The 126,944-nt window shown below is 47.9% G+C and overlaps 5 protein-coding genes and 1 non-coding gene across 9 annotated transcripts; 3 read left to right on the top strand and 3 right to left on the bottom strand.

Annotated features, from left to right (window-relative positions):
- Positions 1 to 25,397: 25,397 nt before the first annotated feature.
- On the top strand, positions 25,398 to 32,421 carry Trim28 (tripartite motif containing 28). Its single transcript, XM_045133413.1, has 17 exons — positions 25,398 to 25,743; positions 26,079 to 26,191; positions 26,399 to 26,531; positions 28,016 to 28,151; positions 28,236 to 28,352; positions 29,478 to 29,592; positions 29,722 to 29,868; positions 29,954 to 30,068; positions 30,304 to 30,410; positions 30,499 to 30,535; positions 30,622 to 30,667; positions 30,745 to 31,003; positions 31,090 to 31,409; positions 31,498 to 31,621; positions 31,706 to 31,792; positions 31,867 to 32,004; positions 32,094 to 32,421. Exons 1-17 carry the CDS (start codon positions 25,398 to 25,400, stop codon positions 32,265 to 32,267), a joined length of 2,514 nt encoding a protein of 837 aa, XP_044989348.1. The 3' UTR covers positions 32,268 to 32,421.
- A 590-nt stretch (positions 32,422 to 33,011) lies between these two features.
- On the bottom strand, positions 33,012 to 36,203 carry Chmp2a (charged multivesicular body protein 2A). Of its 3 annotated transcripts, none has more exons than XM_045133430.1 (6): positions 36,045 to 36,203; positions 35,279 to 35,492; positions 33,661 to 33,840; positions 33,454 to 33,584; positions 33,309 to 33,370; positions 33,012 to 33,217 (listed from the first exon to the last, which is right to left on the bottom strand). In XM_045133430.1, exons 2-6 carry the CDS (start codon positions 35,444 to 35,446, stop codon positions 33,090 to 33,092), a joined length of 669 nt encoding a protein of 222 aa, XP_044989365.1. In that variant the 5' UTR covers positions 35,447 to 35,492; positions 36,045 to 36,203; the 3' UTR covers positions 33,012 to 33,089. The 3 variants fall into 3 exon arrangements, with proteins under 3 accessions (XP_044989365.1, XP_044989366.1, XP_044989367.1); XM_045133431.1 differs by lacking the exon at positions 36,045 to 36,203 and adding an exon at positions 35,828 to 35,984; XM_045133432.1 differs by lacking the exon at positions 36,045 to 36,203 and adding an exon at positions 35,766 to 35,894.
- A 467-nt stretch (positions 36,204 to 36,670) lies between these two features.
- Ube2m (ubiquitin conjugating enzyme E2 M) lies at positions 36,671 to 39,465 on the bottom strand. The gene is made up of 6 exons (XM_004672888.3): positions 39,308 to 39,465; positions 38,126 to 38,220; positions 37,990 to 38,028; positions 37,790 to 37,893; positions 37,273 to 37,336; positions 36,671 to 37,185 (listed from the first exon to the last, which is right to left on the bottom strand). The coding sequence occupies exons 1-6, from the start codon at positions 39,414 to 39,416 to the stop codon at positions 37,045 to 37,047; spliced, it is 552 nt and encodes a 183-aa protein (XP_004672945.1). The 5' UTR covers positions 39,417 to 39,465; the 3' UTR covers positions 36,671 to 37,044.
- Positions 39,466 to 45,676: 6,211 nt separating this feature from the next.
- Mzf1 (myeloid zinc finger 1) lies at positions 45,677 to 70,823 on the bottom strand. 2 transcript variants are annotated; one of them, XM_045133414.1, is made up of 6 exons: positions 70,604 to 70,823; positions 68,819 to 69,250; positions 68,271 to 68,454; positions 67,563 to 67,633; positions 67,321 to 67,441; positions 45,677 to 48,786 (listed from the first exon to the last, which is right to left on the bottom strand). In XM_045133414.1, the coding sequence occupies exons 2-6, from the start codon at positions 69,212 to 69,214 to the stop codon at positions 47,360 to 47,362; spliced, it is 2,199 nt and encodes a 732-aa protein (XP_044989349.1). In that variant the 5' UTR covers positions 69,215 to 69,250; positions 70,604 to 70,823; the 3' UTR covers positions 45,677 to 47,359. The 2 variants fall into 2 exon arrangements, with proteins under 2 accessions (XP_044989349.1, XP_044989350.1); XM_045133415.1 differs by lacking the exon at positions 70,604 to 70,823 and adding an exon at positions 70,383 to 70,429.
- On the top strand, positions 53,933 to 54,036 carry LOC123454909. The gene has a single exon (XR_006633560.1). It is a non-coding gene; the product is annotated as a U6 spliceosomal RNA (small nuclear RNA).
- An 8,888-nt stretch (positions 70,824 to 79,711) lies between the features above and the next one.
- On the top strand, positions 79,712 to 84,210 carry LOC123454750 (centrosomal protein CCDC61-like). Its single transcript, XM_045133988.1, has 4 exons — positions 79,712 to 79,743; positions 80,073 to 80,271; positions 80,362 to 80,437; positions 82,762 to 84,210. The coding sequence occupies exons 2-4, from the start codon at positions 80,118 to 80,120 to the stop codon at positions 82,838 to 82,840; spliced, it is 309 nt and encodes a 102-aa protein (XP_044989923.1). The 5' UTR covers positions 79,712 to 79,743; positions 80,073 to 80,117; the 3' UTR covers positions 82,841 to 84,210.
- Positions 84,211 to 126,944: the final 42,734 nt, after the last annotated feature.

Raw genomic sequence — 126,944 nt, 5'->3', positions numbered from 1 at the left:
ATCTGGCTAACATGGGTCCTGGGGAATGGAGCCTCGAACTGGGTCCTTAGGCTTCACAGGCAAGTGCTTAACCACTAAGCCATCTCTCCAGCCTCCGGCTCTTACATTCTTTCTGCCACCTCTTCTGCAATAGACCCTGAGCCTTGGAAGGTGTGATAGAGACATTGCAGTGCTGAGCACTCTGGTCACCTCTTTCTAGCACCTTGATGCCTTCTGAGTCATCCCAATGTCACTGCCATCTGAAAAGAGAAGGTTCTCTACCAAAAGTGAGAACAGCATTAATATATGGGTATGAACATTAAGAGAAGTGCTTACTGGGCAGTTTGATGAGCATAGTATATACATTTAGCCAGACAGCAGCAGATGTTACACCCCAAGGGCTCATGACTACCCTGTTTTAAGTTTTCAGGATCAGGGATGTATTGCCTCCCATGGAGTGGGCCTTCAGTCCAATTAGAGGACAGTTGGTTTCCACCATGACAAATGTGCCACTATTGCACCCATTGACTCATTTGGCCTGGCTGGCCAAACATAAAGCTTGCAGTGTCCACTGTTGAGTATCTTCACTGGTGATTTCTCTTTTTTTTTTTTTGGTTTTTCGAGGTAAGGTCTTACTCTAGCCCAGGCTGACTTGGAATTCACTATGGAGTCTCAGGGTGGCCTGGAACTCACAGCAATCCTCCTACCTCTGCCTCCCTAGTGCTGGGATTAAAGACTTGTGCCACCACGCCCTGCTGGTGATTTCTCTTTCTCCCATTGAACTGCATGCAGAATGGCTTCTTTCAGCCTTCTGTCAGCTGGTCTACATGGAGGAGGTTATCAACTCTGTTTCAGCAGGATTTCTCAGTGACCTTGCAGCCTAAGTATGTGGAATCTTCAGCAATAGGGTTTTACCATTGATTACTGGTGGGAAACCAAGGGCCTCGGTAATGGCCTGTAATGTTTTGGAGGCATCAGGGACCTCCCTAGTCTACAACTCACTGGAAAGTATCCAGATGGGCATTCATTTTTATTTATTTTTATTTTTTTTTTAAAAATATTTTTATTTATTTATTTATTTGAGAGTGACAGGCACAGAGAGAAAGACAGAGGGAGAGAGAGAGAATGGGCGCACCAGGGCTTCCAGCCTCTGCAAACGAACTCCAGACGCGTGCACCCCCTTGTGCATCTGGCTAACATGGGACCTGGGGAACCGAGCCTCGAACCGGGGTCCTTAGACTTCACAGGCAAGCGCTTAACCGCTAAGCCATCTCTCCAGCCCGGGCATTCATTTTTTTTTTAAATTAATTTATTTATTTGAGAATGACAGACACAGAGAGAAAGACAGATCGAGGGAGAGAGAGAGAATGGGCGCGCCAGGGCTTCCAGCCTCTGCAAACGAACTCCAGACACGTACGCCCCCTTGTGCATCTGGCTAACGTGGGACCTGGTGAACCGAGCCTCGAACCGGGGTCCTTAGGCTTCACAGGCAAGCGCTTAACCGCAACGCCATCTCTCCAGCCTCCAGGCATTCATTTTTATTGGCAAAAGATCCTGGTGTAAATTGGGTGTGGTGGCACATGCCTTTAATCTCAGCACTCAAGAGGCAGAGGTAGGAGGACCGCCATGAGTTCAAGGTCATCCTGAGACTACAGAGCAAATTCCAGCTAGAGTGAGACCCTACCTCAAAAAACAAAAAAAACAAAACAACCAAATATCCTTTTGTAGCTTGATGTGGTGGTACATGCCCTTAATCCCAGCACTTGGGAGGCAGAAGTAAGAGAATCACCCTGTTCTTGAAGCCACCCTGAGACCACATAGTGACCTGCAGGTCAGTCTGGACTAGAGACTCTATCTCAAAAAAAAAAAAAAAAAAAAAGGCGTGGTGGTGCACTCCTTTAATCCCAGCACTGGGGAGGCAGCAGTAGAATTGCTGTGAGTTCAAGACCACCCTGAGACTACATAGTTAATTCCAGGTCAGCCTGAGCCAGAGTGAGACCCTACCTCGAAAAAAGAAAAAAAAAAAAAAAAAAAGGAAGGCAAACATAGGAGCATCACTGTGAGTTCAAGGCCCACCTGAGGCTGCATAGTGAATTCTAGGTCAGCTTGGGCTGCAACAGGACCCTACCTTGAACTAAAAAAGAAAGGAAAAAACAAAAGATTATTTGGGTAGTTTCAAGGTAAACTACATGCCTTTAAAGGCAGAGATGTTTGGGGAGCATTCCACAAGAGGAAACCATGTGCCAGGTGAGGGGCGGGAATCTGAGAAGAGCCCTGGACATCAGCCAGCAGCAAAACAGCGATCTCGGGCATACAGCTGCTGGAACTGGATTCTGCCCACAACATGAAAAAACTGGATGACCGAATCTCCCAGAGTGTATCTGGCCCATACCTTGAATTCTGACTTGTGAGCAGGGAGGAAGGTAAATTGAAAGTGATATTACTTTAAGCCCCTGCATCTACCGTCCTCTGTTACAGTAAAGATGGAAAACAAATGCAACTGGGGACAGGAGATGGGGAGCAGGTGGTAGAGTCTTTGTCATGTGTGAGGCCCTAGGCTAGAACCCCAGCACTGCCTAAATGAGATGTGGCGGAGGTAAGAGGATCGCCATGAGTTCAAGGCAAGCCTGAGACTACATAGTGAATTCCAGGTCAGCCTGAGCTAGAGTGAGACCTACCTTGCAAAAAGTGTTGGAGCCAGGCATGGTTGCACACACCTTTCGTGGCTGGCCATGGTGGCCTTTAATCTCAGCCCTTGGGAGGCAGAGTTAGGAGGATCACCTTGTTTTCAAGGCCAGCCTGGGACTATAGAGTGAGATTCAAGTCAGTCTGAGCTAGAGTGATACCTACTAGAAAAAACTAAACTTAAAAAAAAAGCGGGGGAGCTAGAGAGATGGCTTAGCGGTTAAAGCGTTTGCCTGCAATGCCAAAGGATCCTGGTTCGACTCTCCAGGACCCACATAAACCAACTGCACAAGGGGGCGCATGTGTCTGGAGTTTGCAGTGGCTGGAGGCCCTGGTGTGCCCATTCTCTCTCTCTCTCATTATTTATTTATAAGTAAATAAATAAAATTCTATTTAAAAAAAAAAGAAAGAGAGAATGAGAGAACTGGTCGTGGTGGTACACGCCTTTAATCCCAGCACTTGGGAAGCTGAGGCAGGAAGATCACTGTGAGTTCAAAGCCACCTATTACATAGTGAGTTCCAGGTCAGCCCGGGCTAGAGTGAGAGTGAGACCCTACCTTGAAAAACAAAAACAAAACAGAAAAAGGTATGGTCAGAAGTTCAAGGTCACCCTCAGCTACTTAGCAAGTTGTAGGTAAACCTGGACTATGTGAGGGGGCATCAGGTTGCATTGCTAGGTAGTTTCGCGTGCTGTGCCACACACAAAAGTAAAAGGCCTTAAATCTGCCCTTACAATCTCTAGTTTACTAGAGATCAAAGAAGGATTTCTCCTCACCTTTTTTTTTTTTTTAAGAGACAGAGACAAAGAGGGAGAGAAGAGACATGGCAGGGCCTCCAGCCCCTAGAAACAAATTCCAGGTGCATGTGTCACCTTGTGCATCTGACTTACGTGGGTCCTGGGGAATCAAACCTGGGTCCTTAAACTTTGCTGACAGGTGCCTTAGCTGATAAGCCATCTCTCCAGCCCTTTTATTTATTTATTTGTTCTTCAGGTAGGGCCTTCCTCTAGCCCAGGCTGACCTGGAATTCACTATGTAATCACAGGCTGGCCTTGAACTCACAGCAATCCTCCTACCTCTGCCTCCTGAGTGGTGGGATTAAAGGCATGCACCACCACACCCTTGCTAAACCTGTTTTTGTTTATTTGAGGGAGAGTCTTGCTCTAGCTCAGTCTGACTAGGAATTCACTATGTAGTCTCAGGGTAGCCTTGAACTCATAGCTATACTCCTACCTCTGCCTCCCAAATGCTGGGATTATAAAATTTGCGCCGGCCTGGAGGGATGGTTTAGTGGTTAAGGTGTTTGCCTGCCAAGCCAAAGGACCCAGATTCGACTCCCAAGGGCCCAGGATAGCCAGATGCACAAGGGGGCGCATGCATCTGGAGTTCATTTGCAATGGCTGAAGGCCCCGGCACACCCATTCTTTCTCTCTTTCTCTGTTAAATAAGTAAATACTAAAGGCGTGTGCCACCACGCCCAGCTAAACCCTGTTTTTCTATAAACAACTTTAGCCCTCTTTGAGAGGGAGTTCTCCTCTCCCAGAATTTAAATGTGATCCTGCATTGTGGTTGGTTAAACTCAGCCCCCAAAACTTGGCTTCATGTCTGGCCTCTTCTTGAGCCAGCTAGCCCAGACCAATCAGCTCTCACTCCGGCTCACCAGAGCCTGAAAGTAGGGCCTGCCACAATCAGGCTACATGTAGTTGCTTACCTGTGGGCAGGTCTCTTCTGAACTTTCAGGTCCTGGTAAACCTCCTATATTCCCACATGGGTCTCTACCCTTCCTGCCCTCCACGTGGCAGGAGCTCTGTGTACTTCCTCCCCTTTCCTTCTCTTAATCTAATAAAGTCTCTCTAACCCTTACCTATGGTCAATGGATTTTCAGTCTTTACATTTGTAAGACAAAAATCCAACAATAAAAAAATTAAAAAAAATCCAGGGCACCCTAAATTTATTGGTGTATTGACAAGGAACCCCAAAATTCCCATTTCACATGACACCCTGTCTCAAAAGAAAAATAATCATGTCTGGGTGTAGTGGTTCACAACTGTAGTCTTGGCACTTTGAAGGCTGAGGGCAGAGGAATCAAGAGCTCAAGGGCAGCCTGGATTACATAGTGAGTTTCAGGGTAGTTTGCACTGCATTAAGTCCCTATCTCAAGGGGGGGAAAAGTCAAAGGAAACACAAAACCAAATCAAATTTTAAAAGGCCACATCAAAAATAAAATAGAAGTCGGGCGTGGTGGCACACACCTTTAATCCTAGCACTCGGGAGGCAGAAGTAGGAGGATCACCATGAGTTCAAGGCCACCCTGAGACTACATAGTGAATTCCAGGTCAGCCTGAGCTAGAGTGAGACCCTACCTTGAAAAACCAAAGGAAGAAAGAAAGAAAGAGAGAGAGGGAGGGAGTGAGGGGAGGGAGGGAGGGAGGGAGGGAAGGAAGGAAGGAAGGAAGGAAGGAAGGAAGGAAGGAAGGAAGGAAGGAAGGAAGGGAGGAAAAAAGGACAAATGGAAGCTGGGCATGGTGGCACACACATTTAATCCCAGCACTTGGGAGGCCAAGGTAGGAGGATCTGAGAGTTCAAGGCCACCTTGAGACCACAGAGTGCATTCCATCCAAGTCAGCCTGGGCAAGACCCTACCTCAAAAAAAAAGCAAAAACAACAACAAAAAGACTGGTGAGACCGAGGGGCCACTGTCGAGGCAAATAGCAATAAGGAGTAGAGAGGAGCCTCAGCTTACATCCTGGGTGCACCTTGGGCAAGTTTACAGAGATGGCAGAAGCAATGGGTGGGTCTTGCCAAGGGTACCTTCAGGATTTCCTTGTCCTAAAAGCATGCGGAACTTAAGGGCCAACCAAGGGGAGCGAGGACAGGAATGTGTGCTTTAGAGAAAAGGTTTACCAAGCTTTCATATGTAAAAGAGCACCTAGCCTTGGTGCAGAGGGTCATCTGGATGACCTGGGGCGGGGAATTCTCCACCCACTATAAAAGACCTCCACCCACACCCCCTTCTCAGTCCCTAGAGCTGCGTGTTCATCCCACTACACCGTCATTCCTAGTAGATTTTGCCCCTCAGTATAACCACCCAGCAATTTTAGGGTGTGTTCCTCCTCGGACCTCTCCTGTGTGTTCTTCAGACCATAAGTTCCTAACCCTTACTCCTTAAAAAAAAAAAAAAAAGTGGAGCATAGTAGGCCACGCCTTTTGTCTCAGCACTCAGGAGGCAGAGGTAGGAATACTGAGTTCCGGGCCACCCAGAGACTACATAGTGAATCCCAGGTCATCCTGGGCTAGAGTGAAACCCTACGTTGAAAAACAAAAACCAAAAAAAAGGTGGGAAGATCATTGTGAGTTGGAAGCCAACCTGGGAATACAAAGTGAATTTCCAAGTGTGCCTACCCCCCCCCACAAAAAATGTATTTGTAAACGAAGAGAAAACTGAATGGTACACCAGAGCCTCTTGCTATTATTACAAGTCAACCCAAGCTACATGTGTGCATCTACCTTTACATGGGCATGGGGAATTGAACTCAGGCCAGCAGGCTTTGCAAGCAAGCACCGTTAACCACCGAGCCACATCCCCAGTCCTCCCCAACCCTTTTTTTTTTTTTTTTCGAGATAGGGTCTCTCTCTAGCCCAGGCTATCCTGGAATTCACTCTGTAGTCTCAGGCTGACTTTGAAAGGCATGCACCACCGTGGTCCTTTTCTTTTGAGACTGGGTCTCATGTAGTCCAAGTTGGCCTCAAACTCACTATTTAGCTAAAAATTACTTTAATCTTAATTCCTGATCTTCCTGCCTATGCCACACAGATGAATACTGGGATTATAGGCATGCGCCACCACACCTGGCTTCAGATATGATTTAAAAATATATATATATATATATTTAGAAATGGGAGTGGTGGCGCATGCCTTTAATCCCAACACTCGGGAAGCAGAGGTAGGAGGATTGCCATGAGTTCGAGGCCACCCTGAAACTACATAGCAAATTGAAGGTCAGCCTGAGCTAGAGTGAGACACTACCTCGGAAAAAAAAAAAAAATTAGGGTGGAGAGATGGTTTAGCTGTTAAGGCTCTTGCCTGCGAAGCCTAAGGACCCTGATTCCTTTCCCAGTCCTCATGTAAGCAGATGCACAAGGCGGCGCATGTGTCTGGAGTACGTTTGGAGTGACTAGAGGCCATAGCATACCCATTTTCTCTATCTACTTCTCTCTCAAATAAATATTTTTGGGGCTGGAGGGATGGCTTAGTGGTTAAGGCGTTTGCCTGCAAAGCCAAAGGACCCAGGTTCGATTCCCCGGGACCCATGTTAGCCAGATGCACATGCGTCTGGAGTTCATTTGCAGTAGTTGGATTCTCTCTCTCTTCCTCCCTCTTCCTTTCTGTCAAATAAATTAAAATATATATATATTTTTTAAAAAGAATATTTTTTTTTAAAAGAAGCCAGGTGTGGTGGCACATGCCTTTAATCCCAGCCCTTGGGAAGCAGAGGCAGGAGGAACGCTGTGAGTTCAAGGCCAGCCTGAGATGACATAGTGCCACATCAGCCTGGGCTAGAGTGAGACTCGACCTCAAAAAACAAAAACAAAACAAAACAAAAAAAGAATTAGATGTTTTTTTCAGCCAGACGTACATGTGTGCATGGGCGTGTCTCTTGCTGCTGCAACAGAATGCCTGTCCAGCTTTATGTGGGTGACGGGGGAATTGAACCCTAGCGGGCAGGCTTTGTAAGTAAGTGCCTTTAACCACTGGGACATCTCCCCACAACCCCAGATGTGAATTTCTCCTTTCGGTTTTTCGAGGTAGGATCTCGCTCTAGCCCAGGCTGACCTGGAATTAACTATGCAGTCTCAGGCTGGCCTGGAACTTGGAACTCACAGTGATCCTCCTACCTCAGCCTCCCAAAATATGGGATTAATGGCGTGCACCACCACACCTGCAGGTGTGAATTTTGAATGGTCATTTTGTTCAGTGTTTCTCTTCAGGAGCATCTGGTCTGAGAAACTCCTCCCTGCCAAGATGGGCCAGTGACTGGAGAGAAGCCACTAACTCGGCTTTCCTGGCAGTCTTCCCACTGAGGCCCAGCTGCATCCGTTAAATAGGGGTGGGGGTTACTCAACCAGACCTGCCACACCTTGACTTCATCGCCCCCCTCTGGGTAAGGGCTGCTCCTTTGTGTGGAAAGCATTCATTAACTGTTCTCTTTTAACCCAGGAAGAGCCTTTTACAAATAAGAATGGGTTTAGTCATCTTTTACAAGTTAGGCCTGATAGCACAGACCTGGAATCTTGACCCTGGGGAGCCATTGACAGAAGCATCACTTGAGTTCCAGGGCGCCGCTGTGAGACTCTAATTCAAAACGGAAGGGGAGCCAAGTATGGTGGCGAACGCCTTTACACCCAGCACTCGGGAGGCAGAGGTAGGAGGATTGCTGTGAGCTCGAAACCACCCTGAGGCTACATAGTGAATTCCAGGTCAGTTTGGGCAAGAATGAAACCCCACTGAGAAAAACAAAAACCGAAAACAAACAAACAAAAAAAAAAAAAAAGAAGAAGAAGAAGAAGAAGAAGAAGAAAAAGAGAGAGAGAGAGAGAACCTGGTGGTGGGCTGGGAAGATGGCTCAGCAGTTAAAGGTGCTTGCCTGCTGGCCCAAGGTTCAATTCCCAAGCCATCCCTGTAAGTGAGACAAAAAAGTGGTGCAAGCTGGTGCTGAGAAGAAGTGACAGGAGTGCTCAACCCTGAAATATCTCTATCACACCTTCCAAGGCTCAGGGTCTATTACAGAAGAAGTAGCAGAAAGAATGTAAGAATCAAAGGAAGGGCAGGACTACTTACAATGTGCTCCCTCCAGACACAAAATGGCCTGGATATCCATGACCTCACAGTGCCTGACACTTCCCACACAAGACCATCATAATAGGAGGAAAAGATCATGACATCAAAATAAAAGAGACTCAAGCCGGGCGTGGTGGCGCACGCCTGTAATCCCAGCACTTGGGAGGCAGAGGTAGGAGGATCACTGAGTTCGAGGCCACTTTGAGAATGTAGAGTTTATTCCAGGTCAGCCTGAGCTAGAGTGAGACCCTACCTTGAAAAACCAAAATAAATAAATAAATAAATAAATGAGACTCAAACTTTTTTTTTCAAGGTAGGGTCTCACTGTAACCCAGGCTGATCTGGCATTCACTATGTAGTCTCAGGGTGGCCCCCAATTTACAGTGATTCTCCTACCTCTGCCTCCCAAGTGCTGGGATTAAAGGGGTGCACCACCACAGCCGGCCTTCTTTTTCTTTGTTTGTTCATTTTTATTTATTTGAGAGTGACAGAGAGATGGGGGAGAGGGAAAGAGGCAGATAGAGAGAGAGAAAGAATGGGCATGCCAGGGCCTCCAGAAACATGGGCTCCCTTGTGCATCTTGCTAACGTGGGTCCTGGGGAATTGAGCCTCGAACCAACCTGGGTCCTTATGCTTCACAGGCAAGTGCTTAGCTGCTAAGCCATCACTCCAGCCCTTCTTTCTTTCTTTCTTTTTAATTTTATTTATTTATTTGACAGAGAATGGGTGTCAGGGCCTCTAACCACTACAAACGAACTCCAGATGCATGTGCTACTTTGTGCATCTGTCTTTACTTGTGTACTGGGGAACCAAACCTGGCTGCTTTGGCTTTCCTGGCAAGTGCCTTAAGGGCTAAACCATCTCTCTGCCCCCACCCCATTGTTGCACTTTTAAATTTTTATTTATTTTTATTTTTTAAGGTAGGCTTTCACTCTAGCCCAGGCTGACCTGGAATTCGCTATGTAGTTTTAGGGCCGGTCTCAAATTCACAGGAATCCTCCTACCTCTGCCTCCCAAATTGTGGGATTAAAGAAAGGCATGTATCACCAAACCTGGATGTTTTCCCCCCTTTTCAGGGCAGGATCTCAGTTTAGTTCAAGCTGACTTGGAATTCACTCTGTAGTCAGCAGGCTGGCCTCATACTCAGAGAATCCTCCTATGTGGGAGATCTCCTGTGCTAGGACTAAGGGCATACAGCAACACTACTGGCTTTGTTGTTTTTTGAGGTAGAGTCTTGCTCTAGCTGAGGCTGACCTGGAATTCACTATGTAGTCTTAGGTGGCCTCAAACTCACAGCAATCCTCCTACCTCTGCCTCCCTAGTGCTGGGATTAAAGGCATGCACCACCACGCCTGGATCCTGGTTTATTTAAAAAATAATTACTGTGCTGGAGAGACGCCTTAGTCATAAAGACACTTGCCTGTAAAGCCGAGGGGCCCAGGTTTGATTCCCCAGGACCCATGTAAGCCAGATGCACAAGGTGGTACATACATCTGTAGTTTGTTTGCAGTGGCTACAGGCCCTGTCATGCCTATTCTCTTTATATATCTGCCTCTCTCTCTCAAATAAATAAAAAAAATTTTTTTTTTCAAGGCAGGGTCTCATTCTAGCTCAGGCTGACTTGGAATTCACTACGTAGTCTCAGGGTGGCCTTCAACTCACAGCCATCCTCCTACCTCTGCCTTCCAAATGCTGGGATTAAAAGGCATGTGCCAACACGTCCGGATAGTCAAAACTATTTTAAAAAATTATGGGGGGCCAGAGAGATGGCTTAGCAGTTAAGGCGCATGCCTGCAATGCCTAAGGGCCCAGGTTTCATTCTCCAGGTCCCATATAAGCCAGATGAACATGGTGGAACATGTACCTGGAGTTTGTTTGCAGTGGGTAGAGGCCCTGGCACACCCATTCTCTTTCTCTCTCTGTCTCTAATAAATAAAAATAAATCTTAGGGGCTGGAGAGATGGCTTAGCGGTTAAGCGCTTGCCTGTGAAGCCTAAGGACCCCGGTTCGAGGCTCAGTTCCCCAGGTCCCACGTTAGCCAGATGCACAAGGGGGCGCACGTGTCTGGAGTTCGTTTGCGGAGGCTGGAAGCCCTGGCGCGCCCATTCTCTCTCTCTCCCTCTATCTGTCTTTCTCTCTATGTCTGTCGCTCTCAAATAAATAAATAAATAATGAACAACAACAACAAAAAAATTTTTTTTTAAAATAAATAAATCTTAGCTGGGCATAGTGGCGTACACCTTTAATCTCAGCAATGGGGTGGCAGAGGTCAGCCTGGGCTAGAGTGAGACCCTACCTAGAAAAACCAAAAAAAATAAATAAAATAAAATAAATAAATAAATCTAAAAAAAAAAAACACGTGGAGCTGGGCATGTGGTGGCATATGCCTGTAATCCCAGCACTCAGTAGGCAGAGTTAGGAGGATCATCGTGTGTTTGAGGACAGCCTGAGACTACATAGTGAATTCCAGGTCAGCCTGGGCTAGAGTGAGACCCTATCTCAAAAAACCAAAAAAAAAAAAAAGTGGTAAAAAAATTAATGGGGGGCTGGAGTGATGGCTTAGTGGTTAAGGCACTTGCCTGCAAAGCCAAAGGACACAGGTTTGATTCCCCGGTACGTACGTAAAGCGAAATGCACATGGTAGTGCATGCATCTGGAGTGCGTTTGCAGTGGCTAGAGGGCCTGGTGTGCCCATTCTGTCTGTATCTCCTCTATCTCTCTCTACATGCAAATAAATAAATAAATAAAAATATAAAAATGTTTGGACTAGAGAGATGGCTTAGCAGTTAAGCGCTTGCCTGTGAAGCTTAAGGACCCTGGCTCAAGGCTCAATTCCCCAGGACCCACATAAGCCACATGCCCAAGGGGGCGCATGTGTCTGGAATTTGTTTGCAGTGGCTGGAGGCCCTGGTGTGCCCGTTCTCCTCTCTCTCTCTCTGCCTTTTTCTCTCTCTGTCTGTTGCTCTCAAATAAATAAATATAAATAAAACAAAAACATTTTAAAAAACATTTAAAATTTTTTATGGGCTGGAGAGATGCCTTAGCAGTTGGGGGGCTTGCCTGTGAAGCCTAAGGACCCAGGTTCCATTCCCGAGTACTCACGTAAGCCAGATGTACAAGATGGTGTACACATCTGGAGTTTCTTTACAGTGGTTGGTGGCCCACATATACCCATCCTATCTGCCTCTTTCTCTCTGTCTGTGTCCAATAAACAAATAAATAAAATATTTAAAAAATGAGTTAGAGGCTGGAGTGATGGCTCATTGGTTAAGATACTTGCCTACAAAGCCTAACAACTTGGGGCTGGAGAGGTGGCTTAGTGGTTAAGGCACTTGCCTATGAAGCCTAAGGACCCAGGTTCAATTCTCCAGGTCCCACATAAGCCAGATGCACAAGGTGTGCCCATTCTCTCCCTCTCTCGGTCTCTAATAAATGAATAAAAAATAATAATAAATTTAAAAAAAAAAACACAACAACCTGAGTTCAATTCCCCATTACCCATGTAAAGCCATATGCACAATGGAACATGCATCTGGAGTTTGTTTGCAGCTGCTGGAGGCCCTAGTACACGTATTTTCTGTTTCCTCTCTATGCTCTGCAAAAAAACCCCTCCAGATCCATGTGCCACCTCTCTTCTTGATCTCTTTCTGCTTGAAAATAAATAAATAAAAATATTTCAAGGGGCTGGAGAGATTACACTTGCCTGAGAAGCCTAAGGACCCAGGTTCAGTTCTCCAGAACCCATGTAAGCCAGATGCACATGGTGGTACATGCACCTGAAGTTCATTTGCAATGGCTAGAGTTCCTGGTGAAGACCCATTCTCTCTCTCTTTTTTTGTTCTCTCTCATAAATAAATAGAAATAAAATATTTTAAAAAGACAAAACTACAATCGGGCATGGTGGTGCATGCCTTTAATCCCAGCACTTGGGAGGCAGAGGTAGGAGGATCGCCATGAGTTCACTACCCTGAGACTACATAGTGAGTTCAAGTTCAGCCTGGGCTAGAGTGAGACCCTACCTTGAAAAACCAAAAAGAAAAAAAAAGAAAAGAAATGAAAAAGCTACAACAAAACAAACAACAACAAAAAAACTTACCAAACCAAGGTTTTGAGGCCTTGTCTTTGCAAGGCTAAAGAGAAAACAAACAAACAAAAAAGAACAGCTGGGAGTGGTGACCCATGCCTTTGATCCCAGCACTCAGGGGGCCGAGGTAGGAGAATTGCTGGGAGTTTGAGGCCACCCTGAAACTATGTAGCGAATTTCCGGACAGCCTGGGCTAGCATGAGACCCTATCTCAAAAAGAAAAAAAAAAAAAGAAAAGAAAGGAAGGAAGGAGTCGGGTGTTGTAGTGCATGCCTTTAATCCCAGCATGCATTTATTATTATTATTATTTTGATTTTGATTTTTCGAGGTGGAGCTTCACTCTAGTCCAGGCTGACCTGAAATTCACTGTGTAATCATCGTGAGTTTGGGGCCACCCTGAAATTACACAGTGAATTCCAGGTCAGCCTGAGCTAGAGTGAGACCCTACCATGAAAAACCAAAATAAATAAATTTTATATAAATATATATATATATGAAAGAAAGAACCTAGGTTTTGCTCTGGTCAGGTCTCTAGTAGCCATGTAAAGTTAGATGTACAGAAGTGAAACGTGCAGGCTGGGAAAATGGGTTAGTGGTTAAGGCATTTGCCTGTGAAGTGTAAGGACCCTAGTTCAATCCTCCAGGACCCAAATACGCCAGATGCACAAGGGGGCGTATGCCTCTGGAGTTCCTTTGTAGTGGTTGGCATGCCCATTCTCTCTGTCTCTTCCTCTCTCAAAAAAATAAATAAAGCATTTTTTAAAAACTTTAAAAATAGTGACACATGCATCTGGAGTGTGTTTACACTTACAGGAGGCCCTGCTGTGATCATTCTTTTCCTCCCCCTCTTTCTTTTTCTCTCCTTGCAAATTAATAAATAAAATAATAAAAAAAAGAAAGGGCTGGAGAGATGTCATAGTGGTTAAGGGGTTTGCCAGCAAAGTCAAAGGACCCAGGTTTGATTTTCCCAGTACCTACATATGCCAGATGCATCAAGCGGCACATATGAAATTACAAGTGTATACCATGGTCCCAGCACCCTAAGTGGTTTTGTAAAAACTATTTTATTATATGGGAGAGAGAGAGAAGAGGGCAGACAAGGAGAGAGTATGGCCACACCAGGGCCTCCTGCCACTACGAATGAACTCCAGACACATGTGCCATTGTGCATCTGGCTTTACATGGGCACTGGGGAATGAAACCCAGGCCATCAGGCTTTGCAAGCAAGTGCCTTTAACCACTGGGATAGCTATCCAGCCCTTAAGTGATTTTTCATTTTATTTTATTTTATTTATTTTATTTTATTTTATTTTATTTTATTTTATTTGCAAATTCATATTGATGACATGATAGTCACTACCACACTCCAGTTTAGGGTGAGCATTGCCTCCCACTTTGAAATTCCCTTTTGTAGTGGTGTCCATTTTTTTGTTTGTTTGTTGGTTGGTTGGTTGGTTTTGTGTTTTGAGGAACAGTCTCGCTCTGGCTCAGGCTGGCCTGGAATTCACTATGTATTCTCAGGGTGGCCTTGAACTCACAGCGTCCTCCTGACTGCTGGGATTAAAGGCGTGCACCACCATGCTCGGAGTCATGTCCATTTCTGCCCCATTCACGTCCCCAAGGTCCACTTTCGGCTATGAACATTCATATCCCCCTGTGTAAGGACCAATGGAGGACAATGGCCCTGGCTTCTTCAGGAATCACCTGACAGAAAACACTGGAAACACAAACAAACAAACAAACAAAAACGGCAACATGGTGACACATGCCTAGAATCCCAGCATTTGGGAAGTAGAGGCAGGAGGATCAGGAGGTAAAATTATCCTGAGTTAGTTCTTAGTTCTTGGCCAGCTTAGGATACATCAGACCTTGTCTCAAAAAACAATAGCCAGGTGATGGGATACCTTCCAGTGAGTTGTTGGCCCTGATGCCTCCCAAAACATTACAGGTCATTGCCAAGGTTCTTGTTTTCCCACCAGGAATAGCTGATAAGATCCTATTGCTGAAGACTCCACATGCTTGGGCTGCAAGGTCATTGAGAAATGTTGCTGGAGCTGAGCTGAAAACCTCCTCCCTGTAGACCGGCTGAAAAAAAGCTGTAGAAAAACTATGCTGCTGGGCTGGAGTTATGGTTTAATGGTTAAGGTGCTTGCCTGGGAAGCCTAAGGACCCAGGTTTGATTCCCCAGTACCTACATAAGCCATATGCATAAGGTGGCACATGTGTCTGGAGTTCATTTGCAGTGGCCAGAGGCCCTTGTGTGCCCAGTCTCCCTCTTTTTCTTTTTCTTTCTTTCTTCTTATTTTTTAAAATTTCTTTCTTTTATTTTTTTCAATTTTAATTTTATGTTTTTTTCTTTTCACAATTTTTATTAACATTTTCTTTTTTTTTAAATTGTTTATTTATTTATTTGAGAGCAACAGACAGAGAGAAAGAGGCAAACAGACAGAGAGAGAGAATGGGCGCGCCAGGGCCTCCAGCCTCTGCAAACGAACTCCAGACGCGTGTGCCCCCTTGTGCATCTGGCCGACGTGGGACCTGGGGAACCGAGCCTCGAACCGGGGTCCTTAGGCTTCACAGGCAAGCGCTTAACCGCTAAGCCATCTCTCCAGCCCAACATTTTCCATGATTATAAAAAATATCCCATGGTAATACCCTCCCTCCCCTGCCTTTCTTATTTTTTATTTTTATTTTTTAGCTCTAGCCCAGGCTGGACTGGAATTCACTATGTGGTCTCAGGGTCTCAAGCTTGCTGCAGTCCTCCGACCCCTGCTTCCTGAGTGCCGGGAGTAAATGTGACGCCACAACGCACGCACAGCTTCGCTTTGCCTTAAAAAAAAAAAAGCCCGGCGGTGGTGCACGCTTTTAATCCCAGCACTCAAGAAGCAGAGGTAGCGGTTCGCCATGAGGTCGAGGCCACCCTGAGACTACATAGTGAATTCCAGGTCATCCTGGACCAGAGTGAGACCCTCCCTTGAAAAAAAAAAGTGCTGCATGCATCTTGATGGGAGAGAGGGGAGAGAGAGAGAAGTCATCAACGGAGATAAACAATAGCGGACACTGCAGGCCTTGATTGGCCAGTCAGGCCAAATGAGCCAACAGGTATAATTGTGGCATGACTCTTATGGGGAACACCAATGCTCTGTAATTGGACTGGAGGCCTACTTCAAGGGAGGGAATACATGCCTGGTACTGAAAACCTTGACAGGGGAGGTCATGAGCCCTAAGGGTGTAACACCTGCTGGTGTCTGGCTAAATGCATATATTATTCTCATCAAACTGCCTGGTAAGCACTTCTTTTAATGTTCAGACCCATATATTAATATTAATATTAACCTTTTGGTTAGAGAAGCTTCTCTTTTCAGATGGTAGTGACCTCTGGGATGACTCAAAAGGCACCACAGTGCTGAAAAGAAGTGACAGGAATGCTCAGCACTGAAACAACTCTATCACATCTTCCAAGGCTCAGGGTCCATTGCGGAAGAGGTGGTGGAAAGAATGTAAGAGTCAAAGGAAGGGTAGGACTGCTTACGCTGCAATCTTCCAAACACAAAATGGCCTGGATATCCATGACCTTGCAGTGCCTAACACTGCCTACACAAAACCTCAAGATAAGAGGAAAAGATGCTGACATCAAAATAAAAGAGAGACTAGGGCTAGAGAGATGGCTCAGTGGTTAAGGCGTTTGCCTGCAAAGGCTAAGGACCCTCTGTCTCCGGAGTGCTGGGATTAAAGGTGTGTACCACCACACCCGGCATTTATATTTTATATTTTATTTTATTTTATTTTATTTTTTTAATTTTATTTTATTATATTTTATTTTATTTTATTTTATTTTATTTTATTTTATTTTATTTTATTTTATTTTATTTTATTTTATTTTATTTTATTTTATTTTATTTTATTTTATTTTATTTTATTTTATTTTATTTTATTTTATTTTATTTTATTTTATTTTATTTTATTTTATTTTATTTTATTTTATTTTATTTTATTTTATTTTATTTTATTTTATTTTATTTTATTTTATTTTATTTTATTTTATTTTATTTTATTTTATTTTATTTTATTTTATTTTATTTTATTTTATTTTATTTTATTTTATTTTATTTTATTTTATTTTATTTTATTTTATTTTATTTTATTTTATTTTATTTTATTTTATTTTATTTTATTTTATTTTATTTTATTTTATTTTATTTTATTTTATTTTATTTTATTTTATTTTATTTTATTTTATTTTATTTTATTTTATTTTATTTTATTTTATTTTATTTTATTTTATTTTATTTTATTTTATTTTATTTTATTTTATTTTATTTTATTTTATTTTATTTTATTTTAGAGACAGCAAGAGAGAGAGATAGAGAGAAAATTGGCATGCCAGGGCCACTGAAATCGAATGCCAGACGCTTGTGCCACCTAGTGGGCACGTACAACCTTGTGCTTACTTTACCTTTATACATCCGGCTTACTCGGGATCTGGAGAGTTGAATGGGGTCCTTAGTCTTCACAGGCAAGTGCCTTAACAACTAAGCCATCTCTCCAGCCCATCCATCTGTCTCTTTCTCTCTTTCTCCTTCTCAAATAAATAAATAAATAAATAATTCAGGGCTGGAGAGATGGCTTAGTAATTAAGGAACTTACTTGTTGATTTCAAGCCTCACAAGCCCAGGTTCAAATCCCTAGTACCTACATAAAGCAAGATGCACAAAGTGGCACATGCATCTGGAGTTTCTTTACCCAGGCAAGAGGCACACTCATCCTCATCTCTCTTTGCAAGTTAAAAAAAATAAATAAATAAGACTTAGCCAGGCATGGTGGTACATACACGTCTTTAATCCCAGCACTCTGGATGCGGAGGTAGGAAGATTATTGTGAATTTGAGGCCATCCTGATACTACATAGGGAATACCAGGTCAGCCTGGGCTAGAGTGAAACCTTACCTCAAAAGACAAAAACAACAATAACAAAAAAAGACTTGCTAGATTGGGCTTTGTTGGCTGGGAACCCTCACTGGAAGTGTTGGCTGAAATCTGTTGCATTTACTGTGTACTCTTTGTGGGCCTTGAAAGCCTGAGTGAGGTTTTACTCTACTCTCAGGAGTTCCCAGATAGCCACATTGACACCACACCCCCATAGGAAGCTCCTAGGGAAAACAGCAGCAGATAATCCTGGTCTGCTCAGGGATTTCCTTATGGATTTGGAAACGATATTTTTCCCATTTTTTTCCTTTTTTTTTTCGAGGTAGGGTTTCACTCTAGTCCAGGCTGACCTGGAATTCACTCTGTAGTCTCAGGGTGGCCTAGAACTCCTGGTGATCTTCCTACCTCTGCCTCCCGATTGCTGTGATTAAAGGCGTGCGCCACCACACCTGGCATTTTTCACATATTAGCATCTAATTATTAGTGAGCATTTGGTAAGCAAGAAATGGGGCCATGTGTTCTTGAAATACTGCTCCCTAGGGGAAGGCAAGATTGATGCCAAGTTCTCAGAGTGATGGTTTTTAACAGAAGGGTATTTTTTTTCTGTTTATTCTTTTTTTTTTTAAAAAATACTGGCTGGGGGAGAGGGAATTAACATGGGATTTTTTTTATAATCATGGAAAATGCTAATAAAATTAAAAATAAAAATAAACCTCCATTAAAAAAAATACTGGCTGGACAGATGGTTTAGCTTCACTTGCCTGTGAAGCCTAAGGACCTCAGTTCGAGGCTTATTTCCCCAGGACCCACGTTAAACAGATGCACAAGGGGGCACATGCATCTGGAGTTGGTTTGCAGAGGCTGGAGGCCCTGGCACGCTTATTCTCTCTCTTGCTCTCTCTGCCTTTCTGTCTCTGTCTGTTGCTCTCAAATAAATAAATAAAAATAGCCAAAAAAAAAAAAAAAAAGAGAGAAATACTCAGCTGGGCGTGGTGGTGCACGCCTTTAATCCCAGCACTTCAGAGAAGCAGAGGTAGGAGGATCGCCATGAGTTTGAGGCCACCCTGAGAATACAGAGTGAATTTCCAGGTCAACTTGGACTAGAGTGAAACCCTACCTTGAAAAGCCACAGAAATAAATACTTCATTTGGAGCTGGGGTGGTGGCACATGCCTTTAATCCCAGCATTTGGAAGGTAGAGGTAGGAGAATCACCATGAGTTTAAGGCCACTTTAAGACTACATAGTGAATTCCAGGCCAGCCTGGACTAGAGTCAGACCCTACCTCTACAAAACAACAACGAAAAGAAACTTTGGGCTGGAGAGATGGCTTAGCAGTTAAGCACTTGTCTGTGAAGCCTAAGGACTGCGGTTTGAGGTTTCATTCCCCAGGACCCACGTTAGCCAGATGCACAAGGGGGGCCGCATGCATCTGGAGTTCGTTTGCAGTGGCTAGAGGCCCTGGTGCGCCCATTCTCTCCCTCCTTCTCTCTCTCTCTGTCATTCCCAAATAAATAAATAAAAATAAAAATAATAAAAAAAGAAACTTTATTTGGCTAGAGAGATGGTTCAGTGGTTAAGGTGCTTGCCTGCAAAGCCTAACAACCTGGGTTAAATTCCCCAGTACTCATGTAAAGCCAGATACACAAAGTGGCACAAACATCTGGTGTTTGTTTGCAGAGTCTAGAGCCCTTGGTATTCATTTCTATTTTCTCTTTCTCTCTCTGCTTTAAAATGAATAAATAATTGTTTTAAATTTTTTCTTTCTTTTTTTCTCAATTTTTATTAACATTTTCCATGATTATAAAATATCCCATGGTAATACCCTCTCTTCCCCCCCACACTTTCCCCTTTGAAATTCCATTCTCCATCATATCCCCTCCCCATCTCACTCAGTATCTCTTTATTTTGATGTCATGATCTTTTCCTCCTCTTATGATGGTCTTGGGTAGGTAGTGTCAGGCACGGTGAGGTCATGGATATGCAGGCCATTTTGTGTCTGGAGGAGCATGTTGTAAGGAGTCCTACCCTTCCTTTGGCTCTTATATTCTTTCCACCACCTCTTCTGCATTAGACCCTGAGCCTTGGAAGTTGTGATCAAGATGTTAGTCAGTACTCCAGTCACTTCTTTCCAGCACTATGACACCTTCTGAGTCGTCCCAAGGTCACTGCCATCTCAAAAGAGAAGATTCTCTACCCAAAGCTAGAGTAGTGTTAATACAAGGGTATAAATATTAAGAGAAGTGCTTCCTGGGCAGTTTGATAAGCATAGTGTATACACTTATCCAGACACCAGCAGATGTTACACCCCAGCACTCATCAGTAACCCTGTTTTAAGTTTTCAGTATCAGGGATGTATTCCCTCTCTCCCCCCCCACCATGGAGCAGGCCTCCAGTCCAATTGGAGGTCAGTTGGTTTCCCCCATGACAGACATGCCACTATTGGACCCATTGGCTCATTTGGCCTGGCTGGCCAATTTTTTTTTTTTTTTCTGAGGTAAAATCTCAGTCTAGCCCAGGCTGACCTGGAATTCACTGTGGAGTCTCAGGGTGGCCTCAAACTCATGGTGATCCTCCTACCTCTGCCTCCCGAGTGCTGGGATTAAAGGCGTGAGCCACCATGCCCAGCTCTGGCTGGCCAATTATAAGGCTTGCACTGTCCACTGTTGAGTATCTTCACTGGTGGTATCTCTTTCTCCCACTGAACTGCATGCAGCGTGGCTTTTTCCAGCTTTCTGTCAACTGGTCTACATGGAGGAGGTTATCAGCTCAGTTCCAGCAGGATTTTTCAGTGGCCTTGCAGCCCAAGTATGTGGAGTCTTCAGCAATAGGGTCTTACCATCAATTCATGATGGGAAACCAAGGGCCTTGGCAATGGCCTATAATGTTTTGGAGGCATCAGGGACCTCCCTGGCCAACAACTCACTGGAGGTATCCCATCCCTGGCATTGAAAATTTTCTAACAATGTTCTATGGCTCCTGAGTGTTCCATTGTCTGAAACTGGAGGATTCCATATGATTTATTTGCATCCTCTTAGATTTTGATTAGCCCTCCCTCCACCTTTCCTTTACTCAATCTCTTCCCCTGACCTCACTTTGGGCCTTTTCACCCCCGTTAATCTATTCTTCTACTTACATATATACAATACATCCTATTAAGTACTCCCTCCCTTCCTTTCTCTTCCCTTTATATCTCTTTTCTAGTTTATTGGCCTTTGCTACTGAGTTTTCTTGCTACTCACACAGAAGTCCAGTCATCTGTAGCTAGGATCCACATATGACAGAGAACATGCGACTCTTGGCTTTCTGGGCCTGGGTTACCTCACTTTGTATAATCCTTTCCGGATCCATCCATTCTCCTGCAAATTTTATAACTTCATTTTTAATTACTGCTGAATTACTCCATTGTATAAATGTGCCATAGCTTCATTATCCACTTATCAGTTGAGGGACAACTAGGCTTGTTCCATTTCCCAGCTATTGTGAATTGAGCGGCCATAAACATGGTTGAGCAAGTATCTCTAATAATGAGATGAGTCCTTAGGATATATGCCTAGGAGTGCTATAGCTGGGTCATACGGTAGATCTATTTTTAGCTGTCTTAGGAACCTCCACACTGATTTCCACAATGGCTGAACCAGATTGCATTCCCACCAATAGTGTAGAAGGGTTCCTCTTTTTCCACATCCTCGCCAGCATTTATTGTCCTTTGTTTTCAAGATGGAAGCCAATCTGACAGGAGTGAGATTGAATCTCAATGTAGTTTTAATCTGCATTTCCCTGATGAGTAGGGATGTGGGACATTTTTTAGATGCTTATTTATGTTGATTTTTATTTTATTTTATTTTTTGGCTTTTCAAGGTAGGGTTTCACTCCACCTCTGGCTGACCTAGAAATAACTCTGTATTCTCAGGGTAGCCTTGAACTCGCAGCGATCCTCCTACCTCTGCCTTCTGAGTGCTGGGATTAAAGGCGTGTGCCACCACGCCTGGTTTATGTACTGATTTTTTAAGTTCATGTGTATTCTTTTTCTTTTTTGGTTTTTCAAGGTAGGGTCTCGCTCTAGCCCAGGTTGACCTGGAATTCACTATGTAGTAATGTAGTCTCAGGGTGTCCTTGAACTCATGGCCATCCTCCTACTTCTGTCTCCTGAGTGCTGGGATCAAAGGCATGCACCACCATTGCTGGCTTGATATGTGTTTTCTGTTTTTTTTATAAAAGGAAGTCTGTTGGGCCTGCCTCAAAAAAATACCTTATTTATTATTTATTTGCAAGCAGATAGGTAGATAGACAGACAGATAGAGAATATGGGCTCACAAGGGCCTGTACTGCAAATGAACTCCAGATGCAAGTTCCACTTTGTGCCTCTTGCTTTATGTGTATACTGGGAAATCAAACCTGAATAGTTAGGCTTTGCAGGAAAGCCATCTCTCCAGCCTGGTTTATTCTTTTGTGTGTGTGTGTGTGTGTGTGTTGCTAGGAATCACACTCTGGAACTCTCTTTCTTTCTCCCCCCCCCCCCCCCAGACAGAACCTAGCACAGGATGACCAGGAATTTACTATGTAGTCTCAGGGTGGCCTGGAATTTAGAGAATGGGCCCACTAGGACCTTCAACCACTGCAAAGGAACTCCAGATGCATGTGTCACCTTGTGTATCTGGATACCTGGGTCCTGGGGAATTGAACCTGGGTTCTTTGGCTTTGTAGGCAAGTTCCTTAACCACTAAGCCATTTTTTCAGCCTACTCAGAGAGACACAGAAGACATACAGACAGAATTGTGCAACAGGACCTGTAGCCACTGCAAATAAACTCCAGAAGCATGCACCACTTTGTGCATCTGGCTTTACATGGGTATGGGGAATTGAACCAGGGTCATGAGGCTTTGCAAGCAAGCACCTTTAACCAGTGAGCCATCTTCCCAGACTGAATTTTTTTTTTTTTTTCGAGGTAGGGTTTCACTCTGACCCAGGATGACCTGGGAATTCACTAAGTAGTCTCAGGTTGGCCTTGAACTCACGAAGATTCTCCTACCTCTGCCTCCCATGTGCTGGAATTAAAGAAATGCTCCACCACGCCCAGCAATTTATTTTATTTGTTTTTCGTTTTTTTTTTTTCTTTTTTTTTTTTCTGAGGTAGGGCTTCACTCTAGCTAAAGCTGACCTGGGATTCACTATGTAGTCTCAGGGTAGCCTTGAATTCACAGTAATCCTCCTACTTCTGCTTCCCAAGTGCTGGGATTAAAGTCCTGCGCCACCGTGATTGACCTCGTGTATTTTGTGTGTATGTATGATCCACTGAGATGGGAATCTCTTTGTTAAATTATGTTTGCTTGCATGAGCATGGGGATTATTTGGTGGACTATGGACAATTCACCGGTGGCTACAGCACTAAGAGCCATGAGTCCTAACCACTTCCATGATGGTATGTTGGTGGGCTCATGCTTGTTCAGGAAACAACAGCTGTTGTGAGTTCTCCAGTGTAATGGCCATGCCTTGTCCAGAAGACAGCCTGAGAATGAGTGTTCCAGGTCCTCCAGCCACTGCAGACGAACTCCAGATGCAAGTGCCACCATGTGCATCTGGCTTACTTGATTGAGTACTGGGGAATCTAACCAGGCTCCTTAGGTTTCACAGGCAAGTGCCCTAAGGGCGATTCTCCTACCTATGCTTCCGGAAGAGTGCTGGAATTAAAAGCGTGAGCCACCACGCCCCGGGTTTTTCTTTTGTTTGTTTGTGGAGATAAACTCTCTAGCACTGGTTTTTAACCTGAACTCTGTAGTCCTTGGACGGCCTGGAACGCACAGGAATCCTCCTACCCCTGCCTCCAGAGTGCTGGAATTAAAGGCGTACACCATCACACCCAGGCTCTTGCACTTGTTTCTGCTTGAACTGTTTTGTTGTCTTTGAGGTAGGGTTTCAGTCTAGTCCAGATTTACCTGGAACTCACTCCGTAATCCCTGGCTGGCCTCAAACTCAGAGACCCTACCTCTGCCTCCCAAGTGCTGGAATTAAAGGCGTGCGCTACCACGCTGGGCTCACCCCGTTTTTATGTAGTGCTGGGAATCAAACTCAGGGCTTCATGCATGCTAGGTAGGCACTCTACCCACTGAGCCACGTTACGTCCCCAACCCCTTATCCTACTTACTTGACCTTGAGTCCCTGGCACCTATCCTCCAGGAGTCTAGGTAGGTTTAGTTCACATGCTGGTTTGGACGACCAGTACAGGGAGTAGCAATGCAAAGTAAGTGCTCAGCAAACATTTCTCCAGGACACTTCCACCTCCCCAGGGCACTGCCAGGCACTAAATTCCATCCGGATTAGGAGTTAGGAAGTTAAGGGGTCCAGGCCAGAAACTGGTGTGGGCGTGGCCCACGGAGGAGTGGGCTCGGAGCCACTGGGGAAGGAACAAAGGCTGGGGCGGGGACAAAGCCCGGGGCCCCCAGCCCAGTAGGGAACAAAGGCCACACCCGGAGCGGTGGTGGGACACGCCTCGCCTCGCCACTGCCACATGTGGGAACCGGGACCCGCGCGAGGAGGCCTTCCCCGCGGCCTCTCCGCCTCCTGGCCGGTCCGCCGCTTTGCCCGGGCGAGCACCGGCGGGTGGGGGTGCCCCACGCCCGCCTCCCTCTGTGCAGGCACCGGGTGCGCAGATCGCGAGCTCCGTGGGCATTGCAGTAGTGCTGAGGCCCACCCGCGGGGCGCGCCGCCTCGGAGTGCCGCCGCACTGGGGGTCCTCTCCTCATCTAGGGAGACCAGATTCCTCTTCGCCCAGACCGTTTCCCAGTGAGACAGGGCCAGTCTTCTCTCCTCCCACCCTGCTCAGACTGGATTCACCTCCCCGACCTAGCTTCGCTTCCCACTGGTGGATTCAACCCGACCCCCCCCCCCCTCGTGCAAACGCATCAACATTTGGACAGCAGATGGCTAAAGTGTGGGAGTTGGTTTTCTGGGGGGGGGGGCTGGGCACGATTTTAACAGAATGGCTGCTTGCGACCTAACGTCTGCTTTGAGGCTGACTCCTGTTCCTCAAGTTTGAACAAAGTTTAAAAAAAAAAAAAGTGCCTCCGCGCTCAAACACGAACTTCCTCCCGGCAGGAGACCCCTCGCTCGGCCCCTCCACCTGGGCTGAGTCCGGCCTGCGCTGGCCCCGCCCCTCCCCGCTGGCCCCGCCCCCCGGAGCCCCGGCGACGCCGCGTCTGGCCGGCGGGGGGCGGGGCTGCGCCTCCCGGCCGCGCGCGCGCGCTCACCGCCGGGGGCCTGCCTCGGCGCTCGGCGTGCCGGGCCTCTCCTCCGCCCCGTGCCCCGCTGGGCGAAGTCTGCACGGGCGGCGGGCTTCCGAGGCCCTCCTCGGTGCCAGCCGAGCTTAGCTGGGCGCGGGTGGGGGTGGCGGGCGCCGGCGCGTGCGTGCTCGCCGCCTCACCGCCCCGTCCGCGGCCGCCGGCCTGGGCTCCGCCCCTCCGTGCGGCCGTGCTCAGCGCGCGTGCGCGGCGGCGGCAGGCGCCAGTTATTTCTGTCCCGCCCCCAGGCCGGGGCTCTTTCTGCAAGCGGGCGCGCGGTGGAGCGGTGGTTAGCAAATCTTGTGCTTGTCGCCTAGCGCTCGCGGAGGAGGAGGAGGAGGAGGAGGAGGAGGGAGAGAGGAGGCGCGGGCGGCGCCCTCCGGAGGCCGGCGAGACTGCAGCTGGCCTTATCTCGCCAGCGCCCGGGGTGCGGCGGGCGGTGGTCCAGGAGACGCGTGGCGGCGGCGGCAGCATCGGCGGCGGCCCAGCCGTTGGCGGCGAGCGCATCTGCGCCTGCGCACGCGGGCTCGGCGCCCCCTCCTCCCTCCCTCCCTCCCCCACCGTGGGCGCCCCCTCCTCCCCCTCGCGGCGGCGGCGGCGGCGGCGTGTGAATGGCGGCCTCGGCGGCGGCGGCGGCGGCGGCCTCGGCCTCGGCGGCCTCTGGCAGCCCGGGCTCCGGCGAAGGCTCGGCGGGCGGCGAGAAGCGCGCCAGCGCCTCGGCCACGGCGGCCTCGGCCACGGCGACCTCGGCGTCGGCCTCGTCGCCCGCGGGGGGCGGCGGCGAGGCGCTCGAGCTGCTGGAGCACTGCGGCGTGTGTCGCGAGCGCCTGCGGCCCGAGCGGGAGCCGCGCCTGCTGCCCTGCCTGCACTCGGCCTGTAGTGCGTGCCTGGGGCCCGCCGCTCCGGCCGCGTCCAACAGCTCGGGGGATGGCGGCGGCCCGGCGGGCGACGGCGCTGGTGAGTCCGGGTGGCCGCGCGCCCCTCCCCCTCCCGCCCTTCTCCCCCTCCCTCCCGGCCCCGGCGCGCCCGAGCCTCGGGACTGCGCCTGTGCGAGAGTATGGGGGGTGGGCGGCGGGGCCCCTGCCGGGGGTCCGGCCCTGCGGTGGTGGACGGCGAGCGGCTTTCTGCTTCTCCCAGCCCCCCGCCTCATGCGTTGCTGACAGTCGCCTGCACCGGTCACAGCAATGGGGTTGTCTTGACTTTGGTTGGAGGAAATGATGGTCTTGGGCTGGGAGACTGGAGAGAAGTCGTTGGGTGGGAGCCCACTGGCCTCATGCATCCTTGTCTCGCAGTGGTGGACTGTCCCGTGTGCAAGCAGCAGTGTTTCTCCAAAGACATCGTGGAGAATTACTTCATGCGAGATTGTGGCAACAAGGCCTCCTCCGATTCCCAGGATGCTAATCAGGTGTGTCTTGCTCAGGATCCGGTCGTGGTGCTGCTGCTGGTGGGGGGTCATCTGCCTTAGGAGTCTGGCACTGGTTTCAGGTGTTAGTTTCAACAGCCCCGGGAGGGCTGCCTAGATCTGAGGTTAGTCGTAGGTTGTATTTCCTGGGAGCTAAATGGAGGTGAATTAGGTATCCTGCCTCTTCTCACCCTGCATCTTCTTGAATAGTGCTGCACTAGCTGTGAGGATAACGCTCCAGCCACCAGCTACTGTGTGGAGTGCTCCGAGCCTCTGTGTGAGACATGCGTGGAGGCCCACCAGCGGGTGAAATATACCAAGGACCACACTGTGCGCTCTACCGGTATGTGAAAGTGAAGGCTGTTGGAGCTGCCCTCTTGTGTGTTCCCTTAAGTGGTTGCAATACAAATTTGCATTTGGTGGATGGAGTTCTGCGGTTTTCCAGGGACCTGAAGGGCCTGAGAGCAGAGTGGGCTCTGGTGTGCTGTCTTATGGGTCTCGGGGTGTGATGCTTGGAAAGGCCGTGGGCAGGTGATGGTTGCTGTAGTTTGAAAGGATGTTGCTGCAGAGGGGATACAGAAAAAAGGCTCACCTTGGGAGAGAACAGTTCAGCAAGTTAGATTAGCATTTCCTAGAACCTGGGAACATTGAAAATTCTGGATCAGGTCTCCAGTGGTACTTCCTTTGCTTTAGGATAGCCCACACTTGCTTAGCAATGGGGAGGAAAAAGACTGACTTGCCATCACTCTTTTCTGAGATAAGGGTCTTGCTATAGCCTAAGCTGACCTGGAATTCACTGTGTAGTTTCAGGGTGGCCTTGAATTCATGGTGATCTTCCTACCTCTGCCTAGGTGCTGGGATTAAAGGCGTGCGCCACCACGCTTGGCTTCTTTCTTTTTAATGGTGAAACAAGGTTCAGACTGGCAACGTGCTCTTGATCCTCCTTCCACATTTCTGCACGTGTGACATCATGCCTGGCCTCATTTCTTGGAAGACATGGTCTCACTATATGAGGTTTCAGCTCTCTGTTGCCTCTACTTCCTCAGTGGTGGGATTATAGGCATAAACTGTTATGTCTGGCTTCATTTTTTTTCTCTTCAACGCAGGATTTCACCATATAGCAAAAGCTGGCCTTGAACTCCATAGGCACATCAGGCTGACTTTGAACATAGACCCTCCTTTCTCAGCCCCTTGAGTGTAATTAGCTTTATTTATAATGGCGAGAATGGCTTTGGGGGGCACCTTTGTATTGGATGTCTTGTTGCACATACTCCGACCCCCAGAACCTTGTCTGTTGGGAAGTAGTTTGTAGCCAGGCAGAATTCTTACAGGAACAGTAAAGAAGGGTCCCCCCCCCCCCCTCTAGCTCAAGTTGACCTGGAATTCACTCTAGTCTCAGGGTGGCCTTGAACTCTTGGAGATCCTCCTACCTCTGCCTTTCCAAGTGCTGGGATTAGAGTATGCGTCCACGCCCAGCCCTCAAGTAAGGGATTCTTACCTGATACAGGCAGGGTCTCACAGGGCCAAGCTGACCTGGAGCTCCCTCTAGCCTCATACCATCAAACTCACTGTGATCCTCCTCCCTCGGCATCCACCACGCCCACCACACCCTGTAGACTGTCTTTATTCTTTACAGTATTCCTTATTGTAAACCTACCTGAAGTTTTTTTTTTCCCTTAAGGAGGTTCTGGGAGGTGTCATAGACAATGGTTCTCTAGGTTTTCCTAACACGGGCTAAAATTGGAAAAACAGGAGATGGGGTCTTCACTGCTTGAAGTGGAGATGGAAAAAGATGTGTGACATAGATGCATGGTTCCAATTCCTCAGGGCCAGCCAAGACTCGAGATGGTGAGCGCACTGTCTACTGCAATGTGCACAAGCATGAACCCCTTGTGCTGTTCTGTGAGAGCTGTGATACCCTCACCTGCCGGGACTGCCAGCTCAACGCCCACAAGGACCACCAGTGAGTCCTGATGCCCAGTGGGAAGGTGATGTCACCAATTTCTGGGCTTAGCATGCAGACAAACCCACTTCTGTCTGCTCTCAGGTATCAGTTCCTGGAGGATGCTGTGAGGAACCAACGCAAGCTGCTGGCCTCACTGGTGAAACGCCTTGGGGACAAACATGCCACTCTGCAGAAGAATACCAAGGAGGTTCGCAGCTCGTAAGTTTGGGTACCAGGGTTGTGGGGGGGGTGGTGGTCCCAGGACAAGAGTTCTTGGCCTTTATTTCTTGTGGTAGAGGTCTCACTGTAGTTCAGGCTGACCTGAAACTCAAGAGTTTCAGAGTGATTCTACCTGTCTCCCAAGTGCTGGGATTAAAAGGCATGCACTGTTTCCAGCTGGCCTGGTTTTAAAACACACACACACACACACACACACACACACACACACACACTTTTGGTTTTTCGAGGTTGGGTCTCATTCACTATGTAGTCACAGGGTGGTCTTGAACTCATGGCGATCCTCCTACCTCTGCCTCCTGAGTGCTGGGATTAAAGGCATGCGCCATCGCACCCTGCTTGTGGGTTTTGTTTTTTTTTGTTTTTTTTTGAGGTAGGGTCTTGCTTTAGCTCAGGCTGACATGGAATTCACTATGGAGTCTCAGGGTGACCTCATACTGACAGCAATCCTACCTCTGCCTCCCAAGTGCTGGGATTAAAGGCTTGTGCCACCATGCCAGGCCCTCTTAGTCTCTTTTTTAATTTTTATTTTACTTGAGTGTGTGAGAGAAAAAGAGGCAAGACAGAGAATGGATGCACCAGGCCCTCTAGCCACTATAGCCGAACTCCAGATGCATATGCCACCTTGTGCATCTGGGTTATGTGGGTATTGGGGATCAAACCCAGGTGGTTAAGCTTTGCACGCAAGTGTTGTAACTGCTGAGCCATCTCTCCAGCCCAGGCTTGACCAAGAGAGTTCCTTTTGGGCTGGAGGGATGGCTTAGCAGTTAAAGAGCTTGCCTGCAAAGCTAAAGGACCCAGGTTTAATTCCTCAGGACCCAGATAAGCCAGATGCACAAGGTGGCACATGTGTCTGGGGTTTGTTTTCATGTCCAGTTGTGTTTGAATTTATTGGTTAAACAGAGAGGGAGAATATATGAATGAATGAATTGGGTGTGCCAGGGCTTCCAGCCTTTGCACATAAACTCCAGACACAGGCACCACTCTGTATCTGGCTTTACATGGATACTGTGGGATTGAAATCCAGTCGTTAGGCTTTGCAGGCAGGTGCCTTAACCACTGAATCATCTCTCCAGCCCTGGCTTGACTTTTGACTTTGTTCTCTAGAATCCGCCAGGTGTCTGATGTACAGAAGCGTGTTCAGGTGGATGTCAAGATGGCCATTCTGCAGATCATGAAGGAGCTGAATAAGCGGGGCCGTGTGCTGGTCAACGATGCCCAGGTAGGCCTCATTGCAGTTGGGAAGCTGCTTAGTTCCCTCTGCTGGCCACTGACAATTGTCCAGGGTGGAGAGGTATCCCAGTACTTCGAGCCTGTCTTATTCTTTGACTGTGTTCCCCTTGACCTGTAGAAAGTGACTGAGGGGCAGCAGGAGCGCCTGGAGCGGCAGCACTGGACCATGACCAAGATCCAGAAGCACCAGGAACACATCCTGCGCTTTGCCTCTTGGGCTCTAGAGAGTGACAACAACACAGCCCTTCTGCTCTCTAAGAAGCTGGTGAGTGCTGCTGGGCTTTAGGCAATGGTGGCCTGAGGCCTTTTCATTGCTACTTGTGTGCATGCTCACCTTTCTGTCCTACCAGATCTATTTCCAGCTGCATCGGGCCCTTAAAATGATTGTGGATCCTGTAGAGCCACATGGTGAGATGAAGTTTCAGTGGGACCTCAATGCCTGGACCAAGAGTGCGGAGGCCTTTGGTAGGTCTCAGTCTTTGGCTTTTTTTTTTCCCCAAGGTAGGGTCTCACTCTAGCTCAGGCTGACCTGGAATTCACTATGGAGTCTCAGGGTGGCCTTGAACTCATGACAATCTTCCTACCTCTGCCTCCCGAGTCCTAGGATTAAAGGTGTACGCCACCACGCCTGGCTTGGCTTTTGATCTACCTTGTTACCACTATGGGTTTCTGCACCTACTTAGACTATATTTTTCCTCAGGCAAGATTGTGGCTGAGCGTCCTGGCACTAACTCCACGGGCCCTACGCCCATGGCTCCTCCAAGAGCTCCTGGGCCCCTGAGCAAGCAAGGCTCTGGCAGTAGCCAGGTGAGTAGAGTGAGACAAAAGGAGGGACAGGCAGGGCACTGGTCTCTTGGCACCAGCCCCACTGATTTACTTGTCCCCTGTCTACTAGCCCATGGACGTACAGGAAGGCTATGGCTTTGGGTCAGGTAAGTGGTTCTGCCTAGGGGTTGGAAGGGTCCTGTAGTGAGCTCTTTCTCATCTACCCCAACCTGCTACCCTGTTTTCTGAGCAGATGATCCCTATTCAAGTGCAGAGCCCCACGTGTCAGGCATGAAGCGGTGAGTTGTGGCAGTCCCCTGTGGTGGCAGGTGGGTGAGGGGTACGACGGAGGTGCTCACACAAGGTGTAACTTCAGGTCCCGCTCAAGTGAGGGAGAGGTGAGTGGCCTCATGCGCAAGGTGCCACGGGTGAGCCTCGAGCGCCTGGACCTGGACCTCACAGCGGATAGCCAGCCGCCAGTCTTCAAGGTCTTCCCAGGCAGCACCACTGAGGACTATAACCTCATTGTTATTGAGCGTGGTGCTGGTGCTGCTGCTGCAGCTGCTGGTCAGGCTGGGACTGTGCCCCCAGGAGCCCCTGGTGCTCCACCCCTGCCTGGCATGGCCATTGTCAAGGTGAGCTTGTCATAAGGGACCACAATTGGAGGAGGCTAATGTACCTCATCCAGGTTTGCACTTTCATACTTGTGTTTGGCTTGCAGGAGGAAGAGACAGAGGCTGCCATTGGAGCCCCCCCTGCTGCCACTGAAGGTCCTGAGACCAAGCCTGTGTTGATGACTCTGACTGAAGGCCCTGGTGCTGAGGGCCCCCGCCTGGCCTCCCCTAGTGGAAGCACCACCTCAAGCCTGGAGGTGGTGGCTCCCGAGGTTACCTCTGCCCCAGTGGGTGGTCCAGGCACTCTGGATGACAGTGCCACCATCTGCCGTGTCTGCCAGAAGCCAGGTGACCTGGTCATGTGCAACCAGTGCGAGTTTTGCTTCCACCTGGACTGCCACTTGCCTGCCCTGCAGGATGTGCCAGGGTATGTGTGAGGCTGGGTAGGGTCCAGGCAAAGTGTAGAGGGCTGGCTGGCTTCTCAAATCCCTCAACTCACTCTTCATTCACCCTAGGGAGGAGTGGAGCTGCTCACTTTGCCACGTGCTTCCTGACTTGAAGGAAGAGGATGGCAGCCTTAGCCTGGATGGTGCAGACAGCACCGGTGTGGTGGCCAAGCTCTCACCAGTCAATCAGCGGGTGAGGACCGTGCAGCAGTGGGTGGCCTCCCGTCTGTCTGCAGCTCTCCTACATGCGTAAGCTCTGCCATGTTTTATTGTCTAGAAATGTGAGCGTGTCCTGCTGGCACTGTTCTGCCATGAACCCTGCCGTCCCTTACATCAGCTGGCCACAGACTCTACCTTCTCCATGGTGAGTCCTGCAACTGAGGGGGGAGGTGGGTGAGGGGATGCTACTGGTCTCACTTTTATGTTTTCTGCTTGCAGGAGCAGCCAGGTGGTACCCTGGACCTGACCCTGATACGTGCCCGCCTCCAGGAGAAGCTGTCACCCCCTTATAGCTCCCCTCAGGAGTTTGCCCAGGATGTGGGCCGTATGTTCAAGCAGTTCAACAAACTGACTGAGGTGAGCCAGTGGGAAAGAAGGAAAGGGGAGAAGAGAGGGAAACCAGGTCCGACCCATTTACCCACTGTACTCACTCTTGCTTGGTCCAGGACAAGGCGGATGTGCAGTCCATCATCGGCCTGCAGCGCTTCTTCGAAACACGCATGAATGATGCCTTTGGTGACACCAAGTTCTCTGCTGTGCTGGTGGAGCCGCCTCCGTTGAGCCTGCCTAGTGCTGGCTTAAGTTCTCAGGAGCTGTCTGGTCCTGGTGATGGTCCCTGAAGTTGGGGCCTCTGGCTAGCCCAGCCAAGCTCTGATCTTTCCCCATCTCCTCTTTCCTTTGGTGGCCTGACTTCTGCTCCCTGGTGGCACCATCCCTCAGTCCCTCACAAAATGGTTTTTACTTCTGTGGATTTAATAAAAACTTCACCAGTCATTTTAGGCCTCAGATACTTGGGGGCTGTGGTCCCGGGGCTTGTATCTCTGCTTGCATCTACTCTGATTAAACACTTAGAGCCTATAGGGTCCTTTCCCTTCGTCCATTTGAACCTGTCTGGGCGCCAAAGGGCATCTGTTAATCCTCCTCTGGGTTTGGGAAGAGGTCATGCTGGGATCATTTGCAGTGGATTCTTGGGGGAAACTGGTTATGGGATGAGGCCTGAGTTTTGTAGCAGGCAGATACTTCCTGGCCCTGGCTCTTGTAGTTAGTAATCAGATGTGTGTGTGGGGGGGCTGTCTGTATGTGCTAAGACTCCCAGTTTGCTGTCCCTTGAGTTCTGGTGCCAGTTTGTTATCCCAGAGGGATTCCCAAATGGGGTTGGCTGTTACCCCGTAACTCATTTGTTTGGGACTGTCCTTAAATTTGTATTAAGCCACCACTAGGTCAAATTTTGGGTGTGACCGATGTTGGTCTGAACTACCAGGATGTTCCCAACCTGTTTGGGGAGCCTGCCAGTTTTGGTAGGTGGAGCAGAACCCTGAATATTCTTTGTTCCTCATAAGGGTAGTCACACAAGCTTCTGGAAATTGGGGTCTAAATTTCTTTATTACAGGGGGAACAGGAGAAAGATCCTTGTCATCCACTGCTGCTGGGCAGGGGAGCAGTCAGTCCCTTCGCAGGTTCTTGAGTCTTTCCTCCAAGTCTGCATCAGCGTCAGCCAGTGCAGAAGCTGTGGCCTCTGCTTTTTTCCCACCAGCAGCCACACTGAGTGAGCCTCCAGTGGAAGGAAGGTCTATAGAGAGGGAGGAAGGAAAGTTAGGGGGAAGGGCCAGGGCCTGTGGCTGACCTAGAGGGTAAAACGAAGGTGAAATTGGAACACTCACTTGATAGCTCATCTGTTAGGCTCAGTCCCAGCTCATCCAGGACTTGGGATACAACAGCATCACTAGAGAAGAGGAGGAAGTCAAGTGAGGGCTTTGCATGGGGGAGGGACAGAATCATCCCCACCTTGCCTGCTTTGCCCCACACCTCTCTTCTTCATCTTCCTCGTCACCCATGGCATCATCAATGGCATCATTCATCATCTCTTCCTTCATGTCCATAATCTCTGCCTGCCGTTCAAACTCCATCATGATCTTCTGGATCTGGGGCAGTTTCAACTGGAAGTAGGAGAAGAATGAGTTTGCTTCTAGAGGGTCAGTGGGGATGGTAAAATGGGGATTGGGAGAGTCACACCTGTCTGTTCATGGTGCCCATGGCCTTGGTGACACCCTTCATAGCTTGTGCCATCGAGTTGTTGGATTTCAGAGTCTGTATCTTGAGGGACACAGCCTGAATGTTGGCCCGCATCAACACAAACTTGCGTACATAGCGTCGGGTGCGTACCAGATCTTTCGCCATAATGCGGACAGCGTCCTGTAGAATGAATCAGTACAAACGATATATTAGGCTTTATTTCCGGCAGGGTTCTCAAAACCATCAATCACTGGTCTCCACAACCTCTAGTAATTTTTGTTGTCAAGGTAGGGTCTCACTTTAGCCTAGGATGATCTGGAACGAACTCTACTTTCAGGTGGCCTCAAACTCAGATCCTCCTACTTCTTTCCCAGGGCTGGAGTTAAAGATACAAGCCACCACCATGCTTAGTTTGTAATCCCAGGGTAAACTTAACTTTTGGGGGTGGGTGTGGTGGCACACAGCTTTAACCCCAGCTCTTGGGAGGCAGAGAGGTACGGTTCCTGTGTTTGAGGCCAGTCTGGGCTAGAGACCGTATTAAAAAACAAACAAACAAAAAACCAACAAAGGGACCGTGGAGATCTGTGCTGCAAAACACTGTCTTCAGCCCCTCCCCACCTTCCTGACGAATAAAACTGATCCGGGCTTAAAAGATGGCTTAGTGGTTAAGGTGTTCGCCTGCGAAGCCTAAGAGCTCATGTTCCAATCTCTAGGTCCCATGTAGCCAGACACAGTGGCACGAGCACAGTGCTGTACAGGGAACAAGGTGCGCGTGGCTGGAGTTTCTTTGCAGCAGCTGTAGGCCCTAGTGGGCCCATTCCCTCTCAAAATACTAGAAATTCTGTATCTGATGTATGTATGGCACAACCAGGTTCTCTTGCTGTAAATGAATGCTCATCTGCTTTTATATAGGTGAACACCCAGGCTAGCAGGCTTTGCAAGCAAGCGCCTTTACTGAGCCATCTCCCCAGACCTCCCAGGCCTTTTAAGAGGTTCACGTCAACGGGAAGGCGCAGGCTTACATCTTATTTCCTTACATGTCTGTAATCATTCTAAGGACTTAACACCTTTTCTCAGTTTCAATTCTCAGACTAGACATCTGTGTTCACTAGTGATGTAGTTGAGTGAGAGCCTTGCCTAGCATGCATAGGGCCCTGAGTGTTGATAGCCAGCACAAATAAAAACCTATCCAAGGCCCAGCTCTTACCCTGTGTTTTAGGAAATGCTACCTCTGCCTAACTTCGTGCCAAGCACTCACTCCCTGGCAACCTTCTCAACGTTCTTCCTACTGGTTCTGCCCATCTTCCTCTCATTGGCCTTTCTGCTAATACTGACTAACCCTAATTAACCCTTCATCTTGGCTCAGTGTTGCCCCTAATTCTGAACGGTCTGGCCCATGTCCTCTCGGTTCATTTGTTGCTCCCACTTGGCTACAAGGAACACTTGCAGTTCTGCCTGATGCACTCCCTGGCTAGATCACCTCTGGGCTCACTCAAGGCTTAGCTGTGACAGCACATTTTTGAAGGGACCCTTCTCACACGACCCTCAAAGAGTCTGCACTGTGGTTTCCTGTTAGCAACTACAGCAGCTGAGATAGCCTCTGACCACCTGTACTTACCATTTGGCCTTGCTTGGCCATCTTTTTGATGTCTGCAATGATTTTCTTCTCCTGGGTCTCCAGCTTCTGTCGCTCCCGGTCCAGCTCCCTCATGGCTCGGTTTAGGGCCCGCTGGTTCTGTCGCAGGAGCTCCTCTGGTGTCTTCCGGCGTCCAAACAAGAGGTCCATGATGGTAGGAGTTCCCTGGCAGGCGTGGGACAGATGGCAAGCCTAGCTGTCGGGTGGAGGACCATGACAGTAAGCAGCAGCACGGTTATGTAGGGAGACAGGAGATTAAGAATGAGAAGCCAAAAGGGTTTGGCCAGGGGCACAGGACGGCTCCTCGGATAATACGCGAAGACAGCCATAACTGAAAGCCATCCGCTTTCTATCACCTTGTCCCCGCTAAAGACCCAGACGTGTGGGTGTGGCTCCTGAGGAGTCTAGACTCAGAGTGAGTGCGCACACGGCTGCTTGGGATTGCGAGCAGCGCGGGCTGGGCACTCACTCACGGGATCCTGACGGTGGCAGGAGAGGCGGGCTCCAAGTTTTGGAACGGGGGCCACGGACCTGAGCGCTGAGGGGCAGGGGCTCTGCACCGAGGATGCAGCGTGGAGGGCGGGCGGGCCGGGGCACCGGGCAGCTGCGCACCGAGGGCAGGCCCCCCTGGGGACCTCGAGGACCAGCTCGGCGCCGGGGGCAGGGCGCGGCATCCGACTCCCCAGCAAGAGAAACCCCCGCAAGTCGCCTCCCAACCCGGACCTACGGCCCAGCAGGGGCCACTCACCGGGACTGACACGCGGGCCTGCTTCCGCTTCCGGGTCACGCCCCCTCTTTCGGATACCTGGCGCTGGCCCACCAACGAAGGCCCCTCCGCTCGGTAGCCTCCTTAGCCGCCGCTGTTTCCGGACCAAGCGACCCGACGTCACACGCCCCACCCACATCCGGAATGCCGGGAAGTAGCCAGGCGCACGCGCAGCCAGCACACGAGCGCATGCGCAGAGAGCCCGCATCGCTGCGACTGCTGAATCCCGCCCAACCGAGTTAGCTTGGCTGGGGTCGTGGCTCCAGCCTATCCGCTCTGGAGGTCCTACGTCCTGTTCGTCGTTAGGGCACATTCCATCCACGGAATCTTGATTTCTGACTAGGTCCATGGGCAGTGCCAGTCACGAGCCAAATTCACAGGACCATATATAGCATAAAGGGGCAAGCAGGCAGATGCTGCCTACTTTTCCCAAAGCTCATCGTATCCTGCCATTTTTCTGCATCCCAGCGCGCATCATCCCACTCAACCCAAGCCCGCCCGCGGGCTGTAGCTGCGACCATCCATCCAATGCTACGGTGACGATCAGAGTGCCCCAGGTGGATTTTTTCCTGCCCCTCCCACCCCACAGAAGGAAGAGGCAGAGGCCATGCAGTAACATTCCCCTTTAATAGCCTGGTGGGACCTCCGGTGGTGGAGGGGTGGGTTGCTCGGGCCCAGCTACCCAGACCCATTGCCCACCCACAACCCATAGCCAAGAGTGGGAGGCTGGATAGCACCCAGCGGGGTGGGAGCTAGACAAGCCAATTCATTTCCCATCGCTGAGCTGGTCGGGGGAGAGGCAGCACCGACCATAATCACGTGGTGGTTAAAAAAAAATAACTAGGGACAGGTGGCAAGGAGGAGAGGCAAGGCCAAGGCAGGGGCCAAGGCAACCCCCTCATACCTCACCTGTGGCCCCCAATAAATATTTGCAGGGGATGCCTGGGTTGTTGACCCTGGCAGGGGTGGGTAAGCGTCAACCCTATTTCAGGCAGCGCTCGAAGTAGGTGGACCCGATGTAACCACCTCGCATGGAGCGCTGCACATTCTGCTCAAACAGCCGCCGGTTGTTCTGCAGGACCTCCGCGGCCTCCTTGTTCAGTGGGTCCTCGGGGTTGGGCTCCTATGGCCAGTACAAGTGGAAGTCAACGGGCCAGAGAGGCAGATGGCTAATCCCCCTCCCCAGCCCCAAATGTCCACTCTTACTCACCAAGAAGAGATACTGCAAGCCATAAATTATGGAGTTTATCGTAAGGACTGGCTTCCAGTCCTCTCTGTGGGCAGACAGTATCAGGGTCATCAGGGGTTGGTGAATGGGAGGCTGCCACAGGCTCTGCTGGTACTGAACAAGTCAGGCCCAGAGCATGGAAGAATAAGGATGTGCCCGAGCAGAGGGAGGATATGGAACAGGGCAGGCCATGCAGAAAGCCAAGGTAGGGTTACCAGAAAGACCACTAGGAAACGAGGGAGATAGAGAAACACAGATCCCAAAAGGGGGAGGGAGGAGCTGGGCATGGTGGTGCACACCTTTAATCCCAGCACTTGTGAGCTCGAGGCCACCCTGAGATTACATAGTGAACTCCAGGTTAGCTTCTGCTAAAGACCCTACCTCGCAACCTCACCCCCCCGCCCCCCATAAAAAGGTGGGTTGGAATGGAGGGAAGAGGGACGGAAATCCAGGAAGCTACCAGGCCTGGAAGGCAGGACGAGGAGGACAATGCCCTCACCTGAGGATGTTGAGGCAGACGTTGCCCTCGAGGTCAATGTTGGGATGATAAACCATTGTCTCACACTTCACCTTGGGGGGGTCATGTGGGTAACCCTGGCCCACCTGGCTCCAGAAAAAGAAAAAGTAGATGGCTAAGTGCCTGGCTGGGCCTCAGCTGTTGCTTAGTCCACAGAGTCACCTCTGCCCACTGGGACTTACCTTAAAACTGAACACAAACTTCCCACTCTTATAGAAGCCCTAGGAGAGGAAGGGGGGAAAGGTATTAGTTTTTCTCCTCTCAAGGAGGGCCTGCCCCCAGGTCTGCTCCTGGGAAGCTCGCCATGTGTGCCCTTACCTCATCAGGACAGATAACCAGTTTGAAGTTGAGGAGGTCGTCCGGGTCTGAGAAGCTGATGTCACAGGTCTTGGGCAGGTTCAGTTCGTTTATGTCTGGGTTGGGCAGCAGAGAAAAGAGGGAGGACGGAAGAAGGGAGGGAGAGACAGCACAAGTGAAAGAAAGGAGGGAGGTGTCAGCAGAGCCCCCACAGCCTCCTCTTGGACTAGGACTCTGTTGTGAGTGGGATGTGCTCCACACTTCTATTCCTTGCCCCCACCACCAGTCTCCAAGATCCAGGAGGATTCTTTGGGTCCATAACAATAAAACACTACAAACATGAGTCCTCAATTGTAACGTGGGTATCCCAACCCTCCTGGGCAAGGGTGAGCCATAATTCTCTTAAAGCCCCGTAAGTTCCCCTGACCCAGCTTCCAAGAGCCCCCACTCCTATAGCCCTGGCTTCCAATAGCCTCGGAGAACCCCCAAACTTCAGGTTTCCCAGCCATTACTACTCTACAGTGTTTCCTTGTCTACCCCAACTCGAACCCCATAAACCCTAAAAATCAACCACCCAGCTTCCACGGTCCCTCTTCTTTGGTGTTTTCTCCAAACCCTAGTTCCCATGTAACCCCCCCCCGCCCCACTCTTAAAAGTCCTCAACCGCCCCTTTTAGCCCTCTTAACTCCGGAGATACCCAGCATGACGGCCTAAATTGTCCCTCACTCCTATTTCCCCACCATCCTTCCCTCCTCCACCTGACACCCCCAAATCCAAAACAGCTTCCTGAGCCCCAGACCCGAGCCATGAGCACAATACATTAAATTGTCTCCCACTTATCCCTAATCTTGCCCCCCCCCACTCTTTTTCCCTTAGCCCAACACCCTAAAGCAAAGTTCCCATCTGAGCTCCCCCGCCAAACTCACCCCTCCCCCCGCTTAACAGATTCTCGGTCTCTAATATTAGACGTCAGACCTCAGTATCTCAACGCCCCATACCGGGCTCCCCCATCTCCGACCCTCCCCCGTGACCGCATCACTCCTCTTTCCTCGGGCCCTGACTTCCGACACCCCCATATTACCGGCGACCCCATCCTCACTCGCGGAGGCTGCATTTTCCCCACTCCCGACTTCCACATTTACCCCACCCCAGCCCCTGACCTCGAGCGCCCGGCCCCATCCCCACCTCCCCGAGCCCCCTTACCCTTCTGGATCCGTAGCTGCGCCGCCGACGCCTTCTTGCTGCTGCCCTTGGTGCCGCCGGCCGACTCCTCCTCCTTCTTCTGTTGCTTTAGCGAGAACAGCTTGATCATCCTGCCGCCGCCGCCGCCGCTGCCGCCGCCGCGGGGCCCGGGACCCCGGCCACCCGGTCCCCCGCCGCCTCCTGCTGCGCCGCTTCCGCTCCTCGGACCCGCGGCCGAGGCCTCCTCCCTCTGCTGCCGGTGCCGCCGCCGCTCGCCCGGCCTGCCGCGCTGCTCCGCGCCCACCGCGCGGCCCGCCTCGGCTCCCGTAGTCCGGCTCGGGCCTGGCCCGGCGCCTCGGGTCCGCTCGGGCGGACTCGGCTGCTCTCGCCCCGCCCCCGGCGCCCGCCCCCGCCTCCCGGCTTCGGCTCTGGGAGTCTGAGGCCCCGCGGCGTCCGCCCGGCCGCCTGGGCGCGCCGCCGGCGCTACCGCCGAGTCGTTCCCTCCGGAAGGAGGCTGTTCTGGGTGGAAGGAGAGGGCAGCAGCCGCGGGGGCGGCGGCGGCGGCGGCGGCAGTGCACGGGACGAAGCTCGGCCTCTGCGGCGAGCCCCGGCGGCTTCGGCGCGGTGGTCGGCAACGGCCTCGAGCGCCGCGCCGCTTCGGATATTTCCGCCGCCGGCCCACTTCGGCTCCTGCCCCCCGGTCGCGTTGTGCGCCTGCGCAACCCTGACCCCCCCCTTCCCCGTTTCTTTCTTTTCTCTCTCTCTCTCTTTTTTTTTTTTATTATTTATTTTTTTTAATTTTGCTCCGCGAAGGAGTTTGGGGTTCGGTCTTCTTCGGCTCGACTCGGGTACTTCCGCTTGTGGAGGTGACTATTCGGTGTTCCCGGGACGCTCACCCGGCGGAGCGCAGAGCCTGGGCTCGCAGCCATTTTTGTGCGGAGGCAGATACCAGGACGCTGTGCTCCCGGTGGTTCTGTCCGGTGTGCTCGTTGCCGAGCCCAGGGATGGGCTAGACTAGGTCATGGCCTCCCCGAGGTCTCCAAGGCAGAGCCCGGGCGATGCAAGGAGCGATCGTCTAAAGGGTGCGGGAGCAAGTACCCTCGGTATCCCTTCCCTTCGCAAAGCCACATTTGGATAAGATGCGAACGGGCTTAAAACCTGTCTTGTCCTTGGGGGGCGAGTGCGCCTGGATCGCTCGAGAGCAGACATTCAGGGCCAGCCTGTGCAGCACGGGGAGAACCTGTTCCTTAGACCATGCAAGTGTGTTGTGCCAGGGAGTGGTAAAGCACCGAGGAGCGTTTGACGGTCCAAACTGGATGGGGGATAGGGTTCAGAGCAGTCGCCAAGAGACTAGCTAAAATTGCCGTGCAGACCTCGACGGACCTGGGTAGCCGGTTCCTGTCTTGGAGGGCGGGAGGAAATGGCTCACGTCGTTAGCTACTTCCGACTATCACCTAGGAAACTGACAAGCCCGCGCTGGGGGTGTGCGGGCCTTCATGCTGCTCCCCCTGCGCTGCCCAGCCAGTCACTGTGAAAAATGTGGCCCAAGTGGTTCTGGAGCAGGTGGTAGGGGAGGGATTGGACATTGCACCTGCCACCTAGCCCGGCCCGCAGGCCTAAATTTTGGAGCGTGGCCTTGGTGTATCCTCACTCAGTGCGCCTGGCCCTCTGAGCCCATTGGTGTCCTAGCTGTCCAGCTAGCATCCTATTTATTTAGTAGCCCAGTCTGACCTTGAACTTGCTATTTAGTTGAGGATCTTGAATTTATGAATCCCACCACTTGGAAGGTAGGGGCAGGAGGATCGCTGCGTGTCAGAGGCCAGCCTGAGACTACATAGTGAATTCCAGGTCAGCCTGGGTTAGAGCAAGACCCTGCCTAAAAACAAACAAACAAAAAACGGTAGCAGCATGCAACCCCCCCCCCCCATGCTGGTTTTATGTGGTTCTGGGAATCAAACTCAGAACTTTATTCATGCTAGGCTAGGATTCTACTTACTGAACTGTATCCCCAGCCCTCCAGCATCCCTTCTTGCCTTTATCCTTGAAAGCTGAGAGAGGACTGGATCAAGGATGAGCACTCAGCTGCGGTTTGGTGCCAACATTGCTTCCACCATCTATCTGTCCCATCCTTTTCAGGCCACTATGGCCAGGCCGGGATATACAGGACGGTCTCCCATCCTCATTGTGCTCAGCAACCTGAGCCCTTAGGCTTTGCAGGCAAGCACCTTAACCTCTAAGTCATCTCTCCAGCCCTGGCCTAGATTTTTTTTTTTTCTTTTTTTCTCGAGGTAGGGTTTCACTCTAGTCCAGGCTGACCTGGAATTCACTCTGTATTCTCAGGGTGGCCTTGAACTCATGGCGATCCTCCTACCTCTGCCTCCGGAGTGCTGGGATTAAAGGTGTGCACCACCATGCCCGGCTGGCTTGGATTTTTAAAAAACTTTTTTATTAACAACTTCCATGATTATAAAAAATACTCCATGGTGATAACCTCCCTCCCCCCACTTACCCCTTTGAAACTCCACTCTCCATCATACCCCCTCCCCATCTCAATCAGTCTTTTACATTTGATGCCACAATCTTTTCCTCCTCTTATGATGGTCTTGTGTAGGTAGTGTCAGGCACTATGAGGTCATGGATATCCATGCCTGGATTTTTTATTTTATTTTAATTTATTTATTTGAGAACAACAGAGAAAGAGGGAGAGAGGGAAGAGAGGAGATGAATGGGCACACCAGGGCCTCCAGCCACTGCAAAGGAACTGCAGATGTGGGCGCCCCCTTCTGCATCTGGCTAACGTGGGTCCTGGGGAATCGAGCCTCGAACCGTGTTCCTTAGGCTTCACAGGCAAGCGCTTAACTCCTAAGCCATCTCTCCAGCCCCTGGCCTGGAGTTTTGAGAAAGGGTCTGTTTGTAGCCCAGGCTGCCTTCAAAGTCACCATATAGCCCTTGAATTCACAATAATCCCCCTGCTCCTGAGTACTGGGATGAAAAGCACATACACCATTCTCAGCTCTTCCAGATTCCTATGGTTGGGGTTGAGGACCTGGTCTGTCTAGTCCTCCAGATAGTGTGGTTTAGCATTTACCTGCTAGGGGCACAGTAACCCCCTCTGATTCTCTATAACCTAGTCCTGCATCTTTGGTGTCTGGAAAGGACAAACAAGTGTCATTTTAGGGACCAGGATACTCCCTCACTCTTCTACATAGGCTCAGTCACTAGTTCAGGCAGGCCTGTACACTTTTCCTGGGATCAGGCGTCAGTTTTAGATGTCAAGATGACTTCAAATGGCAGGATGAGGTACAGCTATACCTGTGGAAGAGGTCTGCATATACAGACCTTAAGTTGCTCTTCCTGGAAATGTCCAGGCCAAAGCAGGGCTGACACCTGCCCAGAGAAAATCCTTAGCTGGGGTTTAGGGCTCAAGCTAAACCCTGCTGAGGATCCTTTGGCCCTTTGTTTCTCCCTCCCTCCCTTCCTTCTTTTTTGTTTTTCAAGTAAGTTCCCATTCTAGTCCAGGCTGACCTGGAATTCACTACGTAGTCTCAGGGCAGTCTCAAACTCTCTGCGATCCTCCTACCTCTGCCTCCGGAGTGCTGGGGTTAAAGTCGTGCACCACCACACCCTGCTGCCCTCTTGTTTCTTGCTTCTCAGGAGCCCACTGGGGTGTGTGTGTGTGTGTGTGTGTGGGGTGTCAGAGGACTATCAACATCCTGGCCAATGACATGGAAGGGGAAGATGGCTAAGGCAAATGAGCAATGGCATAGGGTCTTGAAGTCATCAGGCCAGTATACTGTCAAGCACTCTATAGCTTAAGCTACTGTCGCTGAATGATCTGTGATTAGCTGCTGAATCCACTTTTTTTTTTTTTTTTCTTCCAGGTAGGGCCTTACTCTAGACCAGGCTGACCTGGAACTCACTGTAGTTTCAGGCTGGCCTTGAATTCAGTGATTATCTTATCTCTGCCTCCTAAATACTAGGATTAAAGCTGTGTGCCACTACTCGTGGGTAAATACACTTAAAAATATTTGCATTTATTAGAGCAAGAGAGAAAGAGAATGTACATGTGCACCAGGGCCTCTTGCTGCTGCAAGCAAACTCCATACGCATGTGCCACTTTGTGCATCTGGCTTTATGTGGACACTACGGAGTCGAACCCAGGCCATCAGACTTTGTGAGCAAATGCACTTAACTGCTGAGTCATCTATTCAGCCCCTGAATAGAAAAAAAATTATTTGCACATGTTCATGTTTACTTATGGGCAAGCCAGGGCCTCTTGCTGCTGCAAATGAATACCAGATGCTTGTGCCACTTTTCTGGCTCATGTGGGTGGCTTGAGAATTGAACACCTGGGATGGCTGGCTTTACAAGCAAGCACCTTTACGTGCTGAGCCATCTTCCCATTCCCCCTGAATACACTTCTGAGGGGGCTTTCCAAGTGTGAGGGAGCGTTCTTTGGACTATGGACAGAGATATACTGGGGGGAGATATACCATGGCTGGAGCGAGGGAACCAGCACCAGAGGATGCAGCAACTGCCTGGGCTCTCTGATTGGAGGGTCCATCTGTAGGGTCTTCCACCCTCAGTGCTACTGTTGGCTGAAAGCCTATGGTTACAGGAAAATCTTTGGAGACAGTGTCTCATGTAGTGCTGAGGATGACCTTGAACTTCTAGCTAGTCAGTAAATCGGGACCCTTTGGTCTCTGTCTTTCCAGGCCTGGTATTCCAGGTACACACTACCACAACTGGCAATTTACCTTGGTACTTGGGGATCTGAGCTCAGGTCCTTATGCTTGTGTGGCAAGCACTGTATTGTGCTTTCCAGCCCTTAGCCTTGAACTTCTAATCCTTCTGCCTCCACCACTCCAGTGCTGGATGTAGAGTTCTGCTACCACATCAGGTTTTATGCAGTTTTGGGGATTGAACCTAGAGCCTTGTGCATGCTAAGCAAAGTCTGCCCACTGAAGTACACCCCCCAGGCCAACTTTCACATTAAAAAAAATATTTCCATTTATTGTTTGCAAGCAGACAGAGAGAGAGAGAGAGAGAGAGAGAGACAGAAACAGAGAGGAGAGGGGGAGGGGAGAGAATGGGCATGCTAGGGCCTCCAGCTGCTGCAAATGAACTCCAGATGCGTGCACCACTTTGTGCAAGTGGCTTTATGTGGGTACTGGGGAATAGAACTCTGGTCGTTAGGCTCTGCAGGCAGGCACCTTACCACTGAGCTATCTCTCCAGTCCCCAAATTTCCCTCTTTTTTTTTTTTTTTTTTTTTGCTTTTTCAAGGTAGGGTCCCAGGCTGACCTGGAATTAACTCTGTAGTCTCAGGGTGGCCTTGAACTCACGGCGATCCTCCTACCTCTGCCTCCCGAGTGCTGGGATTAAAGGTGTGCGCCACCACGCCCGGCGAGATAAATTTCCCATTTTTTAAATATAGATTTTATTTATTTGAGAGAGAAAGGAGGAGGAGGAGAGAGAGAGAGTGAGAGAGAGAGAATGGGCATGCCAGGGCCTCTAGCCACTACAAACAAACTCTAGATGCATGTGTCCCCTTGTGCATTTGGCTTACATGGATCCTGGAGAATCTAACTGGGATCTTTTGGCATTGCAGGCAAAGGCCTCAATTGCCAAGCCATCTCTCCAGCCCCAAATTTCCCATTTTTAAAAATATTTGAAGCCGGGTGTGGTGGCGCACGCCTTTAATCCCAGCACTTGGGAGGCAGAGGTAGGTGGATCGCTGAGAGTTCAAGGCCACCCTGAGAATACATAGTGAATTCCAGGTCAGCCTGAGCTAGAGTGAGACCCTACCTTAGGAAAAAAAAAAAATATTGAGGGGGGGGGAAGGGGAGGGGTGAGATGGACAGAGAAGCACAAAGTGAGAGAATGTGCTGGGCGTGGTGGCGCATACCTTTAATCCCAGCATTTGGGAGACAGAGGTAAGTGGATCACCATGAGTTCAAGGCCACCCTGAGACTATATAGTGAATTCCAGGTCAGCCTGGACTAGAGTAAGACCCTAAAGACCCTACCTCGAAAAACAAACAAACAAACAAACAAACAAACAAACAAACAAACAAACAAAAACACTCACACGAGAGAAAGGGCATGCCAGGGCCTCCAGCCACTGCAAATGAAGTCCAGGTGCATGTTCCACCTTGTGCATCTGGTTTATGTGGATACTGGGAAATTGAACCTGGCTCCTTAGGCTTCATAGGCAAGCATCTTAACCGCTAAGCCATCTCTCCAGACCCCAACTTCTCCATTTATTTTTATTTTATTTTTTGTTCATTTTTATTTATTTGAGAGTGACAGACAGTGGGAGAAAGAGGCAGATAGAATGGGTGCATCAGGACCTCCAGCCATTGCAAAGGAATTCCAGACACATGCGCCCCCTTGTGCATCTGGCTAACGTGGGTCCTGGGGAATCGAGCCTCAAACCAGGGTCCTTAGGCTCCACAGGCAATAGCTTAACTGCTAAGCCATCTCTCCAGCCCTAACTTTTCTGTTTTTAAAACTAGGAACTGGCTTCCAAAGTTACCCTCAGGCAAGATCTGGCTTAGCTGGCATCAGTGTGCTATTTCTGTTGCATGGATGATCTTGGCTGGCTGGGGAGTATTGGGGTGGTTGGGATCTTCCCTTGAATGTTGGCTTTGCCCACAGCTCCAAAGACAGCCATGAAGGGAGTGTGCGCGTTTCGGGTACCATGGTCCAGGTCTGGTGTTATCCAGAAGCCTCATGTCCACAGCTGGCAGAAAGTGTGTACATCACTGTACGGGAGTCCAAGCAGGACTACTTCTCCAGTGCTCCCTTCATTGATGGGAATAAAACTGCCCGCTTATGACTGCTTTGGGGGGTGTATTGGGGTGAGATACTGACAGGACAAAAGTGAGTGGACAGTTGATCTGGGAATGGGGAGACGCGGTATCAGAGAAATGAGCACTGACTTGGAGCAAGACCGAGAGCTTGGAAGATGGAATGTCTCTGGAGATTGAGTGTTGAGGTAGTTTTCTGACAAGGGTTGTGCTGCGAGTTAAGCACCTACCTCTGGGCTCTACACCTATCCACTTGGGCACCGCTGCAGGGCAGGGGATGATGGCGGCGCTCTCCACACCTCCCAAAACCAGGGCCGCCCTTCTCCACTGGAGATAAATGCATGGCAGCCCCTTCCTTGGGACTCCTTACCACCCTGGTAGCGCCCTTTACTTTTTAGCATCGGACTTTGAGCTCCATGGCTATTCCTAGAACACAGCTCCCAGAATGGTTCATGAGCCCCTCCTTTTTGACTGCTTCACTCCCCCCCACCCCACATTAGGAGTTGAGCACATGCTAGTCAAGTGCTCCACCACTGAGCTACATCCCCAGCCCTGTTTTCGCTCACTTTGAGAGTCTCTCACTAAGTTGCCCGAGCTGGCCTTGAACTCCTTTAAGTCTGGCCAGGCCGCCTAAGTAGCTGGCATTGCAGACACGTGCCACCAAACCTGCCTTTTGTGTGCTGGCTTTGAGACAGGGTCTCATTAGGTATCCCAGGAACTTGCTGTGTAGACTAGGCTGACATTGAACTTGCAGCAATCCTCCTGCCTCTGCCTCCTGAATGGTGGGATTACGAGTTTGTCACTATTCACTGCCAAGTCTCAGTTACCACCAGCCTAGTTGGTGGTTCTGCCTCTTGACCATACACTGATGATCAGGCGCAGCGCCGCAGATAACGGCTCATCTATGGGTCTTTTGCCGGTGAATGCTCTACCCCACCTGCAGCTGGGCATCCTCTGTGCATAAGCCAGAAGCATGCACTGCACACAGGACATCCTGTGAGAGAGCAAGCGCTCGCAGGAAGTACTTTTGAGGGGTGTGTGTGTGCTCCTTTAGCCTGTGTGTGTACAGGGAGCACACCAGCACCAGCCTGGCAGCAGTGGACGGGGTGGGCAGGGAAGGCTCGCGCAGCTAGGCAGGCACCATTTACTGTTTATTAAGCACTCGTTGACTGTGAACCAGGCCTGCTTGTACCTATGCAACCCCTGCCTCACAGCAATCCTGTGAGATGGGCATTTCCACCACGCAGTGCCCACAGTCTGGAGCTACTCGGCGCTGTGCACGCGCTGGTGCTGGATGAGCTTGGTGCTCTGGTGGAAGCGGCGGCCGCAGTCCTGGCAGGCGAAGGGCTTCTCTCGCCGGTGAGTGCGCAGGTGCTGCGTGAGCGTGGGCCTCTGGCGGAAGGCCTTGCCGCACTCGGGGCACGCGAAGGGCCGCTCGCCCGTGTGGATGCGCCGGTGCTGCGTGAGGTTGGCGTGCTGCCGGAAGCTCTGGCCGCAGTCCGGGCAGGCGAAGGGCCGCTCGCCGGTGTGGATGCGCTGGTGTTCCGCGAGCCGTGACACCTGCGTGAAGCCCAGGCCGCACTCGCCACAGTGGTAGGGCTTCTCGCCCGTGTGTGTCCGCTGGTGGCGCGTGAGCTTGAGTCGCTGGCTGAAGCGCTGGCCGCACTCGGGACAAGCAAAGGGCTTCTCGCCCGTGTGCACGCGCAGGTGCTGCGTGAGCGTGGGCCTCTGGCGGAAGGCCTTGCCGCACTCGGCGCACGCGAAGGGCCGCTCGCCGGTGTGGATGCGCCGGTGCTGCGTGAGGTTGGAGCGCTGCCGGAAGCTCTGGCCGCACTCGCCGCAGGCGAAGGGCCGCTCGCCGCTGTGCACGCGCCGGTGCTGCAGCAGCACCGACCGGCGGCCGAAGCGCTCGCCGCACTCCACGCAGCCGAAGGACTTGTCTCCGGTGTGCACCGCCTGGTGCTCCAGCAGCACGGCCCGCCGCGCGAAGCTCTCGCGGCACTCGCTGCACGGGAAGGGCCCCGGGGGCTCGGGGGCGCCGGGCAGGGCCGGGGGCGCGGGCCCGGGAGGGTCCCCGTGGATGCGCTGGTGCTGCCGCAGGTTGGAGCGCTGGCGGAAGCTCTGGCCGCACTCGGCGCAGCGGAAGGGCTGCTCGCCGGTGTGCACGCGCCGGTGCTCCTCCAGGCGCGCGCTGCGCACGAAGCCTTGGCCGCAGTCCCGGCACACGAACGGCCGCTCCTCGGTGTGCGTGAGCTGGTGGCGCAGCAGGTGCGAGCTGCGGCTGAAGCTGCGGCCGCACTCGCCGCACACGAACGGTCGTTCGCCCGTGTGGATCTTCTGGTGCCGCAGCAGGTTGCTGCGCTGGCTGAACACCTTGCCGCACACGTCGCAGCGGCCGCCCCTCACGGCTCCGGCCCCCGAGCTGGGGCGACCCCGGCTGCGGCCCCGCGGGGCGCGCCAGCGGGCTGCGGCCCCGGCAGGGCCTCCGCCGGGGCGGGTGTCCCCTCCGGCAGGGTCCTGCTTGCCTTCTGGGTCGCTGGGGAGCATAAGTGCACGGGTGAAGCCACCTTCGCGGGAGGGGGACCGGATGCGTCCTGAGAGGCTGGCCATGCCGAGATCCCAGGGGACGGGGAGGTGGTGGCTCGCCGAATCTGGCTCTGTCAAGACGCCGTCCATCTGCAGTGCAAGCCCTGCACAAACAGACCCATTACTTCAATGAGACTGGCTTTCTGCGAGGACCCACTGACCCCTAGAAACTACAGAACCCGAACTGACCCAGTGAGGCGGGCGGGGGCGGCGCATTTGTCTGAGCAGGCTTCCCTGAGGTGACAATGTGGCAGAGGCCAGAATGCGCAAGATGCGAGTGTGTAAAAAACCTTGATTATTATTTTTTGTTTTATTCAAGGTAGGGTCATGCTCTAGCCCAGGATGACCTGCAATTTTCTATGTAGTCTCAGGGTGGTCTTAAACTCACTGTGACCCTCCTACCGGTGCCTCCCAAGTGCTGGGATTAAAGGTGTGCGCCCTGCTCAAGAAGCTTTTTTTTTTTTTAAAAAAAATATTAGTTATTAATTGATTTATTTATTTGAGAGAGAGAGAGAGTACGTGCCAGGGTCTCCAGCCACTGCAAATGAACTCCAGATGCCTGCGCCCCTTTGTGCATCTGGCTCATATGGATCCTGGGGAATCGAACCAAGGTTCTTTGGCTTTGCAGGCAAATGCCTTAACCTCTCAGCCATCGCTCCATCCCTCAAAAAGGTTTTTATTTTGATCTAAAAGGTGGGAAAAAAGTACCTCTTTCTGGAGGGTCTCTGGTGACAGTGGGCCCGGACTAGGTGGGCAGTGAGGGTCTCAGCAGACAGAAGTGATGACGGCCCCAGGTAGCATCAACAGGAAGGGAGTCAGTGGAAATGTAGACTTCTAGCCACTGGTTTGGGGTTTGGATTCGAAGGACTTGTGAGGCCTGAGGCATTAAGAGGAATGATGATTCTATGTGATACGTGTGTGTGTGTGTGTGTGTGTGTGTGTGTGTGTGTGTGAGAGAGAGAGAGAGAGAGAGAGAGAGAGAGAGAGATCAACATAGAAGCTGTCTATGGAGGCGGGAAGTAGACCCCAGACATGCAGTGAGCCCTGCATTAGGTGAGGGAAGAGGAGTCGGGAAAGAGAACTGAAAAGCTGTGGCTGGGGGAGTTAGCATGGAAGTTTCAAGAAGTCAAGGAGTGGAATTCTGGTTCTAGGATCTCCTCCCAGGAAGAATCTGTAATTTTCTACCTTTTCCTTTCACTTTAAACAAACTCTTGCTTTGCTTAAAAAAAAAGGCTCTGGAGGCAGAGGTAAGAGGATCACTGAGTTCAAGGCCACCTTGAGACTACAGAGTGAATTCCAGGTCAGCGTGGGCTACAGTGAGACTCTACCTCGAACACCCCCCCCCCAACAACAACAACAAAACACTGAAAACAAAAAACAAATGGAATGGAGAAATAGCTCAGAGGTTAAAGGCGCTAGTTTAAAAAACTTGCTGGGGCTGGAGAGATGGCTTAGCGGTTAAGCGCTTGCCTGTGAAGCCTAAGGACCCTGGTTCGAGGCTCGGTTCCCCAGGTCCCACGTTAGCCAGATGCACAAGGGGGCGCACGCGTCTGGAGTTCGTTTGCATTCCAGCCCTGGCTCGCCCATTCTCTCTCTATCTGTCTTTCTGTCTGTCACTCTCAAATAAATAAAAAATCAACAACAACAAAAAACTGGCTGACTCAGGTTCAATTCTCCAGCCACTCATGAATGCCAGATGTAAGAAGTGGTGCATCTGGCCTTAGTTTGTAGCGGCAAGAGACCCCCGTGCACATGTGTTTTCTCTCTCTGGCGCGCACACACAAAGAAAGCAAGAAAAGCAAGGAAGGGGCTGGAGAGATTGCTCAGTGGTTAAAGGTACCTGCTTGCAAACCTGAAGGCCTGGGTTAGATGTCCCCAGATAAGCCAGATGCACACAGGGCCCATTCATCTAGTGATCATTTGCACTAGCAAGCGGCCCAAGCATGCCCATCCCCCCCCAACAAAAACATGAAAGAAAACAAAACTGTTTAACCCCATGCAACCATGCACGCCTTTAATCCCAGCATTTGGGAGGCAGAGGTAGGAGAATCCCTGAATTCGAGGACAGCCTGGAGCTACAGGTAAGCCTGGGCTAGAGAGAGACCCTACCTTGAACAAAATCAAACAGAAAACAAAACAAGACAAAAAGCAAAAAAACCCAACCAACCAACAAACACAAAACATCAAATATCCCACACCGCCCAAGAATTCCACTTTTAGGTTATTAGCAGTTGTGTTTTTTCTTGTGTGAAATAACCTACCAATAAGGCTGTTGCTTGTTCAAGGAGGAGCAACTCAAAAGAACAGTAGCAGAGACCTGCTGACAACGGCTGCGTTCCCAGCCAGGAGTGTGCTGTGCAAAGGCCTAGGGCGACCCCTGCTGCTCACGGAACACATGGCATCAAAAATGCCAGAACAAGGTGATTTGGCATCACTGAATTTTTTTCTTAAAAAAAAAAAAAAATTAGGGCTGTAGAGATGGCTTAGTGATTTAGACACTTGCCTGCAAAGCCAAAGGATCCAGGTTAGATTCTCTGGTACCCACGTAAAGCCGGATGCACAAAGGTGGCACATGCATTCGTTTGCAGTGGCTAGAGGCCCGGGCGTGCCCATTTTATCTGCCTCTTTTTCTTATAAACAAATAAATATTAATAAATATAAAAATAAATAAATAAATAAAGATATACATAGGCTGGGCATGGTGGTGCATGCACTCAGGAGGCTGAGGTAGGAGGATCGCTGTGAGTTTGAGGCTATGGTGGGCTATAGAGTGAGTTGTTTCAGGGTAACCTGATGTAGACTGAGATTCTGAATCTAAAAAACACTATTTTCTTAAAAAAATTTATTTTTCTTAGCCAGGTGTGGTGGTGCCATCCTTTAATCCCAGCACACAGGAGGCAAAGGTAGGAGGATGGCTATGAGTTTAAGGTCAGCCTGAGACTATATAGTGAATTCCAGGCCAGCCTGGACTACAGCGAGACCCTACCTCAGAAAACAAACAAACAAACAAACAAACAAAAAATCCCAAAAAACTTTCTTTTGTTTTTGAGCTAGGGTTTCACTCTAGTCCAAGCTGACCTGAAATTCACTATGTAGTTTCAGGGTGGCCTTGAACTCACGCCAATCCTCCTACGTCTGCCTCCCCAGTGCTTGGAATAAAGGTGTGTGTCACCACCCTCAGCTATGAGTTTTCTTCTTAGAAACATTTTCGCGCTGGAGAGATGGCTTAGCGGTTAAGGCATTTACCTGTGAAGCCTAGGGATCCAGGTTTGATTTTCCAGGTTCCACATAAGGTGGCGCATGCATCTGGAGTTGGTTTGCAGTGGCTAGAGGCCCTGGTGCACCCATTCTCTCTCTCTCTCTAACAAATAAAAGTAAATCAGATTTTTTTTTTTTTTTCTGAGGTAGGGTTTCACTCTAGTCCAGGCTGACAAAACGAAACAAAGAAAACCCATTTTTTTCCTTAGCTGGGTGGCTCATGTAGTCTGGGCTATGCTATATAGAGTGAGTTCCAGGTAAGCCTGAGCTAGAGTGGGACTTTACTTTGAAACAAACAAACAACAAATGAAAACAAAACAACCCTGCCAGCCGGGCGTGGTGGTGCATGCTTTTAATCCCAGCACTTGGGAGACAGAGGTAGGAGAGTTCAAAGCCACCTTGAGACTACATAGTGAATTCCTGGTTAGCCTGGACTAGAAGAAGACCCTACCTCGAAAAACCAAACCAAACCAAACAAACAAAACCAACACCCCTCCTGCCCTACAAAGCAGGCTGGGGAGATGGTTCATCAGTTAAAGTAGCTTGCTTATAAAGCCTGCCAGCACACTTTCAAATCCCGACTACCCAAATAAAGCTGGATGGTACTGTAGCAGCGAGAGATCCTGGCGCACCGCACAAGTAATGTATAAATTAAAAAAAAAACAAAAAAAAAACAAAGCAGGGCTGGAGAGATGCTCAGCTGTTAAAGGCACTTGTTTGAAAACTTGGTGGCCTGGGTTTGAATCCCCAGTACCCATATAAAGCCAGATGCATAAATTGGTGCATGCATGTGGAGTTCATTTACAGTGGCAAGAGGCCTTGGCATTTTCATTTCTCTGCTTGAAAACATATATATATATATATATATATATATATATATATATATATACACACACACACACACACACACATATACATACACACATATACATACATACACACACATATATGTACACAAACATATATGTATGTATGTATATTTTGGTTTTTAAGGTAGGTCTTACTAGTTCAGGCTGACCTGAAATTCACTATGTAGTCTGAGGGTGGGCTCAAACTCATGGCGATCCTCCTACCTCTGCCTCCTGAGTGCTGGGGTTAAAGGCAGGTACCACCACGCCTGTCTCAAAATATATATTTAAATTTTTTTCTTTATTTCAGAGGGGGGGCGAGGATGGAGGGAGAGAAAGAAGGAGAGAGAGAGAGAGAGAGAAATAAGCAGGGAGGGAAGGAGAGAGAATGGCTGCACCAGGGCCTCCAGCTGCTGAACAAACTCCAGATGCTTGTGCCCCCTTGTGCATCTGGCTTACGTGGGTCCTGGGGAATTGAACCTGGTTCCTTTGGCTTTGTAGGCAAGCACCTTAACCACTAAGCCATTTCTCCAGCCCTCAAAAAAAAAAAAAAATATATATATATATATATTTTTTGAGGTAGGGTCTCACTCTATCCCAGGCTGACCTGGAATTCACTATGGAGTCTCAGGGTGGCCTCAAACTCACAGCAATCCTCCTACCTCTGTCTCCCAAGTGCTGGGATTAAAGGCATGTGCCACCACACTCGGCTTTCTCAAAAATATTTTTTAAAAAGCTTTTCTTGGGCTGGAGAGATGGCTTAGTGGTTAAGCGTTTGCCTGTGAAGCCTAAGGACCCCGGTTCGAGGCTCGGTTCCCCAGGTCCCACATTAGCCAGATGCACAAGGGGGCACATGCGTCTGGAGTTCGTTTGCAGAGGCTGGAAGCCCTGGCGCGCCCATTCTCTCTCTCTCCCTCTATCTGCCTTTCTCTTTGTGTCTGTCTATCTCAAATAAATAAATAAAAATTAAAAAAAAAAAAAAAAGCTTTTCTTTCTGGGTACAGTGGCATGCACCTGTAATAACAGCACTCTTGGTGTTTAAGGCAGGAGAACTTGCCACAAGCTCCAGGCTAGCATGAGCTACAGTAGTGAGCTCAAGCCAGCTTGGGTACATAGTAAGACTCTGTTTCAAAAAATATAAACAGTGCTCCCTTTGGCAGCACATACACTAAAACTGGAATGACACACACATTAGCATGTTCCCTGCACAAGGATGACACACACATTTGTGAAGCGTTCCATAGTTTTGATGAGACATTAAAATCCAGAACAGAAAGAAAAATAAATAAAAACAACTCCCTGGGTGGCACACACCTTTAATTGCAGCATTCTGGGAGGCTGAGGTAGGAGGACTGCCATGAGTTTGAAGCCACCCTGACATTACCTGAAGGGTTAATAACCTTTCCTGAAAACTAAAGGAAACTAAAGACTTAATACCTATCCCTAATGTTCATGGGCACTGAAGAAGGCCCAGAGGGGGTGGGAGAGATGGCTTAGTGGTTAAGGGCTTGTATATGAAGCCTAAGGACCCCGGTTTGAGGCTCGGTTCCCCAGGACCCACGTTAGCCAGATGCACAGGGGGCGCACTCATCTGGAGTTCGTTTGCAGTGGCTGGTGGCCCTGGTGCACCCATTCGCTCTCTCTCTCTCTCTATCTGCCTCTTTCTCTCTCTCTCACTTTCAAATAAATAAATAAAAATAAACAAACAAAAAAAGAAGGCCCAGAGGAATTCGCCCTCATTAAGTTTGACCCCTTTCCTGATTGATGTACTCCCTTAGCCTAGATGGCCTTGAAGGACCAGGGACCATCTGAGTTTCCTCCCTTAGACATTCCTGGCTGAGGAAGCCTGTTCTGAACAAGGACACAAACAGCTACAGCTTTCTTATCAACTGCCCCTGGTACAGTCTGTTTCTCAGGATCCTCCATATAAGTTTGAATCTCAGCCTGGCTCAGGGCTTCAGTCCTCATCCTGCGGGAAGGCTGCTGCCCTTCGCTGTTTCTCTCAATAAACCGTCTGTAGAGATCAAGTCTGGTGTTCTCTTTTGCTTTTCTCTTACACTTTCCTTATACTACCTAGTGGATTCCAGGTCATCCTGGGCTACAGCAAGACCCTACCTCGAAAAATAGATAAATGAAAACAGGGAAGTGTGTGGTGGCCCACGTTTTTAGTTCTAGACTGAGATAGGAGGATTGCTGTGAGTTTGCGGCCAGTCTGGGCTGCAGAGTGAGTTCCAAGTCAGCTTGGCCCTAGAGTGAGACCCTGGCCCCCACAAAATACCCCCCCCCCCAAACAAAGCAACCCTCTGCAAACAACCTGGAGAGATGGCTCAGCAGGTACGAATACTTGCTGTGCAAGCATAAAGACCTGAATTTGATCCCTAGCACCCACATAAAAAGCCAGACATGGGCTCGAGACATGGCTTAGTGCTCAAGCCATTTGCCTGCGAAGCCTAAGGACCTGGGTTTGATTCCCCAGGACCCACGTAGGCCATGTGCACAAGGGGGCACATACATCTGGGGTTTGTTTGCAGTGGCTGGAGGCCCTGGTGGGCTCATTCTTTCTTTCTCTCTGCCTCTTCCTCTCTCTCTCAATTAAATACATAAATATTTTTTTGAAAAAGCCAGAGATGGTGCCTGTAACCCCAGTGTTGGGTGTGTGTGTGTAGAATCACTGTGGCTCACTGGTCAACTAGTCTGCCTGAAAGAAAAACAAACAAACAAACAAACAAACAAACAAACAAAAACTCCAGCAGTTTCAGGTTCACTAAGAGAGGTCTTCTTAAGGAAATAAAGTAGCTATGTGATAGAGGACCCTCTATAATTTTTCTCTGGCCTCCATAGTGTGCACAAGGTGTGCACATCCACACAGATAGACACTTGTAAACACCATATGCACACAAAACAAAACACCTAAATTATTTTTTATTTTTCTGCATACATGTGTCCCTTCCTTCCCTCCCTCCTTCCATTCCCTCCCTCCCTCCCTCCTCCTTCCTCCTTTCCCTTCTTTTCCCCTTCCTTCCTTCCTCTCTCCCCTCTCCTCTCCTTTCCCCTTCCCTTCCCTTCCTCTCTCCCCTTTCCTTCCTTCCTTCCTTTCCTTCCTTCTTCCCTCTCTTCCTTTCCCCTTTCCTCCCTCCCTCCCTTCTTCTTCTTCTTCTTCTCTCTCTCTCTCTCTCTTTTTTTTTTTTTTTGAGGTAGGGTCTTACTCTAGCCAAAGCTGACCTGGAATTTACTATATAGTCCCAGGCTGGTCTCAAACTCATAGTGATTCTCCTCCTACCTCAGCCATTCAAGCGCTGGGATTAAAGGTGTGCTCTACCAAGCCCAGTTCTTTTCTTTTCTTTTTTAAAAATGTATTTATTAGAGAAAGAGGCAGATGAAGAAAGAGAGAATGGCATGCTAGGGACTCCAGCTACTTCAGTTGAACTCCAGAAGCATGTGGCACTTTGTGCAATTGGCTTATGTGGCTACTGGGAAATTGAACTTGGGTCCTTAGGCTTCACAGTCAAACACCTCAACCACTAAGCCACTTCTCCAGCCCTTTTTCTCTTTAAAAATGTTGTGTTTATTATTTGCAAGCAGAGGAATATAGGAAGAGGGAGAGAAGAGAGACAGAATGGGTATGCCAAGACCTCTAGCTGCTGGAAAGAACTACAGATGCATGTGCCACCTTCTGCAACTGGCTTTACATGAGTACTAGGGAACTGAACTAGGGTTGTTAGGCTTTGCAGGCAAGAGCCTTAACCATTAAGCAATCTTTCCAGCCATCCCTCCCTTAAAAAAAAAAAAAAAAAAAAAAAAAGACAGGGTTTCACTCTGTACTCCTGACTGGCCTGGAACATGCTATGTAGAACAAACTGACCTTGAACTTGCAGCAGTCAACCTAATTCAGACACAAAGTGCTGGAATTACATGCATGAACCACCACACCTTACTCATAGGCAATCTTATTATTATTTATTTTTATTATTTTTGGGGTTTTGAGGTAGGGTCTCACTGTAGCCCAGGCTGATCTGGAACTCACTCTGTAGTCTCAGGCTGGCCTTGAACTTACAGCCATTTTTCTATTTCTGCCTCACAAGTGCTGGGATTAAAGGCATGTGCCATCACGCCCAGCTTGGCAATATTATTTATACATTAAAAATATTTTACTTCCATGGGATATATTTTATAATCATGGAAAATGTTAATAAAAATTAAAAAAAAATATTTTACTTATTTATTTGAGAAAGAGAAAGAAGGACTGGGAGGGAGGGAGAGGGGGAAAGGGAGGGAGGGAGGGCGAGAGAAAGAGAGAGGGGGGGGAGGGAGAGAGAGGGAGGGAGAGAATGGGTGCACCAGGACCTCCAGCCACTGTAAACAAACTCCAGATGCATGCACCCCCTTGTGCATCTGGCTTACATGGGACCTGGAGACTTGAACTGGGATCCTTTGGCTTTGCAGGCAAATGCCTTAACTGCTAAGCCATCTCTCCAGCCCTTTTTTTCCTCTCTTTTAAAATTTTATTTATTTGAGAGAGGGAAAGAAGGAGAGAGAGAGAGAGAGAGAGAGAGAGAGAGGGAGAGAGAGGGAGCGAGAGAATGGGTATGCAAGGATCTCTAGCCACTGCAAACGAACTTGAGACGCATGCACCACCTTGTGCATCTGGCTTACTTGGGTCATGAGGAATCGAACAGAGGTCCTTTGGCTTTGCAGGCAAATGCCTTAACTGCTAAGCCATCTCTTCAGTGCTTATTTATCTATTTTTTTTAAAAAAATATTTATTTATTTGAAAGCCAGATGTGGTGGCGCTTGCCTTTAATCCCAGCACTTGGGAGGCAGAGGTAGGAGGATCACCGAGAGTTCAAGGCCACCCTGAGACTACATAGTAAATTCCAGGTCAGCCTGAGCCAGAGTGAGATCCTACCTCGAAAAAACAAAAAACAAACAAACAAAAATTTATTTACTTGAGAAAGAGAGAGAGAGAAGGAGAAAGAGGCAGATAGAGAGAGAGAATGGGCACACCAGGGCCTCTAGCCATTGCAAACAAACTCCAGATGTATGTACCACCTTGTGCATCTGGCTTTATGTGGGTACTGGAGAACTGAACCTGGGTTCTTTGGTTTTGCCAGCAAGCACTTTAACTGCTAAGCCATCTTTCCAGCCTAGGCAATCTTATTTAATCATATTAAATTCCATTTATTAACTCTCTCTTCCTTCAGAGTATACTTAAACAAATTAAGATGACTAAATGAGACCATTTCAACTCCCCCCAAAGGTAGCTATGATGGCAATACAAAATATATTTATATGTGTCACTTGGGCATGGTGGTGCACACCATTAATTCTAGCACTTGTTTTCTTTTGAGGTAGGGTCTCACTCTAGCCCAGGCTTACCTGGAATCACTATGGAGTCTCAGGGTGGCCTCAAACTCACGGGGATCCTCCTACCTCTGCCTCCCAAGTGCTGGGATTAAAGGCATGTGCCACCACGCATGGCTTAACTATAGCACTTGGAAGGCAGGGGTAGAAGGACTGCCAGAAGTTCAAGGCCACCCTGAGACTCCATAGTCAATTCCAGGTCAGCCAGGGCTAGAACAAGACCTTACCTCAAAAAAATATTTATATGGGGCTGGAGGGATGGTTTAGCGGTTAAGACACTTGCCTGCAAAGCCAAAGGACCTTGGTTAGATTCTCTAGGACCCACATAAGCCAGATGCACAAGGGGCACATACATCTGAAGTTTATTTGCAGTGGCTGGAAGCCCTGGCATGCCCATTCTCTCTTTCTGTCAAATAAATAAATAAAAAATATTAAAAATATTTATATGTGTGTATATACAAGTGTATATATATGTGTACTTCTGTCAGTCTCATGCATGCTAAGCATGTAGTCTACTGTTGAGCCACCTCCCTGTTTTATTTTAAAATTTATTTTATTTTATTTTTGGTTTTTCGAGGTACGGAGGGTCTCACTGTAGCCCAGGCTGACCTGGAATTCACTAGGTAGCCTTAGGGTGGCCTTGAACTCATGCTGATCCTCTGACCTCTGCCTCCACAGTGCTAGGGTTAAAGGCATGCTCTACCACACCTAGCTCTCTCTCTCAAGTAAACACCACTTTATGCTATGCTGGGGATCCAACCCAGTTGGGTGTGGTGGTATATACCTATAACCCCAGCACTGGGGAGGTGAAGGAAGGACGACCAGAAAGACATTCTAGGCTACCTATCCAGTTTGAGGTCAGCTTGGGCTAAATAACAAGATTCTCACAAAAAAAATGAAGCCTAAAAAAAAATAGCCCCAACAAACAAAGAACTCTTAAACCTTAGGCTGGAGAGATTGCTTAGTGGTTAAGGCACTTGCCTTTGAAGTCTAAGGACCCAGGTTGAATTCCCTAGGCCCCACATAAGCCGGATGTACAAGGTGGCAGTGGCTGGAGGCCCTGGTGTGCCTATTTTTCTCTGATATAACTGAATAGCACTTTGAGGCTTGGACAATAGGGAGGGCAGGGCTTTGGGGAAAGGAAAGGGTGGTGGTGGTGGTGGTGGGGGACACAAAATCTGAACCCAAATTGAACTAGTACCATAGAATCCTATATTCTGGAAATTAGACTAAAAGGTAGAACCCTCAAGCAAACCTTAGAGGTAACACCTGAATTGAATGGACCTGCAGAGAGTAAGATGAAACCTAAACTTAAATTTCTTTTGTTTCTCTTTCTTCTCTGGATTTTGCTTGTTTTTTGTCTCTTGGTGCTGGCCTGTAATTCCCTGTACCAGGATGTGATTTACACCCATAATGAGCTGTTGATCAGAGAGACCTACTAGATCTCCCAAAACAAATAAGACAGACTTCTGTTAGAGCACTTGATTACCCACCAGAGGTTGATGGTAAGACCCTACTGCTGAAGACACCAATCGCTGTTGGCACGGACCATGAAGAGACCTGATTGGAATCCGAAGGCGAGCCAGTCCTCAGATAATTAGCTCATCTAGTGCTGGAAGGCGCTACATGAGCTACCAGGGGAAAGTGGCCAACATCTGTCCAACTCAGAAGCAAACAACCTGACGTGATGCTCACACAAGTCCAATACACAGCAATGGTGGATAACCGACTGCTCTTGGGTTGGCTAACAGATCCACTCAGTGGAAGGGTAACCGTATCTGGAACTGGGAAACAAGTCAGAATCATATCCAGATAATGATTCTGCTTTTCATTGTCAAGCTCCCACTAACCTTACACTATAAAGTGTCTAGACTTTATAATTCTAAATTAAAAATGGCTATCCCATTTAACTGGTGCTGACTTCACTCTCCAATAGAGAATTTGATTCTCTTTTTCAGATGGGAACTGAACCTGAGGAGATAAATGACCCAGGGCACTCCACCCTGCCCTCAGCTGAAATCACAGAGGAATTTGGAAAATGAGCAAAAATAAGAATGCTGTACTCATAGTTAAGCTGATATCAGCACAAGGGTGATGAAGAAAGACACTGAGGACACTCAACACCTACCAAGGCAGACATCAAGATGCTCCTAAGTGCCCATCACTGAAATAGACTTAAAATGTTCCCAGCATGGCTCAGGGAATCTTGCAGAAAAGGGGGTGGAAAGATTGTTAGAGCCACAAGTTGGGACATTTTGTACAGAGACATTAGCTCTCCCCCATAATTGACTGCTTCCCCTTAATGCATGACCCATAATCCCCAGGGGGTTGACCTGTATCCCCAATGAGGAAGGCCTCTTCAGAAAAGGGGCAGGGAGGAGGGAAAGGATAGTACCAACATGTGATGTTTACATATAAAATATGTCATATCTAATAATAATAAATATGATATATAAAAAAATAAAATCTTATTTCCTCAAAAAAATGTGGGGCAGGTATATGGTATTTGTCTGTAGCAGCAAGAGGATAGCATGCCCAGTACACACGTACACACACATAATAAGTAAATAAATGGCTAAGGGGGAGATTATTATTTTTAAAAATATTTTATTTTATTTTTTGATTTTTCAAGGTAGGGTCACACTCTTGCTCAGGCTGACCTGGAATTCACTGTGTAGTCTCAGGGTGGCCTCGAACTCATGTTGCTCCTCCTATCTCTGTCTCCTGAGTGCTGGGATTAAAGGCGTACACCACCACACCTGGCTCAATATTTTATTTTTGTTTATTTATTTATGAGAGAGAGAGAGAGAGGAAGAGAGGGGGAAAGAATATGGACAAATGAACTCCAGATGTATGTGCCACCATGTACATCTGGTTTACGTGGGTTCTGGGGAATCAAACCTGGGTCCTTAAAGCTTCACAGTCAAGTGCCTTAACCACTAAGCAATCTCTCTGGCCCTATTATTATTATTGTTTTGTTTTTTCAAGGTAGGGTCTTGACCTGGCATTCATTCTGTAGTCGCAGGCTGTCCTGGAACTCACCATGATCCTCCTACCTCTGCCTCCTCAGTGCTGGGATTAAAAGTGTGTGCCACCATGTTTATCTTTTTAGCCCTTTAAAAATTTTTATTTTGTTTATTTTTATTTATTTATTTGACAGAGAAAGAGGAAGAGAGAGAGAATTGGCATGTCAGGGTCTCCAGCCATTGCCAACGAACTCCAGACACATGCACCTCCTTGCGCATCAGGCTAACATGGGTCTTGAGGAATCAAACCTGGGACCTTTGGCTTTGTAGGCAAATGCCTTAACTGCTAAGCCATCCCTCCAGCCCTTTTTGTTTTTTTTTGGGCACACTGGGGCTTTCATTTTTCCTTTTTTTTTTTAAATATATTTTTTTAGAGAGAAACAGACAGGGTGTGGGTGCCACTGCAAACAAACCCCAGACATGTGCATCTGGCTTTACATTGGGTATTGGGGAATCGAACCCAGGCCAACAGACTTTGCAAGTAAGTGCCTTTAACCACTGAGCCATCTCCCCAGCCTGTTTTTCCTTTTTTTTTTTTTAAAATATATTTTATTTATTTGAGAAAGAGGAGGAGAGAGGGAGAGAGAGAGAGAGAGAGAGAGAGAATGGACACGTCAGGGCCTTTAAGCCACTGCAAACAAACTCTAGATGCATGTGCCACCTTGTGCATCTGGCTTATGTGGTCCTGGGGAATTGTACTAGGATCCTTTGGCTTTGCAGGCAAATGCCTTAACCACTAAGCTCTCTCTCCAGCCCATACCCCCCCCTTTTTTTTTCCAAGATTGGGAAACCTTCCAGCCCAGGATGACCTGGAATTCACTATGCAGTCTCAGGCTGACCTTAAACTAATAGCAATCCTCCTACCTCTGCCTCCCGAGTGCTGGGATTAAAGGCGTGCGCCACCACACCTGGCTTTCTTAGCTTCTTTCTTTCTCTTTTCTTTTTTTTCTCTCTCTGTATGTGTATATGTAGCTTTGACTTGTTGGAACTCACTATGAACACTAGTTTTTGGTTTTAAAATTTTAATTTATTTATTTATTTGAGAAAGAGAGAGAGAGAGAGAGAGAGACAGAGAATGAGAATAAATGGGCATGCCAGGGCCTCTAGCCACTGTAAACTCTAAGGTGCCACCTTGTGATCTGGGTTATGTGGTACTGGTACTGGGGAATTGAAACTGAGCCCTTGGGCTTTGCAGGCCTTAACCACTAAGCAATCTCCAGCCCCACTTGATGGTTTGGAACTTGCAGCAATCCTCCAGAGTGTTGGGGAGTGTTCGGATTATAAGTGTGCAACACCGTTTCCAGCCTTTTCTTTTCCCTTTTTGTTATTTTGGTTTTTCAAGGTAGGATCTCACTCTAGCTCAGCCTGACCTGGGATTCACTCTGTAGTCTCAGGGTGGCCTCAAACCTCAAACTCACAGCAATCCTCCTACCTCTGCCTCCCGAGTGCTGGGATTAAAGGCGTGTGCCACCACACCTGGTTCAAGCCTTTTCTTTCCATCTTTCTTTCTTTCTTTCTTTCTTTCTTTCTTTCTTTCTTTCTTTCTTTCTTTCTTTCTTTCTTTCTTTCTTTTTGGGGGGGTTCAAGGTAGGGTCTCACTCTAGCCCGGGCTGACCTGGAATTTACTCTGTCATCTCAAGGTGGCCTTGAACTCATGGCAATCCTCCTACCTCTGCCTCCTGAGTGCTGAGAGTAAAGATGTGCACCACCACACCTGGCTAAGCCTTTTCTTTTCTTTTCTATAAAGGTTTACAATCCACACAGAGGAAAGAGAAGTAAACAAATAGCATTCCTTGACATTTTCTCCTCTGGAAATAAGATCAGCAAATGTTAACACTACAGTAGAGGAGATGGTACACTTAAAGGAAGCAGAAATATAGGAGAAAAAAAAGAGATCAATCTGATTCCAAAGCAAGTTCTCCAAGTCAAGGAGTGGGAGGGAGTACCAGATACTTCTGGCCATGAAGAGGAAAGGCTGAGGCACCCAGGTGGGGCAGGATTCTGCCCAGGGCTCTGTCTACACAGTGTTCTGAGCCAGCAGTGTGCATAATGGTGACTCTGATCCACTGAGAAAGCCAGAAGGGCAAAGGAACTAGTTATGCTGCTTTGCGGAGCTCTCATCTTCTCCATCAGGATGATGACAGAGCAAGATTCTAAGGGAATTCACAGCACACTGTGCCCAGCCAGATCACCCTTTGAATCCTTCAGCGGTGTCCACCCACCAGCTCACTTCCCCTCACCCATGTCCCTCCCAGTCCTTAATGCCACACTGACAAGAAGCTCTTCACCCACTTGCTCAACACTGCAAGCCAGACTGGTGTTTGCTTTGTCTTGAACATAAACCAAACCCTTGGAGGGCAAAGAGACCATGATGGGAGAAGAAAGGTCAAAAACAAAGTTATTGGGCTGGAGAGATGGCTCAGCAATTAAGATGACTGTCTGCAAAGGCTAATGATATGGGTGCAGTTCCCTAGTACCCACATAATGCCAGATGCACAAAGTGGCTCATGCACCTGGAGTTTGTTTGTAGAGGTTAGAGGTCCTGGTGCACCCATTCTCTCTCCCTCTTTGCAAATAAATAAACAAACTATTTTTTTTTTTTTAAATTTATTGTTTTCTTATTTTCTCCTATTTGTTTTTCTTAATTTTTTTCTGTTTATTTATTTGAGAGGGATATACAGAGAGAGAAAGAGGCCCGGGGGGGGGGGCGAGAATGGGCGCACCAGGGCCTCCAATCACTGCAAACGAACTCCAGACGCATGTGGCCCCTTGTGCATCTGGCTAACATGGGTCCTGGGGAGTCAAGCCTTGAACCGGGGTCCTTAGGCTTCACAGGCAAGAGCTTAACCGCTAAGCCATCTCTCCAGCCCATAAACAAACTATTTTAAAAAACAGAGTTATTGCTGTTCTCAGAGAAATAAGGAAGCGGTTGTGACTGAGGCACTGAAAAATGGAGCACTTTGAGCATCGGAGGGCAACTTCCGATATGGCCCCACTTTCCACCTTGTTGAGGCAAGGCTTCTCCTTCATGGCCATGTTTGCTGGGTTAGCAAGTCCACAAGGCTCCTGGTGATTTTCTTGTCTCCACCTCCCTTCTTGCCCTAGTTCTGCTGGAATTACAGACCCGGGAGCTACAGCGTCCAGCCTTATGTGGGACTGGGGATCTGAACGCAGGTATTCGTGCTTGTATGGTCAGTGCTTTATCCTCTGAGCCATCTCCCTGCTCTTTGCCTCCCCCGACTCAGGTCGGGTCCCACTCAAGCCCAGGCTGACCTGGAACTCTGTAGTCCCAGGCTGGCCCAGAACTCACAGCAATTTTCCTACCTCTGCCTCTTGGGGTGCTGGGATTAAATGTGCGCACTACCTTGCCTGGTTTTAAAGTTATTTTCCTGAAGGACGGTCTCACTTTATAACCCACTTTACAACCTACTGCCTCAGCTTTCCAAGTATCTGGGCTTACAGGTGTGTGATAAAACAAAAACAAAAACAAAAACAGGGAGGTAATATGATGGAGAATGGAATTTCAAAGGGGAAAGTGTGTGTGTGTGTGTGTGTGTGTGTGTGTGTGTGTGTGGGAGGGAATTACCATGGGATATTTTTTTATAATCATGGAAAATGCTAATAAAAATTAAAAAAAAAGCCCCCCAAAACAAAAAAATCCTTTCAAGGCTACTTCCTGCAAGTGAGAGATGTGAATTTCAAACTGAAAGGACTCATTAGCAGCCTTGATTTAAATAAATGGGACTGGGAGATGGCTGTCAGTACCACACAGGCATGAGGACCTGAGTTTAGATCTCTAGCATTCAGGCAAAAGCCAGACACAGTGCTGCATGCCTGTAATCCCAGTCTGGTGAGGTAGACACAAAGAGCTGCCGGAGGTATGCTGGCTATCCAGTCTAGCTAAATTCATAATCTCCAGGTTCCGTGAGAGATTCTGTCTCAAAAACAAGGGCACGGCGCACGCTTTTGATCCCAACACTCAGGATCATAATGAATTCCAGGTCAGCCTGGGCTAGAGTGAGACCCTACCTCAAAAAACCAAAAAGTTAAAAAAAGAAAAAAAAGGCATAGGGTTGGAGAGATGGCTTAGCAGTTAAGGCGCTTGTCTACGAAGCCTAAGGACCCATGTTCAACTCTCCAGATCCCATGTTAGCCAGACGCACAAAGGTGAGGAAAGCCCACTAGATGGCTGCAAGCATCTGGAGTTCGACTGCACTGGCTGAGGCCCTGGCCAATTTTCTCTGTCCCTCTAAAACAAACAAACAAACAAACAAAAAAGGTGGGCAGCTCTTGAAGAAGACAGTAGAGGTTGACCTCTGGACTCTACATGCACATGAATGTATGTGCACTCACATGTATATATACCACGCAAACATATACATGCAAAAAAAGTTGAAGCCGGACATGGTGGCACACACTTCTAATCCCAGCACTCGGCAGGCAGAGGTTGAGGTTACCCTGAATCAACATAGTTAATTCTAAGTCAGTCTGGGCTACAGTGAATCCCTACCTTGAAAAAAAAAAAAAAATGTTGAGATGGGCTGGAGAGATAGTGTGGTTTGATTTAGGTGTTCCCCATAAACTTAGGTGTTCTTAATGCTAGGTTCCCAGCTGATGGAGTTGAGTTTTGGGGATTAACATCTCCTGGAGGCAGTGTATTGTTGGGGGCGGGCTTATGGGCGTTATAGCCAGTTTCCCCATGCCAGTGTTTGGCACAGTCTCCTGTTGCTATGGTTCACCTTATGTTGGCCTGGGGGTGATGTCCACCCTCTGCTCATTCCATCGTGGAGCTTCCCCTCGAGCCTGTGAGCCAAAATAAACCTCTTTTTTCCCCAGAAGCTGCTCTTGGTAGGGTGATTTCTACCAGCAATGTGAACTGGACTGCAACAGATTGCTTAGTGGTTAAGGTGCTTGCCTGTGAAAACTAAGGCACCAGATTCGATTCCTCAGTACCCACGTAAAGCCAGATGTATAAGATGGCATATGCGTCTGGAGCTCGTCTGCAGTGCCTGGAGACACTGGCATATCCATTCTCTCTCTCTCTTTATCTGCCTCTCTCCAAGTAAGTACATAAATAAATAAAATATTCAAAACACTCAGGGACTAGGGGTGTGGTTCAGTGGCAGAGTGCCTGCCTAGAACCCACCAGTGAGGGGCTGGGGGATGGCTCAGTGCTGGAGGGCTTGCCTGGCATGAATAAAGCGCTGGATTCCATCCCCAGCTTGGCAAATAATTTTTTTTCAGTTCTTTTTATTTTTTGGTTTTTCGAGGTAGGGTCTCACTCTAGCTCAGGCTCTTCTGGAATTCACTATGGAGTCTCAGGGTGGCTTCGAACTCACGGCAATCCTCTTACCTCTGCCTCCCGAGTGCTGGGATTAAAGGCGTGCGCCACCACGCCCGGCTTTTTTTTTTTTTTTTCAGTTCTTTTGAGGTAGGGTCTCACTCGACCCCAGGCTGACTTGGAACCCACTTTCTTGTCCCAGGCTGGCCTTGAACCCACAGTGGTCCTCCTATCTTTGCCTTCCAAGAGTCCTGGCATTAAAGGCATGGGCACCCATGCCTGGCAAAATAACTTACTTCTTCTAAGAAGGGCTAGCCCAATGTATTTCTGATAGGTAACATCTCAGAATTTTACCTCCCATATGAGAATTCACAGGAAGTTCCATCAGTCCAAGGGAGCAAACCAAGGAGGAGGGGACACTGGGTGACTAGGCAGGAACTCGGTTTGTCTTTGCCAGTTACTTGGACTGTGTCAAGAGCCCCCTTCTGCCTCATTTACTAACCTACTCACCTTGGTAGGTCCCAGACCTCCTTGCCCTTGTACCTGACCAAGCAAGATGCAGCTCAGAGTCTGGAGGCCACACAGAGAGCCAGGACAGGGAGAGAATGTCGTGTGCGGAACACGGGCTCTCTTCTCAGGAGGTGGTATGTATGACGCAGGGAGAATTTGTGAAGAGCTGCGAGGTCAGTGGCAAGTTTCTTCTCAGGACAGATGCTAGAGTGGATTGGGTACTGCAGAAGGGCCTAGGAAACAGGAAGCCTGGGATACTAGAGTGACAGCTGCCTGACTGGGTCCAGGAGGAAGGCTCATGGGTGTAGTGGACCATGAGGAGGGTCCAGTCTCACCTCGCGCCATTTCACTAACCTGGGGAGAAGATGCCTCCTACGTCTTCATGCCACAGGGCCACAGAATGATCCCTCCATGAGGACCCATCAGGCCCAGTCTCACTGTGAGGAGAGGCCTGGTCCAGTGCTGCCCCACAGCCCTGAAACCACAGTGGTCACCGTTAGATTGTGCTTGGCTGGGCTCAGGGAGGGACGTGACTGATCCCTACTCCCGTTAGGCTCCTGGGGCAGGGAGTGGCTCTCATTTTGTGTAAGGCTCACCTGTGCCTCCTTAGGTAGGAGGGCCACTGCAGCCTCTTGGGCGGCGGGAAGGTGGTCAGACTCCAGGAACTCTGGGGAGAAAGAATGAGGTCAAGTAGCCCAAGGGAGTCCTTAGCCCGCTGTCCTCAGTGGCCACGCGCGGGGACCCAGGCACGGGGAAGACATGGGTATGGGATTAGGACTAGAGAGGGCAGGGTAGGTCAACTGAGGCCCAGCACCCCCAGAAGGCCAGGGGCAGAGCTACAGACAGATGAGATGAGGTGGGCCCAGGTTTGAGCCTCTGTACCAGTATGGGTCCTGGAGCAAGATGATCATGTGTGTGTGTGTGTGGGGGGGGGGAACGACAGGGACGTGGGGAACTGAATCAGGGCCACAGAGGCATGGCAGAGCACAGGTGACTGTCTCAGGTATTCTATCCTGGAGGTAATGTTTAACTCTGTGAGATCTTTCCATCTATAAATAAGCTTGCGTCCCTGCCACCAGTGGATACCCCTCAATGGACTTTGCTGGGGAGTGAATTCCACTTCTCTCACACAAGGAAATCCCAACAGTCTGCTCCATGCTAGGGGAGAGTTGTGGAAATGGAGCTGCTATGGTTGGGGTGTGGCGTGTATGGACTGGAGGGAGGCGGGCGCCACATGAGCACTGTTAAATTTAGCAGGTCCTGGCCCAGTAGAGTCCAGACTGCTCCACCCAACTGGGCCTCACCTGGATCCTCCGTGACTTCAGTCTCCTCCTTCACCTGAAGGCCCAGTGGCAATTCCTGCATGGCTCCAGGGGCCATCTCGGTCCCAGACTCTGGAGTTTGAGGGTTGGTGTGAGAAACAGGCTGGAAGCAGGAGGGCTCCATCTTCTCTGATAGGACCTCCTTGCCTTGCACCTGAACTGTGACCTGGGGAGATTCCCCCGTTAAGCAGAGAGTGAGGCTAGGCACAGCACAGAGTCCACGGGCACCCACTCTATTGCTGGACCACCTACCCAATACTTACTGACAAGATCTCCCCCACTCCCTGACCTTGAGCAGGGAGCAAAAGGACCATCTCCCCAAGTACAAGCTTGTGCATGGGACCCTCCCTCTTTCCCCAGACTTCAGTCCATGACTCTAGGAGATGCAGGGATGGGCTGGTGAGCATCCGCTGCCCTGAGCAGCCTCACAAAGGGTCCGTGGTAGGTAGACACTTCTATGCCACCTGAGGCCCCCTCCCCCAGGGACACAGAGCTGAACAACACGACCCTCCACTTGGTTTCTGACTCACCCATCTCCGAGGCTCGCCTAGCTCCCAGCGAAGCCTGTCGACCAAGGCAGCAGCCTCTTCAGAGCTTCCTGGCTGCTGTCCCCGTACATGGGCCTGGATCTCAGGGGGCAGGGCACCAAGGAACTGCTCCAGCACCAAGAGCTCCAGCATCTGCTCCTTGGAGCGCACCTCTGGCCGCAGCCACTGGTGACACAGCTCTCGTAGCTGGGCCAGGGCTTCTTGGGGACCCACTGCCTCCTCATAGCGGAAGCATCGGAAACGCAGACGTGCAGCCTCAGGGCCTGGGTCCCACAGGGTGTCTTCCTCTTCCTCCTCAGAGTCCTCCAGCTTTACCACAATGGGTTCTTCATTTTCTGGGGGTTCAAGGCCTGGGAAGCCCAGTACGGTGGGTCTCATCAGGAGGACCGGGTCAGGTCCCCGATGTGTCTGCACCTAGGAAAGGACTACCATGAGGCTGCTGGGACACTGGCGGGCAGTGGCAGTGAAGAGTTACTGAATGCTCAGTGCACGCTCCGTTGTCTGATACTCAGGCCGGCTTCATGTGGAAGGCAGATGACAGACACTAAGGCACACAGACAGGCCAATCATACCCCAGGGACCCATGAGGCTAGAATCCTTAACTGAGCCACCGGTTTTCCTGGCCTTCTCTCTAGCTGGGCCTGTGCAGTGACAATCTCCTTCCAGCAGCTACTTCTCTATCTGACAGATGGCATCTAAACTGCCCACTATCCAGGCATCAGTACACACTACTTCCTCCTCCTTCCTACCCCCAATGCCAACCCCTTAACGTTTTCTTGTCTCCTATTTGGCTCCTCTCAGACTCCTCCACCATTTCTCCCCTCCCAACCTGACTTGAGGGGAGCAAACTAGCTCTGCCGGAGTTCCCTGTCTCAACCCATGCAAAGTCACACCCGTGTCCTCAGGCAGCAACCCTTCTTATTCAGCTCCGTCGCCCAAGTCTAGCTCATCATCACACCTTGCAGTGATCTTATCTGCTCTGCTGCCTGATTTAGGAGGGGCTGGGAGATAACAGGGGGAACATCTGGGGGCTCCAATGACCCCAAGGTCTCTGGGCCAGGAGCCTGCCAGGAAGGTCCGAGATACCGATTCCACCCATTTTTAGGTCGCCGCGTCTCTGTGAGTTGCAGTTTTCTCCATCAGAGCCCACCTTCCCCCCTGTCTGACACTCCTGCGGCTGGGGCTTAGTGAAAAGTTGCTTATTATTGGGGCGCACTGCAGTCATCTTCCGTGGGTGGCATCAACCTAGAGAGGGCTGCCTGATCCCGTGGGTCAAACTTTCGCCCCTCGAGGTTCCAAGCCAACTCCAGGAGGACCTCAGCAAGGCCAGCAAGCTAAGTGCCCTAAGGAGGCATGGGAAATACACTTCCCACAAGTCTTACGCGGACACTTCCGCTCTAAGATGCCAAGTTCTGGCGCCGCCGTGGCAACCGGGCACGGCGCTCAGACCCTGTTGCCGTGGCAATGCGCGGCGGCTGGCGAGCTCGCGCGACAGCACCGGCGCCACCTGCGGGGAGCGTCGGAACCCCGGTCTCCTGCTCCTGACCTGCTCGGGCAGTCGGTGTCCCCGAGTCCACGCCTCTGCCCTGGTCCCTCCCGGCCCTCCGCGGCGGAGCCCCCGCCCTCAGCCCCGCGCTCGCGGGGGTCCGCTCCGCGCCCGAGCACGCGCACTCCCCGGCCCCTCGTCCGGGCCGACTACGTCTCCCAGACCGCTCCGCGCGTCCCGCCGCGCCCTGCGGCCCTTCCCCACCCGCGCCCCGTCTTTACCCGCCTTCCCGGCCCCTGGGGGGGGGGGGTAGCCCTGGGGGCGAAGATCAGGACGCGCTCCTGGCGGCCTCTTCCTACATTCTCCGGCTCGAATCTGGGCGTCAGGACCCCGTCGATGTGCACAAGCCTCTCGGGAGGCAATGGACAGCAGAACCGCCTTCCAGACCGCGCATGCCCCCCACCACATATATGTGTGTGTGTGTGTGTATATATATATATATATATATATTTTTTTTTGGGGGGGGGTCAGTTCTCTATGGGCCTTCCCGGGATTTGCAGGCTTCTGCACCAATCATGACTCTCACTAGGATGCCGTCAGCCTCTTGTCTCCATGGCAACCCCCGGCCCGGGAGGGGGCTCCCCTTCGGCTACCTCCTGGACCGCGCAGCGGAGAGCCTCAGCCCGGTGCTTTCTGGGAAATGTAGTCCCGGGGCTCTACCCGCGCGCATCACCGACGAGGCTCTTTTGTGGTCCCTGCGCGGTGGGTGGGACCGATCTCCATGGCGACCAGGGCAGCCGGACCTGCTTTTCTCCAGGGTAAGGCCCCAACTAGAATGTGTTGGAAAGGCTATCTGGCATGTGGGTTGAGGATGTGGGGAAGAAACTTGGACAGCGATGTCCAGCGAGAAAGGCTAGTAAGGGGAGACAGAGACAGACGTACAGACTCAAGGGCAGGAAAAGCAAAGAGTGGTCCAGAGATTGGGAAAGGCAGTAGACCTAAGTTAAGTGTACAGACATAGGGATACTGGTAACTGAAAGAGAACTGCCTCCCCTCATTAGATTCACAGGGTTAGTGCCTGGGAGAGAGCGAGAGTGAGGAGAGAGCAAGCAGAAAGGGACGGACGGGATAAAAGGAAATATAAGACCTAGCTTAGCAGTTAAAGGGGATTGCTTCTAAAGCATGCTAGCCCTGGTTCAAGTCCCACATAAAGTCAGACAGGCATTCGATTGCAACGGCAAGAGACCCTGGTGCGCACGAATACATAAGCAAAAAAAAAAAAAAAAAAAAAAAATTAGGCCTGATGGTACACGCTTTTAATCCCAGCACTCGGGAGGCAGAGGTAGGAGGATCACCTCAGGGTGATTGAGTCTGAGAGGAGACAAATATGAGACAAGAAAACGTTAAGGGGTTGGCATTGGGGGTGGGAAGGAGGAGGAACTAGTGTGTTCGAGGCCACCCTGAGACTACATAGTGAATTCCAAGTCAGCCTGGGCTAGAGTGAAACCTCGAAAAACAAAACAAAACAAAAATAATAACTAAAAAAATAATAATTTTTTTTGTGTGTGAGAGAGAATATGTGTGCACCAGGTCCTCCAGCCACTGCTAACAAACTCCAGCCGCGTCGCCACCTAGGGCATCTGGCTTTATGTGGGTACTAGGTCCTTAGGCTTTGCAGGCATGTGCTAATGGCTGAGCCATTTCTCCAGCTCCCAAATAAATAGTTTAAAGTTATTTTTATTTTTATTTATTTATTTATCAGAGAAAGAGGGAGAGAGAGAGAATGGGCATGCCAGGGCCTCCAGCCACTGCAAACGAACTCCAGACGCATGCACCACCTTGTGCATCTGACTAACATGGGACCTGGAGAATCGAACTTGGGTCCTTGGGCTACACAGACATATGCCTTAACTGCTAAGTCACCTCTCCAGCCCCATAAATAGTTTTTATTTATTTATTTATTTATTTATTTATTTGAGAGCGACAGACACAGAGAGAAAGACAGATAGAGGGAGAGAGAGAATGGGCGCGCCAGGGCTTCCAGCCTCTGCAAACGAACTCCAGACGCGTGCGCCCCCTTGTGCATCTGGCTAACGTGGGACGTGGGGAACCGAGCCTCTAACCGGGGTCCTTAGGCTTCACAGGCAAGCGCTTAACCGCTAAGCCATTTCTCCAGCCCCCATAAATAGTTTTTTAAAAGATATTTTATTTATTTACTTGAGATACAGAAAGAGGGAGAGAGAGAAAGAATGGACACGCCAGGGCCTCCAGCCACTACAAATGAACTCCAGATACATGTGCCCCTTATACATCTGGCTTACCTGGGTCCTGGGGAATTGAACCTGGGTCCTTTGGCTTCGCAGGCCTTAACCACTAAGCCATCTCTCCACCCTCCATAAGTAGTTTTTTAAAAGAGGAGAGTTACATCCAAAGACAGAGCCATCAAAACTCAAAGAATGGACAAAATGCAATCAAGGAAGAAAGGGACAAATTAGAGATACAGTAAGATAGATTGACAGGTTTAAAAGGCCACGAGAAAGATGATAGAAAGAAGAGACAGAGAGCTGAAGGAAGATGTTTTAGAAAAGCTTGTGTAACACTTGAGAAACTGGGCTGGAGAGATGACTTAGCAGTTACCCCTGAAGCCTAAGGACCCAGGTTTGATTTCCTAGTAATCAGGGAAGCCAGATGCATGTGTATGCCTCTAGAGTTTGTTTGCAGTGTCTGGAGGCCCTAGCGCTTGCCATTCTCTCTACTACCTCGTTTTCTCTCTCAAAATAAATAAATAAATGACTTTAAAAAGCTTGAGAAACTGACAGATGACTGGGAACCCTTTGGATTCTCTAGCATCATCTACCAAGCCCACTTTGGGACACCTGACTTCCTAAATGCAGCAACTCTTTTTCCAACTACCCATGACTGAAGACCAGATTCTGCTCCATTAGAGGCTGACTTGTAAAGGCTGAGTGGTTGCAAGTATATTCTGTGCAGTACATCACCTGGTAGGTCACCAAACAATTCTGTATCCCACCCTGAATTTTATTTCAGATTCATTCTTTCCATCATTCTAGACCCACTCATGTCACCTTTCTGGTGCCCACTGAGAGTTGTGGGTTTTTGTTTTGTTTGCTTTGTTTTTGAGGTAGGGTTTCACCCTAGCCCAGGCTGACCTGAAACTCACTGTCATCCCAGTTTGGCCTGGAACTCATAGCAATTCTCCTACCTCTGCCTCCTGAGTGCTGGGATTAAAGGCACACCCTCCCCGCCCTTTCTAAAAAGTTGCAGTGATTTAGGAGGGGACATTGTGGCATCAGCTAGGCCAGATGTAGTGTGTGGATCTGAGGTACTGGCCGCCTTGTGTCTTCCTGTCTTCCCTCAAAAATAATACACAAGGGCTGGAGAGATGGCTTAGCAGTTAAGGCGCATGCCAGCAAAGCCTAAGGGCCCATGTTCGATTCTCCAGATCCCAGTAAGCTAGATGCACATGGTGGCACATGTTTCTGGAGTTCTTTTTTTTTTTTTTTAAATTTATTTATTTATTTATTTGAGAGCGACAGACACAGAGAGAAAGACACATACAGGGAGAGAGAGAGAGAATGGGTGCGCCAGGGCTTCCAGCCTCTGCAAACGAACTCCAGACGCGTGTGCCCCATTGTGCATCTGGCTAACGTGGGACCTGGGAACCAAGCCTCGAACCGGGGTCCTTAGGCTTCACAGGCAAGCGCTTAACCGCTAAGCCATCTCTCCAGCCCTGGAGTTCTTTATTAAAGCCTTGCTGATACCTTGACTTTGGCTTGGTGAGATCCATCTTAGACTTTTTTTCTGGTAGTTCTGATTGTGCCCAGAGCCTGCTAGGCAAGCACTCTACTACTGAACATAAGAGGAGGCCCCGAATTCTGAGCCAAGAGTAAGTTGGACCTTCCTTCTCCCACACCCATATGCTCTCACTTGCTCAGGCACAACCTCAAATTAATTCAATCCCTCACTCCCTTCCCAGGTTCGTGGGAGGCACTCTCACACCTCTCCAGGCCCCGTCAGAATTGGAAAGCTTCATTGCTCCCGCTCCAGACTGGATACCTGGGAACCCCGGACCCCACACCAGTTGTAACCTTGAGCTGGCACTTGATCAGCACTGTAATATGGGATGAATGATCCATATGCAGACCCAGGACCGAACCAGAGCGGGTCACAGCCGGCAGGCCCAGGATCAGACTAGGCAGAACCAGAGCAAGGTGAATGTGGAGAAGCAAGACCCATCAAGGGGAAAGCCTGGTTCTGAGTGAGGCCACAGTTTCTATCAGAAGACAGCTTCCTATCTCCAGATCTCTGTCTCCCAGTCATCCTCCCTCCTCTCTTTCCATTGCTGGCTTTGCGTTGGAATTTCCTCCTCCATGTATACTTTACCTGGGAAAACACGTGTGTATTACTTTTTTTAAGGTTTTTTTTTTTTTTTTTTTTTTTTAGGTAGGATCCAGGCTGACCTGGAATTCACTATTTAGTCTCAGGGTGGCCTTGAACTCAAGGTGATCCTCCTTTCTCTGCCTTCCAAGTGCTGAGATTAAAGGAGTGCGCCACCACGCCCAGCAGCACTATTTTTTTTTTAAAAGAAATATTTTGTCTATTTACTTATTTTGAGAGAGAGAGTGGTGGGGGGGGGGAGGATATGGGTGCACCAGAGCCTCTAGCCACTGCAAAGGGACTCCGGATACATGTGCTACCATGTGCATATGGCTAACATGGGTTCTGGGGAATTGAACCTGGGTCCTTAGGCTTCAGAGGCAGGTATCTTAACTACTTATTCATCTCTCTAGCCCTGTATATTTTTTTGAGGTATGGTCTCACCCTAGCCCAGCCTGATCTGGAACTCACTCTGTAGTCCCAGGCTGGCCTTGAACTCATAGCAGTCCTCTTACCTCTACCTCCCAAGTGTTGGGAATAAAGGTGTAGGCCATCATGCCTGGCCTTGCTCCTATTTTTTTTTTTTTTAACTGAATGAGTCAGTTTATTAAAATAATTGACTTTGGCATCTGCAACGGTGACTTCAATCTCAACTCCTGGCTCAATGCTGATGGAAGTAATCTGCTTAACAATCTCAGAGGGACTGTGTAAATCAATGACTAGCTTGTGGTTTCTCATCTTGGGACCTTCCCACAAGGTGTTTTCCTGCGGTTACCCTCAGCGTCTGGGTGGGCCGGCGAGCGGGTCCTTTCGCTCTGAGGCTCTTGTCCTTGGCTCCTCCGACAAGTCAGTGCGAGCCTTCTCCAGGGACCTCACCGTGCCACTGGTGAGGATTCCATGAACCACCACCTCCTGTTCTTTCCCAGTAACTTTTAAGGCCATGGCTGCAGCGTAGCTTCCTGATGGACTTGTTTCTCAGCGAAAGCCAAGAGCAGTGAGTCAGGAGCAGGAGTGACGAATGTTCTGCTGCACCCACAGCCGTGTCCCAGAAAGGCTCCTCTTTTTTTTTTTTTTTTCCTGAGGTAGGGTTTCACTCTAGCCCAGGCTGACCTGAATTCACTGTGGAGTCTCAGGGTGGCCTCGAACTCATGGCGATCCTCCTACCTCTGCCTCCTGAGTGCTGGGATTAAAGGCATGCGCCACCACGCCTGGCTGCTGCTGTTCTTAATATTTTTATTGGGCGCACCAAGAAAGCAGCACTCTTGCTCATTTCTCCAATTACTCTGTGGTTTTGGCTGGGGTCCTGGTGAAGTGCGATGGGCTGACTCTGTCCTCAGGTTCTGTGTCCATCTGCAAAAGAGAAGCAGATTCTCCAATGGAGAGTGAAGTCAGCGCCAGTTAAAATGGGATAACCATTGTTGGTTTAGAGAAAATTTAATAGGTGTAGATCTTCTTGCAGCCCAAGATTGGTGGGAGCTTGATACAGAGAACAATCAACTACTATCAAATCAGAGATCCAGAGGCTCCCAAGAGCCCATCACTGAAGTAGACCTAAAAGGAACCCAACATGGCTCAGGGAAATTCATGGAAGGGGAGCAGAAAGATTGTTAGAGCCACAAATTGGGATATTACACACAGAGACATTGCCTCTTCCCCATAACTGATGGTTATCCCCCCATAATGCATGACCCACAATCCCCATGGAGATAACCAGCATCTCCAACAAGGAGGGTCCCTTCAGAGGGGGGGGACAGGGATGAGGGTAAGGATGGTACCAACATGTGCTGTCTACACACTATGTCCATAACGTATATAAATATAAATGTAAAATAAAAAAACTTAAAAAGTATGACTCATTATAAATATCTGTCAGTATATGTATTAAGTAAATGCAAAATGTTGGAAATACTGATTTATTGAGAATATGTTGTTTTCAAAGGCAACATGATGTTTTATCAAAGTAAAAATTAAAAATATGTGAAAAGGACTCAAGTAGAGAAAAGAAAATAATGTCTATGTAGAGAAATTAAAAAAAAAAAGCCATCTATGTGTGGTGGCCCAGCATTCAGAAGGCTGAAGTAAGAGGATTATTGTGAGTTCAAGGCCAGCGTGAGACTACATAGTGAATTCCAAGTCATCAGCCTGGGATAGAGCAAGACCCTACCTCAACAAAAACACACACACACATATATATTGCCTCACAGTTTCCCTTTGACAAAATAAATTCTGTTCAAAGTAAAAAAAATTATTGCTGGGTGTGGTGGCACACAGCACCTGGGAGGCAGAGGTAGGAGGATCTCCATGAGTTCGAGGCCACCCTGAGACTACATAGTGAATTCCAGGTCAGCCTGAGCTAGCATGAGACCCTACCTCAAAAAACCAAAAAAAGTTTTTTTGAAAAAAAATTTATTTGCAAGCAGGTGCACACAAGAATGCACTTAGGCCCCCCCCCCCAGCAGAGAATGGGCAGGCCAGGACCTCCAGCTGCTGCAAATGAACTCCAGATGCATGTGCCATACCTTGTGAATCTGCTTATGTGGGTACTGGGGAATAGAACCTGGGTGGTTAGGCTTTGCAGTCAAGTGCCTTAACCACTGAGCCATCTCTCCAGCCCCCTCTTCTGCTTTGATGTCATCATTCCCCCTCCTATTATGCAGGTCTCATGTAGGACGTGTCAACCACTCTGAGGTCATGAATAAATACCTTGGCCACTTTGTATCTGGAATATAGTATTATTTTGGCTCTTATATTCTTTCCACCACTTCTTAGGCAATGGTCCCTGAGCCTTGGGGGGTGTGATAGAGATGTTCTCAGTTAGTGCTGAATACTCCTCTGTCATTTCTTCTCAGCATTTTTTGGTGACTTTTGAGTCTCCCCAGTGGTCATTGCCAACTAAAAAGCCTCCTGGAGGCTTTATGCTTCATTGGTCTAGTCAGATATGATGGCACACATCGTAAGTCCTGGGACAAGAGGCTGAGGGAGGATGACTGAGAGCTCACAGACAGCTTTTGCTATGTAGCTAGACACTGCTTCAAAACACAACATAGCAAACAAACCAGTAGCACAAACATCTTCCTGAGTCTCTCACTCTCCCTCGTTTTTTTATTTTATTTTATTTTTTTTAAAGTTTTTTTTTAAATTTTATTTATTTATTTATTCGAGAGTGACAGACACAGAGAGAAAGACAGATAGAGGGAGAGAGAGAATGGGCGCGCCAGGGCTTCCAGCCTCTGCAAACGAACTCCAGATGCGTGCGCCCCCTTGTGCATCTGGCTAACGTGGGACCTGGAGTGTCAGTGTGCGGTGGATGGTGAAGGTAGTGAGTGTGTGGTCAGTGTGCGGTGGATGGCGAGGGTAGTGAGTGTGTGGTCAGTGTGCGGTGGATGGTGACGGTAGTGAGTGTGTGGTCAGTGTGCGGTGGATGGTGAAGGTAGTGAGTGTGTGGTCAGTGTGCGGTGGATGGCGAGGGTAGTGAGTGTGTGGTCAGTGTGCGGTGGATGGTGAAGGTAGTGAGTGTGTGGTCAGTGTGCGGTGGATGGTGAGGGTAGTGAGTGTGTGGTCAGTGTGCGGTGGATGGTGAAGGTAGTGAGTGTGTGGTCAGTGTGAGGTGGATGGCGAGGGTAGTGAGTGTGTGGTCAGTGTGTGGTGGATGGTGAAGGTGGTGAGTGTGTGGTCAGTGTGCGGTGGATGGCGAGGGTAGTGAGTGTGTGGTCAGTGTACGGTGGATGGTGAAGGTAGTGAGTGTGTGGTCAGTGTGCGGTGGATGGTGAGGGTAGTGAGTGTGTGGTCAGTGTGCGGTGGATGGTGAGGGTAGTGAGTGTGTGGTCAGTGGGCGGTGGATGGCGAGGGTAGTGAGTGTGTGGTCAGTGTGCGGTGGATGGTGAAGGCGGTGAGTGTGTGGTCAGTGAGCGGTGGATGGTGAGGGTAGTGAGTGTGTGGTCAGTGTGCGGTGGATGGTGAGGGTAGTGAGTGTGTGGTCAGTGTGCGGTGGATGGTGAAGGCGGTGAGTGTGTGGTCAGTGAGCGGTGGATGGTGAGGGTAGTGAGTGTGTGGTCAGTGTGCGGTGGATGGTGAGGGTAGTGAGTGTGTGGTCAGTGTGCGGTGGATGGTGAGGGTAGTGAGTGTGTGGTCAGTGGGCGGTGGATGGCGAGGGTAGTGAGTGTGTGGTCAGTGTGCGGTGGATGGTGAAGGTAGTGAGTGTGTGGTCAGTGTGCGGTGGATGGTGAAGGTAGGGAGTGTGTGGTCAGTGTGCGGTGGATGGTGAAGGTAGTGAGTGTGTGGTCAGTGGGCGGTGGATGGCGAGGGTAGTGAGTGTGTGGTCAGTGTGCGGTGGATGGTGAGGGTAGTGAGTGTGTGGTCAGTGTGCGGTGGATGGTGAGGGTAGTGAGTGTGTGGTCAGTGGGCGGTGGATGGCGAGGGTAGTGAGTGTGTGGTCAGTGTGCGGTGGATGGTGAGGGTAGTGAGTGTGTGGTCAGTGGGCGGTGGATGGTGAGGGTAGTGAGTGTGTGGTCAGTGGGCGGTGGATGGCGAGGGTAGTGAGTGTGTGGTCAGTGGGCGGTGGATGGGTGAAGGCAGTGTGTGGTCTGGGCGAGCTCCCCCACCCCGTGAGGAGCGGGAGGGTGGGCCGAGCCGCTGTCCCCTCCGCCCGCAGGGTGTCCCGTCTGGCGGTGAAGAAGCGCGAGCTTGAGGCGCAGCTGGGCCGCTCGCGGGAGGAGGCGCTGGCCGGCCGGGCGGCGCGCCAGGAGGCCGAGGCGCTGCGCGGGCTGGTGCGGAGCTTGGAGCTGGAGCTGCGGCAGGAGCGCGGCCTGGGCTCGCGAGGGGCGGCCCGCCGTGGCCAGGACTGCCGCCGCCTGGCCAAGGAGGTGAGGCGGGCGGCGGCGGGGGCGGGGGGGTGTCGGGTCCTCGGCGGGGCTGGACCCTGCGGCCTTCTGTCCGCAGCTGGAGGAGGCGAAGGCGCGTCGGAGCGCAGCCTATGCGCGGGGCTGAAGACGCTGAGCGGCGAGCTGGCGCTGTGCAAGCGGGGGTGGCGGAGGGCGCGTCTGCGGCGGGCCGGGCAGGGAGCTGGGCGGGGCTCGGGGTCTGGCCTGGGGCGCAGCCGGGGAAAGGGGGGTCTGCGGGCTGCTGTCCGCCGGCCTTGCCTGGCCTGGGTGGAGGGACATTGGGAAGGGCTCCCGCGGAGCTGTGTCCGGCGCAGGTGTCAGTGGGCAGGGCGTGACAAACGGGGTTTGGAGTGGGGAGCTGGACTCGGGGAGCAGCGGCGCATTGGGAAGAGAATATGTGGGAGTTGGGGGTGGGCTTGAGGGTTCAGAGCAGCGCAGTTGGTACCAACACTGGGGTTTTCCTGGCCAGTAGGAAACTAACAGCGGGTCCTGTGCCCGCAGGAGACGGGCGCTGCCAATGGGCCCGGCCCCGGCCCGGGAAGACCGGGCTTCGTCGTCCCGCGAGCGCTCCACGTCTGGTGGCCGCGGTGCCGCCCGTTCCTCGTCGCGGGAGAGCGGCCGTGGGGTCCGGGGCCGAGGCCGACCCGCCCGTCCGTCACCCTCGCCCTCAGGTCTGTGCCCTTCTGCCCTGCCTTGGATGCGGAACAAGCTCGCCTGGGAGGCCGGGTGGTGACCCCAGCCTCCTCCCCACACTGTCCTAGGTGGCCGCGCACCCCGTTTCGATCCTACAGCCTTTGTGAAAGCCAAGGAGAAGAAGCAGAGAGAGATCAGGGTGAAGTCAGTGCCTGTCCCCTGCCCTCACCCCTGCTGGGTACCTGGTCCCTCTCCGTGCCAGCCTGTCTCCCTGTCACTTGACCCCAATCTGGTTTCTTCCCCTCAGGCCTTGTTCCTCCCTCCTGCCCGACTCTGCCCCCCCATCCTCCCGCCCATCCCTGGCCCCTCAGCCCTGGGGGTCCGATCTTCTCCCGGTCTCTGGCCCCTCCCCGCCCCTCACCTGCTGTGCTGGTCTCTCCATCCCCTGGGCTGTGTCCCCACGGGACCCCCGGTGGGTCACCACGGGGGCGGGGGGCTCCTCCGTTTCCCAGGCGGCAGCGGCTCAGCCCAGGTCGCACCGCCCAGCGTCTGCTGGTGGTCTTGCTGCACGGCGCGGGCCTGCTGCTGGCCGGTGCCGGGCTTGGCGGATCACCACGTAGCGCAGGGGTGCTGGAGGCGCTGGGGGCACCCGTATGCCCGCGCCTTCCAGGGTGTGGTGCGGGCTGTGGTTGGAGCTTGGGTTAGGTGGAGAGCCGATGTCAAGAAAGGTGCACAGCCAAATTCTTGCCAGCCTTTCTCTCCTCTCAGTGGGACATGGTGTCATCTTCCAGGAAGTTGCACAGGAGGAGAGGCCCCGGCCTTAGCGCGTATCCTCCTTCCCTTAGTCTCAGGAAGAGTCCTTTATGGGGAAAAATATATATATACACATACATATATTATACATGTATATATAAATTTGAAGCAGAGAGAGAATGGGCATGCCAAGACCTCCAGCCACTGCAAACATGTGCCCCTTGTACATCTGGCTGACGTAGGTTCTGGAAAATCAAAACTGGATCCTTTTTGCAGGCAAACATCTTTACGGCTAAGCCATCTCTCCAGCCGGTCTTTACAAACCTTTTTTTTTTTTCCTTGAGGTAGGGGCTTACTTTAGCACGGGCTCACCTGGAATTCACTCTGTAGTCTCGGGGTGGCCTCAAACTCACAAGAATTCCAGGTCAGCCTGGTCTAGAGTGAGACCCTACATCTAATAGAAAAAAAAAAAAAAAGAAAAGAAAAGGGCACTTCCTCGGTAAGGAAGGTAGAATATATTGCACAGCTGCAAAGATGTTGCGGCCTCATTCTTAAAATGCAGCCACATGGGCTGGAGAGATGGCTTAGTGGTTAAGCACTTGCCTGTGAAGCCTAAGGACGCCAGTTCGAGGCTCAATTCCCCAGGACCCGCTTTAGCCAGATGCACAAGGGGGTGCACGCATCTGGAGTTCCTTTGCAGTAGCTGGAGGCCATGGCGCACCCGTTCTCTCTCTCTGTCTCCTCTGCCTGTCCAAGAAAAAAAAAAAAAAACAGCCAGACAGGGTGATGTAGGCCTGTAAACCTGGCACTTAGGAGGTGAAGGCAGGAGAAGCAAGGAGTTTAAGGGCAGTCCTGGGATACATAATGAGTTCTAGGAAGGTGGAGGAGGGTTTGGGGGTGTAGCTTACACTTTGATTAATTACTCTTTCAAAACTGAGTCAGGTTCTGGGTGTGGTGGCTCAGCTGGGACACCCTGGGGGACAGCCTGAGGCTGGAGGTCTGTCTGCAGTGGGCATGAGTGAGGGCTGAGCTCCGCTCACACAGGCTCCTGCGCTGCCTGGGACTCGTGAGTGGGCCACTGACCTGCCCAGTGGTTGCCGCAGCTGTCACCACAGCGTGCAAGAGAGCTGGGCTTCCGCTCCTCCCTCCGTGGGACCGTTTGGTGCCCACTGACGGTATACACCAGAGGCGCCGTTGCTGGGGGTACCAGCCTGGTGTCCTTGCCTCTGGCTATAGGAATTGTCTCAACCTGGACATTCAACCACTTGGCTGAGGAAAAGTTCTGACACTTTAGAAGGTTTATTATTAATTTTTATTTATTATTTTATATATATTTTATATATTTTTTATTATTATTAATTTTTTTTTGGTTTCTTGAGGTAGGGTTTCACTCTAGCCCAGGCTGACCTGGAATTCACTATGTAGTCTCAGGGTGGTCTCGAACTCATGGCAGTCCTCCTACCTCTGCCTCCGGAGTGCTGGGATTAAAGGTGTGCGCCACTACGCCCAGCTATATATTTATTATTATATATAAATAATAATATTTATTTATTATTATCATTTGCAAGGAAAGAGAGAATGACTGAAGATGAATGGGCATGCCAGGGCCTCCAGCTGCTGCAAAGGAACTCCAAATATATGTGCCGCCCTGTGCATCTGGCTTTATGCTGGTACTGGAATTGAACCTGGGTTGTTAGGCTCTGCAGGCAAGCACCTTACTTTGAGTTATTTCTCCAGCCCAAGTTTTAACATAATTGTTCTTCTTTCTCTCTCAGCTGCAAGTCCCTGCCACTGGCTGCCGGGTTCTCAGGGCCACCAGAAGCCAGAACTCCCCGTATGTCCTCTGCTTGCTGAGTCCAGGGCCGCCCCACCGCCCAGTGTGTGTCCTCTGGAAACCTGATGTCACGTGACCTGTGCACAGGAGAGCACAGCAAGCCCAGAGCTCTGAAGACCCAGGGCAGCAGGGACAGGAGGAAGGGGGTCACTGCTGAGGCCTGCGCACCCCTGAGAGCGGATCGAGTTTGAACTCCTCCCGGAGTCATGTCAGACTCCTGGCGGCCTTCAGCCCGGAGGTGCAGCGAGCTGAGCCCCTCGGCATCGGGACCGCTGACCGGCCAGAGCAGCTGGTCTCAGGCAGCGGCAGGCGCCCTGGAGTCACAGTGGGGATAAAGGGACTCCCCAAGAGAGCTTTCCCCTCCCAAGAATGTGCTTAGAAGAGAACATTGTTTTCTTACTCTTCCTTAGTAAATAGTCTGTCACTTAAATGCTCAGTGAAAGGGGCGTTCTTCAGTGTAGTCAAGCATTTAGCTTCTAAAACTTTAAACGTGAGAAATATATATACTTTGAAAGTCATATTCCTAGGGAAAGAGTATACTGTACACACATTTGTAATCTATTAAGTGTAATCATGAGCTGATTTAAAGTAAGCGCACTTGTGGGAACTGGAGAGGCGGCTTAGCAGTTAAGGCACTTGCTGGCAGAGCCAAAGAACCCAGGTTTGATCCCCCAGTACCCGGGTAAGCTAGCTGCATGAGCTGGAACATGGGTCTGGAGTTCGTTTCCATTGGCTAGAGGCCCTGGCATGCCCGTTTTCTCTCTGTCTACCTGCCTGTTTCTCTAATAAATAAACTAGGCAATAAGTGCACTAGTCTAGTAGCAGCTGGCTGATGTCACAATGTGCATTGTGAGGTCCCTGAAAGCTCTATGACATATCTGAGATATCTGCTCCCCTCAGTGCTGTTTGGGCCAGTGGGAGACTTGGTGATTCACCAGACGCTCACACGTAGCAGTCAGTGCTAGTTTTCGCGAATACTTGACTATGGGAAATTTTTTCAGTTTTGGAGGTGAGTTCACACTGTCTTTGGGTGCTTTCCCTTTAAGTAGACTGGACTGTGTCTTTCAAATACTTTGTTTAAATATTTCTTCTGGCTCAGATGGTGATAGTTCCATTTTATACTGTGATTTATTCCTTTATCATTGTATTTTTATTCACTAAATTACGTGTACATTATTTCTAATACTGTGAAAGGGCTTAAGTGTGTGTATTTTGTGTTAATGAGCTAAAAACACTCAGTTGATGAACAAGAATGTAAAGATTCACTCTTGATTTATACTGATGTGTGATACATACATAGTTTCAATGACCAATGAGATCTGTTTTCAGATAATTGTGAATATCTGCTTGTCTGTACTTGAAGCTTTAATAAAAGAGTTGTTAGTGCTAATCCTGTTGTCACAGGCTCTGTGGCTTGGTTCTCCTGACCAGTCTGAGCTGTCAGAAACTTGAACCCTGCCTGGCCTTTCCTGTCGTTTGACAATGAGCTAAATGTAGAGGCCCTTATATTTGTGAGTAATTAATACACGGAATATAGGGGTTGTCACAGGTACCAGAACTTTTCTTTTCTTTTTTTTTTTTTTTTTTGGTTTTCTGAGGTAGGGTCTCACTGTATCTGCTTCACGTCGAAGGGGAACGGTGCCCAGAGGAGCAGTTTCAGCGTCCTGGCTGACCGCGCTCCAGGAGGCCGTTCGCCTCTGCTGCCAGTTTAGGCGGCGTGTGCGGCGTGCTGGGGGAACCGCTGGGCCTCCGCGCAGACCTGCGTGAGACTGCAGTTTATACCATGCGGGAAAATAAGACAGGACTTACTACTAGGAACTACAGAAACCAGTCATTGATGCTTTAAAATATATTCTATTCATTTATTTGTAAGGGGGAGAGAGAGAGAATGAACGAGCACACCAGGACTTCTTGCCACTGCAAATTCTAGATACATGCGCACTACAGGTACTGGGGGATTGAACCCAGGCCATCAGGCTTTGCAAGCAAGAGCCTTTAACCCCCAAGCTATCCCTTTAGCCCTAATCATTAATTTTTTTTTTTTTTTTTTTGGTTTTTCGAGGTAGGGTCTCACTCTAGCCAGGCTGACCTGGAATTCACTATGGGGTCTCAGGGTGGCCTCGAACTCATGGCAGTCCTCCTACCTCTGCCCCCCGAGTGCTGTGATTAAAAGCGTGTTCCACCACACCCGGCTTAATTTTGTTGTGTTATACATACATACGTACGTACATACATACATACACACACACACACACACACACACACACACACACACACACACACACATATATATGACGGGCTGGAGGGATGGCTTAGCAGTTAAAAGCATTTGCCTGCAAGGCCCAAGGACCCAGGTTCGATTCCCCCGGACCCACGTTAACCAGATGCACAAGGTGGCGCATGGTGCAGTTGGTTTGCAGTGGCTGGAGGCCCTGGCGCGGCCATTCTCTCTCTCCCTCTTTCTCTCTGGCAAATAAATAAATAAAATTTAAAAAACAAAAACAAAATACTTCAATGTCTACAGCTACTTCCGTTGAAAACATTTGAAAGTTTAAAGCATCATAGTAAAAAATAAGTATATAACTGTTTAAGTCCACACTGATGCCTTAATTATTAATAAGCCAATGTATTATTATAGCAGTACCTGTTTAAAAAGAAACAAGAAGACTCAGTGTTTCTGGCATGGTTAACTCATGGAATTGAATCAGGGGCTTAACATTCCTAAAGGATGTTGTTACTGAAACATATCCCACACCAGTTTCTAAACTTGAGAATATTTTTAGTGGCTCTTTTTATTTTTATTTTTTTGCCAGAATATTCATATTATATTTGTATGCTTGTTTTATCCTTATATAAAGAGCAAAGATAATTATGTATTTGTTTGAATGTTTAACTGGAAATATCCATGGATTTGGCTAATTTATATTTACTTTTTTTTTTTTTTTTTTTGGTTTTTCAAGGTAGGGTCTCGCTCTAGTTCAAGCTGACCTAGTAGAAATCACTATGTAGTCTCAGGCTGGGCTTGAACTCATGGTGATCCTCCTACCTCTGCCTCCTGAGTGCTGGGATTAAAGGTGTGCACCATCATTCCTGTTTTTTTTTTTTTTTTTTTTTTTTTTTTTGGTTTTCTGAGGTAGGGTATCACTCTATCCCAGGCTAACCTGGAATTCACTATGGAGTCCCAGGGTGGCCTCGAACTCATGGCGATCCTCCTACCTCTGCCTCCCAAGTGCTGGGATTGAAGGTGTGCATCACCACACCCGGCCAAAAATATATTTTAATCAAAAGTTTTGAACACTTTTAGAAAATCATTTACAACAGTAATTACAATGAGTCTTTTGTGAGCAGACATGCTTACCACACTCACTTTTACACAGTTGCTCCCTCACTTAACCTATTGGTACTTATAAGCGTAAGCAACAAGCCTTCCAAGGGCAAAGCATGTCATCAGGAATCCATTGTACACAGTTTAATTTTGAGAGGGTTTTTTTAAATTTAATTTTTATTTTTTTGGTTTTTCGAAGTAGGGTATCACTTTAGCCCAGGCTGACCTGGAATTCACTATGCAGTCTCAGGGTGGCCTTGATCTCATGGCGATCCTCCTTCCTTTGCTTCCCAAGTGCTGGGATTAAAGGCGTGCGCCACCACGCCCGACTGAGGTGTAGTTTTTAGCTATGAAAACTAAAGGTTACTTTATACTCAAACTGCAAATTCTAGACGCATGTGCCACTCCGGGTACTGGGGGATTGAACCCAGGTCATCAGGCTTTGCAAGCAAGAACCTCTAACCACTGATCCATCCTTTCAGCCCCCAATCATTAATTTTTTGTGTTTGTTTGTTTTGGTTTTTTGAGTGGACTTGGAGAAGACTGCAGTGATGATGGTGGAAACACTCAGGAGCTTTGATGTTTTTTTTTAAATTTTATTTTTTATTTTTTTAAATTTTTATTTACATTTTCCATGATTATAAAATATATCCCATGGTAATTGATGAGGTTTTTATAACTTAAAAATATGTCTTCTCTGCTAAAACAAGAAAAGATGTCCTCTCCCTTTTCCTTTCCTGGACACTTTCTTTTCAGAAGCTGGAGCAGATTTGCACTTGGTGTTTCTGAGCCGAGCAGACCTGTGAATTTCTTGCTTACTCTGCTTGCGGAGGGGGGCAGGGCGGCCGAGGTGCTGGGTAGGTGGCCGCGCCCAGGTCGCCCCGCCCCCCGGCCCAGGCAGCCCCCTGCGGCCCTTCTTCCCCGTGGAGGGCGACGTGGTCCCGCACGCGCAGGTGGGCTTCAGGCCCGGGCGAAGGCGGCGCGGGAAGGGCGGGGCCGCGGGTCCCAGCGAGGCGGGAAGGGCGGGGCCGAGCCGCCTGCAGCGCCCCCCGCCAGGAGCGGCCCTGCGCTCGGACTGGGGGCGGGGCAGAGCTGCAATTAGTTCTACTTTTACTTTTTAAATTGATTTTATATAAATTCCAATTCTTTTTCGCTACCTGGGTTTTTAGAAGTTACCTACAATGTTTTAGAATTGTTTACAGTATGCTGATGTATTTTAAGTTCTGACACATTAAATCACTACCTCCTCTAATGGTTATTACAAAATTCCACATTCTCTCTCTCTGTCTCTCAAATAAACAAAATAAGATAAAAAAGATTAAAATAGTTACAAAAAAAGGGGGACTGGGGAAATGGCTTAGCATTTAAAGCGTTGGCTTGCAAAGCCTAAGGATCCAGGTTCGAATCCTTAAGAACCACATGCATCTATGCATGTGGAGTTCGTTCGCAGTGGTTGTAGGCCCTGGCATGCTCATTCTCTTTCTCTCTGTCTCTCCCTCTCTCTCAAATAAATAAATTAAATTAAATTAAAAAGATTAAAATAGTTTGAAATTCCAGCAAACTGCATGTTTTTTTATCTAATACCATTTGTAGTGTCAATGAAACCACTTTGCGAATGCTTTAACAGCTGGATTGTACCTGTCTTGACCATGATTGGGGTTTAATGCCACTGTTGGTTCATCCATCCTCTTTATTTTATTTACTTATTTACTTATTAGTTTTTCAAGGTAGGGTCTCACTCTAGCTCAGGCTGACCTGGAATTCACTATGTAGTCTCAAGGTGGCCTAGAACTCTTGGCAATCCTTCAACCTCTGCCTTCGGAGTGCTGGGATTAAAGGTGTGTGCCCCCATGCCCCGCCCATCCTCTTCCTTCAACAACCTTGGTAGACATCTGAGCAGAGATAATCAAATTACTCTTCATACCACAGCAAACATGAACATTTACCTAGTTGGTGACTACTGAGGAAAATCAGCAGCTTTCCCGTTTAAACCATGGTAAAATGTTTACAATGTTGCCCTTCACTGAGATGGCTTAACAGGTAAGGTGTTTGCTTGCAAAGCCAAAGGATCATGCTTCAATTCTCCAGGACCCACATAAACCAGATGCACAAGGGGACGCACATGTCTGGAGTTCATTTGCAGTGGCTGGAGGCCCATGCGCACCCATTCTCTCCCCTCCCCTCTGATTTTTTTCTGTCTCTCAAATAAACAAAAAATAAATAAAAATAAAAATAAAAACAAAACTACAATATCAACCTGGGCATGGGGGCACACGCCTTTAATCCCAGCACTCTGGAGGCAGAGGTAGGAGGATCGCCATGAGGTCAAGGCCACTCTGAGACTCCATAGTGAATTCCAGGTCAGCCTGGGCTAGAGTGAGACCCTACCTCAAAAAACCTTTTCATATACATACATACATATCTATATCTATATATCTATATCTATATCTATCTATATATATACACACATACATACATACATATATACACATATATATGTATGCATATATAATATATATACACACATATGTATGTATACACACACACACACACACACACACACACACACACACACAATATCAGTGTCCTCACTCTGAAATAATTTGTTATTCTATAGCTGAGAAAGAATAGAGAAATAATATTAGAATTTGTGCCTGACATTAGATGCAGTTTCCCAGTAAAAGCTTATGTCACCAAGAAGAAAAACTACATACTGAGTGATGCATATAAAATATACATGTTTGGACATGTGGAGGTTGACATAAGATTAGCAGATGTCAAGTAGCATCATTTCACTGTTTCAGGAGGGTCTGAAGAAGCAATAGAACACTCCCATCTAATCATGACACTTTGGAAATGGTTTACCCAAGGGGAGACTGCTTGGATCCCATTGCTTTCAGTTCCTAAGACTTAAAATGTAAAGCATCCTGTTCCTCCTTTCTCTTCAGCTGTCTCTTGGCCTTTGTTTTCTTGTCAAGGAGCAAAGCATGGCTGTTCATCTTCTAGACCCATGGTGTTTAGCCACATAGACTGAACCCCTGGACATTTGTTCTTATGAAGCAAAGAGCCCTGGGTAATCAATGATCACACCAGCAGCTGATGGCTTCTTGTGTCCTTCTAGGAGGCGGTCAGGAGGTGGAGGATGTGGGCCCCTCTGAAACTGATGACATAAATATGGACTTAGAGGAGGTAATGTAGCCTCTACTGTTTCTTTTTTACTATTTTATTTTATTTATTTGACAGAGTAAACAGGAAGAGAAAGAGAGAGAATGGGCGCACCAGGGACTCCAGCCACTGCAAATGAACCCTAGATGCATGCAACCCCTTGTGCATTTGGCTAATGTGGGTCCTGGGGAATCAAACCTGGATCCTTTGCCTTTGCAAGGAAATGCCTTAACCGCCAAGCCATCTCTCCAGCCCTCTATCATCTTTTAAAAGGATGTTTGTTATCTCTAAGTGACCTTTCCCAGTTCTTCTAGGGGATGTCATGGTTTGGATAGAATTTTATCACAAGGCACAGTGTATTTAATTGGGACAACCTAAGCACTTTAGAGTGGAGTAATGAGCTCTCACAAGAGCAGGTTGTTACCAAGTTTCTCTGCCATGTTGCCATGTATCTTTGGAACTCTAAATGCAGCCCCAGGAAACAGAGATATGTGATCTAGGCTTTAAATCAGCAAATGTACAATAAATACTGCGGAAAGTGCCCAGCTTCACATGACTGCCACCTATGACAGACTAACTTGTGACTTGACCACTCACTCCCATTTTCCACACCTCTGTGAGAACTAAAGACCTGGGTAGACGGGGCTGAAGAGATGGCTTATCAGTTAAAGTGTTTGCATTCAAAGCCACAGGACCCTGGTTCAATTCCCCAGGACCTATGTCAGCCAGATGCACAAGATGGTACATGTGTCTGGAGTTTGTTTTCAGTGGCTGGAGGCTGTGGCTAGCCCCTTCTCTCTCTCTCTCTCTCTCTCTCATAAATAAATAAAAATAAAATATTATTTTTTAAAAGACATGGATGAAGAGAACTCAGCATGATGTGGCCTCAAAATGTTTCTTCTCCTTTACATTACAGGTGGGATCTCCAAAAAAGAACTTAGGTATGTGTTCTGGAATCACTCACTGAAGACACATTTTAGATAAGCACTGTAGAAAAACTGGCTTTCGGGTGTGGTACTGTGAGTCATGTGCTGGGAATTGGGAGTCCAGTCTGTAAATTCAGCTCTATTTTTTTTTTTTTAATGTAGTTTGGGAGTTTGGACATCACTGTCTATCTACATGTGTGTGTTTATCTTAGAAAGATATTCCCCTATATACAATCCAATTTTCTCAACTGAAAAAAAAAATCAGTGTATCCTGTACCTGCATTAACTAGTTCCACCCCACAATTGACACGTTTGGTGGATTTATTTCACTGGACACCACCCCACTGATGAACTCAGCAATGGCACAGAGGAAAGTAACCAAGCTCTCTAGCCATGGGCTGCAACAACCACAGTGTGTACCCACACGCAATGCTCCTGTGTTACAAACGCTGCTTGTCACCCGGGATGGGATGACAGTCCCTGTGTGAGAGCTCCAGCCACACAGAGCTGGGGAAACATTTACGTTGGTAGGGTGCCAGCCTTGTGTGCGGGAGGCTCTTAGTTCAATCCCCAGGACTGGAAAATAAGGTCTAGCTCTCCCCCTGCATACCTGCAACCCTCCAGCTCACAGAGGCGCTAAACACTATCAAGATTGTCTCAGTGATCCAGACACTGCGATAGCATCTGCGCATAGGGCCACACACATTCACTTGTTCGGATGGTAGAAAAAGCCTGCCCGGTCCTGCTCGGTTCACGGGTTCTGAACATCAGAGCCACTCCACAGGAAAACGTGTGTTTGCGTGTCACAGTCAGGTTCCTGCCAAGCAGGCCCATTCCTGCAGGAAGCGGTGACGCGCTTTAGCGCATTAGAGAGTCTACTATCACGACTGCGAAGAGCAGCACGATTTAGGGATGGCTCCACCAAGGTCTGCAATCCCCACGCGCCCCTTACCCAGCTCGGCCATCCTTTTGCGAGGACGCTTGTGAAGTGGAGGTGGGCAGACTGCTCATTGTCTCTCATTGATAGACAGACAGGGTCTATGTGCACTGAGAAGGGCAAGCCCAGGAGGTGATCTGCCCAGTGAATGGACATCATGATTTATAAACACGTGTGCATGAGGATGTGCCTGATGCAGCCCTTGGCTATGAGGGCCTTTGTTAAGAGGAGCTGGGCTAGGCTATGGGTGGAGCTTGCCAGTATGCACAATTCAATCCCTGGTACTTCATGAAATCAGGTATGGTGGGGCACGGCAGTAATCCCCCCCTTGGGAGGAAGAAGCAATAGGATCAGAAATTCAAGGTCATCATCAGCTACATTAGTTTAAGCCCAGCTAGTCCGCTGGACAACATTCAAAAGGATGGAGTGTAGCCGGGTGTGGTGACACATGCCTTTAATCCCAGCACTCGGGAGGCAGAGGTAAGGGGGATCACTGTGAGTTCAAGGCCACCCTGAGACTACGTAGTGAATTCCAGATCAGCCTGGGCTAGAGTGAGACCCTGCCTCAAAAAAAAAACCAAAACCAAAACCATCGGGTGATGCCCTTTTATTGCCAATGCTTGGGCCGTAGATAGGAGGCTGTAGACGCGGAAGCCAACTTTGCCGGGAGGGGAGCAGGGAGGGTCCCCTGGGTGCTAGTGCGGCCACAGCCCTTCTCAGCCAGACCTAGCCCAGGCTGCACACGGTTGTGAGAACAAATGACCACCAAGAAAGTGGTGGTCACGGACACAGTTCATTCAGTCTCCCCCGTACTTCCCCTTTCGTTCACCTCGAAGCCCTTACCCAGTGCTGGACATTGGAGGGGAAAAGTCTTTGTTGAACAACCATCATGTTACAGTCCGTTTCCAGCTGTTAAATCTGAGTCCTGGGAGGAGACCCCAGCTCTGTTCTCACGTCTGCGTGGTTAGCTGGTCGTCAGAAGCCCTCGCTGAGAGGCAGATGACAGTGGGAAGGTAGCGGAGAGGGATGGCCACGCAGCAATGCCAACCACGTTCCTCTGATGCCTTCTGTTGAAGGAAATCTGTCCTATTTGGATCAGGATTGCAGATGTAGAGATGTTTTGTTTCTGTCAGGTAGTCTGGTCACAGTGACATGATGGTACTTAATCCAGTATCCTCGGGTGAAAAGTAGGAGCGACAGGATGGCCCCTTACCTGACTCCCTCCCAGAAGTGGGCGCAGTGTGCCGCCCTGAGCTGTTAACCATCCTGGTGAGATAAGGCACGGAAGTAAACATCTGCTCTCCATCGAGACACCAACGCGTGCCCTGTGGACACAACCCTTCCTGCGTCACGCCTCAGTATCTCCAATAGCCAATTATTTGTTGTTCTACAACTGAGGAAGAATAGACAAATACTAATATTTGTGCCTGGTATTAAACCCGTTTTCCTAATACAAAGTTATGTTACCAAGGAGAAAAAGCAACTACATACTGACGGATGAAGGCACAATTTCCATGTTTGGACATGTGGAGGTTGACTTACAATTGGCAGATGTAAAACAACCTGTTTCTGTCTTCTCTTTGGCTGTCTCGTGGACTTTGTTTTCCTGTCAATGAGCCAAGCTCGGTTGTTCACCTTCTGCCCTCGTGTCTTTGAGCCCTAGGGATATAATAATCATGCCATTAGTAGACAGTTTCTTGTGTCCTTCTAGGAGATCAGGAGGAGGAGGATTCATCCTCATCCTCTGAGGATGAGGCGGAGCCAACTCCCATGAAGGTAAGGTAGCATCTCCTTTTCCTAAGACAGAACGTTGCTTTCAAGCCAGGCGCGGGGGTGCATGTCTTTATTCTCAGCACTTGGGATGCAGCAGTAAGAGGATCGCTGTGAGTCTGAGGCCACCCTGAGATGACACCGTGAATTCCAGATCATCCTGGGCTACAGCAAGATCCAACCTCAGAAAACAAAGTTGATTTCATGATTTCTTGAGACTTTGTAGACATAACATACAAACAATAAAATAGGTTTTAGAGTGTCTGCCAAGTAGAGGAGGAAATGGAACTTAACCAAACCATCCCTGATTTCAAATGGGTATAAAAATATATGCCAGTGCAGGTTGCAAACTGCATGCTCAGGTATCTGTTGGTTGGGAGCAAGTGGTTCTGTTTAGATTCAGAGTGTTTGCCAGACGTGGTGGCACACGCCTTTAATCCCAGCACTTGCGAGGCAGAGGTAGGAGGGCCGCCATGAGTTGGAGGCCACCCTGAGACTACATAGTGAATTCCAAGTCAGCCTGAGCTACAGTGAGACCCTACCTCAAAAAAAAAAAAAAAAAAAAAAGATTGATTGTTTGATCATCAACCAAAAGTGGACAATTGGGTTTTTTTCGAGGTAGGGTCTCACTCTGGTCCAGGCTGACTTGGAAATAACTATGTAGCCTCAGGGTGGACTCGAATTCATGGTGATCCTCCTACCTCTGCCTCCTGAGTGCTGGGATTAAAGGTATGTGTCACCACCCCTGGCTCAAAATTGGACAATTTTTATCATCTATGAAAAGGATGTGTTTTCCCTAAGTGACCTCTCCCATTTCTTCTGGGGGATGTTTGGCTTGGATAGAATTTAAGGGTGTCACCCAAAGGTTCTTGTGGTGATGCTTTATGTGTCCAGTGTTGTGGCACTGAGGTGGTGGTGGCGCATTTCAGTTACAAGGCACAGTGTAGATAATGAGGGCATCGTAACCATTAGAACAGAGTAATGAGCTCTCATGAGAGCAGGTGGTTACCAAGTTTCCCTGCCATGTTGCTATGTGCCTTATGAATTCTAAACGCAGCCCCCCGAAGGCTGAGAAGCATGATCTGGGCTTTGAATCCGCAAACGAACAATAAACACTGCTTAAAGCGCCCAGCCTCATGTGACAGCCACATATAATAGACTAACACAGCCTTTGACTTGACCACTCACTCCCGTTACTCCAAACCTCTGGGAGAACTAAAGACCTGGGTAAAGAGAACTCAGGATGATGTGGCCTCAAAATGTTTTTCCTCTTTACATTACAGGCGGAGCATAAAAACAGAAGAGTTTGTATGTATCTGGAATCACTTACTAAAGACCCACTTTAGATAAGCATTGTAGAAATTCTGCCTTTTCTGCTGTAGTGCTGTGATCTGAGTCCTGTGCCAGGAATTGGGAGTTCAGGCCCTAAATTCTGCTGTTTCTTATTTCGTTCAGCGTTTGGGGCATCAGCATGTATCTATATGTGTGTATTTATCTGAGGGAGGTATTTCCTGGTGTACAATCCAATTTTCTCAATTGAAAAACATCACAGTATATCCTGTATCTGGATTAATTAGTTCCAGTCCCAAGACAGACACACAGGGTAGATGTAATTTCTTGGACACCACCCACAGATGAACTCAGCATGGCACAGAGGAAAGTAACCAAGCTCTCTAGCCAGGGGCTGCAACAACCACAGTGTGTACCCACGCGTGTGTGGGCTAAACGCAACACTCCTGTGTTACAAATACTGCTTGTCACCCGGGATGGGATGACAGTCCCTGTGTGAGAGCTCCAGCCACACAGAGCTGGGGAAACATTTACGTTGGTAGGGTGCCAGCCTTGTGTGCGGGAGGCTCTTAGTTCAATCCCCAGGACTGGAAAATAAGGTCTAGCTCTCCCCCTGCATACCTGCAACCCTCCAGCTCACAGAGGCACTAAACACTATCAGGATTGTCTCAGTGATCCAGACACTGCGATAGCATCTGCGCATCTGTCTGCAGACTTTCACATGCTGAATGATGCAAAGAGCCTGGCTGTGTGAGATGACTATGTTGAAAGTTTGTAATGAGATCACATGCTTAAGCTCAGAATAATTACTCACTTCCCTCTGTTTTCTTGCCATTAAGCTAACCTGTTTTATTGATGCATTTCCAGTGTCTTCTCATGACAAAACATTCCAGGATCAGAAAATCAAAACTTTCTTGAAAAATACAGAAGTTCAACCACAAACGTGCTGTGTAAAACCTGTAACAGGTAACGTCATAGGCTGACTGTGCAGTTTTAATAATTTGGTTAAGTTGTGGACAGTGACTGTAGGTATAGCATATCGCATAGGTAAAATGATGAAGAGGTGTAGTCATACTTTTTGGGAGATGGCGGTTCATGTTATGGTAGCACTCTAGTCCAGGCTGACCTGAAATTCATTCTGTAATTTCAGGGTGGCCTCAAAATCACAGTGATCCTCTACCTCTGTCTCCCAAGTATTGGGATTAGAGGCGTGCGCCACCACGCCTGGCTTTAGTCATACTTTTTAAGATGTGAAATGTTAATTTTTTATGTCAGAGAGTGCCAACCACAGAATTGAAAAATGCATTTAAACTCAGATTTTTTTTAGCCCCATCACTTCGGAAGCTGGGGTCAGAGCATGCCTATGACTTCAAGGCAAGACTGGGCTACAGACACAATTCCAGGCCATCCTTAGTCAGAGTGAGACTGCTCAAGGAAAATAGTAAACTTGGGATTTTGTTCCATGTGAAGCTAATAATTTTCTATAATATAGACTCATCTAATATCTATTCAACATATTTCCACAATTGTTGAACAAATCAGACCACCCTGAAACTGATGTCTTATGTTTATTTTAGTGTGTATGTATGTTTGCATATATTATATAAATATAAATAATATATATATGCATACATCTATATGTATATATACACAAATATATGTGTACATAGAAAGATGATAGATAGAAAGATAGATAGATATTGTTTGGAGGCAGGGTCTTAGTGTAGTTCATTGTTACATGGAGCTCACTGTACGCTCAGGATGGCCTTGAACTTGTGGAGATCTCCTCAGCTTCCCAAGTGCTGGTATTTAAGGTCTGCACCACAACAGGTGGCATGAATATATTTTTTAAATATTATTTACTTATTTATTTGCAAGCACAGAGAGACAGTTGAGAGAGAAAGAGAGAGAGAATGAATCAGCATCAGTATTCCAGGGCTACAAGCAACTGCCAACCCCCCCCCCCTCCAAAATAAAACCCACTCCAGACACATGTCCTAATTCATTTTACTTTTTAAAATTTTTATTTATTTATTTGAGAGCAACAGACAGAGAGTGAGAGAGGCAGAGATAGAGAGAGAGAGAGAGAATGGATGCGCCAGGGCCTCGAGCCACTGTGAATGAACTCCAGATGCATATGCCCCCTTGTGCATCTGGCTAACATTAGTCCTAGGGAATCAAGCCTCAAATTAGGGTCCTGGACTGGAGAGATGGCTTAGCAGTTAAGCACTTAGCTGTGAAGCCTAAGGACTCCCGTTTGAGGCTCGATTCCCCAGGACCCATATTAGCCAGATGCAGAAGGGGGCACACACATCTGGAGTTTGTTTGCAGTGGCTGGAGGCCCTGATACGCCCATTCTCCCCCCCCCTCTGCCTCTTTTTCTCTCTGTCTGTCATTCTCAAATTAATAAATAAAAATAACCTAAAAAATATTTTTTAAACTGGGGTCTTTCAGCTTCACAGGCAAGCACTTAACTGCTAAGCCATTTCTCCAGACCTCATCTTACTTCTTATAGGGACAAGGGAATTGAAAAAGTGTGCTGGCTTTGGAGCCAAGTGCCTTAACCATTAACCTATCTCTGCAGGCGATGCATATTTTTTATTTGTGATAATGGAAATCCTGAAATATTACTAACTGAGAGCACTTTAAAATTTTAAAAATCAAATTTATTTATCTTATGGATGCAAAGGGAGTGAGAAATTAATAATTATGCATTTCCTACAATCTACCACACTGTAACAACAGAAATGGCTCTGCACCAATTACATTTCCTGAAAATGACTTCATGTACTAAAAGCAGGATATTCAAATGGCCCTGAAAAAGTAAAAAAAAAAGTCGTTAGCCATTTTGATGACTTCTTCAGCATGAAGATAGAATGGGAAAAGGCTTCCATTAAAAAATAGTGTGAGCTGTGCATGGTGGCGCACGCCTTTAATCCCAGCACTCGGGAGGCAGAGGTAGGAGGATCGCCAAGAGTTCAAGGCCACCCTGAGACTACAGAGTGAATTCCAGGTCAGCCTGAGCTAGAGTGAGATCCTACCTAAAAAGAAAAAATAAAACAAAACAAAACTGTGCATTCTATGCCATTTCACATCCTTTATTTGTGTGTGTTAAGGACAGGGCATCTTGTAGCCTTAAATCCAGTGTGCCTAAAAGTGGCCTCAAACCCTCCTCACCCTTCCTTCCTAGAGCTGACATGGTAGGTAGGGGCTGCTACATTCAGCTCAGTAGGACTGATTTGTACCATTCACATGCCCAGAGCTTTACGGCCCAGGCTTCGATGTGTCAGTCATTCTGGCTTCTTTCTCTCCTTCCCCCGGTAAAAGGGATCATTAGCAGCTCAGTACCATGTGCTCACCATGCACCTCAATGACTGTTTAGGTCCACATAGAGAAATTTCCACCAGTGGGATGAAATCACAAGTTACCATCATAATGACATTGCTTCTGCTTCCTTCTAGATCTGGAGCATGAGGAGGATGGGCAAAGTCCAGAAACACTCGTAAGACCTCAGTTCTGTGTCTGTATAGAATTGTAGTTCTTTGTTCAGTACATGTGCACTGTGTTTGGACAGATTAAGATCATGAGCTGCTGAGAATTCAGTGGGAACCTCTGAACAGCCTATTGCGGGTTCCCCATGATGACTAATGTTGCCAAATTCAATATCATTAATACATGGAAGGTTTTTCCTCTTCAGTGAATTTCCAACTCATAATACCAGCAGGATACATGAAAGTCCAAGCCGATTTTGTAACTGCAGTCTGCCTTATAGACTATATCTTGGCATCTGCGGTCCATTGTGACATCATTGTTGACCTAAACAAAGTGTGCCACTGCGTGATTCCCTAATGCATCCTAGTAAAGCCAAAAATGATGTGGAGTGTACTGAAGGGATGACCATTGACAATGTTTCTTTTTCTATAGGTGCAGAAGTCCGAGGAGGAGGAGGAGGATCCTGGTACGTACTGGGAAATCCCACATGTACTGAGGAAGCACATTCCTCTTTCAGTGCAGAGATCTCTGAGTTGGGAGATCCTGGTAGGAAAGAGGAGGGTGAAGGTGTTAATGACATGACCTGATTCTGCCATGAAGGCTGAGTGGAATCAGGTGGAATGCTGAAGTTCTCCTGTGCACCGATCATCTTTCTTCTTCCAAGTGGACAGAGGAAATGACAAGGCTCTGTCAGTTACTGGCAGTATTTAATTAGCTCCTGTACACAGCGACCATCATGATGTCAAAGAAGGACTCTGGGTGGGAATAGAGGGACTGAGTTTCTCCTTTAGTGCTTCATGCTGTGCCCATCATTTCACCTACAAGATGGTAGGGAGCGTATCCAAGTGGAAAGCTGTCATGATATTCATGTGGCCTAAAGTCAGTGTGGGTTTTGTACCATGGAGGTAATTGTGAACCAGGGCAAAGGCAAGGCTGGTGAGAGTGGGTGGGTTTTTTTGTTTTGTTTTTTTGTGGTGCTGATTGCATTGGTGAGCCACTCTCTCTATTGGCTTTATTCCAGAGTCCTTTCCTTCCGAGTACATCGCTGTGCGTACCGCACGAAAGAGCATTGATCTACACTCAGGTAATCCCTCCTATTTACATGATCCATCATCTGCCCTATTCTTGATTATCTGCTCTGTGCTATCTTTGGCAAAAAACATGCATGTGTTCTGGAGAGTTATACATTGAGAGCTGATGAGTCAGGAACCATAAATATACCCAGAAAGAACCTGTGAAAGCAGCAATGGTTTTCTGCCTAGACAGCAAATGAGACACCACCAATGATCTGATGTACATTGGTGTCATATTTTTATGACAATCATTCTTCCACCTGTTTCCTCTTTGAAAGGTTCTTCCTGTCTGAGACCATGTGAATACACAGAGCAGTTTTTATTGCCTATTCTGACGGTTGTGAATTTGGTCTCTTAGCTTCATGTAGGTTGATTTTGGTCACACTATACTGTAAATCTGACATCAATAATGCTCACCATGCCAGTAAGACACCTCCTTCACTGAGAGTGACACAAACCCCCTGACTGTCCTGATGACAGGGAATCACAAGTGTCTCTCTAGTACTATGTAGGAATGACAAAAGTGACATTAGAGCTGGGTGTGGCACTGAAGGCTAATTATTCAAACACTTGGGATACATAAGTAGGAGGATAACCATGAGTTCAAGGCCACCCTGAGACTACACAGTGAATTCCAGGTCAACTTCTTGTTATAGCAGCATGATAGATTCAAATAGGCTTGAAAATGTCAAGAGGGTCCTTGGCCAGTTGATAACTGTCCCAAGCTCTGCAAAGAATGTGAAAAGGCTTATATTTGAAAACAGTTGCATTCTACACAATTTCAGTTAGCTCCATTGCATATTTTTGGGACATGGCCTTAAATCCAGTGTGCCTAAAAATGGCCTCAAACCCTCTTCACCCTTCCTTCCTAGAGCTGACATGACAGGTAGGGGCTGCCACATTCAGCTCAGTAGGACTGATTTGTACCATTCACAGTGCCCAGAGCTTTCTGGCTGGGGCTTCAAAGTGTCAGTCACTCCGGCTTCTTTCTCCCCTTCCCCCGGTAGAAGGGATCATTAGCAACTCAGTACCACATGCTCAACATGCACATCAATGACTGTATAGGTCCACATGGAGAAATTTCCACCAGCCAGGTGAAATCACAATTACTAAAATAATGACATTGTTTCTGCTTCCTTCTAGACCTCGAGCACGAGGGAAAACATGGCAGTCCATTACCTCTAGAAACACCACAGGTCTGTGTCTGTAGAGAAATGCAATTCTATGTCCGGTACATGTGCATATCTTTGGACAGGTTAAGATCAATACGAGGAAGGACTTTCCTCATCAGTGAATTTCAATCTCACATTCCCAGCAAGATACCAGAAAGTCCAAGCAGACTCCAGAACTGCAGTCAGCCTTATAGACTATATTTTCTCGTCTAAAGTCAAATGTGACAGCATTGCTGACCTATGCAAACTGACACTGCATGATTTCCTAATGCATCCTAGTTCAGCCAAACACGATGAGGAATGTACTAAGGGATGACCACTCACAATGTTCATTTTTCTCTAGGTGGAGAAGTTCAAGGAGGAGGATGATATTGGTATGTACTGGGAAATCCACATATACTGAGGTGGCATGTTCCTCTTTCTGTGCTGTGATCTCTGAGCTGGGTGGCCCTGGTAGGAAAAAGGAGGGTGAAGGTGGACATGAGATGACCTGATTCAGCCATGAAGGCTGTGTAGAAATCATGTGGAGTCCTGAAGTTCTCCTAGGCGCCGATTATCGTTCCTCTTCCGGATGGACAGAGGAAATGACAAGGCTCTGTCAGTTACTGGCAGTATTTAGTTAGCTCCCTGTACACATTGACCATTGTGACATTAGAAGGAGGAGGACTCTGGGTGGGAATAGAGGAACGGAGTTTTTCCTTTACGGCTTCATGCTGTACCTGTCATTCCACCTACAAGATGATAGGAAGTGTATCCAAGTGGAAAGCTGTCATGATATTCCTGTGGCCTAAAGACAGTGTGTGTTTCATAGCATGGAGTAATGGTGAACCAGGGGAAAAGCAAGGCTGGTATGCTGTGAGGGGTGTGTTTTGTGGGGTGCAGATCAGATTAGTGAGCCACCCTCTCTATTGGCTTTATTTCAGAGTCACCTACTCCCCGTTACGTTCCTGTGCGTGGTGCACGGAATAGCATCGATCTTCACTCAGGTAATCAGTCCTGTTACGTGACCCAACATCTGCCATATTCTTAGTTATCTGGTCTGTGTATCTTTTGTAAAAACAATGCATGTGTGATGGAGAGTGATACTTTGATAGCTGATGTGTCAGGGAGCATTGACATACCCCAGACAGAGAGACATCTATGAAAGCTGCAAGTGTTTCCTGTCATTGCCTAGAAACCAAATGAGATATCTCCAATGGTTTGATGTATGTTGGTCTCACAGTTTTATGAGCAATTATTCTACCTTTATCCTCTTAGAAAGTTTCTTCTCCCCTGAGACCATGTGAATACACACAGCAGTTTTTATTGCCTATTGTGACAGATGTGACTTGTGTGTCTTAGCATAATGTAGTTTGCCTTTGGTCACACGTTAAACCTGACTTCAGTGATTCTCGGCATGCCACAAAGGATACCATGTACACTGAGAGAGACACAAACCCCCTGACTATCGTGATGGCACGGACTCACAATGTGTCTCCAGCAGTATGCAGTAATGACAAAAGTGACAATGGAGCTGGGTGTGGCAATGCAGGACTTTAATTCCAACACTTGGGATGCAGAAATAAGGGGTTCCCCATGAGTCCCAGGCCATCCTCAGAGTATATAGCGAATTCCAGGTCTACCTGGCCTAGGGTGACACCATACCTATAAAATGAAAAACAGAAAATAAAGAAAGTAGGAAAGAAATGAAGAAAGAAAAGGAAGAAAGTTAACGATATTTGGTATTGAACCAGTATTAAATTATTGTACTTTCATGTTTGCAAATCCTGTTCACGTACACTATGGATTTGAACCTGTGGGTAGTAAACAACATTGTATTTCCTAGGTTATGCTTTCACCCTCAGATGAATTTCTGCCAAATTTGACAACCTGTAAAAGGGACTTCATGTTATAGCAGCATGATATGCACAAATGGACTTGAAAATGTCGAGAAGTTCCTTGGCCATTGTGGGAACGTTTCCAATTGGACAAAGATTGAGAAAAGGCTTCCATTAGAAAACACTGTGAATTCTATGCCATTTCACTTTCCTGTTTTGCATCTGTTTGGACCAGGGCCTCCTTAGCTCAGACAGGCTACAAATCCTGTATACCTAAAAGTGGCCTCAAAACCGCTTCACTCTTATTTGTAGAGTGGCATGACAGATAGGGACTGCCACATACAGCTCAGTAGGACTGATTTATACCACTCACAGTGCCCTAAGCTTTACGGCCCAGGCTTCAAAGTGCCGGTCATTCGGCGTCTTTCTCTCCCTCCCCTGGTAGAAGGGATCATTAGCAGCTCAGTACCACGTGCTCACCATGCATCTCAATGACTGTTTAGGTCCACATAGAGAAATTTCCTCCGGCCTGATGTAATCTCAAGTTGCAATATAATGATATTGCAATATAATGACATTGCTTCTGCTTCCTTCTAGACCTCGAGCACGAGGAAGACCGAACCAGTCCCATCACACTTGTAAGACCACAGTTCTGTGTCTTTATAGAAATGTAGTTCTTTGTCCAGTACATGTGCACTGTCTTTGAGCAGATTAATAACAAGAGCTGGTGAGAATTCAGTGGGAAGCTCTATCCAGCCTATTGTGGGTACCACATGAAAACTTATGGCGCCAAATTCAATATCATTAATACGAGGAACGATTGTCCTCATCAGTGAATTTCCATTTCACATTACCATCAGGAAACCAGAAAGTCCAAGCGGAATCCATAACTGCAGTCAGCCCAATAGTCGGTATCTTCTTGTCTGCGGTCTGTGGCGATAGCATTGGTGACCTATGCAACCTGCCACTGCACGATTTCCTAATGCATCCTAGTTAAGCCAAACATGATAAGGGTCATAGGAGGGATGACCATTCACAAGGTTTCTCTTTCTCTAGGTGGAAATGTTCAAAGAGGAGGAGGACATTGGTATGTACTGGGAAATCCACATATACTGAGGTGGCATGTTCCTCTTTCCGTGCTGAGGTCCCTGAGTTGGGAGATCCTGGTAGGAAAGTGGAGGGTGAACGTGATAATGGATGACCTGATTCAGCCATGAAGGCTGTGTAGGAATCATGTGGAGTCCTGAAGTTCTCCTAGGCGCCGATTATCTTTCCTCTTCCAGATGGACAGAGGAAATGACAAGGCTCTGTCAGTTACTGGCAGTATTTAGTTAGCTCCCTGTACACATTGACCATTGTGACATTAGAAGGAGGAGGACTCTGGGTGGGATAGAGGAACGGAGTTTCTCCTTTATGGCTTCATGCTGTACCTGTCATTCCACCTATAAGATGATAGGAAGTGTATCCAAGTGGAAAGCTGTCATGATATTCCTGTGGCCTAAAGACAGTGTTGGTTTCATACCATGGAGTAATGGTGAACCAGGGGAAAAGCAAGGCTGGTATGCTGTGAGGGGTGTGTTTTGTGGGGTGCAGATCGGATTAGTGAGCCACCCTCTCTATTGGCTTTATTTCAGAGTCCCCTCCTCCCCGTTACGTTCCTGTGCGTGGTGCACGGAATAGCATCGATCTTCACTCAGGTAATCACTTCTGTTACGTGACCCAACATCTGCCATATTCTTAGTTATCTGGTCTGTGTATCTTTTGTAAAAACAATGCATGTGTGATGGAGAGTGATACTTTGATAGCTGATGTGTCAGGGAGCATTGACATACCCCAGACAGAGAGACATCTATGAAAGCTGCAAGTGTTTCCTGTCATTGCCTAGAAACCAAATGAGATATCCCCAATGGTTTGATGTATGTTGGTCTCACAGTTTTATGAGCAATTATTCTACCTTTATCCTCTTAGAAAGTTTCTTCTCCCCTGAGACCATGTGAATACACACAGCAGTTTTTATTGCCTATTGTGACAGATGTGACTTGTGTGTCTTAGCATAATGTAGTTTGCCTTTGGTCACACGTTAAACCTGACTTCAGTGATTCTCGGCTTGCCACAAAGGATACCATGTACACTGAGAGAGACACAAACCCCCTGACTGTCGTGATGGCACGGACTCACAATGTGTCTCCAGCAGTATGCAGTAATGACAAAAGTGACAATGGAGCTGGGTGTGGCAATGCAGGACTTTAATTCCAACACTTGGGATGCAGAAATAAGGGGTTCCCCATGAGTCCCAGGCCATCCTCAGAGTACATAGCGAATTCCAGGTCAACCTGGCCTAGGGTGACACCATACCTATAAAATGAAAAACAGAAAATAAAGAAAGTAGGAAAGAAATGAAGAAAGAAAAGGAAGAAAGTTAACGATATTTGGTATTGAACCAGTATTAAATTATTGTACTTTCATGTTTGCAAATCCTGTTCACGTACACTATGGATTTGAACCTGTGGGTAGTAAACAACATTGTATTTCCTAGGTTATGCTTTCACCCTCAGATGAATTTCTGCCAAATTTGACAACCTGTAAAAGGGACTTCATGTTATAGCAGCATGATATGCACAAATGGACTTGAAAATGTCGAGAAGTTCCTTGGCCATTGTGGGAACGTTTCCAATTGGACAAAGATTGAGAAAAGGCTTCCATTAGAAAACACTGTGAATTCTATGCCATTTCACTTTCCTGTTTTGCATCTGTTTGGACCAGGGCCTCCTTAGCTCAGACAGGCTACAAATCCTGTATACCTAAAAGTGGCCTCAAAACCGCTTCACTCTTATTTGTAGAGTGGCATGACAGGTAGGGACTGCCACATACAGCTCAGTAGGACTGATTTATACCACTCACAGTGCCCTGAGCTTTACGGCCCAGGCTTCAAAGTGCCAGTCATTCGGCGTCTTTCTCTCCCTCCCCTGGTAGAAGGGATCATTAGCAGCTCAGTACCACGTGCTCACCATGCATCTCAATGACTGTTTAGGTCCACATAGAGAAATTTCCTCCGGCCTGATGTAATCTCAAGTTGCAATATAATGATATTGCAATATAATGACATTGCTTCTGCTTCCTTCTAGACCTCGAGCACGAGGAAGACCGAACCAGTCCCATCACACTTGTAAGACCACAGTTCTGTGTCTTTATAGAAATGTAGTTCTTTGTCCAGTACATGTGCACTGTCTTTGAGCAGATTAATAACAAGAGCTGGTGAGAATTCAGTGGGAAGCTCTATCCAGCCTATTGTGGGTACCACATGAAAACTTATGGCGCCAAATTCAATATCATTAATACGAGGAACGATTGTCCTCATCAGTGAATTTCCATTTCACATTACCATCAGGAAACCAGAAAGTCCAAGCGGAATCCATAACTGCAGTCAGCCCAATAGTCGGTATCTTCTTGTCTGCCGTCTGTGGCGATAGCATTGGTGACCTATGCAACCTGCCACTGCACGATTTCCTAATGCATCCTAGTTAAGCCAAACATGATAAGGGTCATAGGAGGGATGACCATTCACAAGGTTTCTCTTTCTCTAGGTGGAAAAGTTCAAAGAGGAGGAGGACATTGGTATGTACTGGGAAATCCACATATACTGAGGTGGCATGTTCCTCTTTCCGTGCTGAGGTCCCTGAGTTGGGAGTTCCTGGTAGGAAAGTGGAGGGGGAAGGTGATAATGGATGACCTGATTCAGCCATGAAGGCTGTGTAGGAATCATGTGGAGTCCTGAAGTTCTCCTAGGCGCCGATTATCTTTCCTCTTCCAGATGGACAGAGGAAATGACAAGGCTCTGTCAGTTACTGGCAGTATTTAGTAGGCTCCTTGTACACATTGACCATTGTGACATTAGAAGGAGGAGGACTCTGGGTGGGATAGAGGAATGGAGTTTCTCCTTTATGGCTTCATGCTGTACCTGTCATTCCACCTATAAGATGATAGGAAGTGTATCCAAGTGGAAAGCTGTCATGATATTCCTGTGGCCTAAAGACAGTGTTGGTTTCATACCATGGAGTAATTGTGAACCAGGGGAAAAGCAAGGCTGGTATGCTGTGAGGGGTGTGTTTTGTGGGGTGCAGATCGGATTAGTGAGCCACCCTCTCTATTGGCTTTATTTCAGAGTCCCCTCCTCCCCGTTACGTTCCTGTGCGTGGTGCACGGAATAGCATTGATCTTCACTCAGGTAATCACTTCTGTTACGTGACCCAACATCTGCCATATTCTTAGTTATCTGGTCTGTGTATCTTTTGTAAAAACAATGCATGTGTGATGGAGAGTGATACTTTGATAGCTGATGTGTCAGGGAGCATTGACATACCCCAGACAGAGAGACATCTATGAAAGCTGCAAGTGTTTCCTGTCATTGCCTAGAAACCAAATGAGATATCCCCAATGGTTTGATGTATGTTGGTCTCACAGTTTTATGAGCAATTATTCTACCTTTATCCTCTTAGAAAGTTTCTTCTCCCCTGAGACCATGTGAATACACACAGCAGTTTTTATTGCCTATTGTGACAGATGTGACTTGTGTGTCTTAGCATAATGTAGTTTGCCTTTGGTCACACGTTAAACCTGACTTCAGTGATTCTCGGCTTGCCACAAAGGATACCATGTACACTGAGAGAGACACAAACCCCCTGACTGTCGTGATGGCACGGACTCACAATGTGTCTCCAGCAGTATGCAGTAATGACAAAAGTGACAATGGAGCTGGGTGTGGCAATGCAGGACTTTAATTCCAACACTTGGGATGCAGAAATAAGGGGTTCCCCATGAGTCCCAGGCCATCCTCAGAGTATATAGCGAATTCCAGGTCAACCTGGCCTAGGGTGACACCATACCTATAAAATGAAAAACAGAAAATAAAGAAAGTAGGAAAGAAATGAAGAAAGAAAAGGAAGAAAGTTAACGATATTTGGTATTGAACCAGTATTAAATTATTGTACTTTCATGTTTGCAAATCCTGTTCACGTACACTATGGATTTGAACCTGTGGGTAGTAAACAACATTGTATTTCCTAGGTTATGCTTTCACCCTCAGATGAATTTCTGCCAAATTTGACAACCTGTAAAAGGGACTTCATGTTATAGCAGCATGATATGCACAAATGGACTTGAAAATGTCGAGAAGTTCCTTGGCCATTGTGGGAACGTTTCCAATTGGACAAAGATTGAGAAAAGGCTTCCATTAGAAAACACCGTGAATTCTATGCCATTTCACTTTCCTGTTTTGCATCTGTTTGGACCAGGGCCTCCTTAGCTCAGACAGGCTACAAATCCTGTATACCTAAAAGTGGCCTCAAAACCGCTTCACTCTTATTTGTAGAGTGGCATGACAGATAGGGACTGCCACATACAGCTCAGTAGGACTGATTTATACCACTCACAGTGCCCTGAGCTTTACGGCCCAGGCTTCAAAGTGCCGGTCATTCGGCGTCTTTCTCTCCCTCCCCTGGTAGAAGGGATCATTAGCAGCTCAGTACCACGTGCTCACCATGCATCTCAATGACTGTTTAGGTCCACATAGAGAAATTTCCTCCGGCCTGATGTAATCTCAAGTTGCAATATAATGATATTGCAATATAATGACATTGCTTCTGCTTCCTTCTAGACCTCGAGCACGAGGAAGACCGAACCAGTCCCATCACACTCGTAAGACCACAGTTCTGTGTCTTTATAGAAATGTAGTTCTTTGTCCAGTACATGTGCACTGTCTTTGAGCAGATTAATAACAAGAGCTGGTGAGAATTCAGTGGGAAGCTCTATCCAGCCTATTGTGGGTACCACATGAAAACTTATGGCGCCAAATTCAATATCATTAATACGAGGAACGATTGTCCTCATCAGTGAATTTCCATTTCACATTACCATCAGGAAACCAGAAAGTCCAAGCGGAATCCATAACTGCAGTCAGCCCAATAGTCGGTATCTTCTTGTCTGCGGTCTGTGGCGATAGCATTGGTGACCTATGCAACCTGCCACTGCACGATTTCCTAATGCATCCTAGTTAAGCCAAACATGATAAGGGTCATAGGAGGGATGACCATTCACAAGGTTTCTCTTTCTCTAGGTGGAAAAGTTCAAAGAGGAGGAGGACATTGGTATGTACTGGGAAATCCACATATACTGAGGTGGCATGTTCCTCTTTCCGTGCTGAGGTCCCTGAGTTGGGAGTTCCTGGTAGGAAAGTGGAGGGGGAAGGTGATAATGGATGACCTGATTCAGCCATGAAGGCTGTGTAGGAATCATGTGGAGTCCTGAAGTTCTCCTAGGCGCCGATTATCTTTCCTCTTCCAGATGGACAGAGGAAATGACAAGGCTCTGTCAGTTACTGGCAGTATTTAGTTAGCTCCCTGTACACATTGACCATTGTGACATTAGAAGGAGGAGGACTCTGGGTGGGATAGAGGAACGGAGTTTCTCCTTTATGGCTTCATGCTGTACCTGTCATTCCACCTATAAGATGATAGGAAGTGTATCCAAGTGGAAAGCTGTCATGATATTCCTGTGGCCTAAAGACAGTGTTGGTTTCATACCATGGAGTAATTGTGAACCAGGGGAAAAGCAAGGCTGGTATGCTGTGAGGGGTGTGTTTTGTGGGGTGCAGATCGGATTAGTGAGCCACCCTCTCTATTGGCTTTATTTCAGAGTCCCCTCCTCCCCGTTACGTTCCTGTGCGTGGTGCACGGAATAGCATCGATCTTCACTCAGGTAATCAGTCCTGTTACGTGACCCAACATCTGCCATATTCTTAGTTATCTGGTCTGTGTATCTTTTGTAAAAACAATGCATGTGTGATGGAGAGTGATACTTTGATAGCTGATGTGTCAGGGAGCATTGACATACCCCAGACAGAGAGACATCTATGAAAGCTGCAAGTGTTTCCTGTCATTGCCTAGAAACCAAATGAGATATCTCCAATGGTTTGATGTATGTTGGTCTCACAGTTTTATGAGCAATTATTCTACCTTTATCCTCTTAGAAAGTTTCTTCTCCCCTGAGACCATGTGAATACACACAGCAGTTTTTATTGCCTATTGTGACAGATGTGACTTGTGTGTCTTAGCATAATGTAGTTTGCCTTTGGTCACACGTTAAACCTGACTTCAGTGATTCTCGGCTTGCCACAAAGGATACCATGTACACTGAGAGAGACACAAACCCCCTGACTGTCGTGATGGCACGGACTCACAATGTGTCTCCAGCAGTATGCAGTAATGACAAAAGTGACAATGGAGCTGGGTGTGGCAATGCAGGACTTTAATTCCAACACTTGGGATGCAGAAATAAGGGGTTCCCCATGAGTCCCAGGCCATCCTCAGAGTACATAGCGAATTCCAGGTCAACCTGGCCTAGGGTGACACCATACCTATAAAATGAAAAACAGAAAATAAAGAAAGTAGGAAAGAAATGAAGAAAGAAAAGGAAGAAAGTTAACGATATTTGGTATTGAACCAGTATTAAATTATTGTACTTTCATGTTTGCAAATCCTGTTCACGTACACTATGGATTTGAACCTGTGGGTAGTAAACAACATTGTATTTCCTAGGTTATGCTTTCACCCTCAGATGAATTTCTGCCAAATTTGACAACCTGTAAAAGGGACTTCATGTTATAGCAGCATGATATGCACAAATGGACTTGAAAATGTCGAGAAGTTCCTTGGCCATTGTGGGAACGTTTCCAATTGGACAAAGATTGAGAAAAGGCTTCCATTAGAAAACACCGTGAATTCTATGCCATTTCACTTTCCTGTTTTGCATCTGTTTGGACCAGGGCCTCCTTAGCCCAGACAGGTTACAAATCCTGCATACCTAAAAGTGGCCTCAAAACCGCTTCACTCTTATTTGTAGAGTGGCATGACAGGTAGGGACTGCCACATACAGCTCAGTAGGACTGATTTATACCACTCACAGTGCCCTGAGCTTTACGGCCCAGGCTTCAAAGTGCCAGTCATTCGGCGTCTTTCTCTCCCTCCCCTGGTAGAAGGGATCATTAGCAGCTCAGTACCACGTGCTCACCATGCATCTCAATGACTGTTTAGGTCCACATAGAGAAATTTCCTCCGGCCTGATGTAATCTCAAGTTGCAATATAATGATATTGCAATATAATGACATTGCTTCTGCTTCCTTCTAGACCTCGAGCACGAGGAAGACCGAACGAGTCCCATAACACTTGTAAGACCACAGTTCTGTGTCTTTATAGAAATGTAGTTCTTTGTCCAGTACATGTGCACTGTCTTTGAGCAGATTAATAACAAGAGCTGGTGAGAATTCAGTGGGAAGCTCTATCCAGCCTATTGTGGGTACCACATGAAAACTTATGGCGCCAAATTCAATATCATTAATACGAGGAACGATTGTCCTCATCAGTGAATTTCCATTTCACATTACCATCAGGAAACCAGAAAGTCCAAGCGGAATCCATAACTGCAGTCAGCCCAATAGTCGGTATCTTCTTGTCTGCGGTCTGTGGCGATAGCATTGGTGACCTATGCAACCTGCCACTGCACGATTTCCTAATGCATCCTAGTTAAGCCAAACATGATAAGGGTCATAGGAGGGATGACCATTCACAAGGTTTCTCTTTCTCTAGGTGGAAAAGTTCAAAGAGGAGGAGGACATTGGTATGTACTGGGAAATCCACATATACTGAGGTGGCATGTTCCTCTTTCCGTGCTGAGGTCCCTGAGTTGGGAGTTCCTGGTAGGAAAGTGGAGGGGGAAGGTGATAATGGATGACCTGATTCAGCCATGAAGGCTGTGTAGGAATCATGTGGAGTCCTGAAGTTCTCCTAGGCGCCGATTATCTTTCCTCTTCCAGATGGACAGAGGAAATGACAAGGCTCTGTCAGTTACTGGCAGTATTTAGTTAGCTCCCTGTACACATTGACCATTGTGACATTAGAAGGAGGAGGACTCTGGGTGGGATAGAGGAACGGAGTTTCTCCTTTATGGCTTCATGCTGTACCTGTCATTCCACCTATAAGATGATAGGAAGTGTATCCAAGTGGAAAGCTGTCATGATATTCCTGTGGCCTAAAGACAGTGTTGGTTTCATACCATGGAGTAATTGTGAACCAGGGGAAAAGCAAGGCTGGTATGGTGTGAGGGGTGTGTTTTGTGGGGTGCAGATCGGATTAGTGAGCCACCCTCTCTATTGGCTTTATTTCAGACTCACCTCCTCCCCGTTACGTTCCTGTGCGTGGTGCACGGAATAGCATCGATCTTCACTCAGGTAATCACTTCTGTTACGTGACCCAACATCTGCCATATTCTTAGTTATCTGGTCTGTGTATCTTTTGTAAAAACAATGCATGTGTGATGGAGAGTGATACTTTGATAGCTGATGTGTCAGGGAGCATTGACATACCCCAGACAGAGAGACATCTATGAAAGCTGCAAGTGTTTCCTGTCATTGCCTAGAAACCAAATGAGATATCTCCAATGGTTTGATGTATGTTGGTCTCACAGTTTTATGAGCAATTATTCTACCTTTATCCTCTTAGAAAGTTTCTTCTCCCCTGAGACCATGTGAATACACACAGCAGTTTTTATTGCCTATTGTGACAGATGTGACTTGTGTGTCTTAGCATAATGTAGTTTGCCTTTGGTCACACGTTAAACCTGACTTCAGTGATTCTCGGCTTGCCACAAAGGATACCATGTACACTGAGAGAGACACAAACCCCCTGACTGTCGTGATGGCACGGACTCACAATGTGTCTCCAGCAGTATGCAGTAATGACAAAAGTGACAATGGAGCTGGGTGTGGCAATGCAGGACTTTAATTCCAACACTTGGGATGCAGAAATAAGGGGTTCCCCATGAGTCCCAGGCCATCCTCAGAGTATATAGCGAATTCCAGGTCAACCTGGCCTAGGGTGACACCATACCTATAAAATGAAAAACAGAAAATAAAGAAAGTAGGAAAGAAATGAAGAAAGAAAAGGAAGAAAGTTAACGATATTTGGTATTGAACCAGTATTAAATTATTGTACTTTCATGTTTGCAAATCCTGTTCACGTACACTATGGATTTGAACCTGTGGGTAGTAAACAACATTGTATTTCCTAGGTTATGCTTTCACCCTCAGATGAATTTCTGCCAAATTTGACAACCTGTAAAAGGGACTTCATGTTATAGCAGCATGATATGCACAAATGGACTTGAAAATGTCGAGAAGTTCCTTGGCCATTGTGGGAACGTTTCCAATTGGACAAAGATTGAGAAAAGGCTTCCATTAGAAAACACCGTGAATTCTATGCCATTTCACTTTCCTGTTTTGCATCTGTTTGGACCAGGGCCTCCTTAGCTCAGACAGGCTACAAATCCTGTATACCTAAAAGTGGCCTCAAAACCGCTTCACTCTTATTTGTAGAGTGGCATGACAGATAGGGACTGCCACATACAGCTCAGTAGGACTGATTTATACCACTCACAGTGCCCTGAGCTTTACGGCCCAGGCTTCAAAGTGCCGGTCATTCGGCGTCTTTCTCTCCCTCCCCTGGTAGAAGGGATCATTAGCAGCTCAGTACCACGTGCTCACCATGCATCTCAATGACTGTTTAGGTCCACATAGAGAAATTTCCTCCGGCCTGATGTAATCTCAAGTTGCAATATAATGATATTGCAATATAATGACATTGCTTCTGCTTCCTTCTAGACCTCGAGCACGAGGAAGACCGAACCAGTCCCATCACACTCGTAAGACCACAGTTCTGTGTCTTTATAGAAATGTAGTTCTTTGTCCAGTACATGTGCACTGTCTTTGAGCAGATTAATAACAAGAGCTGGTGAGAATTCAGTGGGAAGCTCTATCCAGCCTATTGTGGGTACCACATGAAAACTTATGGCGCCAAATTCAATATCATTAATACGAGGAACGATTGTCCTCATCAGTGAATTTCCATTTCACATTACCATCAGGAAACCAGAAAGTCCAAGCGGAATCCATAACTGCAGTCAGCCCAATAGTCGGTATCTTCTTGTCTGCCGTCTGTGGCGATAGCATTGGTGACCTATGCAACCTGCCACTGCACGATTTCCTAATGCATCCTAGTTAAGCCAAACATGATAAGGGTCATAGGAGGGATGACCATTCACAAGGTTTCTCTTTCTCTAGGTGGAAAAGTTCAAAGAGGAGGAGGACATTGGTATGTACTGGGAAATCCACATATACTGAGGTGGCATGTTCCTCTTTCCGTGCTGAGGTCCCTGAGTTGGGAGTTCCTGGTAGGAAAGTGGAGGGGGAAGGTGATAATGGATGACCTGATTCAGCCATGAAGGCTGTGTAGGAATCATGTGGAGTCCTGAAGTTCTCCTAGGCGCCGATTATCTTTCCTCTTCCAGATGGACAGAGGAAATGACAAGGCTCTGTCAGTTACTGGCAGTATTTAGTTAGCTCCCTGTACACATTGACCATTGTGACATTAGAAGGAGGAGGACTCTGGGTGGGATAGAGGAACGGAGTTTCTCCTTTATGGCTTCATGCTGTACCTGTCATTCCACCTATAAGATGATAGGAAGTGTATCCAAGTGGAAAGCTGTCATGATATTCCTGTGGCCTAAAGACAGTGTTGGTTTCATACCATGGAGTAATTGTGAACCAGGGGAAAAGCAAGGCTGGTATGCTGTGAGGGGTGTGTTTTGTGGGGTGCAGATCGGATTAGTGAGCCACCCTCTCTATTGGCTTTATTTCAGAGTCCCCTCCTCCCCGTTACGTTCCTGTGCGTGGTGCACGGAATAGCATCGATCTTCACTCAGGTAATCAGTCCTGTTACGTGACCCAACATCTGCCATATTCTTAGTTATCTGGTCTGTGTATCTTTTGTAAAAACAATGCATGTGTGATGGAGAGTGATACTTTGATAGCTGATGTGTCAGGGAGCATTGACATACCCCAGACAGAGAGACATCTATGAAAGCTGCAAGTGTTTCCTGTCATTGCCTAGAAACCAAATGAGATATCCCCAATGGTTTGATGTATGTTGGTCTCACAGTTTTATGAGCAATTATTCTACCTTTATCCTCTTAGAAAGTTTCTTCTCCCCTGAGACCATGTGAATACACACAGCAGTTTTTATTGCCTATTGTGACAGATGTGACTTGTGTGTCTTAGCATAATGTAGTTTGCCTTTGGTCACACGTTAAACCTGACTTCAGTGATTCTCGGCTTGCCACAAAGGATACCATGTACACTGAGAGAGACACAAACCCCCTGACTGTCGTGATGGCACGGACTCACAATGTGTCTCCAGCAGTATGCAGTAATGACAAAAGTGACAATGGAGCTGGGTGTGGCAATGCAGGACTTTAATTCCAACACTTGGGATGCAGAAATAAGGGGTTCCCCATGAGTCCCAGGCCATCCTCAGAGTACATAGCGAATTCCAGGTCAACCTGGCCTAGGGTGACACCATACCTATAAAATGAAAAACAGAAAATAAAGAAAGTAGGAAAGAAATGAAGAAAGAAAAGGAAGAAAGTTAACGATATTTGGTATTGAACCAGTATTAAATTATTGTACTTTCATGTTTGCAAATCCTGTTCACGTACACTATGGATTTGAACCTGTGGGTAGTAAACAACATTGTATTTCCTAGGTTATGCTTTCACCCTCAGATGAATTTCTGCCAAATTTGACAACCTGTAAAAGGGACTTCATGTTATAGCAGCATGATATGCACAAATGGACTTGAAAATGTCGAGAAGTTCCTTGGCCATTGTGGGAACGTTTCCAATTGGACAAAGATTGAGAAAAGGCTTCCATTAGAAAACACCGTGAATTCTATGCCATTTCACTTTCCTGTTTTGCATCTGTTTGGACCAGGGCCTCCTTAGCTCAGACAGGCTACAAATCCTGTATACCTAAAAGTGGCCTCAAAACCGCTTCACTCTTATTTGTAGAGTGGCATGACAGATAGGGACTGCCACATACAGCTCAGTAGGACTGATTTATACCACTCACAGTGCCCTGAGCTTTACGGCCCAGGCTTCAAAGTGCCAGTCATTCGGCGTCTTTCTCTCCCTCCCCTGGTAGAAGGGATCATTAGCAGCTCAGTACCACGTGCTCACCATGCATCTCAATGACTGTTTAGGTCCACATAGAGAAATTTCCTCCGGCCTGATGTAATCTCAAGTTGCAATATAATGATATTGCAATATAATGACATTGCTTCTGCTTCCTTCTAGACCTCGAGCACGAGGAAGACCGAACCAGTCCCATCACACTCGTAAGACCACAGTTCTGTGTCTTTATAGAAATGTAGTTCTTTGTCCAGTACATGTGCACTGTCTTTGAGCAGATTAATAACAAGAGCTGGTGAGAATTCAGTGAGAAGCTCTATCCAGCCTATTGTGGGTACCACATGAAAACTTATGGCGCCAAATTCAATATCATTAATACGAGGAACGATTGTCCTCATCAGTGAATTTCCATTTCACATTACCATCAGGAAACCAGAAAGTCCAAGCGGAATCCATAACTGCAGTCAGCCCAATAGTCGGTATCTTCTTGTCTGCGGTCTGTGGCGATAGCATTGGTGACCTATGCAACCTGCCACTGCACGATTTCCTAATGCATCCTAGTTAAGCCAAACATGATAAGGGTCATAGGAGGGATGACCATTCACAAGGTTTCTCTTTCTCTAGGTGGAAAAGTTCAAAGAGGAGGAGGACATTGGTATGTACTGGGAAATCCACATATACTGAGGTGGCATGTTCCTCTTTCCGTGCTGAGGTCCCTGAGTTGGGAGTTCCTGGTAGGAAAGTGGAGGGGGAAGGTGATAATGGATGACCTGATTCAGCCATGAAGGCTGTGTAGGAATCATGTGGAGTCCTGAAGTTCTCCTAGGCGCCGATTATCTTTCCTCTTCCAGATGGACAGAGGAAATGACAAGGCTCTGTCAGTTACTGGCAATATTTAGTTAGCTCCCTGTACACATTGACCATTGTGACATTAGAAGGAGGAGGACTCTGGGTGGGATAGAGGAACGGAGTTTCTCCTTTATGGCTTCATGCTGTACCTGTCATTCCACCTATAAGATGATAGGAAGTGTATCCAAGTGGAAAGCTGTCATGATATTCCTGTGGCCTAAAGACAGTGTTGGTTTCATACCATGGAGTAATTGTGAACCAGGGGAAAAGCAAGGCTGGTATGCTGTGAGGGGTGTGTTTTCTTTGGAGGTGCCGATTGGATTGGGTGAGCCACTCTCTCTATTGTCTTTATTCTAGAGTCCTCTCCTTCCGGATATGTCGCTGTGCGTGGTGCACGGAATAGTATTGATCTGCACTATGGTAATCCCTCCTACTTACCTGACCCGTCATCTGCCCTATTCTTTGTTATCTGCCCTGTGCTATCTTTTGCAAACACCATGCATGTTTTTTGGAGAGTCATACTTTGATAGCTGATGAATCAGGGAGCGTTACCATAGCCCAGACAGAGAGGAATCTATAAAAGCAGGCAGTGTTTCCTGTCATTGCCTAGATCTCAAATGAGACACCCTCAATGATTTGATGTATGTTGGTGTCACAGTTTCCAGATTAATCATTCTACTTGTATCCTTTTAGAAAGTTTCTTCTCACTTGAGACCATGTGCATACACAAAGCAGTTTTCACTGCCTATTGTGACAGCTGTGACTTGTCTCTCTTAGCTCTATTTAGCGTGCCTTTGATCACACGTTAAACCTGACTTCAGTGATTCTTGGGATGCCACAAGGATACCACCTTCACTGAGGGAGACACCAACTCCCTGACTGTCGTGATGGCAGGAACTCACAAGTGTGTCTCCAGCAGTATGCAGAAATGACAAAAGTGACATTACAGCTGGGCGTGGCGCTGCAGGCCTTTAATTCCAACACTTGGGATGTAGAGATAAGAGGTTCCCCATGATTTCCAGGCCGCCCTGAGAGTACATAGTAAATTCTAGGTCAGCCTGGCCTAGAGTGACACCATAGTTATAAAACTAAAAAAAAAAAAAAAAAAAAGAAAGAAAGAAAAATGGTTGAAGATATTTGATATCTGAACTAGTATTTAATTATTGTAGTTTCCTATTTGCAAATCCTGTTTGCATGCACTATGATGTGAACTTGTGGAGAGTAAACAACGTTGCATTTCCTAGGTTACGGTTTCACCCTCAAATGCTTTTCCTCCAAATTTCACATCCTGCAAAAAGGACTTCATGTCATAGCAGCATGATATGTTCAAATAGGCTTGAAAATGTCTAGAAGGTCCTTGGCCATTTTGATAACTTTCCCAAGCTCTGCAAAAAATGGAAAAAGGCTTCCATTTGAAAATAGTGTGAATTCTATGCCATTTCACTTTCCTTATTTGCGTGTGTTTGCGACAGGGCCTCCTGTAACCCAAACAGGACTCTAATCCAGTGTGCCTAAAAATAGCCTCAAACCATCTTCACCCTTCTTTCCTAGAGCTGGCATGACAGGTAGGGGCTGCCACATGCAGCACAGCAGGACTGTTTTGTACCATTCACAGTGCCCAGAGCTTCATGGCCCGGGCTTCGATGTGTCAGTCATTCCAGCTTCTTTCTCTCTTTCTCCTGGTAGAAGGGATCATTAGCAGCTCAGTACCATGTGCTCACCATCCACCTCAATGCACTGTGTAGGTCCACATAGAGAAATTTCCACCAGCCAGATGAAATCAAGTTAGCAACATAGTGACACTGTTTCTGCTTCCTCCTAGATCTTGCGCATCAGGACAACCATCGCAGAACAGTAACACGTGTAAGACCTCATTCTCTGTCTTTATGAAATGTAGTTCTATGTCCAGTACATGTGCACTGTCTGTGGACAATATAAGATCCTGAGGTGCTTAGAATTCTGTGGGAATTCAGCCTATTGTGGGTTCCCATCACGATTAATGTTGCCAAATTCAATATCATTAATACATGGAAATTTTTCCTCGTCAATGAATGTGCATCTCATATTACCAGCAGGACACCTGAAAGTCCAAGTGGATTTGGTAATGGCATTCTACCTTAAACACTATACCTTGTCATCTCCTGGCCATTGTGGTCACTGTTGACCTATGCAAAGTGTGCCACTGCATTATTTCCTAATGCATCCTAATGATGCCAAAAACTGATGTGGAGTGTACTGAGGGATGACCATTCACAGTGTTTCTTTTTCTTTAGGTGCAGAAGTTCGAGGAGGAGGAGGAGTGTCCTGGTACGTACTGGGAAATCCCCCATTTACTGAGGAAGCACGTTCCTTTTTCAGTGCAGTGATCTCTGAGTTGAGAGTTCCTGGTTGGAAAGAGGAGGGTGGCGTTGGTAATGAGATGACCTGATTCTACCATGAAGGCTGTGTGGACTCATATGGAGTGCCGAAGTTCTCCTATGCACTGATTATCTTTCCTCTTCCAAGTGGACAGAGGAAATGACAAGGCTCTGTCAGTTATTGGCTGCATTTAGTAAGCTCCCTGTACACAGCAATCATCGTGATGTGACTCTGGGTGTGAATGGAGGGACCAGGTTTCTCCTTTTGGGCTTCATGCTGTACCCATCATTCCACCAACAAGATGTAGAGAGTATATCCAAGTGTAAAGCAGTCATGATATTCATGTGGCCAAAGTCCGTGTGGGGTTGGTACCGTGGAGGTAATTGTGAACCAGGGGAAAGGCAAGGCTGGTATGGTGTGAGGGGTGTGTTTTATTTGTGGTGCAGATTGGATTGGGTGAGCCACTCTCTCTATCGGTTTTATTTCAGAGTCTCCTCCTTATTGGTGCTACCCTGTGCGTGGTGCAAGAAACAGCATCGATCTGCATTCTGGTAATCCCTCCTATTTACCTGACCCATCATCTGCCCTATTCTTGGTCATCTGGTCATTTGTCTTTTGCAAAAACCATGTATGTGTGCTGGAGAGTCATACTTTGATAGCTGATGAGTCAGGGAGCATTAACATACACCAGAGAGAGAGAAATCTGTGAAAGAAGCAAGTGTTTCCTGTTACTCACCTCGATGCCAAATGAGACACCTCCATTGAATTGATGTACATTGGTGTCATATTTTTAAGGCAATCATTCCTCCACCTGTATCTTCTTTGAAAGGTGCTTGCTGTCTGAGACCATGTGAATACACACAGCAGTTTGATTGCCTATTCTGACGGTTGTGAATTGGGTCTCTTAGCTAAATGTAGGTTGACTCTGGTCGCTCTTTGAACCTGACTTCACTGATTCATGGCATATCACAAGGATACCTCCTTTACTGACAATGACACAAACCTTCCTGACTGTCCTGATGACAAGGAATCACGCGTGTGTCCCCAGTAGTATGCAGGAATAACAAAAGTGAGATTACAGCTGGGCATAGTTGCACACGCCTTTAATCCCAGGAGTCAGGAGGCAGAGGTAGGAGGATCAGCCTGAGTTCAAGGACAGCCTGAGACTACATAGTGAATTCAAGGCAGCCTGGGCAAGAGTGACACGCTAACTCGGTACCTAGCAAAAAAAGGTCATTAGGAATCCGAACTAGTATTAAATTATTGCACTTTAATGTTTGCAAATCCTGTTTTTGTGCCCTATGGATGTCAACTGTGGTGAGTGCACACATTGTATTTCCTAGGCTCTTTCACACCCAGAAATGGATTTCTATCAAATTTCACAAACTGCCAAGGGGACTTCATGTTATAGCAGCATGAGATATTCAAATAAGCTTGAAAATGTCAAGAAGGTCCTTGGCCATTTTGTATACTTTCTCAACCTTAGCAAAGAATGGGAAAAGTCTTGCATTTGAAAAAAATGTGCATTCTATGCCATTTCACTTTCCTTATTTGCATGTGTTTGGGACAGGGCCTCCTGTAGCCCAGGCAGGCCTTAAATCCAGTGTGCCTAAAACTGGTCTCAAACCTATCACCCTTCCTTCCTAAAGCTGGCATGACAGGTAGGGGCTGCCATATTCAGCTCTGTAGCAATGTTTTGTACCATTCACAGTGCCCAGAGCTTTACGGCCCGGGCTCGACGTGTCAGTCAAAGCAGCTTCTTTCTCTCCTTCCCATGTAGAAGGGATCATTAGCAGCTCAGTACCACGTGCTCACCATACACCCGAATGACTGTTTAGGTCCATATAGAGAAATTTCCACCGGCCAGATGAAATCACAAGTTAGCAACATAGTAACATTGCTTTTGCTTCCTTATAGATATGGAGAAGGAGGAGGAGCGGAGCAGTCCCGTACCTGTGGTAAGACCACATTCTGTGTCTTTACAGAACTGTAGTTCTATGTCCAGTACATGTGCACTGTCTTTGAACAGAATAAGATCACGAGCTAGAATTCAGTGGGAACCTCTGACCAGACTATTGAGGGTTCCCCATGGTGATTAATGTTGCCTAATTCCAAATCATTAATATTTGAAAGGATTTTCCTCATCAATGAATTTCTATCACATATTACAAGCAGGACACCTGAAAGTCTAAGTAGATTTCATACCTGCAGTCTGCATTATATACTATACCTTGTCGTCTGCGGTCCATTGTGACATTATTATCAACCTATGCAAAGTGATTTCCTAATGCATCCTAGTAAAGCCAAAAATGATGTGGAGTGTACTGAAGGGATGCCCATTCACAATGTTTCTTTTTCTATAGATCCAGGAATTGAAGAACTGGGATGAACCCGGTACGTACTGGGAAATCCCACATTTACTGAGGAAGCACGTTCTTCTTTCAGTGCTGAGTTCTCTGAGTTGGGAGTTCCTGGTAGGAAAGAGGAGAGTGAGAGTGGTAATGAGATGTCCTGGCTCTGTCATGAAGGCTTTGTGGAATCAGGTGGAATGCTGAAGTTCTCCTATGCGCCGATTATCTTTCCTCTTCCAAGTGGACAGAGGCAATGACAAGGCTCTGTCAGTTACTGGCAGTATTTAATTAGCTCCCTGTACACATCGACCATTATGACATCAGAAGAAGGACTCTGGGTGGGAATAGAGAGACTGAGTCTGTCCTTTATGGCTTCATGCTGTGCCCGCCATTCCACTGACAAGATGGTAGGGAGCATATCCAAGTGGAAAGCCATCATGATATTAATGTGGCCTAAAGTCAGTGTGTGTTTGGAACCATGGAGGTAATTGTGAACCATGGGAAACGCAAGGCTGGTGTGGTGAGTGGGCGTGTTTTCTTCTGGAGCTGATGTGATTGGGTGAGACACTCTCTCTATTGGCTTTATTCCAGAATCCCCTCCTCCCTCGTCCGTCGCAGTGCGTGACACAAGAAACACCACAGATCTCCACTCTGGTAATCCCTCCTATTTACCTGATCCACCATCTGCCCTGTCCTTGGTGATCTGCTCTGTACTACCTTTTGCAAAAACCATGCATGTGTTCTGGAGAGTCCTACTTTGATAGCTTATGAGTCAGGGAGCATTAACACACCCAGACAGAAAGAAGTCTATGAAAGCAGCAAGTGTTCCCTGTCACTGCCTAGACACCAAATGTGACACCCCCATTGATGTGATGCACATTGGCCCCATAGTTTCATGACAATCATTCCTCTACCTGTATCCTCTTAGAATGGTTCTTCCCGTCAGAGACCATGTGAACACACACAACAGTTTGATCGCCTATTCTGACGGTTGTGAATTGGATCTCTTAACCTAATGTAGGTTGACTTTGGTCTGTCTTTGAACCTGACTTCTGTTATTGAGGGCATAGCACAACGATACCTCCTTCACTGAGAGTGACACAAACCCTGTTGACTGTCTTGATGACAGGGAATCACACGTGTTTCTCTGGTAGTATGCAGGAATGACAAAAGTGACATAGCTGCACGTGGTGGTGCAAGCCTTTAATTCAAGCACTTGGGATGCCAAAGTAAGAGGATGGTCATTAGTGCAAGGCTACCCTGAGACTCCATAGTGAGGTCCAGGTTAGCCTGGGCTACAACAGTGACACCAAACCTCGATAAACTAAATATATGTTCACATATATTGATATCTGAACTAGCATAAAATTATTATACTTTAATGTTTATAAATCTGTTAGTGTAAATTATGGATGTGAACCTGTTGTGAGTGCACAACGTTGCATTTCCTAGGTTCTGGCCTTTCACCCTCAGAAATGGATTTCTATCAAACTTCACAACCTGCCAAAGGGACTTCTTGTTAGAGCAGCATGATATATTCAAATCTGCTTGAAAATGTCAAGAAGCTCCTTGGCCATTTTGATAACTTTCCCAATCTCTGTGAAGAATGGGAAGAGGCTTCCATTTGAATACAGTGTGTATTCCATGCCATTTCACTTTGCTCACTTGGATGTGTCTGGGACGGCCTCCTGTAGCCCAGGCTGGTCTCAAACCCAGTGTGCCTAAAAGTAGTCTCAAACCTCCTCACCCTTCCTTCCTAGGGCTCACATGACAGGTAGGCACTGCCACACTCAGCTCAGTAGGACTGATTTGTACCATTCACAGTGCCCAGAGCTTTACGGCCCGGGCTTCGATGGGTCAGTCATTCCGATTTCCTTCTCTCCTTCCCCCGGTAGAAGAGATCGTTAGCAGCTCAGTACCACGTGCTCACCATGCACCTCAATGACTGTTTAGGTCCACATAGAGAAAATTCAACCCGCCAGATGAAATCACAATTACCAACATAATGACATTGCTTCTGCTTCCTTCTAGATCTCGAGGAAGAGCACGGCACGACAGTAACTATTGTAAGACCACAGTTCTGTGTCTTTATACAAATGTAGCTTGAGGTCCAGCACATGTGCGATGTGTTTGGACAGAATAAGTTCCTGAGCTGGCAAGAAAACAGTGGGAAACTCTGAGCAGCCTACTGTGGGTTCCGTATCATGATTAATGTTGCCAAAATCAACATCATTCAATGGGGAAGAATTTTCCTCGGCAATGAATTCCCTTCTCATATTAACAGCAGGACACCTGAAAGCCCAATAGGACTTGATAACTGCAGTCTGCCTTAAAGACTATCTTTGTCCTTTGCGGTCCATTGTGACATCATAGTTGACCTATGCTAAGTGTGCCACTGCGTGATTTCCTAATGCATCTTAGTAAACCAAAAAGGATGTAGAGTGTTCTGAAGGATGACCATTCACAATGTTTCTTTTTCTACAGGTGCCGAAGATTAACAAAATGGAGCAATCTAGTACGTACTGGGAAATCCCACATTTATTGAGGAAGCCCGTTCCTCTTTCAGTGCAGAGATCTCTGAGTTGGGAGTTCCTAGTAGGAAAGAGGAGGCTGACGTTGGTAATGAGATGACCTGATTCTGCCATGAAGGCGGTATAGGAATCATGTGGAGCGCTGGAGTTCTCCTATGCACCAATTATCTTTCCTCTTCCAAGTGGACAGAGGAAATGACAAGGCTCTGTCAGTTACTGGCAGTATTTAATTAGCTCCCTGTATACATCGGCCATCATGACATCAGAAGTAGGACTCTGTGTGGGAATTGAGGGACTGAGTTTCTCCTTTCTGGCTTCATGCTGTTCCTGTCATTCCACCTACAAGATGGTAGGGAGTGTATCCAAGTGGAAAGCCGTCATGATATTAATGTGGCCAAAAGTCAGTGTGGGCTTGATACCATGGAGGTAATTGTGAACCAGGGGAAAGGCAAGGCTGGTGTGATGAGTGGGCGTGTTTTCTACTGGAGCTGATGTGATTGGGTGAGACACTCTCTCTATTGGCTTTATTCCAGGCTCCCCTCCTCCCTCGTCCGTCGCAGTGCGTGACACAAGAAACACCACAGATCTCCACTCTGGTAATCCCTCCTATTTACCTGATCCATCATCTGTCCTGTCCTTGGTGATCTGCTCTGTACTACCTTTTGAAAAACCATGCATGTGTTCTGGAGAGTCCTACTTTGATAGCTGATGAGTCAGGGAGCATTAACACACCCAGACAGAAAGAAATCTGTGAAAGCAGCAAGTGTTTCCTGTCATTGCTTAGACACCAAATGTGACAGCCCCATTGATGTGATGTACATTGGTCTCATAGTTTCACGACTTCATTCCTCTACCTGTATCCTCCTTTAATGGTTCTTCCCATTTGAGACCATGTGAATAGAAACTGCAGTATGATTGCCTATTCTGATGGTTGAGAATTGGGTCTCTTAGCCTAATGTAGGTTGACTTTGGTCTCTCTTTGGACCCGACTTCAGTTACTGAGGGCATATCACAAAGATCCCTCCTTCACTGAGAGTGCCACAAACCCTGTTGAATATCCTGATGACAAGGAATCACACGTGTGTCCCCAGTAGTATGCAGGAATGACAAAAGTGACATTATAGCTGCACATGGTGGTGCAAAGCTTTAATTCAAGCACTTGGGATGCTGAGGTAGGAGGATCATCATGAGTTCAAGGTTACCCTGAGATTACATATTGAATTCCATGTCAGTCTGGGCTAGAGTGATATCATACCTTAATAAACTACTATATAGGTAGATAGATATGTAGATATAGCTATCTGAACTAGCATTAAATGATTGTACTTTAATGTTTATAAATCCTGTTTGTGTAAATTATGAATGTGAAACTTGTGAGTACACAACATTGCATTTCCTAGGTTCTGGCCTTTCACCCTCAGAAATGGATTTCTATCAAATTTCACAACCTGCCAAAGGGACTTCTTGTTAGAGCAGCATGATATATTCAAATCGGCTTGAAAATGTCAAGAAGCTCCTTGGCCATTTTGATAACTTTCCCAATCTCTGCGAAGAATGGGAAGAGGCTTCCATTTGAATACAGTGTGTATTCCATGCCATTTCACTTTGCTCACTTGGATGTGTCTGGGACGGCCTCCTGTAGCCCAGGCTGGTCTCAAATCCAGTGTGCCTAAAAACGGTCTCAAACCCTCTTCACCCTTCCTTCCTAGAGCTGACATGACATTCAGCTCAGTAAGACTGTTTTTTACCATTCACATGCCCAGAGCTTTACAGCCTGGGCTTCGATGTGTCAGTCACTCTGTCTTCTTTCTCTCCTTGCCCCGGTAGAAGGGATCATTATCAGCTCAGTACCACGTGCTCACCATACACCTCAATGACTGTTTAGGTCCACATAGAGAAATTTCCACTGGCCAGATGAAATCACAAGTTACCAACATAATGACATTGCTTCTGCTTCCTTCTAGATCTCGAGGAAGAGGAGGAGCGGGGCACGACAGTAACTATCGTAAGACCAAATTTTGTGTCTTTATAGAAATGTAGTTCTACAAATTCAAGGCTGCGCATGGTGGCGCGTGCCTTTAATCGCATCACTCAGGAGGCATAGGTAGGAGGATTGCCATGAGTTCAAGACCACCCTGAGACTACATGGTGAATTCCAGGTCAATAGGTCAGCTTGAGCTAGAGTGAAACCCACTCCAAAAAAACAAAAACATTCAGGCCTTAGTGATGATGGTTCAGTGGTTAAGGCACTTGTCTGAAAAGTCAAGAACCTGGCTTTGATTTCCCAGTACCCACATAAAACTAGATGCACAAGGTGGTTCATGCATCTGGAGTTTGTTAGCAGTGGCTACAGGCCCTGGCGTACCCATTCTCTCTCTCCAATAAAAAAATAAAAATAAAGTAAATCTGCTTAAGAAAAAGGAAGACGATACTTCAAGCACCAATCAAAATGCGTGGTAAGATGGATGAGTGTCACTTAGGCTCCTGAACCCCTGAACCAATTTAATGCTTATGTGGCTTTGATGGGCCTAAATAACCTCAGGAAGGTCACATTTTCAAGAACGCAGTTACACAGCATAGGAGAGAAGACCACAGGTTCGAAGCCAAATGACACTGAGCTCAAATCTGAGATATATAACCCTGTAACTTATTTAACTTTGCTAAACCTTAAGAAACAGAAAAATATGGATATTACATGTATGTGCCTATAGAAAGTAAAAGAGTATGTGCCTATAGAAAGTAAAAGAGTATGTGCCTATAGAAAGTAAAAGAGTACCTACCTAAAAAAAAAAAAAAAAAAAAAGAAAGAAAGAAACAGAAATGTAGTTCGATGTCCAGTACATGTGCACTGTGTTTAGTCAGAATAAGACCCTGAGCTGGTGAGAATTCAGTGGGAAACTCTGACCAGCCTGTTGTGGGCATGACGATTAATGGTGCCAAAATCAGTATCATTCATATGTGGAAGGATTTTCCACATCAATGAATTTCCTTCTCATATTAACAGCAGGACACCTGAAAGTCCAATATGACTTGGTAACGTCAGTCTGCCTTAAAGAATATACCTTGTCCTTTGCGGTCCGTTGTGACATCATAGTTGACCTATGCTAAGTGTGCCACTGTGTGATTTCCTCATGCATCCTGGTAAAGCCAAAAACGATGTGGAGTGTACTGAAGGGATGACCATTCACAATGTTTCTTTTTCTACAGGCTCAAAAATCTAAAATAATGGAGGAATCTGGTACGTACTGGGAAATCCCACATTACTGAGGAAGCACGTTCCTCTTTCAGTGCTGAGATCTCTGAGTTGGGAGTTCCTGGTGGGAAAGAGGAGGGTGAAGGTGGTAATGAGATGACCTGATTCTGCCATGAAGGCTTTGTGGAATCATGTGGAGTGCTGAAGTTCTCCTATCCACCCACTACTTTTCCTCTTCCAAGTGGACAGAGGAAATGACAAGGCTCTGTCAGTTACTGGCAGTATTTAATTAGCTCCCTGTACACATCGACCATCACGACATCAGAAGAAGGACTCTGGGTGGGAATAGAGGGACTGAGTTTCTCCTTTACAGCTTCATGCTGTGCCTGTCATTGTACTGACAAGATGGTAGGGAGTGAATTCAAATGGAAAGCCATCATGATATTAATGTGGCCTAAAGTCAGTGTGGGTTTGGTACCATGGAGGTAATTGTGAACCTTGGAAAGTCAAGGCTGGTGTAGGGTGAGGGGTGTGTTTTTCTCTGGGGCAGATTTGACAGGGTGAGACACTCTTTCTATTGGCTTTATTCCAGCTTCCCCTCCTCCCTCATCCGTTGCTGTGCGTAGCACAAGAAACACCACAGATCTCCACTCTGGTAATTCCTCCTATTTACCCGATCCATCATCTGCCCTACTCTTGGTTATCTGCTCTATACCACCTTTTGCAAAAACTGTGCATGTGTTCTGGCGAGTCATATGTTGTTAGCTGATGAATCACGTAGAATTAACATATCCCAGAGAGAA

The sequence above is a fragment of the Jaculus jaculus genome, chromosome 14, assembly GCF_020740685.1.
Source record: "Jaculus jaculus isolate mJacJac1 chromosome 14, mJacJac1.mat.Y.cur, whole genome shotgun sequence".
Lineage (NCBI taxonomy): Eukaryota > Metazoa > Chordata > Mammalia > Rodentia > Dipodidae > Jaculus > Jaculus jaculus.
This window is presented reverse-complemented; position numbering and strand designations above follow the sequence as displayed.

What these genes read in the sequence shown, in the direction of transcription:
- Mzf1 (XM_045133414.1), bottom strand. Translation starts at nt 69,214, where the DNA reads ATGAGACCCACCGTACTGGGCTTCCCAGGCCTTGAACCCCCAGAAAAT. An exon ending in TAGGCGAGCCTCGGAGATGG is followed by an intron (nt 68,455 to 68,818) that starts GTGAGTCAGAAA and finishes GAATCTCCCCAG; the next exon opens with GTCACAGTTCAGGTGCAAGG. An exon ending in AGGAGGCATCTTCTCCCCAG is followed by an intron (nt 48,787 to 67,320) that starts GTTAGTGAAATG and finishes CTGTTTGTGCAG; the next exon opens with GGCTTGCACTGCAGATGGAC.
- Ube2m (XM_004672888.3), bottom strand. Translation starts at nt 39,416, where the DNA reads ATGATCAAGCTGTTCTCGCTAAAGCAACAGAAGAAGGAGGAGGAGTCG. An exon ending in AGTTTGTGTTCAGTTTTAAG is followed by an intron (nt 37,894 to 37,989) that starts GTAAGTCCCAGT and finishes TTCTGGAGCCAG; the next exon opens with GTGGGCCAGGGTTACCCACA. An exon ending in GTCTGCCTCAACATCCTCAG is followed by an intron (nt 37,337 to 37,789) that starts GTGAGGGCATTG and finishes GTCTGCCCACAG; the next exon opens with AGAGGACTGGAAGCCAGTCC.
- Chmp2a (XM_045133430.1), bottom strand. Translation starts at nt 35,446, where the DNA reads ATGGACCTCTTGTTTGGACGCCGGAAGACACCAGAGGAGCTCCTGCGA. An exon ending in GAGGAAGATGAAGAAGAGAG is followed by an intron (nt 33,371 to 33,453) that starts GTGTGGGGCAAA and finishes CCTCTTCTCTAG; the next exon opens with TGATGCTGTTGTATCCCAAG. An exon ending in CCTAACAGATGAGCTATCAA is followed by an intron (nt 33,218 to 33,308) that starts GTGAGTGTTCCA and finishes CCCTCTCTATAG; the next exon opens with ACCTTCCTTCCACTGGAGGC.
- Trim28 (XM_045133413.1), top strand. Translation starts at nt 25,398, where the DNA reads ATGGCGGCCTCGGCGGCGGCGGCGGCGGCGGCCTCGGCCTCGGCGGCC. An exon ending in TTCTGCTCTCTAAGAAGCTG is followed by an intron (nt 29,869 to 29,953) that starts GTGAGTGCTGCT and finishes CTGTCCTACCAG; the next exon opens with ATCTATTTCCAGCTGCATCG. An exon ending in AAGGCTCTGGCAGTAGCCAG is followed by an intron (nt 30,411 to 30,498) that starts GTGAGTAGAGTG and finishes CCTGTCTACTAG; the next exon opens with CCCATGGACGTACAGGAAGG.
- LOC123454750 (XM_045133988.1), top strand. Translation starts at nt 80,118, where the DNA reads ATGGGCCCGGCCCCGGCCCGGGAAGACCGGGCTTCGTCGTCCCGCGAG. An exon ending in TCCGTCACCCTCGCCCTCAG is followed by an intron (nt 80,272 to 80,361) that starts GTCTGTGCCCTT and finishes ACACTGTCCTAG; the next exon opens with GTGGCCGCGCACCCCGTTTC. An exon ending in CAGAGAGAGATCAGGGTGAA is followed by an intron (nt 80,438 to 82,761) that starts GTCAGTGCCTGT and finishes TTTCTCTCTCAG; the next exon opens with CTGCAAGTCCCTGCCACTGG.